General features: G+C 35.1%; 3 protein-coding genes across 8 annotated transcripts in view; all 3 read left to right on the forward strand.

The window, feature by feature from the left end:
- The window catches only part of LOC138696808 (paired box protein Pax-6-like), a 571,671-nt gene extending 555,519 nt beyond the window's left edge, over positions 1 to 16,152 (forward strand). For all 4 annotated transcript variants that reach the window (XM_069822225.1, XM_069822227.1, XM_069822226.1 and 1 more), the window contains 2 exons: positions 1,300 to 1,592; positions 4,718 to 16,152. In XM_069822225.1, the coding sequence (XP_069678326.1) occupies positions 1,300 to 1,592; positions 4,718 to 4,806 (382 nt within the window). In that variant the 3' untranslated portion in view covers positions 4,807 to 16,152. The remainder of the gene's footprint in view (positions 1 to 1,299; positions 1,593 to 4,717) is intronic.
- A 37,648-nt stretch (positions 16,153 to 53,800) lies between these two features.
- On the forward strand, positions 53,801 to 93,764 carry LOC138696809 (leucine-rich repeat-containing protein 15-like). 2 transcript variants are annotated; one of them, XM_069822229.1, is made up of 3 exons: positions 53,801 to 54,056; positions 65,375 to 65,467; positions 90,378 to 93,763. In XM_069822229.1, the coding sequence occupies exon 3, from the start codon at positions 90,391 to 90,393 to the stop codon at positions 92,113 to 92,115; it is 1,725 nt and encodes a 574-aa protein (XP_069678330.1). In that variant the 5' UTR covers positions 53,801 to 54,056; positions 65,375 to 65,467; positions 90,378 to 90,390; the 3' UTR covers positions 92,116 to 93,763. The 2 variants fall into 2 exon arrangements, with proteins under 2 accessions (XP_069678330.1, XP_069678331.1); XM_069822230.1 differs by having other exon boundaries at positions 53,880 to 54,056; positions 65,386 to 65,467; positions 90,378 to 93,764.
- An 8,312-nt stretch (positions 93,765 to 102,076) lies between these two features.
- Positions 102,077 to 121,420, forward strand: LOC138696810 (slit homolog 2 protein-like). 2 transcript variants are annotated; one of them, XM_069822232.1, is made up of 3 exons: positions 102,077 to 102,261; positions 110,025 to 110,143; positions 117,853 to 121,420. In XM_069822232.1, exon 3 carries the CDS (start codon positions 117,880 to 117,882, stop codon positions 120,823 to 120,825), a length of 2,946 nt encoding a protein of 981 aa, XP_069678333.1. In that variant the 5' UTR covers positions 102,077 to 102,261; positions 110,025 to 110,143; positions 117,853 to 117,879; the 3' UTR covers positions 120,826 to 121,420. The 2 variants fall into 2 exon arrangements, with proteins under 2 accessions (XP_069678333.1, XP_069678332.1); XM_069822231.1 differs by lacking the exon at positions 102,077 to 102,261 and having other exon boundaries at positions 109,885 to 110,143.
- The last annotated feature ends 6,089 nt before the right edge of the window (positions 121,421 to 127,509 follow it).

Here is a 127,509-nt window from a genome sequence, read left to right on the forward strand (position 1 = left end):
TATAGCATGCGTAAACAATGTACCTGCTGAATACTCCGTTCGCAAGTCACCAGAGACAGGCAAAACCTCATTCAGGCCTGTCCATAACTGTTTACCTTCGTGAGAGTGCTTACGCATGGTATCGCTCGCCTGCTGTCAACCTTTCTTCACAAGCAGACAGGCAGTGTGGTTGCACGTGACTCCCAAACAGTCCTAATAGTGACCCGAAAGGACTGTTTTGTTCCGCCGACCTGCGCCAGGCTATGTTCCTTTCAGGTGCATGATAAATATTAACCGAGTCTTATCCAAACCCGACAGGAAGCATAACTTAATTTACCGTCTTCTGAAACGTAATAAATACAAAGAAAACTATTTCTCGCCAGCATAATATCCATTAAATGCCAACAGTTATTATAAATAGCTTACACTTTCCTTTTCATCATAGCAATATAAATGCAATGCAAACTCTTCAAACTTTAAGCTTCATAAATAAAAAGGAATCTATCCCTCAGAAGTGATATAGCAAATCAATATTCCGTAGAACGAAAAACTTTTTTACATTTTACAGATCTTCATGAGACTTTTAATTGTTGATAAGGAAAAAGTTAAAATGAAATTTTTTCCTATAATAGTTGCTGATATAATAATTTTTACCAATGTATTTACAACATCTTTCCTTTTCTTTCTCCTTTCCTTTCCTTTCATTTCCTTTCATTTCACTTCCCTTCCTCTTTCCATTCCTTTCCCCTTTCCTTTCCCTTCCTCTTTCCCTTCCTCTTTCCTTTCCCCTTTCCTTTCCTCTTCCCTTTCCTTTCCATTTCTCTTCCCTTACCTTTTCTTTCACTTTTCTTTTCTTTTCCCTTTCCCTCCCTTTCCCCTTTCCCTCCCTTTTTCCTTTTACTTCCCTCCCCTTCCCGTCCCTTCCCCTCATCTATTCTCCTTTCCTTTCCATTTTTTTTTAACTAATCACAAGATAAGAAATGTTACCACGAGTATTTTGTTGAGTCAGATATACTTTGCAGGATAATGAAATGTATAATATTTATCTCTTCAGAATTCTCGTCGTCTCCTAATGTGACGAACTCTGTAACTAAGCCGTTTAGACAATTAGTTCATATGATATGTTTTGCTTGTTTGCAAGTGGATAACATGAAGCATATATTGAAGGTACACAATAACGGGACACTGTGTAATAAATCGTTTATAAAATTCTACAAAAAAAAAACGTTTCAACAAAAATTAGACAAACTGATTTTGTGAGAATAGTTTGTCCAGTTCTCCAGTGTGGAAGATGCCAAGATCAGCACTATTTTGTTTCAGCACCATGACAACAATGCCGAGCTTCAGCATGTCAGCAACCCACCACCCGGGGACGGGCGTCGCTGGAGGCGGAGTGGGTGTGGGGAGCGGCATGGGGCCTAGCCCCACGGCGTGCAGTCTCCAGCAGAGGGACGCCGTCACGGGAGGAAGCTACTCTTGCATGACGCGGCCCCCCACATACGACCCTCTGACTCTCGGGGCCTACGGAACCAGGCCGTCACCTTGCAGCCCCACGCAACCTTACCAGACCATGAACGGACATCAGTATTCCACGAACGGTACTTCTTCCACAGGTGAGTTGTGTACTGCAGGGAATTTCTTCATAATCTCCTCTGGGCTTCAGATATTTTGTTTCAAGGAAAAATGTCGTTCTTTGTTGATGTTCTAATTTTTATCCACAAAATCCATGGAGTCGCAAGCAATTCCGTTTTCATTCAAAGTTGAAGTCTGTAAACATGTGCCGACTACGACTTGGGAATTATAAGGGAAAATACTTTTCTGTTTTCAAGAGTCCCAAGTTGGAATCAATTTTTGGTGAACCCGAAGGTGGGATTTGTAAGAACATACCAACTCTGACCTCAGCCTTTAAAAAATGTGCACAGTGAAATTTAATCTATATTCGTGTCGTTTGAGTCTCTATGAGTCGAAGCAGAGTCGGAAGCAATTATTCTCGATGAAGGTGATTGTGGAGCTTACAAAAATATACTTCGGTCTTTTAAGAGAAAAACAGGTATTTTCGTACAGTGTGTGTAGCTAAGATCTGAAAATCGAAAACAATTGAGGCATTCAGAAGTCAACATAATTAACTCCTTTTCCAACGATTTTGAGATATTCAAGGTTGAAGTTAAATACCGGTTACACATAATTAATTCTGAGATGTATTCAAGAAGAATACTGCATTATGTGAGCTTTTTACTGAACTATGGAGTTAATCACATTGACCACTGAAAATATGGTCTATTTAATACATTGTCAACTTAGAAACTCTCAAATAACCAAAAGTGAAGTTAATTATGTTGACTTCTGAATGCCTCAATTCTTGATGGAGTTGAAGTTGAAGCCTGTAAAATGTAAAGACTATGATCTATGGTTTATGGTCTTGGTCTGTATTGGAATCCGCGTGAGCTGGTAGCAGAAGTCCAAAGAAATTCTTTCAAGATAAAATAAAACTTTCGTATCTTGTGAGTCTCCAGGAATTGGTCGAGGTTGGAAGTAGTTATCGATGAAGTCGAATTTGGAGGCTGTACAAATATACTGACTCCTATATCAGCTTTTTAAGAAAGAGTAAAATTTCGTAGCCTACATTTTGTATCATCAAGATCAGGAAGTTTGAATTGGAAGCAATTCTGGATTAAATCAAAATTGGAGTCTGTCGGTCTTTTAAGAGAAAGTAAAACTTTCGGACTTCGAAAATTGCCTGGAATTGGGAATCGGAAGTCAAATGAAGCTTAAATTTGATATTTAAAAATGTATCGATCACAATCTCGGTTTTTAACGATAAACTTTCGTACCTTCTGTATCGCCAGGATTCGGGAGTTGCAGACGGAAGCAATTCTGGATGAAGTCGAAATTGGAATCTGTAAAAATGTAACAACTTCGGTCTCAGGTTTCAAGAAAAATGAGAAACTGTCGTAGGTTGTGAGTGGCCAGAAGTCGGAAGTTGAAGACAGAGGAAATTCTGGATGAAGTAGAAATTTGAGTGTGTAAAAATATACCGACCTCGTCATCACACTATCACACTATCTTTTAAGTTGCCAGCAGTCGAGATTTGGAGCCTGAAGAAATTCTAAATTATGGCTGAACTAGTCGACATCATAATTTCAAGAGAAAGTAAGAACTTTAGTGTTTTTTGAGTCTGTGAGAGTCGGAGGTTGGAGTCTGAAACAATTTATTCTAGATGAAATCTAAACGAAAGTTGACATGAGAATTTGAAGAAAAAATAAAAACGTTCGTGTCTTGTGATTCTCCGGGAGTCGGAGGTTTGAGTCTGAAGCAATTCCGGATGAAGTCGAAATTGGAGTCTATAGAAATGTAGTCTACCGAACACAATCTCAGTTTTTTAAAGGACACTTTCGTGCATTGTGTCGCCAGGATTCGGGAGTTGGCGTCGGAAGCTGTTCTGGGTGAAGTCTAAAATGGAGTCTGTAAAAAATGTATCGGACCCGACCAGAGACTTTTAAGTTCTGTGCCTAGTGAGTTGCCAGAACTTGGGAATTGGAAGCAATTCTATATGACGTTGGAGGCTGTATAAATATGCCCACTCCGACCATGTTTTTTATTGATATTTTTGCTCGTTATGAGTCCCTAGGAGTCGGGAATCGAGATTCTGAGTTTTGATCGGAAGCAATTCTGGATGAAGATAAAGTTGAAGTCTATAAATATTCTGACACCAACTTCAGACTTCTAAGATAAAATAAAACTTTCGGATGTTGTGAGTCGCTGTGAGTGGGGAATTGGAAATGATTATGGTTGAAGCGAAGCTGTAGTCAGTATAAATAAACCACTTCTGATTTCGGTTTTAAAAAATAATCGTACCTTTTGGGAATCGGAATTGGAATCCAAAGCATTTCTATGTAAAACCGAAATTTGGTTTATAAAATATATACCTAGAACTGTATAGACCACGAGTGAACAGTAACACTTCCTCCACTGTGAGCCACCAAAGTTCATGAGGACATGGAGATTCAGTGACGCTTTTAGCCATTGGTGAGGGGCCAGTGCTTTAGCTTTGCTTCCGACACTTCAAGAATCGATTTTCGGGGTTGCTTACATTAATGCATATCTAAATATAGACTGCAAATATAAAAAATAATTTGATCATTCATGTGATCTCATTGCCGCTTTTCGAACAGCCACTTAACAGCGCTTCAGAGTGACAATGCTGTGTTGCTGAAATTCTCCAACGATTACAATTGCTCATTAACTTCATTTACCGCTTTGTATGTACAGATAATATAATTTATCAGCTTCAACTTGCTGGACGTCAAAAGTCGGCAGAATGGCTCAGTGTCACTTTTAATATGAGTGTTTCAATATGAACTGGTATTTTGCTAGTGGTTGCTGAGAAGTTGTACTGGGCAGCGATGTGTGAAAGGTTACATAATGTATCATGTGAAATTAAAATACCTTATCTTTATTAAAAAGTACTGAGAGAATTATGGAGCCTTGTTAAGCACACAAGAGTAGGGCAAATTCGATACTCAAATGTAGAGTTCAAGCTGTTGTTGGAAGCTACAGTTTCTGACTTACATTTCGTATTTTAATCTAATTTTTGTATTTAAATTTTTCCTTCACAGTACCTAATCTTAAACGACTAATGATTATGGAAGCGTCCTATATTACATAATATAATTTATTTTGCATTGTTGACGAGTCAATGTTACAGAGAAAACTAAAAGTTTATTCACCTCTTTTGCAGGTCTGATTTCTCCAGGCGTATCGGTACCCATTGCCGTACCTGGACAACCACCGGACATGACGTCACAGTACTGGCCACGCCTTCAGTGACAGTGGTGGAACTGAGCGGATATCTTCACTGACATTCCCTCTACTGAAAATGAAGACGGAGATGAAGAGCTTTCTGAAGCAGAATCGTTCCGTCTTGGACATGAATCCGAGGGAGATCTTGCCCAAAACGCCAGAGAGATTAGCCTACCGGTTTGTGTTGTAAGAAACGGTCAGCTGAGGCAATGGTTCAAAAGTTACGAGCTTATGCAAGAACACCCACAGCCTAACGTGATGAACATGGAACTGAACCACTGAACTTTAGGCGAAGTGTTTCAAATACTGCAATGATACAAGTAAATTCTTATTGAAATTCTCCGGTACAATAGTCCTTTTACGAGCACATTTGCTGACAAGTGGAAAGTTTTGTGTCATTCTTGATGGTTTTATTCTTGATCACAAATACCACGTCAGAAATAGCCGCAATTTAACTGCAATAGAGATTCACAAAACATTTTTAATTATATGCGAGTGGATCTTGATTCATTTGCTCAGACGATCACAAATAATTAAATATTCCTCAAAGACAACATCAAGTAATTGGACCATAACAATTTTTCCCCTCCTAGAATGAGCGCTTGCTATCAAACATTTCGCTCTCTCTCTATGGATTAAGGGTACATATGAACCGTGTTAACACAGCTACGAAGGTTTTAATTTTGTCAACTGTGATTTAAAATGATTAGACCTCGAGGCTTGGCAAGATGGAAAGATATGTCAGTAAAAACTTAGAAAAACAAAACTTTGAGATGTGCGTAACAAAATATTAATTTTATCACGCACAGATTTTGACGCTATTCTTCGGAAAGTGTCGGACGACTGTACACCAGTTAATTCATGTCAAAAATCAATGGCAAAAATAAATGATGTCTCGACGCAAATAAAAATAAAACGTGTCGAGGAAAATGAGATGATTAATGTGAATGCGTCTCTAAAGTAAGAAAAATAATAATAATAAAATGAAACAATTGATTTATAATAATAGTTAGATTATCGAGTATCGTATTTGTAAAAGAGGTCCAAAGGTACAAAATAAAGTGGAGAAAATCTATTCGTCGATTCCGGCTGGACTCAACAGGAATATGTCTCACGATAACAGCACCAATGACCCTGCTCCAGCACAGAGGGAACTCTTTATCCAGATGTTGCTCATGAATGTATTACACTACGTATAAATATAAGGGAGTACATTGTCTTATTCTTTTCTACGTACAGTGGATTGTTTAACCTACTTACCTAGTTCAATTTTAATCCAGAGCTGGTCCTAATATGTGAGTGAAGTCACTAAAGAAAGCAGTGGAATGTAAATGGTAGAATGAGAAAGTATTTTAACGATATGTAAGGTATTTCAGAATAACTTAACATTCAGGTGTGATAGAGGGAAAGTAATTAAACATTTTTTTAATAAATTAATGTCCGGAAATGCTTCCATATCGAGGTAATAAGTTACAAATCAAAACTCTTCATTTACTTTATTGTCGCTCATAGCTGTCTAATAATTTGCATTTCAGATATTCCTGTTACCATGGAAACAATTGAAATTAATTTGTTTTCGTTGTATGTTACAACGCTAAACGGGTTTATAAATTTCCAGTCATTAAAATGCATCTCTTTACAAAATGTTGAATTAGCAGATATGCACATGGCATATGGAGGAGCTTACGGCAATGGTAATGAGACATGGAAAATTTATGCCTTACAACACTTTCAAAACTAGATCAACATCTTCGAGATAGCGGCCAGTTAGTTTTCACATTGAGAATCTTTGAAATTTTCATTTCTTTCATAGCGTTATAGTGTGTTCATTTCAAAACTTCCCACCTTGAAAAATTTTAGATGTCCAGGGGACACAAGTTTGAGGGAAAACAACAGCGATTTTGTTTTCGAAAGGAAGTTCAAAACCACTGTTGACTGAATTTTCTTTTCAATCCCTTCACCTCCACCCATCACCACTTTTGAATTTAAAAGTACACCTCCTATCTTAGACACATCATTTTAAAGGAGATGATAAATCCTGTCTACAAAAAGAGAAATAATGATTTAATTAATTAAAGTTTAATTGGTATTGAATAGTATTACCAAGACACTGAGCTATTACTGTGTTCACTACAAAATATATATATATTTTTTTGCCGCCTGGTATAACTGGAGTTCCTGTTGTGGAATTGCCTGGGTTTTTAAGTTTATTTACAGCCTACATGCTTTAACATCTTAGGTCATATCGCGTGTGTAAGATCATGAACATTGGTGTGAACCTGTTTCTATTGTCATTTCTTGTAAATGGCTTGTATGCATTTTTAACCCCTATAATAGTGTTGTTATTCATTAAATGAAACTTTTCTGGCTCTTATCTCAGAAATGGATGGATAGATTTTTTTTAACGGATACAGTTTATCACCTCTTTTAAAATAGTGTGTGTGAAGATACGGAGTGCAATTTGAAGTTCGAAAGTTGGTGTGAAGGGGTGGAACAGAAAATTCATTCAGCAGTGACTTTGAACTTTCCCCTCCAAAACTAAATCGCGTGTTTTTCCTCAAAATCGTGTCATCTGCAAATCTAAAATTATTTAAAGTGGGAAGTTTTTAAATGAGCACATGATATATCGATACGGAAGTATTTCTGGATACTACTTTATTACAAAAAAAATCGATTGCCTGCCATATATCACATCTGAAAATTGGTAGTTATTCTAAAACACTCTGTATATTAAATGCATTATTTAGTTAAAATGTTCAGTTGATAATTAAAACATATTACCTCTAGAAAACAAACTTTTAAAAGAATAGCTTCAATAACTTTGATTTGAAACAATCCGAAAGAATAATTGCAGAAGCAACTGGAATTGGAATAAACATCTTGAACATAATTTTGATGACGTTAAGTCCATTATTTTGTTAATTAAATAAAAGTTTTTATTCTTGTGCTTACTTTATACTTGAAGTGTCAGCGATTACAAAATTGTTTTGACTATTGAATAACTCCATATTCCATATTTTAGAGCTTATCGGAAAGATGATACAGTAATTAAAAAAATGTTTAGGTTAAACTAAATCTATTTCAATCGGTAATTTTTATGATCCAATAACTGCTCCTTCAGCTAGCGTCAATTGAATAATTGAAATTAAATTCAACCTGAGCTTCGTTATGCACAGCCTGCTGTTAGTGTGTTGCAGTGACACTTCAAACGAGTGTCTATGAACTACCCACCCAAACTTTGTAGAATTGTAAAGGACTTGAAACTAAACAAGTTTTTCAAATACTGTACAAGTCGGAAATGCATTCTTACGAAGTTACAGCATAATTAAGAAAACACGTGTCAAAAAGAATATTTATTACTTGTGTTTCAATTTACACAGTAAGTTACATTAAATGTTCAAAATTACGAATCACCAATCTCGATGCAAAGACGAAGGCGTGGAAAGAGACTTTGTCGTGTGTGCTCGAAGACGCCAACATTGCGCCTAATATCCGCGGCTGCTGCAGTAATTCTGTCGATGAGAATCTTTTCAGTGCTTCATAAACGAGGGTTTTATGTAGCCCCATAAGAAATCTACTGCCTTGAGATCCGGCAACCTAGGAGGCCATGGCACAGGTCCATTTCGTCCAATCCAATGATAATCTAAGTGATGTCCAGATGATTTTGTAAATGCTGAGCAAAATGAGGAGGAACTGCATCGTGAAGAAACCACATATCATTCTTACAGCAAAGGTCACATCTTCCAGTAGTTCTGGCATCACGTCCCTTAGAAATGGTCAGTAGCCTACTTTTATGCGTTAAGTCATGTTTCATGATCCGGACACAGACGGTCAGGATGAAGTTCACGATAAATCCTTCGAGTTTCCCTAGTATTGCCCCAAACAACTCCGTAAGCGAAGTCAATGCACGTGTATTCGGCTGAGGTATGTCGCTCCATTCTATCGCACGAACAAAAATGACTCGCTAACCTTGGTATGCTACGCTGAACACTGTGACATATTAATCAGCAACGATTATAACTGGTTTCTTAATGCATAACAAGAAACCACATGACAGTCGAGTGCAGAGCTAATTTATTTTGAACTTAATTCTATAACTTCGTAAGAATGCACTTTCGACTTATACAGTATTTGCAAAACTTGTTTAATTTAAGGGATTAAGGGGTTGGAAATATTCAACATTTTTTTCTGCATTACTGTATCCTGTACAATAATGAAAATTAGTATGTGTAAAACACTGTCCTTCTGCTATATGAAAAAAAATATTTTTACTATTTAAAAAAACATTATTTACATTTTTTTTTTTTCAAATTTATTTCACTGTGCAGTGATGAAGCTTTTCCCATATAACTCAAAAACTATCCAACATTATGTGATGAAAATTTTTGTGTGTATTTATGCATGTCATATCTACAATATGATGCAAGATCACTTCTCTACCTTTGATAGATTGTCTGATAAAAATAAATTTATTTTTAAAAATGGTCAAATATCAGTATTTTCTTCTAACACAAAATAAAAAATATATATTATTTATTAAGGAATGTAGCTGAAAGAGCATGACACTGTAAACATGAGTTTTAGGAATAAAATAAAAGAGAGAGAACATGAAAAAAAAGTTAACAAGTTTGTGAGTTATGAGGGAAACGCTTCATCACTGCACAGTGAACTGCCACCATTTTTAATTAAAAAAAAATGAATTTTTTTTATCGTAAAAATATTTTTTCATATATCAGAAAGGACAGTGTTTTACACATAACAGTTTTCATTACTGTACAAGATATAGTAATGGAGGAAAAAAATTTTAAGTCCTCTACAACTCTACGAAGTTAGGGAAGGCAATTCATAGACACTCTGGATTTAAGGGGACATTCAACTTAAAAATTGGAGAAAAAGTATCATAGAAATGAAAAATTAAATTTCTACACTAATTTACGTGACTGAACTAAATCAATACTCAGAATTCTTCCCCTATTCATTGAGAAGTCACAGTCAAATGCACAAAGACAAAAAATAAAAAATGATAATTAAAAGTGATATTTCAATTAATGATTGATTAAAATTTGAAATATTTTTTATTTTGAAAAGTATTGGATCTAATGAGCTGAGATTTTGCATGTTACTTTCCATGTATATATTAAACTTTTTCTCCAAATTTGAAAAAGATTGGTCAAATAGGAAAAAAGTTCCAAAATATAGTTGAGTGTCCCCTTAAGTCAAATATTTTCTTGATGTATTGTCATTTTTCCTAAAACATGCTTATCTAAAAATGGATGGGCATGTAAATAAATATTACAATGCTCTAACTAGTCACGCGGTTGAAATATTTAAAAGTTACACAGTAATTCAGCTTTGATGGAAGTTTCAATTCTTCCATAGCTTAGTTTTCTTTCCAACGTTGCCTGCCTGTTATTATAACATAGAAAATGTTAAGAGTAATTCAAAATTATATAGGCTACACAGGTTTTTATGAGTGAAAGTGAGAGTGTACGGGGGTGTAGTTCTTATGATCTTAGTACGAGGCATCGTTAAAAGTGATATCCATAGCATCGAGGAGATTATGCTACTAAACATCTGTATGTAAGGCAACACCTCGAACCAAAGGCCCTATTATTACTTACAGTGATGTCTACTGGATGTTCAGTTCAAAGTGTGTCATGGCTCGCTGTATGCCGTCATGTGGCTAGCCGATGAGCCTAGAGAATTCAATCTTCCTACATATCCGCAGAGGTGTATTACCTATGTGCCGGAGAAGTTGCCTAGCAAGTACGGCGTTCATTCTGAAGAATACTTACCGATACGTACGGTAACGCCGATAGTGGCAGGAATATGAACTGTTTCGAAACATGTACTGAGGTGAGTTTTTTCTTACTGTCGAGATATGGGAGAGGGTTAAGACGATTACTTACGTATTTGTTGACATTAATTTCGACGGTCAACATGGACACGGAGCATTTGATTTGTGTTGTGGAATGTTGTGGTACGCAACCGATGATAATAAATACCCTGCGTACGACTTGGCCGCGCAAAATACAGTTCGAAAGAGGTTATGGTAGCACACAGACCGTACGGACCGTCATCTGTTGCTACGACGTTCAAGTTATACCGTACACGTTCTCAAGTTCAGATTGAACGCCTTGATTAATAGGCAACTTCTCTGACATAAAAGCTGAAACTCGCTTCAAATCGCTGACTCATCAAGTGACGTCATGACTCACTTTGAAATGAACACCCAGTAGAAGCCTATTGCATTGAAATGAAATCAGTCATTCGAGTCTGGAAAATGTTTCCATTACTCTTTCGCTGTAAATTTAAATGCAACATTACGCCGTTCCTGCACACTTTGCGAGAAGTTTACTTGTACACCGATTAACTTTTGCCGAATGTAAGATATCTCACACTTTATTCACTAGTGACTAAACCGTATAGCAGGTCAAATATGCGCACATTATGTGCCCTCCTCCTTTTCCTGCAGGTACAGATATAACTTAATATGCGAATGGTTTCCTTAGTTTAGTTCCAGTTTAAGTTAACTTTGGCTTTCATAGATTAACTTTATTTTTCTTAGATTAGTTCTGATATGCTTGTATTAGTCTTAGTTTCAACTAGTAAGTCTTCCCTTTTATTATGTCCGTTTCGTCTTCTTTACGCTAGTAACATATATGCAAGAAAAATTCAAACTGACGTAATAAATTAAAAATAACTCAAACAATCTACAGTTAAAGAAATGTGAACAAATCAAAATTAACCTAAAAAACTAAAGCCAACCCAAATAAACCATTCGTGTATGTTGGTATCCCTGAAGACAAATAATTTTCATAAAAGTAGAGCTTTATTTGAACGCACGAGCTCTAGTGATTACGGATTGAATTATCGTCCACTTTCACTCGGGACCTACACATTCGGTAAAGTAGACTGAGATAAAAATAAATGCCTTTGTGAGACCTTATGTAAATTTCTGAACGTCACCTTTCGCCATAATTTGATCGGAAAGGAAAGACATAAACCCCGGCCTTCGAGTACACCGGATCTCAATTCTATGGACCTTCTGTCAAAGTGGATGGGAATTCTTGCTTACACTACACCCGTCGAATCTAAAGAACGTCTTGTAGCATGCATCAACACTGTAGTTAAGTGGAAACAATAATATCCTCTCCGAATATCTTTCAGGAAGCAGGACAAGTCATTCCTATCTCGGTACTGAGCTTGAATTCAGGATGGAGACCAACATTTTTAGCATTTTAGGTAAAGTTGATGAAAATAATATGGTTGAACCGTTGTTGAATGATTAGTTTATCTTAGTTTAGTATTAGCCTGTCTGCGTTTGGCGATTTATACTAAACTATTGGATGGATTTTGTTCACAATCATTATCTATGAGTCTCAATTTATCAGAGAATCATGTACATAAAATACAATAATTTTAGTACTAGTCTGTAGACAGTGATTTGTAGTAACCCATAGGTTGAACTTCATATTTATTATCTACAAGTCAATTTATACAGGTTGCACATGAAATATAATAATTTTTATTTAAAAAATGAAAAACTTTTATAAGAAATAAAAAATATACAATGGTGATGGAGTTTAAATAATATCAGGCGATTTTCTTTGCGATATTTTGTGTAACAAATAAAACAACACAGATCATCTATTTTGCTCTCACTATACTCTGGACAAAATGCCTAGCGTCGTTGTGTTGTAGGTCTTCATAAATTAAACTTACCTACACCTCCTTTCACCCCCGAAGGTTTATAAACATAATTTTGAATCACTCTATATAACCACAGCTACAGTTTGATATGACAAGATGTTTTGTTCATACAGCAACTTCAAGATTTCTCTTAGGGAGGTTTCCCACTGGATCAACTCTCAACAGCAACTGAATCTTAATTGAGTTATAGTTGCAGCCTAACTGCGTTGAAGATTGACGTCTGTTAGCATGACAGCAACTTTGAGTTCAGTGACTGTAAATTCGTTATCATCTTTAGCTTGAGAGCATGCCATTCTACATATACAAACAGCAACTGTCAACTGCAGCCACCAAAATACAAAACAAACGCCAGCTGCTATCAACTCAGTTGACCAATTGAAACCGCAGTTGAGTTGAGATTGAAAGAATGGCGACGTATGCATCTTGTTGGCATTGTTGTATTAATAGCAACAGTTGAGTTGCGGTTGAAAGTTGCTCCAGTAGAAAACCTCCCTTAATATTGATTTTTAATAGTAACTAATATAAATTTGATGTATAACAAAGAAACCATGACAACGCAAACAAAATTACTGACGGCTTACATTTATGGAAAGTTTTTGTTGCAGTTGTTTGGTTTGGAAAGGACTTGAGTGCGCAATTTCAGTGTTCGATCTAAGGACCGGCTCTATTTAATGTTCCTCTCTGCTGTACAGGGTCACACAATCAGTGGCGTAATGACATCTTTTGATCGTATTGTTTGCAAGTCTCACCAGTTATGAGAAGTAACTTTATTTATAATCGTCTGCTTGCAGCAGATAAGTTGTTTGTATTCATTGTCATAGAAGGTACACGATGAGTGTTTGTCATATCTCTTTATATAATGTCATTACGCCACTCGCTACAGATATTCATAATAAGAAAGGGTGAAAAACATCTGAATTATTCATAATATCATAATTAATGGATTTCATAAATTCGTCGCAATCTGGCATTTACTTCCTTTAATACAATTTTTTCTAGCTTCCTTATAAAACAAGTACAATGTTTTAACAATTCTGTGTATACGAGATTGATACATGTTTTTATAGTAATTAATGCAACAATTTCATTTGAAACAAAATCCATATTCAAATTGCAAATTCAATAGCTTCCTTAAATTATGTCAGTTTTCTTTCTTGACGTCAATACATCCTTGTTTTGGATGCATTTGATGAGAATATCTAACATTTTTAGCATGATACAAAGTTAGAGAAATCTCCGCTACATGCTGCACATGCCAAAATGTACGCGTGCTGTCATCTATCGAGTATTGCGCGATCTACTTGCAAGTGAATGAGCGACGAGCATTATCTAAAAGAAGGGAGTTAATTAAAAAATTAAGGATATATTATTAAAGATATTAATTTAATTAATCAGTATTTTTGTCATATTTTTAATAAATAAATTAAACAAAAAATCATTTTGGCCTACTTGATGATAATAAAATTGAGAATAAAATATAAAACAATAAAAAAGAAGACGTAATCATTAATCATACAATAATTTGGATACTATGTAAATCCCATGTCAACTTTTGCGGAAGTGATTTTTCTTGTAATTATAAATAATACAATTATTAGAAGTTAATTATTAAAAAAGATAACCAAACATCCAATCTTACTAAATAGACAACTTAAATAATCATACTTATGGACTTATCGCAACGAATATGAAAAGGACAAACGCCTGAAAAAATTTTCTGAACTTATCAAATATTTCAAAAAAGAGCCAAATAGTGGATAATACTAATAAAAAGGTGTTACACATACGTTTTTGAACTTCTCTGAATATTTTCAAATACTGTAGCTATAAAAATTTTAAACATAGGTTTTGTATATCCTGGAGGAGACATTTTATTGCGGCCACCATTTCATGAGACTGTCTCTCTCAAAAAGAAACTTAACACTTTCGTTTACGACGAGCAGAAAGGGTCATAAGTAATGCTGATACTTTTATACGATAATATCTGGATTTTAACTCATTTTATAAAAACGAATTTTTGTCTTCCAATATGCAACTATTATTTATAGGAACACATTTGCCATAAATAACTGCCATAAACCACAAACAACTAGTTGCAGAAGCTTTGATTACATATTAATATTTAAAAATAAATGTTATCAAAAGTAACCGAAATCAAACAATTGAAAACTACGAGTAGTGAATGAAATTTAAAATATTAAATTTAAAGCTCCATAAGTTACAAGAAAATGTTAAGTATAATTTTATAATTTCTTCAGGGAAAAATTAATTAAGAGCAACATTCAGTGACAGTGTTTCTCATATACGTAACAACTGATGCATGTTCGCGGTGTTCAGAATAAGTTACATAATACGCCGGAAAGGATCTATGAGAACATTTGCATTTTTAAAACATTCCATTGTAGTTATAAATACCAATTTGCAACTTCAAAGTTAAAAACTATTACTTAAAGGGGAAAAAAATGTGAAAAAATTCCACAGAAAAATATTTTCCAATAGCTTTGATTTATTAGATTTCAAATAAAAGTTAACAAAAATACAAGTAAAAAAACAACTAAAATAAGCACCGTGATGTTAAACCCCATTATTTTTTTAGTGAAGTGAATAATAAATGTGTTGGTCATAAATTCACTTGTAAGGCATAAATTATTAAAGAATTTTACAAGTTTGTGATTCAGGTTATATTGAATTATTTAAGATTCGAGGTTTTGTTATTTATAGCGATGTTTTATGTTTAAACTCTGACAATACAAAGTTGTCAACGTTGGTATAAATTATATAAAAAAGAATAAAAATTTATGGCACTACAGTTTCTAAAATTATGAGGACCATATTCATTGTAGTTTGAATTGCGTATAATATCAGTTGATCCGGGTATTTCGATTCTAATAAAATCATGGATGTTTCAGGATTTGAAGTCATGTTTTCAACAGTTAATTAAATTGATTTTCTTCCACTGTAAGTTAAAGTGAAAAGTGCAAAAATGTTTGTCGTAAATGAAGCGTTTAGAATATTTTACACTAATAATAAGATCAAATTTTACTTACAGTAGGTCTAACGGATATGCGTTCATTTCACCAACTTTTGTTTCACGAAAAAAGTACACAGAGATTATTACAGTCCTTATGGAAAAATATCAAAAGTTCTTAATAATTTTCCCCACCTGCTATGTGAACTCAATCATTGTCAAACTAAATCCTTGAGTTTATTCTTCTCTAGTAATTGCCAGACTTAAAAAGTTGAAGTTGAGTTAATTGGCTTCAACTGCACAAAATAAAATGGAGTTCAGCTCACTTACAAATAACAAAATGTTCTTAACAGTATGGACTACATAACATAACTTATAAACAAAATTTCCTGAATGCATATATACACATGATTTACAAAATAAAACAGTTTTTCACCCTTTCAAATTTTGAAGTAAACTGACCGTTTTATTCAGATATTAGATAATTCAAACACTGTATTGTAAGAATCCCAAAGCACAGAATCATATGAACACAGTTTATGTAAATGGCATATTGAAATTTTTAACATATAATTATTTCATAGCACAAAACTGGTATTATTACTACATGAATATAATTTATAACAAGCATTTCACTCTTCTCAACCCATGAATGTCGGCGAATAAACTCTACTTTGATTTATAATTCGAAATCCTGTTTACTCATTTAACCCGGCTTAAATCCTAACCTCAGTCATAAAACACGAAGTCACTTCATTCTTCCCACTCTCCTAACCTGTCCTAACGGCGTGCTTGAATATCTGTATCAACATATTTGCGTCTGTTTGAGGTGCAAGAGAGAAACATTTGTAACGTTTAGACATGAATGGTTACTCTGACGTCTTTCATGGTACCATGGAAACAGAAGTCTGAGATGAACTTCGTGCATTGAGGTTTTCCACTCGACTTCTCTCGTTCTATTGTCTATTTAATGCAAATCTAAGTTTCCTCACACAATAGTCATGGGAATATTGGGTATATGGGTTATGTATATATGAATAATTAAAAAAAATGCACTACATTGAAGTGTTGAAGAAAGTATGTATAGTTTTTTTTTTTTTTTTTTTTTTTTTTTTTTTTTTTTTTTTTTTTTTAACTTCCCTTCAGCGATGGATCGAGGAAAGTCATTCTGCATTTTTCCAGAGCCTCAACCCTCTAAAGCAGGCCTGCACAAGGTTTGCGCTCTCAGAGCCGGCTCACAGCTCGTGAGCGGAATGCAGATACAGTATTAGCTGCGCTCTGTATAAGGGTGGACTGGAAGAAGGGGTGGATCTCGTACAAAATGTACACAAAAGGAAGTACTATTACGAGTGCTTATGAAATGAATTCCCGTTCAGTGTTTGCAAAACATCTTGGACTATTATTAATTAATAAAGAAACATTTATTTTACAGAAGTAATAGAAATTCTATAGCTACTTAAATGTACAATATCATTTTGTTTATTTATCAGTACATCAAAACGAGTTTTCATGCTGTTGGCAGCTGAAAGGAACAGTAGCCTACTGATCATAATGAAACATCAGTTACAGACGTTCGATGTCTGCCTTTATTAAAGTTTATTATAGAAAACAGTTGGTCACAAATATAAATGTTGAGCCAAACATAGCAATCATTTTCACAGCCAGCCTGTGTAGTCGTGGATATTATTGCTAATGTTTAGTCTTGTAAAACTCAACCAGGCTAGTAGTAATATTCAAACGATCTTTAGCTCTTAGGTCACATTGAAGATCAATAAGTTCGAGCTGTAAATCGTTAAATGTTAAATGTTATGTTCCGTCTTTTAGATTCCTCCATACTATACTGTAGCAGTAGGTAAGCAACGTGAAACAGTTACTGAGAATAGGCCTACACACTGCACTCCACTAGATAGCTGAGTGGTCGTTTCCCTCTCCTCCACCTACAGTATAGCAAGTCTATGTCATTCTGACGTATCTTCCTCTCCGTTTCGGCGAGCGGTAAACACCGCTCTCCCGCTCCGAAGGAGCGCGCGAGCTCGTTGAGCGCTGTTTGTGCAGGCCTGCTCTAAAACCTGTATAGTCGGACCATCGGATCTGTGCCCCTTCAGCGCTGTCGTCGTTCTTGGTAAAGTTAACGCCTCTACTCACTCCATTCCACCAGCTTTCCTCCCACCACGTCAAACTGCAGGTCACGAACCTTTCCGAATAGGGGTGTTGCCAAACTTCCGCCAAACAGTGTTATGTCTCTTGAATATTGCTTATTAATAATGTGAGGTTAATTATTACTTATTCATCATTTAATTTAAGTAGGTCTAATGACGCTGATTGACTTCTACGTTTAATTGGAGATAATTATATGATTACAGTGGCTATTTGTTGGTTAAATGGAATTTACGTGAAGGGAATCTCTTTCGTTTCTAAAAAGAAATGTTTTCGTCATAAATACTTTTTCTTCACCTTATTATTTTATTTTGTTAGGTTTGGAACGTGATCTTGAAAGCCTAATAAAATTGAATCGGTCATTGCAGAAAGGGGATAAGTCATAAAATCTTACTTTTGAGATAATCAATAAAAACTGTTTTATTCTTCTAATACTGGAGTAATCATTATAAATATTTTTTCTTATTTTGTTTATGAATAGTGAAGTATAATACATCTTGTTAGACATCTGACATCTCAAACACTTTTGTTTAAAGTTCTTTAATCGAACCATGACTTATCCCCTTTCTGCAAGGAATTGTTAAATATAAAAGAAAAAATATATAATTTACAATTTTGGGCTAATGTAATATTTGAAAACAATCTAAATGGTAATAATTACAATGATAACGATGTTTTTGTGTATAATTACTACATTACTGTCACCATTTACATAATTATTTTTGCATTTTAATCATTATTTCTACTACAGAAATGTACCAATATGTGATTTTATATCACAGTTTTAAATCAAAACTCTACTTTCAAACTAATACTTAAAACTGCATATAGGAGATCACAATAAAAATACACTAAAGTACTACACAAAATCATTTGTTTCAATTTGTTATAGAGTGTATTGTTAGATGTTGGAAGCCACGTCATTTGTAGATTCCTTGTCACAAGGTGGCCAGTTCAGGATCTCTCCGTAAAAGAAAGTGTGTTCCAATGGAATGTATTGCCTCACTTTCGATATGTCTCCAAGTTTTTTTTTTCGTATTAATGGGAATTTTCCCATTGTATGCTTTTGTGTAGGCATTACTATGCGTCCAGAACCTGGTTTTTTCATACAGAATCTGTGTTTCCTCATTTCACTACTAATGAACAAACTGGCAGTCACACATCCTGAATCATCTTTAGAGTAAGCAAATTCACTGAATTGTGCTGAAGAAAACATATTCTTATCTTTCCCTTTTTTCCTCAGTGTGTCTAATGAGCAGGTGGTTTTCTTGTAATGCTCTGGCCACCAGTATTTAAAATTCAAAATATCATCAGTAGTAACTGATTCTACAGGAAATCTGTTGTTTGTGTTTGCCTGGTGGATCAAGGTATTATATTGGTCTGGTACATATATCCCTGTCTGTCTTAGTTTGCGCTTCACTACACCTAAGTTGCGGTCACAGGGAAGAAATGAATGGCCTCGTTGTGGAAAATAATGAATGATTTTGTTAAATCTCCCCATATGGATCAGTGCAAGCAACAATCGAATTAAGGTATGATTTTTATTTTGCCCTCCACAATTATCAGAGAAAAGATACAATTCCTTGACTGAAGAAGGGACATTATTTTCAATGTATTTCAGAAGGAACACACTTAATTTGAAGATTTGTGGCCTATACCTTCATGATAGGAATAGAAGTGGGCCGTATGGTCTTTGAAATTGTGAATGTTGAAAATTGATGACCCAAAGTTGCGTCTAAACAAACAAAGAGTAGTTTCTTACCCACATTGTTCTCCTGTCGTACGGGCTACTACAGAGTTCCCAATGGAATTGACGTTCCAATGCCTTCAGTTTATTTTTCTTATTTACATTTCTGCGGTAGTTAATTTTATTGCGTTTACGTTACCACTAATAACACAGTTTTCTTCCCCTGGGTCACTTACTGCTTCTACCTTATCTGTCATTTTCCTTATCAGCTGATGGGCGCGTAACTTATTAGATCCGTGGCACTCAGTTGCGTCACGTCGTCAGTCAGTGCAGAAAGAAGGTAAGTCGCTGACTTGTCCCCTTTCTGCAATGACTGCGCTGCTTATGGTACTCTGCTTTGCGTTGAGAATGAGCAAATTTGCCCCATTTCTGTATGGAAATGTGCGTCTAGGTCCGGAGAAAGCAATGACACTCTTAACTCATTTTCGCGTTTTTCATGACTTATCCCCTTTCTGCAATGACCGATTCAATTATAAAATTGTAGGAATGAATGAACACATAGTTATGTACCCTCTTTCTTCCTCATCCGGGCTAATGACCGGCTATGGCGAAGTTAATACATACTACGATCTTATTTACATATTTACTATATACTATATAACATAACATGCTGATAATGTGCAGAAGTTCTAATTTATTCTTATGAAAATAATTTACATATTTACAAAAGACCAAGACTTGTATTATGCATGAAATTACAGAGGGCACATCTCAAACATATCTGAATCTGAGTCACTACTATTGCTGCTGCTGCTGCGGTCTTCACTCTAGTTGATAACAAATCTAGCTACTTCCTCTTCTATTAATCCGTAACGTTTCATTCCCACCTTGGAAATTTATTGTTTTCCTCGCAACCTTCAATAATTTCTTCAAAGTCGGAACTTCTTTCTGCATGGTATAAAATTCTTGTATCTTTCTTCTTAAAATACATCGGTCCATATCATCTACAAGGGTTAAAGGTTCCCTTGATCTGTTCCTCCTTGGTGATTCTAGCTATTCATCTCCTGCACAGACTCCCTCTCGCCTGTTTTTCTTTATTAGATGCTCTGACCCGCCTTTATAAATTACATAAAAATATTGTATTATATCAGTATTAGTTAAGTAAGTAATTTTAATACGTAATCAATTGAAATAAAATAAGCCTCATCTGTGATCGCAGCTGCTCTTTTCGTTGCCTGATTTAGAGGAAACAGACACTGACCTGTTTGTTTCTCTTCAACGAAAAATGCTATTACTTGCTTAATAATATTTTTTTCACCACTCCGTGCTACATTATTGATGTTGAATTGGCAACACTGGACACCAAGTGCAAATAAACTGAAGAAGGTTCAAAATTGTGAGCAGTGGGGGAGAGAAAGGGAGAGAGATAGAAAAGAGAGAGATAGGAATGCAAGGAGGGAAATGAATTACCGAGGCTGAGAAGGAATTAGGGTTCAGTTCGCATATCTTACGGGGGCACAGATCCGATGGTCCGACTATACCAGTATTGGACACTTTTACATCAAGACTACAAAATTTGAGGTCCGAATGAGCACCGCTCGTATTCGAACGCAGTTCAGATATGTTATTAATATAAGAGGAATATAGAAAACAAAATAAAATAGGAACTAATATTAAAATTACAATTACATTGAAATTATATAATAAAATATTAATATAGAGAAGAATAATATCGTACGTGAATAAAGAAGGACAATTTATGAAAAATATATATTCCGAAATTATAGAATACAAATATAATACAGGATGATTAATTCATACACTTAGGCTATAAATCTATTTAATCAATTGAAGACAATACGTTTCTAATTTTCTTGTTGTGTGTTAGTGGGTTACATGTTAGAAGTTCTGAGTGTAATTTAGCTAAAGAATTGTACTGTAGTGGCAAAAAAACCGGACCGACCCTTGTAGCTGATACAAAAGCTGTGTATTGTGTCAAACTATGGTAATTTCAATATGGATAGTGAAGCCAGAGGTATGTACTGCTATTTAATGTAAAAATACGCAGTTATCTTTGCCGAATAGAGGTAGAAATGTAATATTGATGCCAGATGAAAATAAAACTCAAAGTTTCTTCGTCTTTACGTTTGAGGCACTGAAGGAAACAAAACACGGTAAGAATCGAACAAATGCAATAAATTTCAATGTTATAATTCATTATACAAGATGGATGTGTTTTGTGATTAGCAAAATTTGAATTTGTGATTCTGAAATCAGCTACAAGGGTCGGGGTTTTTTTTCCACTACTGTACAACCAAGGGCCAAAATTAATGCTATGCTTTAGACCATCAGATTTGAAACATTTAGGTTTTCTACTAGTTGAATTATTATTTCGTCTTGTATCGTGATTATGTGCCTGTAATATAAATTTATTGCGATTTTTGTGACAAAATTTTAACAGAGTATATTTATAAATTTGTTCAATATTAAATGCATTAAATCAGAATAAATTAATGTAGTTGGATAATCAAAACGTTTCTTCAAACAAATTTTAATTATTCGTTCTTGAAGTAAATTTAACGGACTAAGATTAATTTTTGTACTTCCACCCCAAACAATAATGCCATATTGAATAATAGACTGAAAAATAGCAAAATAAACATCTCGTAGAATTCTAATGGGTAAGTAGTATTGAAGATTAACGAATTTATAAACTGTTTTACGAAGTGTCTTATGTGATTGCAAAGATCCTTCCAAAAAAAATAATAATAATTTGTTTTGATAACATTTGTCACTTAAAAATAGCATTGTTTTCCTCACTTGACAAGTAATTTCTGTGCCACACGGTATCACATAATGGAAGAAGCACTTTTTGGAGGTGGATTCCGAAGCCGAAGAGTGTAAATTGCAAAAACGTTTCGTCTTAAAATGTATTGAATTGCAACGTCAGGCAAAGCCACTGCATCATTGAAATCTCATGTGAATAATGCGGAAAATGTGTATTCTTGTATATTTCAAGAGAACTGGTATTACTTTGTATAAAATGTTTAACTAAGTATGCAATAATCATTAAATAATCTCAATATTAAAATTAGCAATGCTATCTGCTAGAGATATGTGCCGTCAACATGAGCTCGTAGCAGCAGGGAGTTGCAACACATGGGACGTGTTTCAATGTTCATATTCCGTCGAATTTCCCAGCCTAGTAACTATTTCTACACTCTTATCTAGACTCTAATTATCATAGCGACAGTCATGTTTATTACTATGTGCAGGGACTATCAAACAACAGTTTCTCTCGCACTTTGAAATGGTTTATAAAAACGGAGTTTTTTGTTTTCTACAGCAATACGTCCTCTGTAAAATGAGAGTACAACGACTCAATACATCAGTTATTCATAGATTTCAAAAAGGCATGTGACTCGGTTAAGAGAGAAGTTTCATATATTATTCTTTTAAATTTATTTTATTTATTATTTATTTATTTATTTATTCTGGTGTAGTTAAGGCCATCAGGCCTTCTCTTCCACAACACCAGGAATACAAATAAAATAATAGAAATAAACAGAGAAAAAATACACTATATACAAAGTAAAGCTACACAAGAAATAAAGAGAGAGAGAAAAAAACACTATAAACAAAGTAAAGCCACACAAAAATATATACAGGTTGCAGTCACACAAACTTTAAATGAGTGATTAAGTATCATAATTAATTATATCCTAACTAATTAATTAAAATAAACAAGAAACTTGGAATTTTAATCTAAATTAAAAAATAAAAAGAAAAAAAAACACAAATCAATACTTCTAGCAATACCTAAAAACTTTAACTAAGACAAAATTTTCCAATTTAATTTTGAATTGTGTTAAAGTCCGGCAGTCCCTGACTTCATTACGTAACGAATTCCAGAGACGAGATATTTCTACAGTATAGGAAGATGAGTATAAAGACGTTCTATGATGAGGGATAGAAAGAAGTGCTTGATGTCGGTTTCGAAGAGTTGTAAGAAATTTAACGCGCGATAACAGATAATTCAGAGTAGAAGTATGCATGATTCTAAACAGAAGAGACAGTGAATGTATTGTTCTTCGTTCCTTCAGACGCACCCATGAAAGTAACTGGAGCGAAGGTGTTATATGGTCAAATTTACGAGTATTGCAGATGAATCGTATGCACACATTATGAACAAGTTGTAGTCTCTCAGCTAAGAGTGAACTTACATTAGTTAGCAATGTTTAGGTGAGGGGTTTGGACTTTTTCCATTGCTGGTTGTCACAATCAAAAAATTAAGACACAACGTTTCGAAGGGTGGTTCTCCCTTCGTCTTCAGGTGGAAGGAAGGAGAGAAGAAAAAAACCTATTGTTGGGATCGTTACGTACAGCTATTCTGTATGACTGATCTGTACGTAACGATCCCAACAATAGGTTTTTTTCTTCTCTCCTTCCTTCCATCTGAAGACGAAGGGAGAACCACCCTTCGAAACGTTGTGTCTTAATTTTTTGATTGTGACAACCAGCAATGGAAAAAGTCCAAACCCCTCACCTAAACATTAACAATCCACCATTGCTTTCCAACCCCTCATTTAGATCAACATTAGTTAGCAAGGAATCGCAATAATCAAAATGGGGTATTACGCGTCTGAATAAGATTCTTTTTTAGACTAAGTGGTAGAAATTTGGTATTACCATGAAATTTTAATTCGATTAATTAAAATGTGTTCAATAAATATATTAATCGATTCTTACTGGAAGGTCAAATAATTGAATTAGCATGAACAATTACTCCTGCAGTAATTCTAGCTTTTATTGCAGTACCATCCTTACAGTGAAACGTACAGCAAAGTCCGTATAGACCAATTTCTGTCTGATGCTTTTCCAATTCACTGCGGGCTGAAGCAAGCAGATGTACTATCCACCTTTACTTTCTAACTTGCTCCAGAACAGGCATATCAAGGACACGGGCAAGGTTACGAAATGCTGTGCATCAGAATGCACTTTGCGAGCGCTCTGGTTTTAGTTAGCATAAGAGAAGCTCCGTGTGTTGTACAGGAAATAAGTTACTACAGTAATGTAAAGTTAATACTAGGCTATACATAGCCCTAATAGGATCATTCATTTAGGAAATATATTTCGACAATCATGTTAAATAATATTTCTTTGTAGATATACTTCAAAATAATTCTCAATACAAATTATTTCACATTATAACGCAAACAAATATTTCTATTACTATATTGTGAATGACACTACCCATCCATGAATAAATGCGATGTAGGCTATATCCTGACAACTTTTTAAAATTTTTAAATATTGACGGGTTTGTCAATTTTCGTGAAAGTTTCAATCTCCTAAATTTGTGTGATGTTCTCTAGAAATAATTATTCCAATGCCAGTTTTGCTAGAAAATATCCTCATAATGGACTCTATGTGAGATTCTGTCAAACGTAGTCTTCGCCTAGTTTTGTTGAGATTCATCTACGAAAAAACTCTACGCACCTGTAAGTGCTCCCAAATATTGACATTATTTCTGCTGCAAACTTAGAGCGGAATGGAATTTTAAAAAATAAATAATAACCACAGTAAAGGTTTTAAAATTCTTAAAAACACAGCGTTATAACTTCTAGTTAGATTTAGTAATATACGTAGACCTACACATATCAAAATGTAGTCTGTGGTAAATATCTTAAATGCCATTTTGGACTACCGGTACCATTTTTACCGCCTGATAACGTTGACAATTGCTCCTTCGAAGACTTCATTTTGATTTTCTAAATTGGTTTATTTCACGATATTTTGTTAACCCTTAAATTCGCAAAGTATCCTATAGGATACAATAGGTTAATAGGCTATATGCTATAATCTATCTATATATATAATTTGAACTGGTCATGGAAATTACGGGAAAACGGCTGAACGAATTTTAATAAATGACCCCTCATTTTGAAGCTTGGAACTCAAGGTTTTTCAGAAAAATAGTAGTTTTCAGTGAAATGTCAATTTTTCAACATAATTTTCCTATTTTCCAAAATCCATCTGTCGTCAGTTTTGAGAACTAGCTAATTGTATTTCAGAATAAAACAAAACACACACTACAGTAAACAATATTACACGAAGGCCATGATCTGCAAGAATGCTGACATATTTAGAGCTCAAATTAAATTGGTCATTAAAAACTTAACTTACTAAAAATTATTTACAGGTTCGATTCTGTGGTGTGTAAGTTTCTGGGTACAGCTGTGTATTGGATATTAAAAACTACAAAACTTGAAGTGGTTTGATAACATTATTACCATTAGAAATGAAATATTATTATAGTTAATGCCATGATGTGACTATTTTTCATTAATTATACATATTAATGCTATACTGATGATATGAAAGTGAAACGTTTTGGGGATATGTAAGTAGATGTAGAGAATATCTTAAATTAGATCTTCATTCCTATAATTTACTGGGTGGCGGCTATATAGTATATATAGTATATGTTGCTGAAAGCTATAAAACTTACGTAAGATAATAATGTTGTTATTAAAAATAAAAAAAAAATTATAGTTATTAATCAAATGGGGTTAGGTCTTTTTCATATACTTAATGGCGGTGTGGTGTAGATATTTATATGCGTCATTCTCTTCAGTATTGGCTCGAGAGAGCGCAAAAATTACAGTTCCTAAGGAAAGACCAAAAGGTATTACTTACTGATAAAATAAGAAGCCTACAAAATTATGTTGTCTAGTCTCCCGATCATTTCTCTCAGCAGGATAAAATTATTTTACCTTCTACACTTCAAGCTCTACATGCAGCAGCTATACCAAGATGCTATGTCTATTGTTCGAAAGCATAGAAAATCTTACTTTTTTTTAAACTTTCACCTACAATCCACAAAGACCTAAAATAGCTATTGCTTTACTCCCACATGAAAAACCCACTGATCGTCCTGACATTGTTACTGGCGTTTTCGCGTTGAAACTCAAAAACTGAAGGTGAATAGGTTCAAGAAAAGGTATTTAGCACAAAAAAAAAAAAACAAAATGTCTGGTATTCTTCATTGAGAATAATTCTGAAAAAAATTTATTTGAACGTGTAATGAACTTAGTTTGCAGCATTTGCTTCACAAGCCACTAATTTTTAATAGAATAGAAAAAAATTGGTAGGAAGATTAAAATTTCACAATAGCTACTATAATATTGTACAAAAATAAAATAAGGATATTGCGATAGTTGTTTTCTTTACAGTCCGACACGGTTTAATAAACTATTGTGAGAAATGAAGTTTTGCCAATTTAAGGGTTAACTGTGTTCGAGTCAAATGATCATGGTAACGAGATGAATCCAGTGTCCAGCGCCGAAAGTTACCCAGCATTTGCTGATAATGGGTCGAGGAAAAACCCCGGAAAAACCTCAACCAGGTAACTTGTCCTAACTAGGATTCGAACCCGGGCCCACTTGTTTCACGGTCAGATATGCTAACCGTTACTCCATAGCAGTGGACTGATTCATGTCGATCCAACCACATGGCGATGAAAAATTGAACAGTTCATAAATTATATCTTCGAAACATACATTCGTGTAGATATCAGATTGTATTGTATTGTATTGTATTGTATTGTATTGTATTTATTAACATTCCATGGTATTCATACATGCTTACAGCTAGAATATGGAACAAGTCAAAAAACTTAATACTATTATAAAATCTTAATTTATAGTCACAGTCTAGAAGAAATATATACAGACGAGATTTACAATATAGTCTACTAGTACAACACATAGTTTTAGTATCAATTTCATGAAGTGTTATTGAATGTCATGAATTCACCTACAGAATAGAAGGCGTGAGAAATTAGGTACTTCTTTAATTTGGCCCTAAATAATTTTATGTTTTGAGTTTCATTTTTTATATCGATAGGGAGGCTATTAAAAATTTTTACTGCCATATAACGCACTCCTTTTTGATAGCACGATAGACTTGCCGATGGATTCTCTCTTTCTCTTTGGACTGGATTTTCTGTCTCTACAAATAGAACTAGCAGCTGTGAATCTTTCGATTTCCGCTTCAATTATTGTATTTATAACACACACTCATCAATTTTTTCTTTAATTGACGTTTTAAAAGGTTTTTTTTTATCAGAAGTGTACATTTTAACTAGTAGTGGACTATGGGAAAACGGACTAAAAGTAGGCCTATACTTCTTACTTACTGGATTTTAAGGAACCCGGAGGTTCATTGCCGCCCTCACATAAGCTCGCCATTGGTCCCTATCCTGAGTAAGATTAATCCAGTCTCTACCATCATATCCCACCTCTCTCAAATCCATTTTAATATTACTTTCCCGTCTACGTCTCGGCCTCTCCAAAGGTCTTTTTCCCTCCGGCCTCCCAACTAACACTCTATATGCATTTCTGGATTCGCCCATACTTGCAATATGCCCTGCCTACCTCAAACGTCTGGATTTAATGCTCCTAATTATGTCAAGTGAAGAATACAATGCGTGCAGTTCTGTGTTGTGTAACTTTCTCCATTCTCCTTTAACTTCATCCCTCTTAGCACCAAATATTTTCCTAAGCACCTTATTCTCAAACACCCTAAACTATGATCCTCTCTCAAAGTGAGAGTTCAAATTTCACAACCGTACAGAACAACCGGTAATATAACTGTTTTTTAAATTCTAACTTTCAGATTTTTTGACAGCAGACTGGATGATAAAAGCTTCTCAACCGAATAATAAGAGGCATTTCCCATATTTGTTCTGTGTTTAATTTCCTCCCGAGTATCATTTATATTTGTTACTGTTGTTCCCAGGTATTTGAATTTGTCCACCTCTTCAAAGGATAAATGTCCAATTTTTATATTTCCATTTCGTACAATATTCTCGTCACGAGACATAATCATATACTTTGTCTTTTCGGGATTTACTTAGACCTATACGTAAATGAAAAGAATCAGTTTTTTTAGAGGAAAACGACGCTAATAACAAAATGAGATATTTATACGTTTGAATTCGTCAAAACAATCTGTTTTAAATTTCTATCTTCATAAATTTGAGGATTATTTTTAATAATAATTGACACAGATGACAAACTATTAAAATGTCTTGTTCCAACTGTTAAAACAGTATACTAGAATGACAATTTTTGGGGACGATCCAACCAACCTACACGCAGTGTTTCCTGGGTAACGCTAATAGGATGGCCAAAGAAGAAAATTAATTTTTTTTTTTTTTTGCTGCGGTTGTCAGCTGGGACTCAATTTACCTATACACTTTATGGAACCGGGACGAGATTTACCGCATTCCTTGTGCATAAGTCCCAGTTTATCTTTCCCGGAACAGTCTCTGACCATCCACATAACCCTGGGTAGAGCCTATTACCAGGTTATCATCACTTATTGAAATAAATAATTGTATAGATGATTCTCGAAAGTACCTACAAATTAAAGGTGTTATTTTTTATTTTACTTAGTATTTAATACAAATTGTGAACTCCACATAGTACATTATGCAACGAGCATATAATGGTAGTAATTAAGACGCGAGGATGTTTATGAAACTCGCTTGCCATACGAGCGTCTTAATTACCATTATAGGCAAGTTTCATACGACTTTTTATGCTCGACCATATTTCTAACTTGAAATTATTCATAAGTATTCATGTTATTGTTATGTGAGTGAGTGCAATAGCCTACCTCATGAATTGTGAGATGTGCGCAGACGCGAAAGTATTGATTTTTTTCCGGGAAACGAATGTCGACGACCTTGATATAATCTAGAGAGTAAGATAAACATTAGCCTTGATATAACCTTGAAATTAAATTCGACATTGAAAAAGAGATGCCAAATTGAATTTATTTGAATATTATTTACAATTAACGCTAATTATTATAGTAACAGAACATAACCTTCTGCGACAGTATTGGATTTCCAGCCTCCGTGACCTTTCGATAGTTGTCTTTCGATTGCATATCCGAGAATAATCGAAAACCTGAACTTTAATGAATAGGTGTACTTTAATGACATGCATTAAAGGACTGCTACCAGGTGTATAATTACTACATTTCGGCATTAGTCTAGCATAAACTAATAAATGTAATTCCTTCTGAAGCTTTGTGTGTTTCTAGTAGTGCAGCTATTCATTTTACACTCCAAATCATAACAAAAGGAACGAGATTTTCTTGGCGTATGCATTGTGTTGTAGAAGCAGAAATATTCAACATTTTAGATTTCTGTAGCGGCTACAAAATCAGAGAAGGCAAGGAATATATTGGATCCGTTACAAAGAGCTATTTTCCGGAACTCCAGAATAGACCCAACGGATGTTTCTTTTTTTGTCTTTTCTGACGATGAAACAAACAAGTCAATCGAAAAGTTTGGATGTTTCTCCATCTATAATACGGAAAAAAATTTCTAACCACCAAATTAATGTAGTCTTACACAGTACATTTGAACTCGTATACCACGTGACTGCCCGCATAAGGAATTTCACAATTCCATGACACACAATATCAACATAGCCAGTTCCAACGACCGAAGCATTTACTGAAGAAATTAAGATAAGAGAAAGCAAGTTTTATCTTCTGTTTGTGAGTTCGTTACATGTTATGAAAGGGTATGTTCACATAAGACTCAAAGAGTATTAGACCGAGAGTGGCTTATGTTGCAAATAAAATGTAACAGATTAAGATAATTTCAAGTAAAACCTGGACTAATCAAAACCGTATGAAATATAAACAGCATGACAAATATTTGACTTTTGATTAATGCTGTATTACTATGTGACCAAATTTCAAAACCGATTTTCTGTATGTGAAAATAACGCGACAAGAACAAAACTAATATAAAAATATAAGTAACCGGAAAAAAAAAGTAAAAATTCAGTTCAGGAAAATAAAATTTATCTGAATAAAAGAAAACGGACTCAAACTAAAACTAAACTAACGAACAAAAATAACACAAACATGCATATAAATGTAAGTGTGCATTGAATTCACCCCGACAGTTTAAATTATATTACTATCGTTCACGACCGTATGAAAAATATACAAACGGTAAAAGTGGACAGGGATAACAATAGACGCAGAATGGATAATCGATGTAGATGCACTAGATGCAAGGCAACAAACTTCTTCACACTGATTGGAATAGATGTAGTAACATAGCAACCAACTTTTGAATATGAATTTTATTGGAGTTGATGAAACTATTCAGCGGCCGACTTTTGAATAGGCCTAATTATTAAACACGATGTATCTACAAGGCGACCAACTGCTTAATACTGATTGGAGTAGATGTAGCTATATAGCAACAAACTTCTCAATGTTGAATGGAATAGAGGTAGCTACATGACGATAAAATTCTGAATACTGGTTGGAATCTATGTACCTACCCATTGAAACCAACTTCTAAATATTGATTGAAGTTGAGGTGTCTATGGCAATCAACTTCTCAATATTAATTGGAATTCACGTAGCTACATGAAAACTATTTCTCAGTACTAATTAGAATCGATGTAGCTACATGACAACTATTTCTCAGTACTAATTAGAATCGATATAGCTACATGAAAACTATTTCTCAGTACTAATTAGAATCGATGTAGCTACATGACAACTATTTCTCAGTACTAATTAGAATCGATGTAGCTACATGACAACTATTTCTCAGTACTAATTAGAATCGATGTAGCTACATGAAAACTATTTCTCAGTACTAATTAGAATCGATGTAGCTACATGACAACTATTTCCTGATACTGATTATAATTGATGTAGCTACACGACAACTATTTCTCAATACTGATTGGAATCGATGTACCTACACGACAACTATTTCTCAATACTGATTGGAATCTATGTAGCTACATGACAACTATTTCTCTATGCTGATTGGAATCGATTTAGCTACAAGACAACTATTTCCCAATACTGATTGGAATCTATGTAGCTACGTGACAACTATTTCTCAGTACTAATTAGAATCGATGTAGCTACACGACAACTATTTCTCAGTACTAATTAGAATCGATGTAGCTACACGACAACTATTTCTCAGTACTAATTAGAAACGATGTAGCTACATGACAACTATTTCTCAATACTGATTAGAATCGATGTAGCTACTTGACAACTATTTCTCAATACTGATTGGAATCGATGTAGCTACACGACAACTATTTCTCAATACTGATTGGAATCGATGTAGCTACATAACTATTTCTCAGTACTGATTGGAATCGATGTAGCTACACGACAACTATTTCTCAATACTGATTGGAATCGATGTAGCTACATAACTATTTCTCAGTACTGATTGGAATCGATGTAGCTACACGACAACTATTTCTCAGTACTGATTGGAATCGATGTAGCTACACGACAACTATTTCTCAGTACTGATTGGAATCGATGTAGTTACATAACTATTTCTTAATACTGATTAGAATCGATGTAGCTACATGACAACTGTTTGTCAGTACTAATTAGAATCGATGTAGCTACATGACAACTATTTCTCAGTACTGATTAGAATCGATGTAGCTACATGACAACTATTTCTCAGTACTGATTAGAATCGATGTAGCTACATGACAACTATTTCTCAGTACTGATTAGAATCGATGTAGCTACATGACAACTATTTCTCAATACTGATTGGAATCGATGTAGCTACATAACAACTATTTCTCAGTACTGATTGGAATCGATGTAGCTACATGACAACTATTTCTCAGTACTAATTAGAATTGATGTAGCTACATGACAACTATTTCTCAGTACTAATTAGAATCGATGTAGCTACATGACAACTATTTGCCAATACTGATTATAATCGATGTAGCTACATATCAACTATTTCTCAGTACTAATTAGAATTGATGTAGCTACATGACAACTATTTCTCAGTACTAATTAGAATCGATGTAGCTACATGACAAGTATTTGCCAATACTGATTATAATCGATGTAGCTACATGACAACTATTTGTCAGTACTAATTAGAATCGATGTAGCTACACGACAACTATGTCTCAGTACTAATTAGAATCGATGTAGCTACATGACAACTATTTGCCAATACTGATTATAATCGATGTAGCTACATGACAACTATTTGTCAGTACTAATTAGAATCGATGTAGCTACATGACAACTATTTCTCAATACTGATTAGAATCGATGTAGCTACATGACAACCAATTTCTAAGTGGTGATCAGATTCGATGTAGCTACATGACATCTATTTCTCAATACTGATTGGAAACGATGTAGCTACATGGCAACCAACTTCTGAATGTTGATTAGAATAGATGTAGCTATATGACAATCAACTTCTGAATGCTGATTAGAATTGATGTAGCTACATGACAACCAACTCCTGAATGTTGATTAGAATCGATGTAGCTACATGACAACTAACTCCTGAATGCTGATTACACTCTATTTAGCTACATGGTGATCGATTTCTGAATATTAATTTTAGTCGATGTAACTACATGGCGACTAACTTCTGAAAAATGATTGAAATCGATATAGTTACATGTTGATCAAGTTCTAAATACTAATTGCAATCGATGCAGATATATAGCGAACAACTTCTGAATACTGATTGGAGTCGATGTACCTAATGGTGACCAATATCTGAAATATAAATAGATTGAGGCGACCAACTTTTGAACATCGACTGGACCGATGCAGGTGCTATTTTGACGATAGGTGTTTGTAGGCAGGAGAGAGAGAGAGAGAGAGAGAGAGAGAGAGAGAGGGAGAGAGAGAGAGAGAGAGAGATAAGAGAAAATGTATCAACAGCAGTTTGTAAATTGGAGAACGAGAAATGCAAGAATGAGTACAACGGCAACACAAAATTGTATCCCTTCCGCATGTAATCATATCTTGGCCTCTCTATCTGTTGGTTGGAGCGAGTGGAAGGATAGTTCAACAATAATAGAATCATACAACTGCAGATTCTTGTTGTGGTAGATCATTTTCTGAATAAGTGTGTGCTTCGTGATCTATCTCCTTCCTAACCTGGCATTCAACAGCAGTTTGTTAACAAGCAGTGTTAAGTCACTCTTGCTGTATTTACTTGACATTCTACGACAAGAATAACGCACCTCCAGTGGTCGAATATGATAAGGATAAGAGAAGCTTCAGTCAGCCTCCATTCTGCCCACAACTCATAACGGTGTAATCTATGGGGTAAGTCCATCATTTATATTTCTACTTTATCTCTACTTAGTTACTACAAGAATTTTCATGCTGCAAAAATATGATTTAGAAATCATTACGGGCGTAAAATGTTTCGGCGTTTTCGTACCAAAAAAGTATTAGTTCTCATGCCTGTCTGTTAGTGTCGTCCTCTGTGGTCTAGGTTCGCGAGTTTAAACTTGGCCGTTGTCGATAAGATTTTTGAAAGGCGATAAAAATCCTAGCATCGCTTCCTAAGGGAGGAAAGTAAAGCTGAGGGTCCGATGTCATAGATTTATGTAACACAAGGCAACCTAGTCCCAAGCAAACATCTTTTGTCCATGTTGAATTTCGGAACTGAATATAATCTACATTTGAAAGTGTCGTTAAATTGAATATAGTATACGCCAAAACAAACAGTAACATACTGAAACTATCGCTCACTACCGTGCATATTTGCCTAGCAACCAAGTATTTATTCGTTTGCCTGAATATTTAGACCTTTTTTATGCTTTCTTAGGTCGCGTGTTTAGAATAAAAAATAGTGAAACTCAAAAATAGTGAAAATAGAAGAAAACTGTCCACAACACAGAACTGCACGCATTGTATTCTTCACCTGACATAATTAGGAACATTAAATCCAGACGTTTGAGATGGGCAGGGCATGTAGCACGTATGGGCGAATCCAGAAATGCATATAGAGTGTTAGTTGGGAGGGCGGAGGGAAAAAGACCTTTAGGGAGGCCGAGACGTAGATGGGAAGATAATATTAAAATGGATTTGAGGGAGGTGGGATATGATGATAGAGACTGGATTAATCTTGCTCAGGATAGGGACCAATGGCGGGCTTATGTGAGGGCGGCAATGAATCTCCGGGTTCCTTAAAAGCCAGTAAGTAAGTAAGAAGAAAACTGTCAGTAGTTATTTTCAACAACACTATTTTTTGTTACTTTCGCACCGTGCAAAAAATGAGGAAGTATTATGTTGCTGAAAAATATCGATTCAGATATTTTTACAAAAATATATGTGTTTTCTGTATCGCTCATACTGCAAGAGTGGATTGTGTGTTGCTATTTGTCCTCCTGAATACCTGCAGTGATTTTTCTTAAGCTTTTCACTATTTTTGAGTTTATGTTTCTATTGTGTGTTGTAGATGGCTTGTGTTCATTTAACTGATTTCATATTTTTTATTAATATTTTTATGTTGATGATTGAGGCAGTGATGACTCATGGCATGTAAATTTCTAACCCGGCGCATTTGCCTTTGTGACTGAGGGAAACCATGAAAAAACCCAGTCAAATTAGTCGACCACGGGGCTTGATCCCTGGACCTCCCGAATGCGAGTCTCAAACGCTACCATCTGAGGCAACCCGCTCTGTGTTTAGATTCAGTGCTTGGATTAGTGTTGCAGTTTTCATTGTCCTCACAACAGCGCTCTGGTCGTATTTCTAAATAAATATTTTTATTCTTCGTTTACGAATACCGTAGCCATGATAGCGAATGAAACAAGATGCGATGTGACTAAGTCAAGTGTCTTAACCAATAGTAGCAGCCTATACGCACAGTCTACTATATACAGTCACGAAGCTTGAGTTTTGAGGGTGCTAGAAACAATAGACTGTGACGGTACTATTTTGCATTGCCTGTAATGAGGCGATATTAGCGATTCTAGTGGTGAGCAACTATCTAATGTTTGCATATTTACTACGTATTGAGCTTCGCGACTGTATATACCAGACTGTGCTATACGATATTAGCTCCATTTTATCAATTTTATTATTCTTGCGTGAAATATTGTAAGAAGTTTTTATTTTCTTTAGATAAATTCATGAACGGGAACAATTAGGGAATTTAGTGACGAAATTACTAGTGCAATTAATTAAAATGTGTCTCAGTGAAACGTACAGCAGAGTCCGTATAGGTCAGTTTCTATCAGATGCGTTTCCAATTCACTGTGGGCTAAAGCAAGGAGATGCACTATCACCTTTACTTTTTAACTTTGCATTAGAGTATGCCATTAGGAAAGTCCAGGATAACAGAGAGGGTTTGGAATTGAACGGGTTACATCAGCTGCTTATATATGTGGATGACGTGAATATGTTAGGAGAAAATCCACAAACGATTAGGGAAAACACGGGAATTTTACTGGAAGCAAGTAAAGAGATAGGTTTGGAAGTAAATCCCGAAAAGACAAAGTATATGATTATGTCTCGTGACCAGAATATTGTACGAAATGGAAATATAAAAATTGATGATTTATCCTTCGAAGAGGTGGAAAAATTCATATATCTTGGAGCAACAGTAACAAATATAAATGACACTCGGGAGGAAATTAAACGCAGAATAAATATGGGAAATACCTGTTATTATTCGGTTCAGAAGCTTTTGTCATCTAGTTTGCTGTCAAAAAATCTGAAAGTTAGAATTTATAAAACAGTTACATTACCGGTTGCCCTGTATGGTTGCGAAACTTGGACTCTTACTTTGAGAGAGGAACATAGGTTAAGGGTGTTTGAGAATAAGGTTCTTAGGAAAGTATTTGGAGCTAAGAGGGATGAAGTTACAGGAGAATGGAGAAAGTTGCACAACGCAGAACTGCACGCATTGTATTCTTCACCTGACATAATTAGGAACATTAAATCCAGACGTTTGAGATGGGCAGGGCATGTAGCACGTATGGGCGAATTCAGAAATGCATATAGAGTGTTAGTTGGGAGGCCGGAGGGAAAAAGACCTTTGGGGAGGCCGAGACGTAGATGGGAGGATAATATTAAAATGGATTTGAGGGAGGTGGGATATGATGATAGAGACTGGATTAATCTTGCTCAGGATAGGGACCGATGGCGGGCTTATGTGAGGGCGGCAATGAACCTTCGGGTTCCTTAAAAGCCAGTAAATAAGTAAGTAAGTAAGTAATTACAGCCACTTGCGACATTACCTATGATCAAATTGTCTAGGAGTCATAATGTTCATACCACTTGTTACAGAGTATAGGCAATTTAAAAAAAAATTGTTAGAGACTGGAGTAAGTCGCCATTTTCTGTTATTATAATAATAATAATAATAATAATAATAATAATAATAAGAAGAAGAAGAAGAAGAAGAAGAATATAATCCGGTAAGCGATAGCTCACAGAAAATCAAGACCGACCAGCCGACTGCTGCCTCACGTCCACATACCTCAACAGAGGTGAATGCTCATTCAATTATTACGGGAATAATTTGTGTTTAACACGAAGATCGCCCAGCCTTACTGTTATAATTGGCTTGCAGAACTGGTTTTCGCTATCTAGCGCAGCTCCCCAAAAGCACCGGTTTCATACACTGGCCGAAAATCCTTCCCTCATCATGAATCTAACCAGCGTGCATTCCTCAATAACGCGATTCCATAGCCCACAACGCTACGGTGCCAGAACATTTTTTGTTTCTTTATTAAAAAAATACTCACGTCTTTATTAAAATAATCATTATAATTTATTTTAGGTTAAATTTACACGTACATCCAGAATGTGAGCAAAACCCACACAATAGCCTATGAAAAATCATTGCAGGTATTCAGGAAGACAAATAGTAACACACAACCCACTCTTGCAGTATAAGCGATACAGAAAACGTACTGTATGTTTTTGTAAAATTATCTTAATCGATATTTTTTAGCTACATAATACTCCATTTTTTTGCACATGTGCGAAAGTAACAAAAAATAGTGTTGTTGAAAATGATTACTGACAGTTTTCTTCTATTTTTTACATACCGGTATGTAAGGTTACATGAAATCTTACAACAGATATTGTGTATCTCAAAAAGAAAGTAAAAATGAGCAAAATAAATTGTATTAAACTTTTTTATCTGAAATATATCAAAGAATAACAGCTTGAAATTAATGATATTACTTACGGTTCATTCTGTATATAAGTTGTAAGGATATTGAGTGGAATTATTTTAAGGGACTGTAGGAGATAATATTTTGAACAAAAATTAACAGGAAGATTATTAAACATATAAAACGTTAACATAATATATTAGTGTTTCTATATTTTTCTTCACATGTTTCTTATACAGAAACTACGATACATGGTGGTTCCTTCATACTGGAATGCACAGATCAAATTGCAGTCAGCTGATCCGTAAGTTATTTTTCACTAGGACGTAACTTCACCGGGAGATAGAGTTTAGCCTGGTTTACATATGACAACATATACAGAGTGGAAGGTAACCTTTTACAATCCTTCTGGGAAATGATATCTCGAATTATGACAAACAAGAAAGTCTAATAATATTTTGTTTCCAGAAGGGCGTTTTTTCGAAAAAAAGAAAAATGATCTTTTGTAACTTGAAATTATGATTAAGTTTTTCATGAAACTACTCAAAATTGGATTTTATCTCATGTAGAATGATAGGGTAAGCTATGTATAGCCATGTTACAGTAGTATTTGCATGGAAAATAACATAGATTTCGAATAAATCGCGTTAATAGTCGTGTACACATTGCATGGGAACAGGGCTGTGACACGCTGGAAACACTGTTTCTTACGTACGCAAAACATGTGGCCGAGCTAGGTGTACGGAGCGGACGATACGCTTACATTCACTTCGTCATTAGTTGCAGGCTACGTGCAGTTCGAAACAGTTGAAACACAACGAGATGCCACAGTTTTCTCGTGAATATCTGGACATGTTATTAATTTATGGCGAAACTGGTCACAATGCCGCTGCAGCTGCTCGCTTATGGGTATAACGTGACAGATAACTGGATCAGGAGTGTGAAAGTTGTAGACACTTTGAATAATGCTTTTAAAAGACACTGTAGAGAATGGTGTATAACATTCAACAGTGTACCTCACATTAATGTACATGTATCATTTTCATTTAGTTTCAAAGTTGTTTATTTCTTCCAAACATTGTATTGTAATTGAGTTGGAGTGCATTAACTGTGTGATCCTCAATGTAATATCATAGGGCCTACTGTATTTAAAGAATTAATTTTGTTTTATCCATAATTTTTCATTCTACTGTATTACTGATGAAATTGCCTTAAAACGTAACGGAAATTACGTGTTTGTTCGTACTAAATTTAGTGATGAAACGATACAATAACGAATGTTTCATCATAGATAACGATAACATAGTTCATATAATTAACTTGTTACGATTACATAAATTTTGATTTGACGGCATTCTCAACAGATGTTTTTGTTTACAAAATAGTATGTGTACAGCCTCTCAAAACCCCTGGAGCGGCATTAACTATGCTGGAGTGCAATGATCTCGCGAAGTAAACACTGCTACTGTCTTTTACAGCATTGCAACATTCGTTTTCTCTAAATATTACAAAAACTATTGGTCGTACAAAAAAATATTATTTAACAAAAACGTTCTCAAATGACATAATCTGTTATGTGTGTGAAGGATTGTAAAAGGTTACCTTCCACCCTGTATAAGTACGACAAAAAAATAAGCAATTGTTTCCATAAAAAATATATACAAGTAGTATACTTACTTACTTACTTACTTACTTACTTACTTACTTACTGGCTTTTAAGGAACCCGGAGGTTCATTGCCACCCTCACATAAGCCCGCCATTGGACCCTATCCTGAGGAAGATTAATTCATTCTCTATCATCACATCCCACCTCCCTCAAATCCATTTTAATATTATCTTCCCATCTACTTCTCGGCCTCCCCAAAGGTCTTTTTCCCTCCGGCCTCCCAACTAATACTCTATATGCATTTCTGGATTCACCCAAACGTGCTACATACCCTGCCCATCTCAAACGTCTGGATTTAATGTTCCTAATTATGTCAGATGAAGAATGCAATGCGTGTAGTTCTGTGTTGTGCAACTTTCTCCATTCTCCTGTAACTTCATCCCTCTTAGCCCCAAATATTTTCCTAAGCACCTTATTCTCAAACACCCTTAACCTATGTTCCCCTCTCAAAGTGAGAGTCCAAGTTTCACAACCATAAAGAACAACCGGTAATATAACTGTTTTATAAATTCTAACTTTCAGATTTTTTGACAGCAGACTAGATGACAAAAGCTTCTCAACCGAATGATAACAGGCATTCCCCATGTTTATTCTGTGCTTCATTTCCTCCCGAGTATCATTTATATTTGTTACTGTTGCTTCCAGGTATTTGAATTTTTCCACCTCTTCAAAGGATAAATTTCCAATTTTTATATTTCCATTTCGTACAATACAAGTAGTATATTACCTATAAACACCAATTTTCAGAAAAACTACTGGTTAAATAAAATAGGTACTATATGCATGATTTTGTTCCAAATATCATACCTTATCACACTGTAGAGTCGAGGCTCTCAATGTTCTTACATCCTGTATCTTCACACAGAATTAGACATCCGCACAAGTATAAACGCCTAGCTACGTCTATAGATCCAGGCTATACGTACTATTTCACAAGACAAAACTTTCATATAATGCATTAATAATATTAATAACACAGAAATTTTGGCACAAAGTGAAGGACGAGATGCAGGATTTATGTGGTTCGACGTTGCGGTCGTTGTAGAATTTAATTACATTTTAGTGGCTGTGGGTTTCATTTTGTCCGCATGTTTCATTATATTATATTGATCTGTAAAGCCACACGTTTATCTCACACCGAGTCAAATACTTCACTGCTGATTCACAGGTCACGAGATTCCGTATCATATATATTTGTCGTAAAAATTCATCATTACTCTACACTTATTTTTCTCTTCATCCTCTTCCTCCTTCTCTATTATCATCCTAATCATCACCATCATCAACAGAATTTTCAGTTTTTATGATATAACATTGCAATTTGTTGCAGATGGTGATAGTTGTGGTGATGACGGTGTCTAATGTTGATGGTGGTGATAATGACGACAGTAATGATGATAATATTGGTTGTAGTGACAGTGATAATACTGACAGTCATATTGGTTGTAGTGGTGGTGTTCATGATTTTGATTATTATGCTTGTGGTTTTAATGTTGATGATCATTTTTAGAGAAACTAAGCAGACTTACTTGTACAATAGATAATCGAATAGTAAGATGGATCTATAAATTCTTAGAAAACAGGACCCAAAAGGTCCTAGGGAAAGAAATATCCGAATTAGGAAATGTAACATCAGGCGTTCCTCAAGGGGCGGTTCTTGCACCTCTATTGTTTCTTTTATATATATATATATATATATATATATATATATATATATATATATATATATATAAACGATATGTCCACACCTGTAGAGTAACGGTCAGCGCGTCTGGCAGCGAAACCAGGTGGCCCGGGTTCGATTCCCGGTCGGGGCAAGTTATCTGGTTGGGGTTTTTTCCGGGGTTTTCCCTCAACCCAATATGAGCAAATGCTGGGTAACTTCCGGTGTTGGACCCCGGACTCATTTCACCGGCATTATCACCTTCATCTCACTCAGACGCTAAATAACCTTAGATGTTGATAAAGCGTCGTAAAATAACCTACTAAAATAAAAAAAAAATAAAATAAAAAAAATAAACGATATAAATAGAAATACTACTTCTCAGGTAAGGTTATTCGCGGACGACTGTATAATATATAGACAAATTCGTGATGACTCCGATATCGTCGCCTTACAAAACGATCTTCACGTTATTGAAACCTGGACGACAGAAAATAGAATGAAAATCAATGTGAGTGAAAGTAAGTCAATATCCTTCTGTAGAAAGCATAAATAAATTTGTCTCGAGTATCAGCTGAATGGTACACTGGTGCCACAAGTGAACACTTGCAAATACCTAGGTATGTATTTAAGTAACAAACTGGGTTGGAAGGAACAAGTCACTAATACAAGGAAAGCCTGGAAAGCACTACTTTCTCTATGCATATTCTTAAGAAATCTAACCGAAGGTCAAAAGAATTAGTGTACAAACAACTTGTTCGCACAATTATGGAATATGGAACACTAGGTTGGGATCCGTACAAACTCAAATTGATTCAATAGAAAAGGTCAACGCAGGGCAGCAAAATATTGTGGCACCCGTCTGGATTGTTCTGGTCGCGTCAGGGATTTGCGCGCGCATCTAGCGAGAAGGAAGGAGTGGGGAAACGGAAACACGAACCCCTGACGCTAGCCTCGGTACGGAGCGAGGGAGGGAGAAAAGCTACTATGATTGGGCGGAAGTAAGGAAGTATCGGGAAGCGGATCTCTCTCTCTCTCTCTCTCTCTCTCTCTCTCTCTCTCTCTCTCTCTCTCTCGAAGATTCTGTAAGCCATGCGAATGGAAGATTCCGGAAGTTATGACGTAATAAATAAAAGTGCTAGTGGCAGACAGAGAGCGAGTCTTGAGTCTTCAGTCTACAAGTGAGTCTTCGAGCGAGCAAGGAAGCCAGCCTTCGAGAGCATCTGGAAGACCGGGGTTCGACGTATAGTGGAACCGCATCTGAAGACTTGAGTTCGACGGGCAGTGGAATCGCAAATGGAAGACTGGGGTTCGACGTGCAGTGAACTTGAGAGTGAGTGAGTCCGTAATTGTGGCAGTGTCCACCAGGCGAGTGCGACACAGTCCGGAAGACTGAGTTCGACGTGCAGTGAACTCGAACAGTACCTAAGCTAAAAGAATTACCCAAGGCAAGCGAACTGTGAACTGAGAATTGACAGTTTTGTTCTGCACACAGTGCATTGTGAACATTAATTTACATTAGGAGTAGCCTACATTGTTGTTCTTCTCAATAATACTCGTGCAGCATCATTGTCGTCGTGTGGAGTGCAATAACGACTTTTGTGTTGCTGTGTTGCGTGGAATACCAACTACTGTAGGGTGAATTATTAAGAACAAAAGTCACATTGTTTTCGGGTGTGTAGTAAGTCACAATATGTCAAAATGGGAAAGGAACATGGCGAAGAGATAGTAAAAGCCTTAGGGTGGGAGTTTCTCAAATCAAGGCGACGAAAAACTAGACTTAGTGCATTGTTTAAGGCACAAATGGGACCAATGCTGGTCAGCACATTTATTAATTTATTATCTTCATCATTATTATTATCATCATCATTATTTTCATTATCATTATTATCATTATCATCATTATAATAAAATTATCATCATTATGATCACCATTATTATTATTATTATTATTATTATTATTATTATTATTATTATTATTATCATCGTCAATATATTACTATTGTTATTGTTATTATTAATATTATTAGACTAGTATTATTATTATTATCATTATTATTATTTACAGCTGATCGTGGGAGCGCACCTACTTAGGCTACCTAAGTATCGGACGCCGCAGCAGTTCCCATCACCCGGCCGGCCGGCATCGCAGTGCAAACCTCCCACCGCCTGCTGGCGACGCGACGCACACACCCATACATCCTACTGACCTTCACATTAGTCACAGCGCAGATTCGCAAAGGAAGCCTAGAGGCGTACTATATCACAATCATAACTAAGGGTAACGGTTCGTGTTCAGTCTTCACATTGCATAGCCGTGACTACGTGATCTCTATGCACAAGCCTGTAGGCACGACCATGTCTGCAAATTCGAACGGTCCGGGTCCAAATTGCTTTACTTTAGATTACGGGATGTTACAAACAGCGGGACACTTCTTCCACCGACATCCCGCATCTCCTCATTCCCAGTTAATAATAATAATAATAATAATAATAATAATAATAATAATAATAATGTAGGTTGGTCTGTTGGTTTGTTGGTCGGTCTCTCTGTCCGTCCGGCCATTTATTTGTTTATTTATTTATATATTTATTTATTTATTTATTTACTCGTTTATTTATTTATTTAATTATTTACTTATTTACTCATTTGCTCATTTGTTCAAATGCTCATTTATTTATTGGCTTATTTATTTACTTGCTTATTCATTTGTTTATTCATTTATTCGTTTCCTTATTTATTTATTTATTTATTCATTCATTCATTCATTTACTCCTCATTTGTTCAAATGCTCATTTATTTATTGACTTGTTTATTTACTTGCTTATTCATTTGTTTATTCATTTACTCGTTTGCTTATTTATTTATTTATTTATTTATTTATTTATTTATTTATTGTGCTGTACAACAGTTCAATAACAGTTCAGCACAAGACAATTAATAATATTAATAATAATAATAATAATAATAATACATTAAAATAGCCTGTATTATTAAGAGGACAAGTGAAGAACGATTTGTGAGCCACAGACAATTAACAATTAACTGGTATACTATATACAAACATGCGAGAAAATTCTGTAAATATTGTTACTGTTTTCTTATTAATCTCTGTGTAAGTAATGCCAAACTAATATTAATTTTTTATAGTTAAGCATATATTGTGCATGCGTGTTCGTGTTCATGTCAATGCACAACTGAATAACATTATTTTTTAAGGGGATAAGGTACAGCTTACAGAAAATTTTCTGGAAATATTCAACATTTTTTTCCTCCATTATTGTGTCTTGTACAATAATGAAAATTGGTATGTGTCCTTCTGCTATATGAAAAAAATATTTCTACGATTTATTATGCTCTTTCAACTACATTCCTCAATAAATAATATTTTTTTTTAATTTTGTGTTAGAAGAAAATGCTGATATTTGACCATTTTGTAAAATGAATTTATTTTTTGTCAGACAATCTATCAAAGGTATAGATGTGATTTTGCATCATATTGTAGATATGACATGCATAAACACACACATAAAACTTCAATACAGAATGTTGGATATACCTTTTTTAGTTATGTGGGAAACGATTCATCACTGCACAGTGAACTGAATTTTGAAAAAAATATAAATAATTTTTTAAATAGGAAAATATATATATTTTTTTTTCATATAGCAGAAGGACAGAGTTTTACACATAGGCTACTAATTTTCATTATCGTACAAAATACAATAATGGAGGAAAAAATGTTGAATATTTCTAAAATTTTACTGCTATAAGCTGTACCTAACCCCTTAAATACATTGCAAACCCCCTTGGAGTCTAATAAACTCTTCCAAGTAGCTTATCTATACCGATGCGTACTCCCCTTGTGTAAAAGGACTCGCTCACATTGTTCAGTTTATCGCGTGGCTAACGAGAAAGACAGGCTACGGCGCGACGTCACATTCTTAGTTATAACATGGCCAACATTGAACAAGTTTATAATATATAAATGCACGTTTAACATGAGTTTAATATAGCAACTCCTTTTTTTTTTACAACTTTGAACATGTATTTATATTAGGCGATTGTCAAGATGGCCATGACTAGACCATGATAATCACGTGACTCCGATTCGTCCCGAAGCCTGTCTTTCTCGTTAGCCACGGTTTATCGTATATGACGTATTTCCATGGAGACCGGAGTCGAATGATGTCAATGTATGTTCCGTTCCTCAAAAACATTTCATTTTTTTTTTCTATCAATGCAAGTCGAATATAGTAGATATTACATGTCGAACACATCATTACTTCAACGTGTGCAATAGTTCGCCGTATATTCAACACAGGTGAGGAACAGAAATATGCCTATAGCAACTTGTTAATAAGTCGGCTCCTATCTTCCTATCTGATGATGATGATGATGATGATGATGATGATGATGATGATGATGATGCTATGAGAGAATTTAATGTTTATAATGTAATTCACGTTGAGGAATCGATTTCAATTCCAAACAGAACAAATACAATTAATACTCGATAGCGATCGTATTTGGAGTTTCTCCATTTATTTTCACCGTTTTCATTTATGTTGCTTCTATTTGAATTCATGGCACTTCACCACTAAAATGATGTTTCCAATTCTATGTTCACTCCAACTAAATTTATGGAAATAATGTTTTTGCACAATTAATTGCTATCTTCTCATTTTCATTATAATTTGAACATGATTCATGCCTTCCAATTAGCAACGCCTGAATCACAAAGTTCACTTAGCGAATATTTTGTTTGAAAAGTTGCCTCTCTGTGTAATGTGTAGGATTGGTTGTAATATCTGATACATTCGGACATTGACCATATTAGTAGGGGCTAATAACTAATACCGGAAAATTAAACAAGACGCTTAGAAGAAGCCGCTTTTACCAAAGGAACTGGTTGAAAGATAATCTCTTCATGATAAGCCACCGTGTAACTCTATTTCAAACATATACCACCGTCCTGTCCATGGAAAAAATATACATATTCTATTCTATGCTCTTTTCTTTCCTTCTTTACATTATCAATTCCTTTCACGTGCCTATATATATTTGACGCTTTTTTGTATACCGTACTAACACAATTCATTATTTCATTCTACGCGTATATTTCTACCACACAATATACACAATTTTCCCACTCGTATGAAATGTCGCTTCGTCGTTGAAAATTAAGCGGCTGAATAAGTCATCGTCATTTCCACAATGCAGTTCGTGCTTACCTGAATACGGAGATGTCTGATCGTTGGATAGGACATGCTGGATAAGGGCAGATGTTTCATGACATGGCCACCAAGGTCACCCGATATGACTGCATGTGATTTTTTTCTATGGGGTACATAAAGGACCGTGTGTTTATACCGCCTTTGCCACGTGATTTAGAGGAACTAAAAACCAGAATTCGAGAAGCTAGCCGCCACGGTCACAGAGGATATGTTGAAAAGGGTATGGGAAGAGTTTGATTATCGTTTGGACATCTGCCGAGTCACTCGTGGTTCACACATTGAATCTCTGTAAGGTGTAAAACGATCTTTGAGAGTTTGACTTTAAACTGACGTGTGTTTGAAAGTGCTATTATTAGTAGTTTTTGTATAATAAAATATTGAAAGTGTTACCGGACTTTTGATGTGCTCTGTATATTTCTACTTAATTGCTCTTCATCCTTCTTTCTACCTTCCCTCTTTCCTTTAAAACTTTCACTGATTATTTCTTCTATTCCACACTTTTCTTTTTCTTCTCCTTGTAGGCTTTTCTTTAGTTGGTTATTTAACGACGCTGTATCAACTACGAGGTTATTTAGCGTCGATGAGACTGGTGATAGCGAGATATTTGGCGAGATGAGGCCGAGGATTCGCCATAGATTACCTGGCATTCACCTTACGGTTGGGGAAAACCTCGGGAAAAAAACCCAACCAGATAATCAGCCCAAGCGGGGATCGAACCCGCGCCCAAGCGCAACTTGAGACCGACAGGCAAGCGCCTTAACCGACTGAGCCAAGCCGGTGGCTCCTCGTAGGCTACTTTTAATACTTTTAGTTCTTTTCGTACAGTACTTTTAATTCTTTTCACCTCCCTTCCTTTCCTTTCATTTCCCGTTATAACTTTTCATCTCTTTTATGCCCTTCCTATTTACTGTGTCCTTATAACTTTATATATTTTCACTTTCCTTCATTTCACCTTTGTATATTTCCACATCACATTTTATCTTTTCATTCCCTTGTATGCCTTTCTATCATCCTGTATATCTTTCCATCTCTCATATATATTTCCATCTTTGCGTATACATTTCTATTTTTCCACATATATTTCCATCTTCCGGTATATATTTCCATCTACCCGCATACCTTTTCAACTCCCCGTATATCTGTTCAATTTCTCTTATATTTTTCCATCTACCTTTATATCTTTCCCACATACTTTTATACCCTTCCACTTCCCTTTATATCTTTACCTTCCTTTATTTCTTTCCATCTCCCTTTAGATCTTTTTATCTTCATTTATACTGTATATTTCCTTTGTATCTTTCTATATTGCTTTATATATTTCCATTCCCCTTCATATATTTTTATCTTTCCGTATTCATTTCCATCTCATTTCATATATTTCCATTTCCTTTTAAGTATTTCCCTCTCTATTGATATATTTCCATCTCTCTTTATATTTTCCATTTCCCTTTAAATATTTCGACCTCCCTTTATACATTTTAATCTCCCTTTACAATTTTCAACACCCTCTACATCTTATCTATCTCTCTGTCTAATTCATCTCCTTTTACTTTAAATCTTCATTTATATTTTATCTCCATTTATACTTTTCTATCAACATTTATCTTTCTATCTCCATTTGTAGCTTTCCATCTTCATGTCTACCATATCATCTTCCTATGTATGCCTATCTTTCCACCTTCCTGTACAAATTTCCATCTTCCTGTATATCGTTCCATCTCCCTTTGTTTATTTCAATCTCCCTTTATATCTTTCAATCTTCATCCATATCTTTCAATTTCCCTGTATATCTTCAAATCTCCCTGTATGTCTTTCTATCTCCCTCTACATCGTTCCATCTCCCTGCATATCGTTTTATCTCCCTTTGTTTATTTCAATCTCCCTTTATATCTTTCAATCTCCATCCATATCTTTCAATTTCCCTATATATCTTCAAATCTCCCTGTGTGCCTTTCTATCTCCCTCTACATCATTCCATCTCCCTGTATATCGTTTTATCTCCCTTTGTTTATTACAATCTCCCTTTATATCTTTCAATCTCCATCCATATCTTTCAATTTCCCTGTATGTCTCCAAATCTCCCTATATATCTTTAAATCTCCCTGTGTGTCTTTCTATCTCTCTCTAAATCTTTCCATCTCCTATTACACCTTTCTATAACTATTTGATTTTTCCATATTAGTTTATTTCTATCCGCCTTACTTTATTTCTTTCCTTATTCAGTTATTTGTTTACAGCTCTACTTTTTCCCTCGTACCTTTATTGTTTTCCTTTACTTTTCTTTTTTTACTACTTCGTTCTTTTTCTTCAACAGATTTTTTTCTTCTTCCTTTTCTTCTCTTTTTTCTATGTTTTTATCCTTGCATTCTCCCTACAACAATCGTATTTCTTCTTTCTTCCTTTATCACCTCCTATTTTTATTTTCAGTTTTTCCTTTATTCGTTGATCTCTGTATCATTTTCTTCGTCTAGTCGTTATTTCCTCTTTTATTTTGTCCTTTCTCCTTTGTTTCTCCTATTTTATTCCTTCTCTCTTGTTTTTTATTTGCTTCTTATTTCTTTCTTACATCAACTTTGACATGGTTTGAGATATTTTTAATCCTGTTAATTAATTTCAACCCGACACATCAGACATAATCTACGATTAGATTTTCGTGATGTAGGACTACAACGTCTCCAAAACCGCGTCTTTGTCAATGGGCACATTTATGTGGAAGGCGAATAATGACTGCGGTTAAAAACAAAGTAAAATTTTAACCATAATAATTTTACAGATTCAATGAAATGATTTTTTAACTAAATATAAAAAATTATGCTATGTTCACCGCCAGAATTTTACGGATGGACCAGTTAGCCTGTTTCATTAGCATGAGGACCCTCAATTCGATTCACGGATTCTTCTCGATGACTATGAAAAGCAGCCAATGTTCAATACTATTTTTATCACTCATTCTCCCAAAATAACATTACCGCTTATGTTTTTTCATCTCAATACTGTTCGAGATACTCTTGAAATTGAGCTCTAAAGACACGTCTGCATTGTGTTATATATCGTTCAGAATAAGTTGGCTGCGTTTCCTTTCAGTCTACGTGGCTCCTAGTGCTTTCGTCGACACTAGAATTTGCCACAATAAAGAAATCCATTGAACCTTCAAATCTATTGTAGAGCTGAACTTTCATGAGGCATAAATCTTTACAAACAGCCGAGCCGTATTGCAGTGATCTCTATCAGCGTATTGTTGTCGACTTCTGGTACCAAACAATAGACCTACCTGTCTCTCTCGTCCAGGATTTTATTCCTTTGTCAATTATTACATTCCATATTTATCGCCATTTATTATTCTGGATATCCGAATAGTTCCGCAAGTTGTTGGATTGGTTATTATTAATTTGAAATCATCCAGAATTAAACAACACTGTACTTACAGTTGACACAACATTATGAAGTCTCATTTCTTGGCTACATTAATAAATAACACGATTCAAATTAGAATATGTGTAAAATTATCCTTAATTTGTTTTCAGTGTAGAGTTTACTTTAACATGAAGTATCATTAAACAATAAAGGAATATAGAACACATTTTAAAAAAACCTCTTCAACCAGAAAAAGAAAAATAGAAAATTTCTTTTGGCGCAAATACTACTCGAAACTATTTTTTGTGTTGTGGTCGTGGTGGTAGTAGTAGTAGTAGTAGTAGTAGTAGTAGTAGTAGTAGTAGTAGTAGTGGCAGTGATAGTGGTGATAGTAGTAGTAGTAGTAGTAGTAGTAGTAGTAGTAGTAGATCTACTAGTAAAGAAGTGCCAGTATAAGTAATAGGAATGGCAGTGATAGTGGTAGCAACAGAAATAGTAGTAGTAGTAGTAGTAGTAGTAGTAGTAGTAGTAGTAGTAGTAGTAGTAGTAGTAGTAGTAGTAGTAATTTAAGGGGTTAGGTACGTACAGCTTACAGCAGTAAAATTTTGGAAATATTCAACATTTTTTTCCTCCATTACTGTATCTTGTACAACAATGAAAATTGGTGTGTGTGAAACATTGTCCTTCTGCTATATGTAAAAATATTTTCACGATTTAAAAACATTTCGATATTTTTTTTCCCCCAAAAATTCATTTCACTGTCCAGTGATGAAGCATTTCCCACATAACTAAAAAAATATCCAACATTCTGTGATGAAATTTTTTGTGTGTATTTATGCATGTTATATCTAAAATATGATGGAAGATTATTTCTCTACCTTTGATAGATTGTCTGATAAAATATAATTTAAAAAAAATGGTCAAGTATCAGTACTTTCTTCTAACACAAAATAAAAAAAAATATTATTTATTAAGGAATGTAGTTGAAAGAGCATGATATTGTAAACATGAGTTTCAGCAATAAAATAAAAGAGAGAGAACATGAAAAAGTTAACAAGTTTATGAATTATGAGGGAAACGCTTCATCATTGTACAGTGAACTGCCACCATTTTGAATTTGTAAAAATAAATATATAAATAACTTTTTTTAAACTGTAAACATATTTTTCATATAGCAGAAGTACAGTGTTTTACACATACCAATTTTCATCATTGTACACGATACAGTAATGGAGGAAAAAAAATGTTGAATATTTCCAAAAATTTTACTGCTGTAAGCTGTGCCTAATCCCTTAATGACTCTTTCAACGGCAGGGGTTATTCAGCGTCTTTATTCAAAATGGATAACAAACAGCGAATAAATCAGGTCTAGAGCCCTTTATTAGGGACAGGTTTCTTTTACGTGCCTTGAAACTACGACACGAACCTCCAGTGGTGTATTTCTAAAAAAAAAAAAAATGCCCTGTCTCTGGGATTTCGGTAGCACCGGCAGTAGTTGCCTTCGCGTCTCCGTCGCAGCCATCATCATCATCATCATCATCATCATAATCATCAACATCATATCATCATCATAATTTCCGCAGGAATACTTACGGAATGTCAAACGAAAATACATTAGTTCGAATTTAGGTACAGGGGTTGTTAGCTCTGCGGAGTAGACCTCACTGTGCAATGATTTAAATATGCACAAAATATGACTTTTTATAAATGCAAAATTTGACTGCAGTAATGCAATATGAGTACCACTAATTGTTGTTTAGTCAACTATCCGAAGACAGATCTGAACCTCACAAGTGATACCAAGAAGACACCACTTATAAGGCAACTACGATAGACCAGGAGATAATAGGATAGGGTGGCCACTTCCTTTCCCCCTCCATTACATACACCGCCGATTAGCTACATATTACACTAATCAGACTTCAGAACTTCAGATGCATATAAACAATAATTGTTCTTCCTCTGACATACTGTATATCGTCAAGTGAGATATACTGCCTATAATAGATGTACGGATACGAAAATAAAATTTGGAGCTCCCTTACTGTATAAGTTTCGCTTACAACACACTGCGATTGTACAGTGAACAAGAGCCCTTGTATATATACCACTTGTGGACAGTCGTGTGGAACTGTTGCTTACATACAGGTGGACTCCAATCAAGACTCGTTCCAAATTTTAATTCCGTAACTGAACATACTGGGTGAAAAGTATAGAGCAGAACAGGTTTCACGGCTGGCCGGCTATGCGCGCGGAGGTGGGGGACTCAAGGCTGCACGAGGCCGTGAAAACTGTTCTGTACACTGTTCACCCAGTGTAATCCAGAGCCTCAATCAGAGGCAGAATACCAGTATTAGTCTTAGGCCCGGTTGCAGAAACGCAAATCAAATCAGTCCCTGATCGCCAATCAGTTGATGTCTGATTTATTTGATTGTTCATTGCGTTGCACAAACGTGAATCTCCAATCAACTTATCTTAATTTACTAATTGCTGATTTGAGAAAGAAATACATTTGACAACAGCGCTATTAGCAACCACAGCCAATTTGATTCTATTTAAAAGTCGCGAAACGAATGCATCAAGTGGGCGGTGACTAGGAAAACAAGTGAATGTTCAAGTAAATGTTTTGCTGTTTTGTTGCTTTTTGTAGAAAGGAAACAGGCGGATTCTATTTGTAATATAGACTACAATATAGTGAAACAAAAAAAAAAAAAAACGTGAAGGGCTTCTGTTGTGGGATTTGCTAGGGGAGTCGACAAGAAATTGGAATATAACCCAAAATAATTCCATTTCCCATCTCTCTGTTTACAAATGGAGCTCGTAGCCTACTCATTAAAAATATTGTGTTGTCATGTGTAGAACCCTGCCAACGGGCTACAACATTCCAGAATTTCAATGATGGTGTAGACTACATATTGCCTGTATGTTCACAGAAAAGAAACCTTTTCTATTTTGATAAAGTTCGGCATCATTTCAACCAGGCGATTGGATGGTGATGTGAGCAGTCTATACAACCAACATTAGGCTACTCTTGGAAATCCTGACATGGCTGAAAATTCTCTCTGGATTTCAAATCGTTCCCTGTTTGAAGTTTGGGAATTTATGAGACCCTGCCATAACAAAGCAATTTCATACGTAACATTCCTAACTACTCGGCAAATAGTTGATTTGTGACCCTAACAAGATAACCCAAGACCGCCTGAAAAATTCCAACAGCATAAAATCTCAGCATTATTGGAACTTGGTTCATAGGAGAAAGTGGAAGGTTTCGATTTGTCTGTCTGCACATATTTGTTTCAATTTTTAAAAGTAACAAAACACACGAATCCTTACTTAACCTAAATCTTTGCTCAAATTTTCTGTCATTATACATAAAAACAATTCATGTCTATCACGGAAATGTCTTCTTCTTAATAATATTTTTTTTTCATTCTAAAATTTCTTCATCGGAAGAATCCATTATGTCGAAAACAATATTGTTACGCTATAACTATTTACTATATACATTACTGCATTATAAACAGAACAACATAAATAGCCTACTTGATCGATGTCAGTGACTTAACCAGCAAAAATCTGTTGATCAAATCTGATGGAAGACTGACCTCCGACTGATTGTTCTTTCTGCAACAGAAATAGAACTGATGGCCAATCAAACCCTCCTTGATCGCCAATCATATTTTGATCGATGTTTCTGCAACCGGGCCTTTACCCTTAAATTGACAAATCTTCATTTCTCACATTAGTTTATTAAACCGTGTCGGACTGTAAAGAAAACAACTATCGCAATGTCCACATTTTATATGTCGCATAATATTATAGTATTGTGAAATTTTAATTTTCCTACCAATTTTTTTCTATCGTTCTATTAAAATTATAAGCATATAGCTTAATAACCTGTTGTATCCTATAGGATACTTTGCGAATTTAAGGGTTAATAATATATAATTTAAAGATGGTCCTATAGTATGTAATAATGTTAATAATAATGTCCAGTAGCCTAATTGATTTTATACAGAAATCATAAAAGTGCCCTGGCGCCATCAGGGCCCGCCAGGCCTGAAATACACCCCTGCGAACCTTCTACATTCACTCTATCGCAGGAAACCATGCTAAGAGCTTTATCGTCGCTTAAAATCCAACATTCTCCGCAGGATTTGAACCTGCGAACTTCTCATCTAACGGCCAGTATTACATCCTGTAAAGCAGGGGTCGTCAGTACAGAGCACGCTGGGGCTAGCCTCTCTTACCCGCGGAAAACGCAGTGCACTATAGTGCTCTCGTAGCTGCTAGCGGGTATGCTCTCTATCTCTCCCTGTTGCACGACAGTGCACACGGGACGGCACCGCGTACCCATTGCACATTTCAACGAGTGCTGACGACCACTACTACAAAGCTAAATCACGGAGGACGCAACAGAATCGTTAAACATTCCTGTAATACAAACATCTTTGCTAAAAAATGAGAGAGCCTTGAGTTTCGTCTCATGCAATGCCTTGTGTGGTTTGCTGTTCTTCTGTATTCGCCGCTTAGTCGAATTTATTTCATTTCTGTCGCGGATTCCTGGCTTTCGCTTACGAACTTCAGAAGCTGCGGCATAGAAATATGTAACCGATTCGCATTTTTGTCTCTAATTAAAGTGACGATAAGTTTATCTGCAAACGTATATTGGAATATTCAACACTGTCAGGAGTTTGGTATTTGATATCTTTGGCAGCATGCCCAAACAGTACAGTCTATGCATGCCAGTGCGACATATTGCATCGGTACGGAGGCCCGTTCGCTGACGAAGTAGCTTCCTGCCTGCAGTGTTACTCTACTAGTGCAGGTGAGACACGGAGCATATCTCGAGCAGCTTCGTAAGTTAATATTCTATATTACAACACAATACACATATATATAATTTGAACTGGTAATGGAAATTACGGGAAAACGGCTGAACGAATTTTAATAAATGACCCCTCATTTTGAAGCTTGGAACTCAACGTTTTTCAGAAAAATAGTAGTTTTCAGTGAAATGTCAATTTTTCAACATAATTTTTCTATTTTCCAAAATCCATCTGTCGTCAGTTTTGAGAACTAGCTAATTGCATTTCAGAATAAAACAACAAAATACACACTACAGTAAACAACATTACACGAAGGCCATGATCTGCAAGAATGCTGACATATTTAGAGCTGAAATTAAATTGGTAAATTATTTTTTAGTAAGTTAAGTTTTTACTTAACTTACTAAAAATAATTTACAGGTTCGATCCTGTGGTGTGTAATTTTCTGGGCACAGCTGTGTATTGGATATTAAAAACTACAAAACTTGAGGTAGTTTGATGACATTACCATTAGAAATGAAATATGATTGTAGTTAATGCCATGATGTGACTATTTTTCATTAATTATACATATTAATGCTATATTGATGATATGAAAGTGAAACGTTTTGGGGTTATGTAAGTAGATGTAGAGAATAACTTAAATTAGATTTTGATTTCTATATTTTACTGAGTGGCGGCTATATAATATATATATATAGTATATGTTACTCAAAGCTATAAAACTTACGTAAGATAATAATATTATTAAAATCAAATATTTTTATAGTTATTAATCAAGTGGGGTTGGGTCTTTTTCATATATTTAATGGCGGTGTGGTGTAGATATTTATATGCATGGTTCTCTTGAGTATTGGCTCGAGAGGGAGTATCTTTCATTATCATGGAAGCAAATAACTTTCAGAATGTCTAGTATTCTTCATTGAAAATAAATCTGAAAAATGTTTATTTGAGCGTCTAATGAACTTAGTTTGCATCATTTGCTGCACAAGCCACTAGTATATATAATAATACAGACAGACAGATTTGCAAGTTTTCAGTGATTATACTTCTATTTTGCCCTCTTACATACAAAATGATACACTTAAATATAAGATTTTCATAGTGTTCAACATATAGTAGTGTGGAGTTTCGAATTCTGCACCACGTCATAGTTGGAGATGTTTTGTTATTTAACGACGCTGTATCAACTACTAGGTTATTTAGCGTCGATGGAACTGATAGTGAGATGGTAGGCCTATTTGGCGAGGTGAGGCCGAAGATTCGCCATACATTACCTGACATTCGCCTTACGGTCGGGGAAAATCTCGGAAAAAACCCAACTAGGTAATCAGTCCAAACGGGAATCGAACCCACTCCGGATCGGCTGGCAAACGCCTTAGTCGACTGTGCTACCCTGGTGACTTCAGAAAAATCCAGTGATTCTGAGTTAACGATGAAATCTGACAAAGTCTTCAGATAGAATTGCCCCCTTGTCTAGTGTTAAAATCATGAATCTCAGACCTAAATTAGAGGCAAAATACTAATTAATATTATATTATAATGTTTCTTCACATAGCTACAATAAAAGTGAAGGCATAGCCAGTATATGTGAAACCCAGGAAACCTAGGGAAAACTTAACCAGGTAAATGGAATTCGAACCCACACCCGGGCGCGTAAGTCGTTGAATTGGAGTTTTTAAGTGCTAGCATAGTCTAGTATATACAGTCACGAAGCTTGTGTTGATGAGGGTACTAGGAACAATAGACTGTGCAGATTCTATTTCGCATTGTCTGTGATAAGGCGATAGTAGCGATCCTAGTGGTTAGCAAGTATCTATGGATGCATATTTCCTAAGTATTGAGCTTAATGACTATATATACTAGACTGTGGTGCTAGTGTAATGCAGAATTAGCGACATCATCTACTTAAATTTAAAAAAAGTATGTACAACTAGAGCCTATAGAAAAGATCATGTTTGGTTGCAGTGTAGAAAATAGCAACATATGAATTGTTCAATAATGATAATAACAATAACAATAATAATATAAATAATAATAATAATAATAATAATAATAATAATAATAATAATAATAATAATATAGGAAACATAAACCTTCAATTAAAAATATTCAGCACAAAGTATGATTGATACAATAACACAGAATGATTACAAATTGAGATGTAATAATAATGCCAACATTTTGTATCAAAAATCGCCCTTCCTATATTTAGCATTAAAAATATTCCATATTAACATAGGTAATGACACAAGGATTTGAGTTTACCGATAAAATTACTAACTTCAGTTGAGAGTAAATTTACCTACGGAAAACTCTCAGCGAATTTGAGAAAATCGCTATGGTTTCGTATAATGTCTATACAGGAATTAAGGTAAATTAATTAGGATAAATAAATACACTCTTCTATATGATTTAAATGCCTCTAATTAACGGAATGAAATGAGCTATGAATAACATTCAATCCCACAATAATAATAATAATAATAATAATAATAATAATAATAATAATAATAATAATAATAACAACAATAATAATAATAATAATGATTAATGAATTAAAAGTGAATTAACTATTAAGATCACAAGCAAATAATTTTTTTTGTGAAATCCAGTTAATACACCGTGTTCCGCTTAGAGGGATCGAGAAATAAGTGATGATTTTAAGTGTAAATAATGGTTTATTAAAATATATTTTTATATAACTTGATGTAAAAACTCTCAGAGTTTCGGTGGATGCTCAATGCAACTCGATGTGTGCGCCTTGACTTGCTCTGCAAACATCTAAACGGTATTCAACCTTCCGCCAAGTGTTCTGTAGTATTTGTGGAGTCACTAGCGCAGCTGCATTTGTGATGATGCGTTGCCTCAGTTCCTGCAAACTGTTAGCTCTGCCTCTTTGATACATGGCATCCTTCATAAAGCCCCAAGAAAAAAATCCAAGGTGGTCAGATCGGGTGACCTGGGTGGCCAGACAAGGGGTCCTCGTCTTCCGATCCACCTATCGGGAAATTTTCCATCCAAGAACTCAAGTACCCGTTGAAGATCAAGGGGTGGAGCAACATCCTGCTGAAAAACCAATCCTGGAAGAAGTTGGTCAACAACAAAATTTTGAATTTCCTGTGACTGTAGCCTCTACGAAGAAAAAGAAAAAGAAGACGAATGGTCAAATGAGGGGTTCTTCTGCTAGCTACAGCACGCACTAAATTTTCTGTTGTGGTGTCCACATGTTTACCATAGCGTGTTCACCTACAAAATGGCGCCAGACTTATTTTAGTGCCCTAGCAAAAACAAACGAAAGTTAAAAATGCAGCTGTTTTCAAACATTGTTGTATAAACTTGGACAGTTTTTCTATCTTGTCAAAAGTAAATCACAAAGATATTTTCATCTGGTTTTAAGTGGTGAGCATTTATTTCTCGATTCCTCTAAGCGGGACACGGTATATTACTATTTATCCATCTGTATGTGAGTAATGCCAAGCTTGTATTAACTTTCTATAGTTTCGCATGTATTGTGCACACGTCTGTTTCGCGTCCGTGTCAAAGCAGAATTAATATATATTTTTTTTTAAATACAGAGTGTCCAACATGGATCCCCAACATTTGAAACACATAGAGTTAAAGGAAAAATTGTTTAAAAATAATACTGTGCATGAAAATGATTGTAAAACTCACAAAGTTTTCAGTTCAGTGTTCTCAGTGGAGAAAATCAGTCCAATAATGTGATTGTCCAGAAGATTAATTTTTGGACTACCACGCACATGCTCTTGCGCTTTTCGGGGATTTTCGGAGCTCCAAATTCGCACATTGTGGCAATTGACTTGAAATATGGAAGACGGTCTAATATAAATGATACTCGGAGGAAATTAAACACAGAATAAATATGGGAAATGCCTGTTATTATTCGGTTGAAAAACTTTTATCATCCAGTCTGCTGTCGAAAAATCTGAAAGTTAGAATTTATAAAACAGTTATATTACCGGTTGTTCTGTATGGTTGTGAAACTTGGACTCTCACTTTGAGAGAGGGACAGAGACTACGGGTGTTTGAGAATAAGATTCTTAGGAAAATATTTGGGGCTAAGAGGGATGAAGTTACAGGAGAATGGAGAAAGTTACACAACACAGAACTGCACGCATTGTATTCTTCACCTGACATAATTAGGAACATTAAATCCAGACATTTGAGATGGGCAGGGCATGTAGCACGTATGGGCGAATCCAGAAATGCATATAGAGTGTTAGTTGGGAGGCCGGAGGGGAAAAAGACCTTTATGGAGGCCGAGACGTAGATGGGAAGATAATATTAAAATGGATTTCAGGGAGGTGAGATATGATGGTAGAGAATGGATTAATCTTCCTCAGGATAGGGACCAATGGCGGGCTTATGTGAGGGCGGCAATGAACCTCCTGGTTCCTTAAAAGCTAATAAGTAAGTAAGTATGGAAGATGGTCTGTTCTGAAAGCATTATGCGCGACAAAAAAAAAAAATTGTCATCAGCTATACGATCCAGCATATCGATTGCAAAGTCCACACCTGTGGAGTAACGGTCAGGGCGTCTGGCCGCGAAACCAGGTGGCCCGGGTTCGATTTCCGGTCGGGACAAGTTACCTGGTTGAGGTTTTTTCCGGGGTTTTCCCTCAACCCAATACGAGCAAATGCTGGGTAACTTTCGGTGCTGGACCCCGGACTCATTTCACCGGCATTATCACCTTCATTTCATTCAGACGCTAAATAACCTTAGATGTTGATACAGCGTCGTAAAATAACCCAATAAAATAAAAAAAATAAAATGAATAAATCGATTGCAAATTATTCTCGCTTTGGTCGGTGGTCGGGTTTGATTTGCTGTAAAATCTATACCTTGTAGGCGTGAAAATGAAATCGTTGGTGAAGAATTTTGTATACTGTTGATCGTTTCATTCAAGGTTTTCTCGCCGCTTGTCTGATTCACTTTTTTTAACTTCTTTCAAACGATCTCCGCACATTTTCAACAGCCTCTTCCGGGATAACGGGATACCCGCCTCCGTGCCCTTTCAACACACTACCGTTGGCCAAAAACTTACTACACCACTCCTTAACCCTTAAATTGGCAAAGTATCCTATAGGATACAACAGGTTAACAGGCTATATGCTATAATTTTAATAGAACAATAGAAAAAAAATGGTAGAAAAATTAAAATTTCACAATACTATAATATTGCACAACATATAAAATATGGACATTGCGATAGTTGTTTTCTTTACAGTCCGACACGGTTTAATAAACTAGTGTGAGAAATGAAGTTTGCCAAGTTAAGGGTTAATAGTCTTGTCATCGGATCCTTAATGCACTCATGACGGAAGTTTCTTTGCACGTGAATAACTGATTTTGTCTCTACATACCATTTATTTATGGAGATTAATTTTATCATCTCTGTTTTTTAATACCGATGTCGGCGGAAATTGTTGAAGATTGATTTGTACTCTTGGCGGAGATTAATGGAAATTTTGGAAAATACAATTATTTTGGAATTGGAGTATTAACTCAGTAGAATAAATATGGGAAATGCGTGTTATTTATTATTCGGTTAAGAAGCTTTCATCATCTAGTCTGCTGTCAAAAAATCTGAAAGTTAGAATTTATAAAACAGTTATATTACCGGTTGTTCTGTATGGTTGTGAAACTTGGACTCTCACTCTGAGAGAGGAATATAGGTTAAGAGTGTTTGAGAATAAGGTGCTTAGGAAAATATTTGGGGCTAAGCGGGATGAAGTTACAGGAGAATGGAGAAAGTTACACAACGCAGAACTGCACGCATTGTATTCTTCACCTGACATAATTAGGAACATTAAATCCAGACGTTTGAGATGGGCAGGGCATGTAGCACGTATGGGCGAATCAAGAAATGCATATAGAGTGTTAGTTGGGAGACCAGAGGGGAAAAAGACCTTTGGGGAGGCCGAGACGTAGATGGGAGGTTAATATTAAAATGGATTTGAGGGAGGTGGGATATGATGATAGAGATTGGATTAATCTTGCATAGGGACCGATGGCGGGCTTATGTGAGGGCGGCAATGAACCTTCGGGTTCCTTAAAAGCCATTTGTAAGTAAGTAAGTATTAACTCAGTGTGAATATTACTTTGCAAATAATTAACAATAAATGTTCGTTGGATTCTGGTAAAAGTGCGGTATGGCTAATAGACAATATTAATTGTTAGATTGAGACTGTATTTAACACACATTGTATATATTTATTTACACTGCAAGTGGACAAGCACCCGGTGGCAGTGGTACAAACAATATAAACAATACACATTACAATTATACAATACATAATACAATTTAGATACACAATACAATAAGAATACACAATACAATTATCACAAAAATTACAATTAATAATAATTAATAAAATAACCTAATTAATAAGTGAACCTAATTTTACATTTCAACCTACATATGTAAAGGCCCTACATAAGTTTCACATTGGTACGGATAATAATCTTTCACTTTACTCTCATTTCACTCACTGCACTGGCACTATGAGACATTTCACTGACACTATATAACACATTTCACTGACACTATAGAACACATTTCATTGACACTATAAATTATCACTGATCGAAACTATTCACTACACCATAAAACCATAACTTCACTGACTCATCACGCTTCACTGATACAACAGTTCAAATAAGACAAACAATTACACCCTTATTCATACTTATAAACAAAACTACATTTAAACTAAACTTACAATTCAAACCAAGGGAGTAACTAGTCAAGCTAAATAAAGAACTCGTCAAGCTAAATAAAAACTCATCATTAAAAACGAAAAAAACTTGCAGCCCTCAAATTAACACTTTCAAATTATTAGTGAAACGTTGAATTCTCCGTCTCTTGAGTTCACTGACGTAATCAGAACATCTGGAATACCTTGTAATATAGCCTACTTGGAGATATATAACAAATTCAAGTGAAAAAAAAAATCCGAAAAAAAAACTCAGAATATGAAATCGACCCTCCCAAGTACTAACATTGTAACTCATTTTTTACATTTTTCAGGAGATGAAAATGAAGTTTTAAAATGATCCTGTAAATTAGTGTATACAAAAATGTAGAGTAACAATAAGATTCTACATACAATTGGGAAGGTTTAGAGCTATACAATGATAGTACTGGGAGAAAAAGAAACAATTTAAGACCATATAAACTAGGACAACTCAAAACCATAAACAATTAAGTTACAATGTTAGTACTTGGGAGGGTCGAAATTCGCTATACAACGACGCAATAGTGATTTAGTAATTCGCGAATTTGTTCAGATTTCGCTATTAGAACTCTACGTATTTCGCGATTTGTCACGATTGTTTTATCCACATATTATTAATCAGAATCACTCAATTCGTAAAGATTAGTAAAAATTTACTGTATATCTACTATGTCGTGATTTTCGCGATCTCCATAAATAACCCGGCCCTGAAGATGGGCATGCTTGCTAGTAGTCGCCATTTTATAAATGATTCATTGTTGCAGTGTTACTATGGCCCTGGCACATACTACGGAATTGTTACATAAACTTTTTGAGTCTGCGACTATTTTCCGGCCAGAATTTCAACTATACATTCTCACATTAAATTAAAAATAAACTTTCAAATGTTGGAGGTAATGGTAGGCGTGCTGTATATTGAAATATTTCCCCTGGATTGTAACAAGCTCTTAGGACTATGTTATGTATACTATATATCAGACATCGAAAAACATCACAAATTCATGGCGCGATATAAATACTACCCGCTACACACAAAGTGAAACCAGGGGTGGGGAGCATCGATCGCAATAAGTTAGGCAGCAGAGGCAGTTTGTGATCGTCACTATCTTCCGTGTTCATAACAAAGAAATAATAAAAGAAGGAATGAATAGGCCTATCTTTTTAGGATTATAATATTATTTTCAATTGCATTATTTTATTTTTTGATTACAATATTTCCATTCGGTAAAATCTCAAAATTAGGGGCTGCCTCATAAGTACTCACTGTCAATTGTGCACGAAGATTGTTAAGTGTGCCCTTTTTGATTTCAATATGTTTAATTTGGAAAAAAAATTATTCACAAATATATGTAGAACCGAACATAGCTGCGATTGCGGAAGCAAATGATCTAAGACGTGGGTATTTCGAGGAGTCAATATTTTTAAATACATATAAACCAACAAAACCATATGATTGCTTTTCACAAAGGTGTCATATTGGAGATCAGCAACCTCAAACTGGACGGAGTTACACAACAATAGACCAACTGAAATTTTGAAAAAATTGAGGCATTTGCATAAATCTGTTTTTGGCTGGATTATTTAACTCGAGGAAAACAAAGAATGCGATATCTGCATTTTCCTGTTTTTACTCGTATAAGCAAAATTCGTTTATTGCATAAAATTAATTTTATTTATTTATTTACTTTATCTATCTATCTATCTATCTATCTATCTATCTATCTATCTATCTATCTATCTATCTATCTATCTATCTATCTATCTATCTATCTATCTATCTATCTATCTATCTATCTATCTATCTATCTATCTATCTATCTATCTATCTATCTATCTATCTATCTACCTACCTACCTACCTACCTACCTACCTACCTACCTACCTACCTACCTACCTACCTACCTACCTACCTACCTACCTACCTACCTACCTACCTACCTACCTACCTACCTATCTATCTATCTATCTATCTATCTATCCATCTATCCACCTACCTACCTACCTATTTATTTTGCTTTGCAATACTAAATCAACTGCTGGTTTGTTATTAAAAATCGGTTAGCCCATTTTTAGTATTATTTGTGCTATTTTTGTAATAGTATGGATGTTACAATACTTCTTGCATAAAATGTTCAATAAAAATCAGATTAATTTCAACGGTCAGTATCTCGAAAACAGATTTTTGGCGGTTGGTCTCTTATTGCATAACTCCGTCCAATTGTAAGTTTTGTCGTACCTTAAAAGGATTTGCAAGTAGAGGGAAATCATTTTCCATTTGTTTAAAATCACAAAACCTTCTATCTCCAAATTATGAAAGTAATGTTTCCAGGTCATAGCAGTATTTATCAATTTATTTAATCAGAAACATTTGAAAGTGACTTCAGACAAGAAAAAGGATTAAACACATTTTCTTTCAATTGCACTTTTCAAACATTTATCATCATGGAAACAGATTTGACCGCGTCACACATACATGTATTTATTCACACTGCAATGATCAACTATGTTCTGATTACGTCCTTGAAATCGGCTGTTCAATTTGTTCAACTGTTCAGAAATATCTGTTATGAACGTCAAATCACTATTCAGATAGTACTGGATAATAGAATTAGCCACTACTGACAGTACAGACAACGCTAGAGGAAGGGTTTCAGCGCGGAGAGGGGTGTTGTCACGAAACGCAATTTTGCGATGCTTGCTGTATATGCAGACTCCCCGTGTATGGGAATCGATTCGTTGACGTTCACATTCAGATGTAGTATAAGCATTTTCCCATGGCAACGTCAGTGTAATTCCTTTTCCACCAAATCCTTTCCTTTTTTATTAGTGTATGTCGAATACTGTTCTCCAACCAGGAGATCAACCGTGAAAGGAATGTGCTTACTATTGCGTCATCTATTGGAGAGAAGTAGATAGATAATATTATCGTTATAACGTCAGTTTAAAAACCATGCGCTCTCCTGCATATGTTATTTCCTATATGGAGGGATTAAAAGACTAGGAGATTAACAATGATCTAATTTTGTTACTAGGGTAGTATAAATATGTGTGTAACAATGTTATTGTTTGTGCTGTGAGAGCGAGCCAATAGAGATACGAGTACCCACGTGTGTGACCTTATGACATCAACATTCATTCACAGCATTACCGCGCTCCGTTTCATTCCGCAAAGACTTTCTCGTGGTTGGAGCACAGTATAGACGTTACTTGTCAAGGCAAAACCTCCAGTTGTATTTATTCGGTTTATTTCGCGAACAGGATAATAAATAATTAATATAACTCATATTAGTATTAAATGAGATATTTAATTTACTGATCTAGTATAATATCCATTGGTTAGCTTGGCCTAAATGTGGATATGGAGAAGAATGAAACGTGTGAAGTGGACAGATAAAATAAGAAATGAAACTGTACTGGAAAGAGTGGTTGAAGAGAGAATGATGCTGAAACTGACCAGAAAGAGGAAAAGGAATTGGTTACGTCACCGACAGTGAAGAAACTGCCTACTGAAGGATGCACTGCAAGGAATGGTGAACGGGAGAAGAATTCTGGGCAGAAAAATATATCAGTTGATAGACATCAAGAATCATATGAGGAGAAAAAGAGAAAGGCGGAAAATAGGAAATATTGGAGAATGCTGGATTTGCAATGAAAGACCCGCCCTTGGGCAGAACACTGAATTAATCAGCATGGCCTACTGTAGATTACTCTTAGAAAAAAGGTGAATATATTTATTTACACAAACTTGTGTCACTCGGTTGCTAAGTTCTTTTGTGTTAATTGGTCTTAAATTTGTAATTAAATTATGAATTTCTTAATGGGAAGCTTTACCGAATCTTCTTTAGTCTTCCGGCATTGTAAAACATTATTTTAGATATAACCAGCTACAGCCTTCTTTTTTTTTTTTTTTTTAGTAGGTTATTTTACGAAGCTTTATCAACATCTTAGGTTATTCAGCGTCTGAATGAGATGAAGGTAATAATGCCGGTGAAATGAGTCCGGGATCCAGCACCGAAAGTTACCCAGCATTTGCTTATATTGGGTCGAGGGAAAGCCCCGGAAAAAACCTCAACCAGGTAACTTGCCCCGGCCGGGAATCGAACCCGGGCCACCTGGTTTCGCGGCCAGACGCGCTAACCGTTACTTCACAGGTGTGGACCGCGATAGCCTTCTAAATTGTCTACGTAGGAGTAAACAATTTTCAAGCAGTAGCAACATAACAAAATTTAAATTAAATCTAATATTTAGTAATGCCTAAGAATACTTGTGCGGTGGCTGTGTGGTCAAATCTTTACCCTGCAGGCGATCCGGGTTCGAGTCCCGGTGAAGCCTGGGATTTTTCATTGAAAAATCTATACTGACACTTGTGGTAAACAAGGTCATAAGTTGGATTTTTCTCGAATTTCTCCCGTTTTCCCATAGCTTGAGGATTAGCGCAATAGATCTTGAAATGTCGCAGTGCTGGGTCATAGTGCCCCCTCCCGAAATTCCATTTCTTCCATTTCAATGTCTAAGAATGAACCATAACCAGTTCAACAATGTCGTAATGCTGCGATAGTTTTGTTTCAGTCGCAGTCCAGATTAATGAGCCCACTTCTGAATCCACAAAGACGTTGGTGCAGCAACATGGTACAAGAAAATCGAGATTGAGGTGAGTTCCTGAACAGTCATGTCATCCGACACACTAGATTTTACGATGGCTGATTTCTATAATTCTTTATACAGGGTGATTCACTTGTCCTCAGTTTTATGCAATCCTGGATTTTATAGCATTCCCTCGAAATAGTGACATCTATTTCAAGGAGATTTCAACGCAAGGTTAAGTGTAAAACGTCTGTATATCTAATGGTGGACAGTGAGTGAGTGCACAAATAGACGCTCCTGGCTTGGTGGTGATTTTCGGTGGTGTTGTAAAAAGCGGCATTAATAAAACAGTGTTTTATTGTGAATTATACAGGGACATCATTTTATTTTTACTTCAATTTTTATTGTACCTGAGTTTTTGAATGTACTTCACTCCCACCCCTTCTACTAATGAAGTTCAACCATCCTCCACACAGATCCAAGACCCCATATACAGACATAGTAGCCTTACGGTCATAGTAAACAGTACGTTCCAAAAATATGTTTGCGTTTTCCAGTGAGCTTTCAATATTGCATCATTTTCGCACAGGTACTGTCGTCCATTTGCCTACGTCGTATCCCGGTTTCCTCCACCAGCTTTTATTCGCCAGCTAGTGGCTGGGCTGTCTTAACTCTTTTCTGAGAACATTAATTTTTGTTAGGAATTGGACGTCTACGTAATATTATACAACTGTTTAAAATAATTTAAATATAAGGGCCTCGTTAAGTAATTAACTGTCACGTGATTTCCTCCCTTTCTACGACCCTACGACATAACCACTTGCACGGACAGTAGATAGTATGTCTGAGTAATTTTATCTTTTCGGATCGGGCAGAAGTGAAGATTGAATTTACAGTACGTAAGGTAATCTTTCATATAGTAGGTACAGAATTATTTCAACGTGAGTTACTAGTACGAAGGACGAAACTGATAATTGGGATTAGGTACAATAGTTTATCTTAGTGCGATAATATGCACATTAGAACTGAAGCCTATATCGAAATGAACGGCCACCATTTTCAAAATGTGTTTAAATATCCATATTATGGTTATTTTTCAATTTAACTTCATTCTCTATAGTGTACGCTAATGTGCTGTAGACGGTATAATATACAATGCATAATGAATATGTCCGAATGAATAGATCAGTTCGTGAGTAAAAACACTCATTGTTAATACTGTACTGTATTTTGATTAAACAAAAACCTAATGAAAATCATCAAACTCAAAATCGCGATATTTCCTAGTTTAAGTAAATGGATGAACTACTTTTCTTCCCTCCTATACCTAGTAAAGTGATTTGTTTGTATATTACGCCAGTATCATCGAACTCCAGTCGTGGAAGGAGGTAGCAAACAGTGTTGATCCAAAGGTAGAGCCAGGTTAATATTAAAAATGTTAGTAAAAATAAAATGATGTCCCTGTACGTTAATTTCTGTTTATTCGTGTTTGAAAGTGATAGGTATGCCTTCGAAAGGTAATAAAAGTGAAGACATTGAATCGAATGTTCAACGTGTGATGAAGAGTCGTTCCTCGCCATGTTGCAAGACACCGGCACGCTGCAGATTCTTGCCAACTTAATCCGAGACGCTGTGGTGTCGGAGCTGCAGGAGACGATCGACATGAATACAGAGGTGATTAATAACTTGAAAACCACTATTGAACAGAGGGGCAAAGAAATATCTGATCTCGCGAATAAGATCGACGATCTAGAACAATATCAGAGGCGTCAGTGCATCCGGATTTTCGGCATACCGGAAGAAAGTGGGGAAAACACAGATGAGATTGCTGTGGAGCTGGCCAGAAACATCGGTGTAGATGTGCAGGTGACGGACATCGATAGAGGGCACCGGATAGGCTGTATAAATGTTGACAAACCTTGGCCCATTATTGTGAAATTTTGTAGTTATACAAAAAGAGCGAAGTCTTCTTACTTACTTACTTAGGCCTACTTACTTACTTGCTTGCTTTTAAGGAACCCGGAGGTTCATTGCTGCCTTCACATAAGCCCGCCATTGGTCCCTATCCTGAGCAAGATTAATCCATTCTCTATCATCATAACCCACCTCCCTCAAATCCATTTTAATATTATCTTCCCATCTACGTCTCGGCCTCCCTAAAGAGCGAAGTCTTCTAATAAGAAAAAATTAAAAGGTTCAGGAATGGTTATTAGAGAGGATTTAACTAAAGTTAGGCACGGGTTGCTGCAGGAAGCAATTAGCAAGTATGGCATAGCTAATTTCTGGACTTTAGACGGGGTCATCTTTTTCAAAGTTGGTGCTACGAAGCATAGAGTGACATGTGCAGTAGAATGGAGTTAAGAATGTGAAGTTTATGAAATCAAAATGTAATACCAGGGAAAAGTTGTGGGGTGATATCATAAAGAATAATGCAAAATATATTTTCTCTAGATTAATATTTAGAGGTGCCTCAAGAGCAACATATTTTGAAATTTTTTAAAATTTTGAGGTTCAGATTTTTTAGCGAGAGAATGTTTTCCTGTGATTTAGTCTGAACAGGATACCAGTAACATGTTAAAAAAAATACATGTTGAAAGATTCGACATATTTTTGGTGCCCTGTTGTTTCATCTTGAAGTGGCACAAAAACCTCAATTTATAATAAAATTGAGAATAATCACAAAACTCTTAGGTATGATATAATTAAAATAATATAATTAATGGAAATTCATTCTTCTTATGTTGCAGGGTATTTAAATCAGAATATCTCTAATTAATACAAGAAATCTGACCTTATACCTTGTATTCGCAATGAACCCATCACAATTACCTACCTATCATGACGTAATGAAATATTATCTATTAGTCAAAAATGAATTAAAACCTGACTTTAGGCCTAAATCAAAAGAATTTACTGTTTGAGAGATTTCAGAAAGAGTTGCTATCAAAACTAAGGAAATCCAGGTAAAGGCATAAATTCCGAAAGTCAGTCATACAAGAATATTACAACTGATTCGTGCTTACCGTGATCAATACGCAAACTGGATAAATCGCAATATGGCGAACGCCAGTAGGGGAAGTTATCCCCACCCACATGAAATGTGCACTCGACACAACACTCGCCTATCACGTAGAGTGTCTGGTGAGCTAGTAGGGGAAAAGTGGAAGGGATCGTGGGCGGAGCTTCTACGTTCGCTATATTGCGATTTGCCCGCAAACTTAATGAAGCCTTGTAAGAAACGACATAATGACAACTAAAATGACAACATTGCAAAATTCAAAGAAGAAACAAACTATTTGATATGTGCAGTTGCAAATGCAAAAAAAAAAATTAATACTGTAGGCCTAATTGTGATAAAGACCGTCGTGTTCCAAAACAACAAAGAATGTTTTACTAGAGCAAAGAACAGAAAGAAAGATGATAATTGGACCTGTTGATTTAGTTACCACTCAGAAAGAAATGAAAAAGAAAACAAGAATAAATTCTAACCAAAAAGAAAATAAATGGGTTGAAATGGAATTTTTGTCATATTTTATGTAAAATACTATATACTTTGTCCCTTTGGATCCCCTAAAAATACTGTATACTGCAACCCCAATTTAGAGTCTTTCAAATAAAGTTTAAATACGTAATTTTACAACAATTCATTAGCTATGTAATGAAAAACAAAATAACAGAACAAATATGAAAAGAGGCAAAAAAACGATAATTTTAAGAACTTCAAAGCCCTTGGGGCACCTCAAAAATTAAATATAGAAACTCCATATTTTTTTCATTCCTAAATTAAGTGAAATACAAATTTTTGCAACTATTACATTTAAAAAACAGATAACAAAACAAATTCATGTATAGATTCACTCCACCCTAATGTGCAGCAGACTTAAATTTTTAAGTCAAGGGCAAAAAAACAATGCTACTTGCCTGTAATATGCAAATTACCATACTCATACTGTATATTTAGATTATTTTCATTATATTACTTATCCAGTATCAAAACTTACAACAAAAAGGTAGAAGTGGTGTATTTTGGACTAATAGTGTAATATCCTTAGAGTTGGTAGAAGTGGACCCTAGTCAAACGGAAGCTCTGACAGCCTCTGACAACGACACCGACCTTCACAATAATTCTCCTCCCCTAGCAGTAACAACTTGCCCCAGCAGACTGCAGATATCTTACGTGCAAAGCGGCAATGCCCTTCGAGTCGCACACGTAAACGCTCAAAACATTCTAACGCACGTAGACGACTTCTACGCCATATTTTTCCTACCAAACTTGCACGCCGTCTTAACCTCTGAGTTCTGGCTTCAGCCATCTTCACCCTCTTCCCTAATTCACTTCGACGGATACAACCTACTTTGCAACGATCGCGGGGAGGTGGTGTTGCAGCCTTCATTAGGTCTGATCTCGAGCCCAAAGTTATTCACCAATCCCCCGGCGAATATTCCTCTCGCCCTGAATTTCTTTTCGAAGAAATACCAGTTAGTTTTTAGAAATGTTTGCTATGTGTTACTTACCAGCCTCCGAAGGTTATTTTTTTAGCTGACCTGGTGGCATCCCTAAAGAACCTATTGCCATATTAGGGTAAACTGTATAGTGATTGACCACTTAAGCTAATGAATAATAAAACAATGAAATAGCGGAAAACAGTGGTAACTTATTGAGAGAATTTTAAAGGCATTGGGTCAAGTGAAGATTCAGAAACAAATCAAAATCAATAAACAAAAGAAAAAATAAAATTTTAATGCAAAGATAAATTAAATAAACACAACAAGTCCACTTTTACAGTTATTGACCGTCTACTGCACAGTTATTGACCACACGCTTATTAGTGATTGACCGTCTACTGCACAGTTATTGAATACTCATTTATTAGTGATTGAACAACACATTTTCACAATTTTCACTTTTTTCTTGTCTGTTTCGTTTCTCTTCTTCTGATCTTTTTCATTAAGAACTATTCGCCGCCGGCGTAGCTCTGTCGGCAAAGGTGTTTGCCTGCCGATCCGAAGTTTCGTTCGGGCGCGGGTTCAATTCCCGCTTAGGCTGATTACCTGGTTGGGTTTTTCCGAGGTTTTGCCCAACCGTAAGGCAAATTTCAGGTAATCTATGACGAATCCTCGGCCTCATCTCGCCAAATACCATCTCGCTATCATCAATCCCATCGACGCTAAATAACCTCGTAGTTGATACAGTGTCGTTAAATAACAAATTTAAAAAAAATAAGAAAAGAACTCTTCTCGCTGCCTTTTCTTTCATTTCTTATTCGCTTCCCTTCTTCTCTTGCCTCTTCTTCCATTTTTCTCTTTTGTGCCTTATCAGAAGCAAGTGTGTGTCATTTCTCTGATGTTATTACAAATGGCTTCACCCAGCACTGGACGAGGACCAAAGAACACTTTTCCTTCAACGGGATATTTGTTTCTGGACGCTAAGGTTGCTTTTAGGACACCAAACTTCTTGGCAGCTTCATTTAAATCAAATCCACTGCGGACAGGTTCTGTAGCGTTTCGTAAAGCTTCCCCTGTATAATGCACTTTACCTGGCTTAGGCATTATAATTTAGTATCAGTCCTGTAAAAATCCCCATCATTTAACCGATAACATATATAGAATTGAAGCACACTGGTCATTATTCTAACAAATAATTTATGAACGACCAATCACTGTAGTTTGCGGACATACACTTTATAGTGATTGACCACGGGGCATTTTTATGTCATATAAAAACTTTTACAAAATAATATTCTCACACTGTGAGTGTAAAAATGAGCACCAGAATTTATGTATCCTTTGCAGAATAAATAAATTATTGCGTGCATTATTCTTAGCAATTTCTCTAGTTACTTACACTTGTTTAAGTTCAGTTGCATTTCCAATCGATTTCAGTCCTCTCAGACAACAGACACTAACTCAGTGGGATGAACAGCGACAACTAACCACAAATAAGGGTTGTTACTAGAGGTATATGCAGCAAAAAGTGAAATCACGATCGTGGTTTATTCACAATATACTTGAAAAAAGGAACCGGTCAATCACCGTATACTGGTCAATAACTACCTAGTTTACCCTATAAACACGTAACCGTCATGGGTGACTTTAATACAAATCGAATTGCCACCGACTCAATACAGACGACACAACTAAAGACAATGTTCCATGCTTGTAATATGACTATCCTTCCACTTGAATCCACTTACTACACCGCCTACTCAGAAACGCTCCTTGAATTAATCCCTTACTGCATAGGACAGTTTGCACATATCGGTTTTATATTCAAATAACTTAAGTAGTTCTATATTTCTCAACTGATGTCACATATGGTCAAATCCAGTTACTGACAATGTGCCATATCTGTCCCAGTATGCAGTTTGAAATATTATATCCTTATATTATAAGTTATATAAATATAAAACCGGTATGTGCCATATCTGTCCCAGAATGCGGTAAGGGGTTAATCATCACTAGAGAGCGGAATTTTAGGCTCTAAAAAGTGGCATTTTAGGCGCCTAAAATAAGCTCTTAAATTCCTTTATTTAGGCTGTATAAAATGAAAAATGGGCTTTTTTGTTTAAAAATGTCACTAATATAAGATTCAACATTTATTTAATGCGAAATGTTGAATCTTATATTAGTGACATTGTTCCATTATCGGGCCCATACTTTTCAATATATTCATTAATGACCTCCCGTTTCGCTATATTCACGGCAGAAGTAGTCATCTATATATCTATGCAGACGACACTGCCCTCTTGGCGATGGGCAAAACCTATAGATTAGCGTCCCGTAGATTGCAGTCGATCTTAGATCACCTCCAGCCGTGGTTCCACGACTGGAGAATCAAGGTCAATGTAGAGAAATGTCAGGCCATACTCTTTTCACTAAGAGCGAGGCTCGAAGACATACCACCACCACCCACACTTTTCGGACAAGAAATGCCGTGGATGAACCAAATTAAATATTTAGGGATCATTATGGACTCTCATCTCACCTTCCGAGATCACATCCAATCCCTTCTTCGTAAGGCCAACGGGCTGATAGTTGGACACTATCTCATTCTGGCGGCCTTAACTCCTGACAACCTAGGGGTAGGACTTACCATGTATAAGGCCCTCATTCGCTCTGTCATTACCTATTCCGCACCCGCATGGGGGTTTGCGGCAGTGTCCCATCTCCGTAAATTCCAAGTTATCCAAAACCAGGTGATTCTCGAGAAGAAAGTTCCATGATGAACTAGAGTTGCCAACCATAGACGAGTTCATTGCTCGACTGGCTAGGAAACTGTATGCGGAAGCTCGTGCTAACCCCAACCCGCTCATATCTGGCCTCGGCCAGTATGATCCTAGGTTACGGCGTAGACACCAGACAGGACCATTAGCTATACTATTGAGACAGGAGGACAGGGAGGCTGGCGTTACTCCCAGGTTTTGGTAGCCACGACTCAACTCCATGAGACTCCTTGGATAGTGCAACCGCTTTAAAATGACCTTGTCTTAACTGGGCTTAACAAAATCCCTCCCTAACAATATCTACTTTTGTTGATCGATGGAACTATCACAGAGCCAATGGGCTAGTATATATCCATCGATTCATAGAGTCATTCTACCTAAGAGCCAACTGGCTAGTCTCTGATATTGAGGCAACTCATCCTGCCTAAGGTTTTTCCGTGGTTTTCCTAAGGCGCTAAGACAAATGTCGGGATGAGCCCTAAAATAAATGGGCCACGGACCTGCATTCATATCCCCATGAATCTCCCTAATTACTCTAAATTAATTAATAATTACATCTCTCCCCTCTCTTCGTAATTGAGTCACCATAAAGCCAAATGGCTGGTCTCTAAATTGAGACGATTCAACAAGGCTCATGACAACAATCACCTCCTACATAATAGCCAAATTGGTTAGTCTCTTATATATATGAGACAACTCATCCTGCCTAAGGTATTCCGTGGTTTTCCTAAGGCGTAAGACAAATGTCGGGATGAGCCCTATAAGAAATGGGCCACGGACCTATATGTCCTTCCCCATATATATTCCCCTTTTCTAAACGACGTATGCCCTAGTTCAGAACCTATAATTTGTCTATTAAATGTACGAGGTCAACCAATTAGTCGCAATTTGAAAGGACAGGGACCTATCAAATTGCAGATTTAGATTTCGCGGCGCTTCTTCCGACGGCCTTCACATGCCTTGTCATCGAGCAACAGATGACAGCGTCTCGCCATCCTAACGGCAAACACCAGCCATCTCCTCCTCGCCCCGTCCCGTGATCACTTGATCAAATCTCCGTCCCCCTCGTGTATGTTGTACCTAAGAGGTTACGTCCAATTTCGGCTTCCCCTTCAAAATTCTCTAGAGCTCCTTCAGTGGAGCAGCGTAACCCGGAGTGAGACTAGTGGCCAACAGGCTTGGAGCTCACATATTTAGTTTTGTACAGCACCCAACCCCTTGCAAGGACGCGTTTTGCGTACCTTTTAAATTTGTCCTCCCAATTCTCTTTCGATTTTTCGATTTTTTCGAATGCGAAATTCTAGGATTAAAAGAAACTTCCACACGTTTCACAAGGGTACACATGCACTCACAAAATGAAGACATTCTGTATTTAAGTTAGCGTTTTTCATTCACAAATCACATTTCCATAGTTTGCTTCACAGTAGATGATCAGCACCTATGATGGCTATTGTGTCGCTCACTGCTGTACTTACAAATGGTGAGAAAAAAGGAAGGGGTTGTTATCTGTCTTGGAATGTAAGAGAATGCTTATTCGGGTACAACCCAGCGAGTTTGTGTGAAATTGCTGACAAACAGAGGAAGATATAATAATAATAATAATAATAATAATAATAATAATAATAATAATAATAATAATAATAATAATAATTTGTCCCGCAGGCGTTCTTTTACATGCCACGCACAATTAAATGCCATTGACCTGGGCCGGGATCGAACCCGCAACCTCGAGCACAGAAGGCCAGCGCTATACCGACTACGCTACTCAGGCCGACTGAAAGTTGGAATTTTAGGATTGAAAGATTGTAAGAATGAGAAGGGGTGGCCCGGAGGTACTTCTCTATTGTGTTGTTCACTGCTAGGAAGGAGTTGTTATCCGTTTTGGAATGTAAACGGTACAGGATTTTTTAGGAAAATAGTAAATAGTTACGAAAAATGACGCGAAAAATTTAAAAAAGCTTAAAAAGAGGCACTAACGTCGAAATAGGCATTTTAGGCACTATAAAACCCCTTTATTTATACCTACATTTCCATGAAAAAAGTCGACCTGGTTGGCAAGTTGGTATAGCGCTGGCCTTCTATGCCCAAGATTGCGAGTTCGATCCCGGGCCAGGTCGATGGCATTTAAGTGTGCTTAAATGTGACAGGCTCATGTCAGTAGATTTACTGGCATGTAAAAGAATTCCTGCGGGACAAAATTCCGGCACATCCGGCGACGCTGATATAACCTCTGCAGTTGCGAGCGTCGTTAAATAAAACATAAGATTAACACGCATGAAAAATGTAAATATTAAATCTCAAGCCTGTATGTATCAAGGAAAAAAATAGGTTTTTGCCTAAATTCCGCTCTCTAATCATCACCAACAATCCTGCCAAAGTTCTCTCACATGGACAGCTACCTGCGTCTGGAATATCTTCCCACGACATAATATAGGGTAATATACGCTTTGCAGTGTCCCAAATTAACGTCCAAAATAATTACTTATAGAGACCTAGTTTCTCGTGTTGCATACGTTTAGGGATTTTATATAAATTTTTGCAACCTATTCGAGCCTAAAAAATCCGAGATCTATTCACTGATTGCGATGTAACTATTGAAAATTGATAAATTCTTAATAAGTTAATAAATAAAACTACAAGGAATGTAACAGAATGATAAATGGGTTATAATAGTGGCAGTGAAATTAATAGCCAATGGTTATAATCGCTGCAAAGATCAATGAAGAGTAAGCAAAGCAGTGAAATGGAAATGGTAGTGCTTAAGGGCGTAGATTTCAATCATCTTGGGTTAGGCAATTTCCATGGGTGTTACATGAACGATTTTATTTTCTGTACAATATGTAAGGACGTTTTTTAGAAACAACAATTAAAGTTTTCTCTGACTTTTGTGCAGTGTCCTGTCCTCCTCTCCCCCAAGTTTCAAAGAAGTCTGTGCTTATGACAATGCTTGCCTAAAGAGAAAGTAAAAGAGAATAGTGCTCCTGCGTAAATATGTGAGTGACTGCATATTACTGACGCGCTCTTATCGAGAGAATTTTTTTTATATCTAAATTAATGTTACGCCTCCTTGACCCCAAGTTTCATAGCGTTAAGGACTAGTTCAGTAATTACAAGCCTCAGCGATAAGTGTTTTATATCTTTTCGGGTCGCATACCAATAATTTTCTTTATGAATTATACCCATACATTCTCGAACACTATATAGAAAGTATGAAAAACATTCGGTGAAACTTCGATCTGTGTGACATGCCACACAAGGGAGAAAAAACGCAATTAAATAATTGAAAATAATGTCAAAACTGTAGCAGATGACTCTAGAAACACGATGTGATCACTGCGAAAACTATAAAACCATCCAACCCGCCTAACAAATATCTTCCACTCTTATATAGGGGAGGGTCGGGTAAGTTGACGAGAAGGTTAAGACGACGAATACTTAATTTTTCCCAAGTTTTCACAGATAGTACCACTTATTCCGTAGTGTTACTGTCTTACAGCGCCTCTGAAGGCATTGCTGTTGAACGGAACCTGTTTGACCATCTGGTTTTGATGAGAACAGATGCTTTCAAGCAGAAACGCATTTCGCTACTATTTTTCAGAGTTATAAAATAAGTTTCATGTAAGTATCATTGAACTTTTAACTTAACTCATTTTATTTCCTTCTAAGTACATACGTTTAATGATTTCCTAATGAAGATTAATTTAAAATATTTTATAAACTCTCGTATACATTTAATGTCAACTAAAAAATGGCGTCCTCGGTTAAGATGACGAATGATGCAGAGGGTAAAATGACGATTTCGTCATCTTACTCGCCACTCTATTTTTTTAATTTCTATACCTAGTTCCTTTCTTATTTTGTAATACCGTAATCGAATTCAAACTGCAGAGTATAGACATGGGAAAAGTGTATGTTCGGAAGACAGGGCGGAAAAGATGGAGTAAAAAGTCAATGAAGGAAACAATGCAGGAAGTAAGAAATTAAGCCCTTGTTAATGCTGCCGCCAAGAAATTCAATGTATCTGAAGCTACTTTACGTCGCTATGTGAAAAATTATGCAGAAGATATAATTATATTAATTATTTGTTACTTAAACATTCTGTGGTAACCTCTGATACTGTTTCAGGATATACTGCAAAAAGCAGGCAAATATAAAAATACATTTAAAGATGACCAATTACAAGAATTATAAGAATATGTTATAGAAGTGGATAAAAGAGTTTTCGGTCTAAGATGGTCTGATCTTGCTAGACTTGTATATGACTATGCTGAATCGAACAAGATACCGCACAGGTTCAACAAGGAGAAGAAACAGGCAGGGAAAGATTTTATTCAGGATTTCATGAAAAGATTCAAGTTTTCTTTTCGCAAACCAGAAGATATGTCGGCTGCTCGACTGGCTGCATTTAATAAAGTGAATCTAGATTAATTTTTCAATTTATATAGAGAAATACGATCGAAATGCAAATTTGAATCCCATCAGATACACAATGTTGATGACACGGGATGTTCAACTGTTCCCACAAAGACACTGTCAGTACTGAGCCCTACTGCCAATAGAAGAGTTATAAAAATGTCCTCTGCTGAGAGAGGAAATAGTGTCAGCGTTGCTTGTCGAGTTAAGTGTGACAGTTTATACCTTCCGTTTTCATTTACCCTATGGTAAGAATGCAGGCAGCATATCTTGATGGTGCACCGAGGGGCTAAACGTAAACTAGCATTTAGCTCAGAAGATCTGAAAAAAAAAACAAACAAAACAAAAAAAAAAAAAAAAAAAATGAACTGAACAATGTTCCGTTTCCTCTTCTAACTCTTCAATTGAAAGAGAATATGCAGGCAGTGATTCCGACTATGCAGAAGAAAGAGAGTGCATCATTTGTGAAGAGTTTGGCAAGACAGAACTATAGTGTCAATGCTCACTAGGCCAATAGTGGGCACATCCCAATGTACAGGCTTGGATAAGAGGGCAGCAAAGGAAAAGTCTTATATTTGTGATTTTGTGATAATTAAGTAGGCTTCAATAAAATTTCATTCCAATCTTAAATAAAAATATTATTTCGTCATCTTACCCGCATGGGTGGGTAAGTTGACGAAAGAGACAAGTATGGAGAAAAGGAGGTAAAACTGAAAATTTTTCAGTTTTAAGAAATTTTTAAGAATACATTTTAAAAAATAATAAATCAAGTAATCATACTATTATAAATACAAAGCTTAGGGATAAATTAAAAGCAAGCAAAAAAAAACAAGAAACCTTAAGGTCACCAACTTACCCGACCCTCCCCTATTATTATGTCGCCCTATGACTTCATCGGACATTTTCTCACACGACGTAATTGTAAACTAGTACCACTATTATTTTCGACTACGCGGGTCCAGGGTAAGTCTTTGGTAATCATTGCTTATGATAGCACTCCTTTCGTCGCTATGGTCTAGAGCAAATCTTCCTTTCTTCGCTCTGGGACAGGATAAAATATCTATTTACATATGGAGGGTTCAGAACCATAGTGGGCCAAGCGCCATTTACTAAAACCGTAGAAAACAAGGGTTAAAATGAAGTTATTACCATAATTCAATGGAACCATATAAGTAATATAAAGTATACACATTAAAACTAAACGATATGTCAATCTTCATCAGACTATTAAATTCACTTAACTTTAACCCTTGCTTTCTCCGTTTTTAATAAATGGCGCTTGGCCCACTATGGCTCCGAACCCTTCATATATACTGAAAGCATATATTCATTACATGCCAAAGACCTGAACAAACCGAAGCTAACACGTCACTGATATTCGACCTTAGGAAAAATCAAATTGTTACATTTTCATATATTGACAGCACTGCGATACATATTCCAAGAGTCATCTAGCTATTATAGTCCCAACTATTTACTTGCATACTTCAGTTTCTTCCTAGTCAATGACAACCCATTTTTTTCCCCCTGATTAGTTTCAGCATTATCCTTTCTTTACTCACTCCAGCACAGGTTCATTTCTTATTCTATCTGTCCATTTCACAAGCTCCATTCTAAACCATACGTTTCATACTCCAATATTGAAGAAATTTCAATCTTTGACACTGAAGACAAGCACATGAAATAATTGTATTTCATTATATGAATTCAAAAATTATTACGCTTCGAGTCCAAATTATTAGCGAAATCAAAATTTTTAGATAACGCAGAAGTCTACTAATCGAATCCATTGTTTTGCTACTCTATATGCTTTGAAGTGTTCCAAAATTACTACTATTTGAAATCTGTCTGACGAGATAATGAACAATTTTTATATCAATTTTCCTGTCGACTGTGCTATTTTATATTATGTAGCTGATCAATGTAATCTTACGATGTCAATATTTACTTAAAAACAGCTCTGGGTTCCAAGAACGTATTTATAGGTTAGTTAAACGCTATTGATCCTATAATTGAGATGCTATGTACTAATAACAGCTTAACTCTACTTAAGTTGTTATTCCGGCGATGGCATTTTCATAATATTCTATGTCTTCTCAATCGACTGTAAAAGTTGTATTTCATTTCATTGGTCCTAAATGGCAGGAGAGTTCATTATATGAAATGCTGTGCTAAGTCAAAATTCCCAATACAAACATATGTTACACTCATGTTTTATACATCAGGGTCTTTGGCAGTTTCATGTACTTACAATACCGTTTTCCAGCCATTCAGTTTCTCAGGAAATAAAATACCGTCAAAGGAAGAGCTTAATCTAAAAAATCCCCCTCGTCCTGCCTTAAAATTGTCAAAGAAAAATTATATTTCATTACTGAAATTCTCGGAAGCAGAAAATGCATGTCCTCTTCCAAATATTTTGGATTCTGAACCGGTTCTATATGGAAATCATTCTGAAAGTGAAATCGGTGAACATGAATAAGAATATTTGACACTATAGTAGAGGAGTTTTCATCTGTAACATAGTTTCAGAAATGATTTCCTTCATACATATTCTGTTTTTCTGATTAGAAATTTAAAACAAATTTTACTTTATTTCTACAGTATATTTCCATAAAAAATGTAAGGGCTTATCTGCTAAAAATTCTTATTTTGTATTATTTTGATAAGCTGAAACCTTAATGTAGTATTATTACTTATTATTCATTCAATAAAGTTCGTATATGTTTGTGAAATAACACTTTTCTACTGCTTTTAATGCCTAGGCACTCTAATTTAAGAAGTCTCAGACTTTCTATGAAATAACGACTTAAGTTTTCATACTTTATTCACAAATATTTAAATATGGGTTGTGTTTAAATTATAACTAATATTGAATTTGAATAACTTATAGGCTATAGTCTAAAATATTACACAAAACAAATTATACAAGTATATGTACTAATAAAATTTCTACATTGCTCTAAAACTTTGACATTGCTTTTCTCAAAACGTAGGTTTTCAATATAAGCTACTATTGCACCCAGCCCCTGAATTGTTCATTTAGCGTTAGTAAGCGCTGTAACAACGACCTTGAAGCCTATTGATTCGTTAAAACGTTTTGTAAATTATAGTTCGAAAATCGAAGTTACGAACTGTTAACGATTCGTTAGCCGACATATTGTATTTTGCGTGTTTTCTGTATCAGATTGTATTTTACGTAATTTCGTGGATATGTTATCATCAGAAATAGGAAAGTGAAATGTAATTTAGGCCTACATACCACAAATAATCCGAGACCCGTACGTGTATAGGAACAGTCGTGTGAATAAAACAACTTTATTATTAATTAAAGAATCGTGTGACGCAGAAGTTATATTGAATTCGGTACGTACATCATCTATCAGGCCTAAGAATATTGGGAAACAGATCTAATCCTCTACATTCTAGAAGAATATAAAGTTGATTTTAAGATTATATTTAGATTGAGACACATTCATGGCTATCTTGCATGAAATAAGGCTCGTATTGAAAAACAAAACCCCGCGCACCAAGGCAGTGTCAGCAAGCAACCAGCTGATGAATGCCTTGCGCTATTACGCAACAGGGTGTTCCATAATGTCACAGGGAGATCATATCACACGTTCATAAACCTACACTTGGTGGACAAATAATATCTGTGGCCATCAGCATTGCAAAAATGAGAGGACAGTTCATTACCACAGGTAGGAAGTTCGTATCAAAACAGTAGATTTCAATTGAGTACAGCGTGGAGTATAGATGTCACTCGCGCCTCGCCCTGCTCCCGCTCGCTGCAGACGATACGCAGTTCACATAAACAACGCATCACAGTATAGTAACACAGTCTAGTATGTACAGTCGCGAAGCTCAATACGTAGTAAATATGCAAACATTAGATAGTTGCTCACCACTAGGATCGCTAATATCGCCTCATTACAGGCAATGCAAAATAGTACCGTCACAGTCTATTGTTTCTAGTACCCTCAAAACTAACCTTCGTGACTGTATATAGTAGACTGTGATAGTACATACAGTCACGAAGCTCAATACATAGTAAATATGCATCCATAGCTAGTTGCTAACCACTAGGATAGCTAATATCGCTTCATTACAGACAATGCGAAATAGTACCGGCACAGTCTATTGTTCCTAGCACCCTCACAACTCAAGCTTCGTGACTGTATATATTAGACCAGGCATGTCAATTGATGCCCACAGGAGCAAGCGCGCGCTTTAGAGCCCAGGAGAGCCTGAGCGATTTACAGCGGAAAGGAAAGAGACAGACGAAAGAGGTGGTATATACCGCTTGGTCGAGCTATATTCAGGGATGGCAAGCACTGATTCAAGGGAAGAGAACTTATTAAAGCTGTATCCATGTTAATTTATAGATTTGCCTGAGGAGTATAAGTGCATTATAAGAATGTAAGTTTTAATTTTAATGCTCATTTTTCACAAGTTTCATTTTTTTATTCAAAAGAAATATTTTCTCAACTTTTCGTATAGAAATTTTCAGGTATAGGCCTGCTTATTTAGTAGCCTTACAGAATGTTTTCGTAAATCTAATATACCGTACATACGTATTACTGAAGATAGTGTATTGAAATTTTTGAAAATATTCGCATGGAAATTGTTTGTAAGGAAATGAATTAACAAAGCAACTACTGTTACATCATAAGCAAAAGATACGTGCCCATGTGTTGTAAAAATGTCAGCTCTATAGCTTCAGCAGATTTCGAGAAAATAATTTAATATTCTGATGATAAGAAGTTGCTCACAACCTTAAAAGCATAATGCGATAAGAGTTTTGTTATGTAATATTAGTTACACTTAAAACAGATACAGTACCTAGGTAACTTTGCTTTGTACTGTAATATTGTTTTGGTTAGTTTATTGATTACTTTTGTAAGGCTAAAGATACCATCAATATAAATTCCAACTTATCATGTCATATTCAATCTCTTTCTTTGGAATATCACTTTCTTTATAAATGATGTGTTTCATCCACTTAATACAGTATAATATTATACTACTATGGAATTTAAGTGAATATTCCTTCTTAACTCTCTATTATGTTATTAAGATTTAAAACACAAGTGCAATATTAAGAAATCAGTGTTAGTAGGTACTTTTGTTTTACAGACAATATAGATAATATTAAACAGAAAGAAGCCATATAAAAATAACGACATAAAATTTCACGTTCCGTTTGAAGTTTGTGTACCACTGTTTTCTTAATCCAACAGGTTGCTTATTCCTATACACAACCCTTCCTCTTTCCACACTTAGCGCTTGCTGCCCGCGCACGTCAAGGTCAGAAAAATGCGCTTGCTTTGCCATCACTGTATTAGACTGTGGTATCATTCTGTGGAGCTATGTACAGTCGTGAATAGTTTGAAAATATTAATTTATATTTATATTACTAGTTTAGGTTTTGAACAAAGTGAGCTATCCTGTTCGACGGGCATTATATTAAAGCCGTGTCTCAAAGCTCAAGTCCAAACTACATACTAGTGACTTGTAAACTACACACTAGGGAGCTTTGGAAATGTATGCTTGAAACATGGCCTTCTTCATAGACTATTTTTCTAAAAATCATGACATCTCTATTCTCTATTCACGAATCTAAATACTGATCTTGCCCATAGACTACAGCGTGTTCACAATATCTGCGTTCTTTCGTTTGTAACATTAAAATTCGATCATGTAACACCGTCACTAGAATTGTTGTCTTGGAGTCCACTTAAAGAAAGAAGATAATTCAACTCTCTCTTATTACTATTTAAACTCATCCACACCCTCTTACCTAGCATCTCGTTTTGTTTACCTTTCACTACCTCGAACCCGGAACATGTACCTTCTCTCTATTCCTCTGCATAGAACATCCTTCTACTCATCATCTTTCAGCATATCTATTCCACGCCTCTGGAACTCTCTCCCTGACCATGTCAGAGACTGTCGGACAGTATCAAAATTCAAATTTAAATTAAAAAATCACATTCTAGTTCATGGAATTGCTTGTTGAACACCTGTCAGGTTGCGCAACTTCGGCTTAACCCATGACATATAATAAATATTGTAACTATGCTGTTGTAAAATTGACAATTAATATGTAATGCATTTATTATTATTATTATTATTATTATTATTATTATTATTATTATTATTATTATCATTGCTATCTCTGTTTTTCTTTTCTTTTTTCTTGTATTAGCTCGATGAGAGCTCCATAGTGTTCTTTTGACCCTGTTGACTCTCTATAGGGCTTTAATTTAATTTGTATTATTTTCATCAGCGTCTGTATTTCTTTTTTTGTATTTATATGTGCTATCTGGTAGAATGGAAGAGAAGGCCTTATGGCCTTAATCATGTCAGATTAAATAAATAAATAAACATCACGGTGCAGCACTGAATTAAGAAGGCAATGTCCTAATGTAGTTTCATTACGAGTTATGTGGAAAAGATAATACAATAATGTTTAAAACATTGTACAGAAGGTACTAACAATGTCAGTGTTGAAAGTTAACGTGTTATTCTAAATTATATTTACATTATTTCACTTCCAAAGCATTTTCAGATTTCATAACCCCAATTGCTGATAAGGTATCCATGTTTGTTTAGTGAACAAGTCAACAATCGAGCAAGCAGTTTCGTTTACTAGCTACTACGGACTTGATTGCTATGCACTATGTAGCTTTGGATCATAACTTCTGACGTCACATCCGGCTATTTGGTCAACAATCTAGTTCATTTCAGCTGAAAATGTAGCTTTGAGATACGGCCTAAGTACTTATCGAGCCTTAGGAAGTGCATAACGCCATCAGCAACGAATGACAAGACGCACAAGATTAAATGTAGCCACCTGCAACATGATTGGCTGCCTGAAATAAGAGCGACGGAACTATAATAAGGGAATTATTGGCGCCGGCTACGATGGCTCTGTGTTTTGCATTGTTTTCAGTTTAATAGTTAACAGACCGTTAAATATTAGTTGCAAAGACCTATATTTTAAAGACTGGCATAGTTTAAACGTCCGTTACCTAACGACAGAATTGCAACTTATGGAACAGACTTTTTGCAACCCAGCCTCAAGTAGTCAAAGTCTTAAAACACTGATTTCTGGAAGCTTCTACGTAATAATTCTACTTCAATGCGTAGGCTTATATTTGAACATTTTGCATTACGCTCACTGGATTGATATTAGATTAATTTATGCTCGACCATGCCGAAATGTAGTAATTATACACCTGGTAGCAGTCCTTTAATGCATGTCATTAAAGTACACCTACTCATTAAAGTACAGGTCTTCAGCCAATCATAAGTCAGCTTTGTACCGTTATATCGATTATTCTCGGATATGCAATCGACAGACAATTAGCGAAAAGTCACGGAGGCTGGAAATCCAATACTGTCGCAGAAGGTTATGTTCTGTTACTATAATAATTAGCGTTAATTGTAAATAATATTCAAATAAATTCGTCATCTCCTTTTTCAATTCTAAATCAATTTCCAGGTTATATTAGACTAATGTTCATTCTTATTCTGTGCCAAGGTCAATGACATTCGGCCTCGGAAAAAATCAATACTTTCGCGTCTGCGCACATCTCACAATTCAGGTCAGTTCGCACATAACCATAAAAAGACCTAAGACTTTCAAGTTAGAAATATGGTCTAGCATAAAAAATCGTATGAAACTTGCCTATAATGGTAATTAAGACGCTCGTATGAAAATTATGAAACTCGCTTGCGCTCGTTTCATAAACAATCATACTTGCGTCTTAATTACTACCATTATAGGTTCGTTGCATAATGTACTATTCTATGACATCAAGGAGATATTATGTAGTAAGTTTTAATCAGATGTTTTGAAACTCAGTATCCCTCAGGGTTCAAATTTAGGTTCATTGCTGTTCTTTATATAGTCTACGTACGTAGATCAACAGCATACAACTGTAGATAATTCGTCTGAAAATTTTTCTCGTTACAAATGCCATTAGTTATAACAGAAATTTAAAATACCAATGACTTTTAAATTAAATACACTGCCTGACTACGTGCGTTTCCGATTTAGACCAAATAAACTGTCACACAATATAAACAAGTCAAATGAAACCAAGTTCCTAACATATAGGGCAGCAGATTATATGTTTTATGTGGGTAATGATAGTAAGCTTTTAAAATAAATTGTAATCATTATTTTCTTTTGTTATTAAAGCTGATAATCGCTTGAATTGGAAGGCACATATTGAACATATCCTCCGAACTCGGTCCAATATTCTATTATGTTGCTAAAATATCCTGTTGGCATTACAACATTTAAGTTATTATGTTTTGCTCAGTTTCACTCTATTATAAAATATGGTTTGATTTTTTGGGTTAATTCTTCTGACAGCGAAAACAGTTTATTAAAAAAAATAAGTGTTAGTTTGATAATCGGTGCATATAAAACAGAGTCTTGCAAATACTTCTTTCAAAAGTAGCAAAAACTAACTTCCTTTGGATTATAATTCTGCAGTGCCTGGGAAAAGCGACATAAGTCAGTTTCCACAAACCTTTTTTGATAATTTATTGACAACTTACACTGGTTTATATCGATATGATTTTTTTTTCTGTATGAATTATTGTAATGGGATAAATACTTATAAAGTTCTGTATAGTTGTTATTGAAGGGAAATTCTCAAGAAATGAAGAAGTTCATAATATCAATACAGAAAATAAAAATAATCTTCATAATCCTTCTCTGACGCGCTTTAAGGAAGTTACTTACCGGTACTATAAATGCATAAATGTGTTTAATTCTATGGCTTCAAAAATAAAATTAATAACATAAAATAAAACTCAATTCGGTCGTAAAGATGTTCTCAAAATGTATAGGCCCATATGCTTCCAGCTCTATAAAATATTTTGTTTGTTTGTATGAGAGAGAGAGACAGAGACAGAGGGAGGGGGTGGGGGGTTGTGTGTGTGTGCGTGCGTGTTTGTGTGTGTGTGTGGTGGGGAGAGATCTGTGTATGTATATAAGTATAAAGAAATTATGTAATATTTTAATTACAGGTTCAATATGTTTGCGCCACTATAAATTAATTTTTTACAATTTTATCACTGTCATAACACATTTAACTTCTTATTGCACTATTGTTCACTACATTACAGCGTTGATTATTGCTCAAAACGCACTTCAGGAGCAAAATGTAAAAATAATGAGTAGCCATTCTTGGCTTGCTTCTCGCTTCATTCACTAGGAGGCCTATCGGCATAGCAAGATAGGCAACATTATAAACAAAATAAATTACGTTTGAAGTATTATGTGAGAGGTGAGGTGAGGTTAGGTTAGGTTAGGTTAGTTTAGTTGTGTAGTATTATGTGAGAGGTTAGTTTAGACTAGGTGTGTAGTATTATGTGAGAGGTTAGGTTCATATCACATTCCTTGCACGCCATACTCCACACTGAAAATCCTAACATTCCCTTCCGCATATTACATCACATTAAGGAAATATGGCGGCCTTCATTCACGCACGACGAATTTCCTGCATAAGGTATATATTTGGGGCAGGCTGGGTGAGCTCTCCTAGTGATCAAATCTAATTTTCACTACTCTATACTACAAATCCTAGCGATTTTCAAGATATTTTAGGAATGTTCTCTAGTGGCGCGTAAGCTATATATTGAAACTTACATTCTGATTTCTTCACCATTTAGTTGTCTTTGGATTCATATTTGAATTCATATAATGTAATAAATAATCTAATATAATTCTACAAAATGCTCAGTCATTAAAATGTTGTTCACTGGAAACCGTCGAACAATTTTTTTTTTTTCAAATTAGAAAATTTAATGCGCTTCTTGTACTAGAATCCATGATTCAAATATTTACAACATTTTAAACCCTAATATCCGGAAACTGTCGTACGAAACAACTCTACGTCATTACACTAAAAAGTGTGCTTTTGCTTCCTACAGAAATATCGAAGAATATTCGTATAGACTAGAAAAATGTACATTTTGAGATTAGGTGTGCTACAATATTTCATTTTGATCTCATACTGGATTCTGAAAGCAATGTCATTTCTAGAAGTAAAGCATAGGGTTCCCATAATTATAAAAAATTACTGAAGTGCCGGTACTTCTCCCACGTCTTTCTGTAACTTTGTTTTGCCAGTAGTCATAATATAAATAATATCTCAAACATCGTACTCACATAAAATGCATTAAAAATCATTATAAATAAATGTCATATAGAGATGCATTACTTACTTACCGGAATCCATCTCGTATGTCAGCGATTTACTCCACATAACCTTCATTCTTCACTTGAACACACGATTTCAAATTCACATAATGAAACTCCGTAAGTCTTATAAACAGTTAAGTGTTCAAATCATTAACTTCCTCGAAGAATAACACGTCAAGCTTAAACCGTAAGTAGTAACTGTTTACAGCTTCATAATCGTAAGACATCAATAAATAACGAATGTATAATGTATAATAGCCTACCTGCAATAACCACAAAGATTTTTTAGGAATAAACGGAAATTATATTAGTAACACACACTAAAGTCGTTCTACTAAAGAATTCCTAAATACTCGTCACCAAACTATATCCTTCACCATTTTACATCCTTGATTTTAAAAACATTACACACACTTCGTAACTTCATTCAGACATGGGGAAGGCTCTGTCTTCTAGGCGGACAGGCAACTGATCAGATCGCTTCGCAGTTAGCTACTTTTTTGTTTCAATTCAGTATCCAATCACGCTGTGTGCATCTTTTCTTAAACACAAGGTAAAAAAAACATTCAATGGACACCAGTTACTGAAGAATATTATACTATTTATTGCCCAAGTGCTTAAAAATGTCACAAAGATGATACATACTTCTTACAATACGTTTTACTCATTTCGCATAACTCCGGTTTCTTATAACATATTAAATCATCCTCTTGTTTCTAGGCTACTTTCTTGAACTGCCATTCAAATACATGTATAAAGAAAATCATATAGACCTACTTTCCACAAAATAATATATAAATCTTCGTCTGAATTTCACATAGTATAGTATATATATATATATATATATATATATATATATATATATATATATATATATATATATATATATATATATATATGTATATATATATATGTATATATATATATATGTCATTTATAAATTTATAATTTAACTATGTAACTAACTTTATGGAATCCACCTAAAATACAGATGTTCATACATTGCTATTGCAGCTAATATTAGTCTAATTATGTATAAGAAATTAATATAAAAAAAACTTGGATTCTACCGTCCTGGTAATAAGATTCTAAGTAAGTCTTTTTTACTTGTCATGTAACATAATGCCCTAGTATCCACATCTGTGTCTCAAGTGCTAGCACGCTGGCCTCCTATCCAGGAGGCCCGGGTTCGATTCCTGGCTGTGTTATGATGGAATATGTGTGGACAAAGCATACGTTGCAGAGAATGAGAGTAATATAGTATCTAAAGTGCTAAACTAGAGAATTTACTACACAGTTAACAGCAGCAGTGATATAAAAAAGTCAACAGGTACATATATATCTTAGGCAAAACTATTACGTGTTCTCTTTGTATTTATCATGTTCTTCTTGTCTTTCCTTTCTTCTCCCTGTTTTCCTTGTATTCCCCTTAGTCTCTTTGTACTTCCCTTATTTTGCTTGTATTTCCTTTGTTCTTTTTTATTCCCCCCTGTTCTCTTAATCTTCCCCTTCTTTCACTTGTATTCCCCTTGTTTCCCAATTGTTCTCCTCGTGTTCCCCTTGTATTTCCCTTCGTGTCCTTTTATTCCCATTGTTGTTCTTGTATTTCCTTTTACTCCTCTTGTTAACCTTGTTCACCTTAACCGTGTATTTTCATTGTTCTCCTTTACTTTCTCCTGTTCTCTCGAATTCCCCTTCTTTTAATTACCGGTACCTTCTCCTTGTTCTTCTTGCCTTACCCTTCCTCTTCTTGTATTTCCGCTGATCTCCTTGTATTCCCCTTCTCCTTGTCTTCCCCTTGAATTTCACTTGTTTTCCTTGTATTCCCCCTTTTCCCTTGTATTCTCCTTGTTCTCCTTTTATACCCTCATTTGTGTTCCCGTTGTGCTCATTGTATTCCCCTTATTTTCCTTGTTGTTGTTTAGTCAAATGTCCGAAGACAGGTCTGAACCTCATATGTGACACCAATAAGACATTATTTATGAGGTAACTAAGCCAGGAGATAATGGAGTAAGATGATCAATTCCTTTCTCCCTCCATTGCATATATCGCTGACCAGTAACATATTACACTAATCAGGCTTAAGATGTATATAAACAATTATTCTTTCTCTGACACATATCGTCAAGTGCGATATGCTGTCTGATAATAGATTTTATTTATTTATTTTAGTGTCTGAATGATATGAAGGTGATAATGCCGGTGAAATGAGTCCGGGGTCCAACACCGAAAGTTACCCAGCATTTGCTCATATTGGGTTGAGGGAAAACCCCGGAAAAAACCTCAACCAGGTAACTTGCCCCGACCGGGAATCGAACCAGGGCCACCTGGTTTCGCAGCCAGACGCGCTGACCGTTACTCCACAGGTGTGGACTCTGATAATAGACATACATATCCAGAAACAAAATTTGTGGCCATCTAAATTTTCAAAGTTCCAGTTATAACATAATCAGCATGCTCAGTATGTTATAACTGGAACTTGGAAAATTCAGGTGTTTCCCTGTTCTCATTGTATTCCCCTTATCCTCCTTGTATCCCTCTTGGTCTCGTTGTCTTCCCCCTATCTTCACATTGTTCTCTTTGTCGTCCCTTTATTCTCTTTGTTTTTTCATTTGCGAGCAGTAGCGTAGAGAGGAGGATGCATTTTCAATTGACGATCATTTTCCATATTATTCTCCCATAAAGGAACTGACCACCCTACCCCATTATCTCCTGGTCTAGTTGCCTCATAAGTGATGCCCCCTAAATATCACATTACTTCCACATTCTGTATTTTCATATTGTATAGTGTGTATTTCTGATACTTAGTTTCTTAACAATACCGTTTTATACAGGACTACTCTTTCTCTCTCAAATGTGTCCAATTTTGTAGCAATGAAAGAAAAATATTATATAAACACTGATGGAATGCTGAGTGGCATTCTCCAGTTCGGCTGTGCTGTACCGAATAACATAACCCCTTCTTTGCATACCTGATTTGGACCATTTTACCTCCAGGATCCCAACAAACCTATTACAAACAAACACAAGCACCAGTGTCCTCGGATGTGCTCCCTCAACAGTCGACGTATACTAGAGAGATAATTTGATAAATTACAATTGTGTTCTGGTTGCAGGGTCCCCCGTGCGATGGCCTGGGCGCTGCTGCTGCTGACGTTGCTGACGGCGCCGTGGCGAGCGGCCTGCATCAGTTGTCCAGCGCCGTGCCGGTGCTATATCATCGCCGGTGCTGATTGCTCCAACGCCTCCTTGACGCAGCTGCCTCAAGCCCTAGACCGAGACTTGTCCATTCTCAAGGTCAACAATAACAGCCTCACGAGTCTTAGCCGCTTCACCTTCTCCAAGCTAGGGAACAGAGTCTTTCCACATCTGGTGTATTTGAGCTTCAGACTCAACCACATCAGAAACATAGAGCCTTCAACCTTCGAAGGAACCAGGAATCTGAAAGAGCTCAATCTGAACAGGAACAAACTGACGCAGATAAATCCCTCCGTATTCAGAAATCTGCACAAACTAGAAAAACTGCTTTTAGAGAAAAACGGCTTTTTCATTTTAGAGAAAGGAATGTTCAGAGAATTGACAAGTCTCTCAGTCCTTGATATAAGTGAAAACCTTATCGTTGATATCAAGTTTGGTGCGTTCAAAGGGCTCGGTTCTTTGAAAAAATTATATCTCAGATCAAATAAATTGATCGAACTGGACAGTGACACATTCCGCGATTTGGGCAGCTTGGTAGAATTGGATTTGTCTAATAACTTGCTCGTAGCAATTAAGAAGGATACATTCCGCGGTTTGTGGAGTCTTGAAATTATGGAACTCATGTTTAATAAAATAAGACACATCGAGAAGGAGTCATTTATAGATTTGTCAAATCTCAATAGATTAGATTTAGACGATAATCTTATCGGAAACTTGGGAGGAAATGTTTTCAAGGGACTAGTAAATCTCGATACGCTTTATCTGTCAGATAACTTATTTCAGCATTTAGGTTCTGATGCCTTTCTTGGCCTGCGCAACCTGACAACTCTGTACCTTACCTCAAACAAAATCAGAACCATTGAATCCAGCACTTTTCAACAAACACCACTACTCGAGTTCCTCTTTCTAACCACTAATACACATCTCATAATTCCTGAAGATGATCCCTTCATATTCTCTGGATCCTTGTACTATCTGGATTTGTCAGAGTGCAATTTGACTTACATTCCACCAAATGCTTTCAGCGGTCTCCCAGGCCTTTTGACTCTTGAGCTCTCAAACAATGATTTACAGAGCCTTGATCGCGAGGTTCTGAAGCCAATGACGGAGCGATTGAGTCAAGTAATCATCCAGGAAAATCCACTGAAGTGTGATTGTCACTTGAAGAGCACGTGGCTTTGGTGTAGAGACCATGAAGTCTCTTTCAGTGGCAAATGTAATTCTCAAAAGGGTCGAGTGGATGTGTCGTGGGACTCTTTTCATGACTTAGACTGCGGAGAAGCTCTGGAAACTACAAGAAACCTGAATCCCGATGAAGAAATTGAGACTTTTGTACCCGTGACAGTCCGTAACGTTGTAGTTATCGATGATGACGAAGATCCTCGTAGTATCCCAGAGCACACGTCTGAAGAACCCGACGACGAACCTGCTAAGAATAACTCCAAAGGAATTTCTCAAGGTGTGCTTTTATCTCAGCACCCTATAACAACTCCAACGTTTCGGATCACCCGAAGGGACTCTGATAAGGCATGGTCTGTGGTTCTGTTCTTGTCGATTACTGTGTGTTTGCTCTTACTGATAATAGCTGGTCTACTCATATCTCTTATTTTCTATCGTCGACATAATCGCACTATAATATACAGTGTGCCTCAGTAAAGTTACTTTGTAAAAACTGTGCATTCTCATTTATTTACAGATTTTCATGTAAATAGTTACTGTTACCTGTAATATATGACGATAAAATCGTTAACAAAAACAATATCTTCATTCGTCTTACAAGTTCTGAAGCATTCAATTCGTGGGTCATTTCACAAAGGTATGCAAAAAATAACTTACAAGTAGATTATCTTGTAAGAAATGCAATATTATACTACACATGTATGTTATTACCTCCCAAATATAAGTATAAGTATGATTTAAACTACAGCCACAATATACCAATGGAGATCAAAAGAAAAAATAATCTGTGCGAGTCATGTAGGGCTAAATTCCAGATATGATATAATAGTACAAATATTCTGTTCCATAAATACATTAAAAGGGTTAGGTAGAGCTTACAGCAGTAAAATTTTGGAAATATTCAACATTTTTTCCTCCATTACTATATCGTGTACAATAATGAAAATTAGTATGTGTAAAACACTGTCCTTCTGCTACACGAAAAAAATATTTTTACCGTTAAAAAAATTATTTGTATATATTTTTTTTTCAAAATTCAATTCACTGTGCAGTGATGAAGCGTTTCCCACATAACTCAAAAACTATCCAACATTATGTGATGAAACTTTTTGTGTGTATTTATGCATGTCATATCTACAATATGACGCAAGATCACTTCTCTAACTTTGATAGATTGTCTGGTAAAAAATAAATTCATTTAAAAATGGCCAAATATCAGTATTGTCTTCTAACACAAAATAAAAAAATATTATTTTTTAAGGAATGTAGTTGAAAGAGCATTATATTGTAAACATGAGTTTTAGCAATAAAATAAAAGAGAGAGAACATGAAAAAGTTAACAAGTTTATGAGTTATGAGGGATACGCTTCATCACTGTACAGTAAACTGTCACCATTTTGAATTTTGAAAAAGAAATATAAATAATTTTTCTTAAATCGTAAAAAAAATTTTTTCATATAGTAGAAGGACAGTGTTTTACACATACCAATTTTCATTACTGTACAAGATACAGTAATGGAGGAAAAACATGTTGAATATTTCCAAAAAATTTACTGTTGTAAGCTGTACCTAACCCCTTAATATTAGTTGGCAACTTGTAAAATACACAGATTTGCCTATAAGTAAAGGAACCTTCGTAAAACAAAGTATTAATATGATTTCACCTACGTTTATAGTTGGTAATATGTGATGAAGTGAGAGAAATAGTGAATACAATAAAAAAAACTGCAGTGGCTCACTAGTGAAGTGAGTCGCTCTAATTCTAGCAGATGATGATGGTGATGATCTTGATTACGATTACTATTTTGATTATGATGATGATGATTATGATGACAGACTTTTCCAAATTGGAAAAGCCTGATAGTGTGAATCATAACCAGTCTTACTTTATAATAATTTAAACATATCTCATGAACTCCTGCTTGGATTCTTATGAAATCTTTCACACATGATCCTAAAATGACAAAATCAAGCACAATAACTTTTAAGTTTCTATTTGCTGCATCTGATATTTAAAAATATTTTAATATGAAAAATACCGGATGTGTACAAAGTTATGCCCGACTTCTAGTCATACAAGCATACCCCGTGTACAAATATTAGTATTATTGTTATTATTTTATGAAGATGTTGATGAGTCTGTGTAGAATTACTGTGTTATGGTTATGGTTATGGTTCGTTTCAGGTAAGCATGGTGTTGAAACAAATAAATAAACAATACTTCTAACATACAAAATCGGGCGTAACTTTTTTCACACTCAGTATAATACAAAAATTGACCACGTTGGTAAGTGACCTATTTGTCAAAAACTATCAAAATTTTGTACATGCATTCTTCTATTTCTTCTACTTCTACTTAAGAGTTTTTTTTCACTTAGCTGAAGGAGACACTTATGTGATTTTTAAAACATCTACAATATTTTCATCCAAAATTTATGAATTTTAAACTACATAAACATGCCTACAATACTAATCATCTGTACAAAATTTGATGCCATTAGGGCTAATAGTTTTGAAATTATATATTTTTTTAAATATACTTTATATTGACATTACTAAAAAGGCTCCTTGCTATAAATTTTCAAAATTTTTAGTCATATTGGCTGAAAAGCTTGAGAATAGTCATGGAAATATAAGTTAATTAGCGTTTTGAGCTGAGCCTAAATAGAGAGTCACGATCAATTTTTAAGTAGATTTTCTTAATTTTTCACCACTATTTCACCTATTATTATTATAATGTCCCCTTAAGTAATTTGATATAAAAATGGTATCTAACATGTGGAGAATGAGGTTAAAACAGTCACATACTAATTTAGTCATACCTGAATAAATGTTAGTAGTATATTGATGGAATCTTATCTATATAATTATGTAATACTGTATTTAGGAGAGATGTGTAATTCTGAGAAAGCGGGACATATGTTTGTAAAAAGTAAAAATAATATAATTTAAAATTAGTTGCCTGGCGCGCTACCTATTCAAAATAAAATTTCGAGCCTGAAAATACATGTAACAATAGAAATCAATATTTGGTTTCAATCAACAGAAAGTTATACATTTCTAATTCCAAAAACCGAAAATGTAAGTTAAAAGTCTTTTTTCGTTTCAATTATGCTTACAACACAAAATTAAAATTATGGCAGGCAGATTTATAGGAATTAGTATGCATACAGAGTGAATTATGGAATATTGCTAATAACTTCTTAAATTTTAATTTTACAAAAAAACATTTTATACAAAAGCTGTTGAAGATAAACCATATACCAAAGTTATTCAGACATATAGGGTGTGACGGTAAACTTAATGTTTTTAATGCCACCCTATATTAAAATTTACATATTCCGAATATCTATTAAATTGTATGTATGAATGTGTAGCCATTTTACCCATTCACCCGTTTCATAACTTTTAACTATTTATTAAACTTGTTTCGTGAACTTCAGAGTTGAGACAAAAAAGTATGTAAAATCATGTTGACTAGACCATAAAACTCGTACAAAACACTATCACTAACCAAACTTTACAACAAATGCTCAAAATGAGAACCATTCACAGCCAAACTAGGTTAGCTTAGGTCAGGTCAGGTAACGGTGGCACGTCGGCCATACTAAGGCTTATTGTGCACCCCGAATTTATGGGATGAATGAGGATGAGGTGCACCAGTTCACCGGCAGCATGAGATCCCTCACCCGCTCACCCACTGGGGCCCCGTACCCCCCGCCCTAAGTTCATACCGCCAAGATGACGAAGCAGCATAGGACTCATTCTAACGGCCCTTCCAAGGTGTCGACGTGTCCTTGGAAGTGCTCTTAAGGAATGAATCCTGGCAGAGATATTGCGGAAGACTGGGAACCCAAGAACGGTTGCGGAGAGAACTCCCACCCCCCTCCAAGCGGACGAAGACATGCGTCTTGACCTGAATACGTATGTCAATGTAATGAGATGAAGAAGATGAATGATATGAAATCTAAATTCTTTTTCTATAGGGGAGGGGAAGAGAAATGGACTATGTCAATGAAAATTACAGCCTGACATTTGCCTAAGTAACTGTGGAAAATCAGGAAAAATCACAGTCAAATTGGTAGGTCGGAAATCGAACCCTTCCCTCTCTATTTTTCCTTAATATGTTTGTTTTTGTTTTATAATTTAATTTATTTATTTATCTAATGGCTAGTAATTAGTTAACATAACTTTTACAAAAACATTAAACAGAACTATTATAAAATCATCTTCGCTCGTGCTTCCTAGCACCGATTGGTTTCCGATGAGCAATGGAGGGCTGGACACCTTTGGAGATGTTTTCGGTCCACATCTTCGTACATTCCACAAAGCAAGCAGGTAGGAGAGGGCATAATTCCAAAGCGGTATAAAGTATGCTCTTTCTCTTCTGTACCGAATGTCCATCTCTTCCATTCTTCTCCTTTTCTGTTCATATTTTTTCGTTTTCCTCCTTCCTTTATCTGTTCTGTTTTCCACACTTTTTCCCCCATCTCATCTTTCTCCATTTTCCATAGTTTATTTTTTCTATAATTTAATATGCTCTAATCCATAAATATTACGTCAGCATTGTAGCTTTCACATGCGAAACAATTTAAAAGTTATACAAAGATACACACACAAAGCACGCAGATTAATCCAATTTACAAGTAAAAATAATTCATCAGTTGAATAGAAGATATGAGTATGCAGAAGTTTTGTTAATTCTGTTCTAAACCTTTTCTCTTGGCCCTTCAAAGCTTTAAGACAATTAGGCAGTACACTGAATACCGTAATATATGAACAATGAAAACCTTTTTATAAAGCTGACATTATCAGTGAGTAGATGGAGATCTAATTTGTATCTGGTAATTAAAATTATGAACATTTTGATTAGTACTAAATGCATCTTGTTTTTTTTTTTAATATAAAACATCATCAGAGAAAGAATATATTCACAAATTTTGGAAAATGTTCTAGCATGTTGTCTTTTTATGTAGTACATCTCTCATTATATTTAGGACTTTTGTAAAATAAAAATAGGCCTATTATGTTTAGCTTCAGATGAGTTGTTCCAGAATATTAATCCATATTTCATTATGGAATTAAAGTAAGTAAACTATTAAATTTTAAGCGTGTTTGTATCTGCAATAGAAGATAAGTATCTTAATGCACAACAAGAGAGGTCAATTTAGGAGTAATATATTCTATGTGTGTTTTCCAATTCAAATGATTATCCAATTCCTAACCAAGAAACTTTGTGCTTATAGATTATTTTACATCAATTCCATTTTATCTAACATTGTAGGGAAAATGAGCACTATTATGTGCACTAAATTTGACTACACTGGTATTACCAACATTAATTAAGTGCTATTTATTTGCATTAAACCATTCATTTATTAGATTTAACTGTATCAAAAGTGTTCATAAAGTGATCATAATGTGTACTTGAAATAATCACACATATCATCTGCAAATAATATTACCTGGGATAAATTATTTATGGTTGAAGCTAAATCATTAATACAAACAATAATGGATCTAAAATTGATGCCAGAGGAACTCCAGGTTTAATATTTATAAATAAGTGAATAATTCTGTTACCATTTGGTATATTTATTTTCTCTTCTTGTTTTGTATTTGATATGTAAGATGTAAACTAACCTAAGGTCTCACCTTTAATACCACAAAACTTTGTTTACCAATGTATTGTAATCTATACACTGGAATGCTTTAGCTAAATCAAAAAAATATCCCTCCAGCATATAATTTCAAATTTAAAGAATTTAGTACCGGTACTTCATTCACAAACTTAAAATTTGCTTCGGAATATGTATTATATGTCTTTCTCGTGTTAAATTTTACCGTACCTGGTTGACATGTTTCGGCCTGCTATTGGCCTTCTTCAGAACTCACGTGTAATCAAAATGTAAATTAAAATTTGCATTCTCGTCGATTTTTGTTTTCTACTTCAAAACTAATCTAAAACCAAAAACTAATACAGAGTGTTTCAAAAGTAATGGTCAATAATTTACGGAGGAAATTACAAACTAACCCAAGCAAAAATCTCCAATAGACTTTGGTCCGCAAATTAACAGTTGTCGAGATAATGCACATTTTCTACTGAGATTCCTCGCTGACTAAAGGCAGACGTGCAGACATACCTAACTGAATTCCACCTGGATCAGGTGTTCAAAATACTGTCCATATATCTGAACGCAACGTTATGCTCTTCTCTGTAGTGAGCTGCGAATCCTATTGGACAGTCCTGGATCATTCCTAATTTTGCTGAAAGGCAAGTTCAATCCGAAACTGCAATTCCTGAAGTGTGTTGACCTCATAAGTGTAAACCAGGCATTCTGCATGACTCCAAACACAGAAATCAAATCGGATTTAAATCCGGTGACCTAGGAGGCCACGGTACAGGTCGCCTTCTGCGTAAGAGAATATTGTATGTACGGTTAATTTGCGGACCAATATTTTTATTGGACCTTTTTTTATGTCTTTCAAATTGTAATTTTCATCTGTAAATTATTGACCATAACTTTTGAAACACTCTATATAATAATAATAATAATAATAATAATAATAATAATAATAATAATAATAATAACAACATTGTAATACCACATTTATATCCTCTTTTCGGGACGTATTCGGGAATAAAACGACGTGACGTATTCTACGTGCTGGTGTAGCCTTTATACAGCGCAGATTTTTTGTGAGGGGAGTGGGGAAGCCACGGCGACCCATCCCGAAATCCAAGGTGACACATGTTTGGGCCGCGACTCATGAGTTAAGGACCATAATCTAGACCTAGCAGCCACTGCAAAGTTTCAATAAAACCATTACTTCAGCCCCAGAGGATGATATGATATTTTGTGCGAGACCGTGCGTATTTGCTTGGTTTCCGCACAAAACCAACCCGCGTTAAGTCTAAAATTCCACATTCAGTATTCCCAACCGAACACACATAACAATTTCCCTCTTCTTACAGCTTAAGTGACATATTCACTTCACTGCTTTAGGCTTTTAACATATTATTTTTAGAGACGTTCAATATAGTAATAATTTGGAAACTTACCACTGCAATTTCACCTAAATTGCACTGTTAATTATTGTTTTTAAATATTTGCAAAAATTAAGTAAACTCTACAACTCCACTAAAGTTACTGCATTTCGTGATGCATGTAACATTAAGGAAGCGGTTTGTTTTAAGTTCGCATTTATAGACTGGGGGAAAAAAAAAGACAGACGTATATCACGGCCTGCTGGAGTATAGTAAACACAGAAAACATTTTAAAGCAACAATGTTGAAGATAGATATTTTTGTTTTCCAAAATTGCCGTCATTGAACAGAAACCAAGATGGAGATTTCATTGCAACTAATTAGAAATTCCTCTTTCAGGTATGTAATAAACGATCTTCGCACAAAATAATGTACGATACACGAGCGGTATGTTTTCTTTCAATTCTCGGAAATTAAAAAAGCTCAACTACGTTTCGCTTTTTCAAACTTTTCCTCGAACATGAAAACTTCAACATAGCGCTCTTGTAACGCATATTACTATTCCTTGACTTCTGTATATCTCTTAGCGACTGGAATTTCTTCGTTCACGTTTCTCCATGAAGTTCATTCACAGTGTCAAGTGTTATCTCTTTAAAGAGCAGCGCGATACACGAAGATGCAGTGCTGGACTTCTTGATTGGGAAAGAAGTCACATAGTGCTGAACAGCAGCCCGCGCTATCACTGCATTATCACAGGAAGTTAAATGAGTAATTGACCATTCCGTGTGCAGACGAACAAGTTCATAACTGCAACAGGAAAGGTCATTCCGACAGTGAAACAAAAGGTAACAGGGGATTTGAGGAAAATCCTATGATTGTGTATAACGTCTATACAGAAATTAGGATAAATAAATAAAATTTGTTGTACGATATGTGTCTTTCTAATGAACGGTCGGCCTGGGTGGCACAGTCGGTAGATTTTCATTTATTTTTTTATTGGGTTATTTTACGACGCTGTATCAACATCTAGGTTATTTAGCGTCTGAATGATATGAAGGTGATAATGCCGGTGAAATGAGTCCGGGGTCCAACACCGAAAGTTACCCAGCATTTGCTCGTATTGGGTTGAGGAAAAACCCCGGAAAAAACCTCAACCAGGTAACTTGCCCCGACCGGGATTCGAACCCGGGCCACCTGGTTTCGCGGCCAGACGCGCTGACCGTTACTCCACAGATGTGGACTCAGTCGGTAGAGTACTGGTCTTCTGTGCCCGAGGTTGTGGGTTCGATCCCGGCCCAGATGGATGGCATTTAAGTGTGCTTAAGGGTCAGAGCGTTGTGGTGACCACAACACCTCATTCTAGTGCCGAGGTCATGGAAAGCATGGGGCTCTACCTCCATGCCCCCCAAGTGCCTTCATGGCATGTTACGGGGATACCTTTACCTTTATCTGAAAATTAGAATTTATAAAACAGTTATATTACCGGTTGTTCTGTATGGTTGTGAAACTTGGACTCTCACTTTGAGAGAGGAACATAGGTTAAGGGTGTTTGAGAATAAGGTGCTTAGGAAAATATTTGGGGCTAAGAGGGATGAAGTTACAGGAGAATGGAGAAAGTTACACAACGCAGAACTGCACGCATTGTATTCTTCACCTGACATAATTAGGAACATTAAATCCAGACGTTTGCGATGGGCAAGGCATGTAGCACGCATGGGCGAATCCAGAAATGCATATAGAGTGTTAGTTGGGAGACCGGAGGGAAAAAGACCTTTGGGGAGGCCGAGACGTAGATGGGAGGATAATATTAAAATGGATTTGAGGGAGGTGGGATATGATGATAGAGACTGGATTAATCTTGCACAGGATGGGGACCGATGGCGGGCTTATGTGAGGGCGGCAATGAATCTTCGGGTTCCTTAAAGTAAGTAAGTAAGTAAGTATTGTAATGGTAAGAAAAATCGATTTTGAAATGTTCATACGTAATGTTACGAGAGGTTTGGCTTTATCCATTAATTTTCGAGCAGCTTTATCTAGTGAAAATCAAAACTTCGAGTGGTACTTATTGCAAGTATTTCGTGAATAAAATAATAATAATAATAATAATAATTATTATTATTATTATTATTATTATTATTATTATTATTATTATTATTATTATTATTATGTAGTATATTTCATTCTCTGACATGACCTACTATATTTTAAAGTAAGAGTGAAAATATGTATTTTTACACAAATTGGTTCCACATAGTTACTCGGCTTTTAATGTTAGTCTCAAACGTCTAATTATTCTATCCGCTTCTTGTTTGGAAGCTTCAAAAATCTTCTCGAATCTTTCTCCATCACAAAGATACGTATAAAATTTACATATAACCAACCGTGGACTTCTATAGTAGGAAATAATTGTCACGCAGCACAGTGTGCAATTTTCTCAGTCTAGGTGGACAAAAATCAAATTTCGACTTGTTAAAGTAGGCATAGGTGAATATGAATTCATGTTCTTTAATATTTGGAGAATGCTGTGAGAAATTAAATGGGGAGAACAAGGGAACAACTGCTTGGAAACACTAACAAAAAATTCATAGATATCTGCAACATAATAGAGATACTAAATTAGTAAGATATTTAAAGATCACATGATCGTTATGTATTATTATTCCCTCTTGCTTACGAATTGCATCGTCTATTTAAAATATGTTTCGTTAAAAAATATATTTTTTGGCAAAGGAGCGAAATTTTATTTCGTTGACTTTTTGTTAAAAAGGATTCGTTAAATTGAAATATTTTAACATTAAAATTATTACATGAGGGAAAGGCAGAAGACAAAAAATATTTAGTAATATTGAATATTTCTTTATACTGGCGTTCGTTTTAACGACATTTTATTGCATAATAAGTAAATAAAAACATTTATACAATTAAAATCATTTCCTACAGCATCGGAATCGATCCTCAGTCCTGTGGATTTTAAATCAGGCACGCTACCACTTGAGCTACAGTGGAGGACAAAAATAAATAGAAAGAAAACAATGCAAATGTAATTTCAAAACTCGCTTCATTAATCATTCTGTGAAAAAAGATAATTCCCAAATTTAATAACGTAACATGATATACATAATAAACAAAAGAGTGATTTAGTTTATAATTGCTAGAGCCTTCACTATGAAAATGAGCAGCTGTTGATAAAATGTCATTAACTTCAAGATACATATTCTTTTTAATCTACTATAGCTCATTAGGGGGTGAAGTAGTCTACAACACGAGTTACTATCAATTGTGTTTCAACGGAATCTAATGGGGTCAAATTTCAAAATTACCTCTCCTCTGCTATTGAACAAAATTAAATATCAAAGGGTTACTGACCTGTGTAATGAAATAATTGACGTGACTGTACCAAAAATAGCGTCCATTGATAATGACGTCACACTATAGGCCAGCAAATCACATGATAGTAACTTGCAGGTAGTAGAGAACATCATCTGATCCCACCGTCAGTCCTACCACTAATTCTGGCAGTGGAAGAAGGTTGGCGATCGTTGTGCACCACCGCTGCTACTCCAGCCTGTTTCGTCAGATACCTCTGTGACTCGAACTTCACTTACTTTTTTACGTAAGGCATCTGAAAGTTTCTTGTAAGTAATATGCGAATTAAATTGGCCTTTCTTTTTCAATTCAATAGTTGAATTAAATCCTTCGATCACAACTACAGTTTGGTCAAGCTGGCCTGCTATTCGATCTGCCTCCCATTAAACAATGAATAAGTCTTGAGTAATGTGTAACCTATTGTTGATACGTTTATTCCATATCAGCTGCCTGTTGTTTATCCAATTATTCATAGTTCAATTTTGCATCCCCCACTAATATAAGAATTTCGAATTTTAACTCAATGATTTTTAAATAATAGTCGCAATACCTCTCATTGCAGCGGATTAAATGAATTTACAGTTTTTCATTCAGATGCGTTAGCATAGGTCAAACAACCTAATTTTTTAATTCTATATTGTTCCATATTATGTTATAGCTATGCATCTCGACACTATACGGTATATAATTACATATTCTTTTTACTTCCTGGGGTTTTGTCTTTATCCTTACCTAATGACACTGGAATTCGATAAAATACCATGAAATTATAAAGGCAGTTGCGATATTTTACTGTTCATAAGTTGGCAATATTTTCCGTAATTTTTGCTAAATGACTTTCTTGTCTAGGCCAGTTACTAAAATAAATCTGAATTGTAACTTAAGAATACATTAATATTTTCATCAAATTTAAACTTTGTCTTAAAATTAATTTAATAATCTATGGTATATATTTCCTGAATTCGAAGACGAAGCGTTAATTCTGTAGCTAGAAGGCTGTGCTTTAAAGACAACAATGAAAGTTCTCTCGAGGATAACAGAAGTTACTCGTAGTCTAGGCCAATATCTTCACTCATTTCGCAACAATATTAATGAACTTTAAACACGCAACGAATTCAGTTACGATTACATAATCATCATAATATTGTATTAAGAGAGATACAGGTTACGGAATAACTCTGTTGTTCGGAATCGAAATACGTTAATGACAAACATGATATTATAACTTTTTTCCTCAGTACCACCATGTTGTCGGACATTTCCGGTCTTCTTCATATTATTATTATTATTATTATTATTATTATTATTATTATTATTATTATTATTATTATTATTATTATTATCCTTTTGTACTAACCTACAATATTATTAGAAACATGCTTTTGGTTAGTAAGTTAATAATAATAATAATAATAATAATAATAATAATAATAATAATAATAAAAAGGTATCCCCATAACATGCCATGAAGGCATTTGGGGGGGCATGGAGGTAGAGCCCCATGCTTTCCATGACCTCGGCACAATAATAATAATAATAATAATAAATACAATATTACTAGCATATTCTTCAAAGCTATGGACTATGATGTTCACAGCTAAAAATTACGCCAAATTACTCCCCAGATTATCACCAAAGTTCCTATAATCATGCCTGTCCGGAAACTTTACATTTTTAAAAAAGTAATAATGAAATATACGTACAATATGTTATTCGTATTCTCCGTGTCGGAGAGCAATAAATGAAATTAATAAGCACATATTGCAAGTATTAATTGCGTTAATGCTTCGTTGAAGTTACGGAACGAGTTATTAATTATAGGAGAATAATTGACAGAATAATGTTCATAAGATCCCCTAAGTTTCATTCTAAAATAACTCGAATCTATTGGCCTGTTTAAATTCTCTTTGATACCAATGTACACACACTTCTGCAGTCTATCTTGACCTTGAGTAACTACACAGATCACCCCAATGCCACACATAAGAAGCGAGGAACGAGTTTCAAGTACTGTATTAGACTTCATACAGAAACAGAGACATAAAATTACTTCAAGAATAATTACCATGAAGTGTTGCTTACTTTTTAATATCGTAGAGGTCCGCAAACATATTTTTTCGCAAGTCTACCTAATTCTATAAGCTCATAATCATAAAATATAATCTATACGAACTATCAATATTTATGTCCATTAAATACGTACTGCAATATCATCTTACGATGAATAAAAATGCAAATGTGTTCATTTATCATAAATGCTAATTTTCTCAGTAAGTTAGTTTCTTTAAAATTTTTAATTATCGATCTTAAATCCTCATCACGTGAACCCAAATTAGTAGGGAACTAACGGATGTACGAAATACAAAACGTGAATATCCTTGTTGATCACAAAATAAAACTCTAATACTACATGACAGGTTGAATCTGCTTCTTGCATTTGTTCCTTCAAGACTGTTTTGTATTGTGAAGAACTATTTTCAGATCAGACTATCTTACTGCGGTATGCCTAAATAAAGTATACAGTTTCACAGAGAGAGGTTAAGTCTTTGGTATCAAGCAGGATTTGCCTTCTAGAATGTCTTGAATCTCACTTCTATTGATATGTAGGGTTTTTTAAGCTATGTTAGGCCTATTTTGAAGAACATTCACGCTACCAACCGAACTTGCATTGTTCTAAGTTCTACGGTGCGAAAGTCTGTGAGGTTATGTTAAGTTAGTTTACTTTAGGCGTTTCGTATACTGTGCATATATGAATCTGTGACAGGTTAGGTTAGTTTAGGCTTTTATTATGCCTTCATATATGAAGTGCAGGCTTTTTGTATGCCTTGTATAAACTAAGTGAAGTGAAATGTGCATTTCGCTTTCATTTTGAAGTGTTCTTATCTCTTTATTTCATGTGTTAAATAGGCTACTGTAATAACTTTTAGGATACCTACACCGATTACTGCTTTCCAATTTTTATCTATTTTCTAATATGTTTACAAGTCAAATTGACGTCCTATATGTATTCTTCATATTCCAAACTACCTTCCATCAGAAAATTAGACCATTCTTTCACTTTTTCGTCAAAAAGAATTAGTGTCGCGTGCTATAAAAACACGACAATGACGACTCACCGACTCAACTTTACATGTGGTATTCGAGTTTTGGTTTCGTAATAAATACAATGATTTACACATTCCAACCCTCTACTAGATGAAATTATTTTTATTATTTAGAATTATTAAAAGGTAGACGTGAAATAGAAGTTTCTTCTTCTATTAACTTAATTGAAGAACAGGTTACATTTTTCGAAGAGAAATTTTATTTAATCCTGCTCTTATTCGCTAAGATATTCTCTAGAATATAGGCCACTGTTGATCTGTTCTACCTTATAATTCACATAATATCTCCTGTACATAATATATTAATAATTTTTAGTAAAATACGCTTTCAGTTACTATTATAGTTGATACAGTTTTCTGTAAGTACACAGGTGACTGAACAGTGCCGCATATTTAAATATTCGATGCATTAAGTCTATATTAGATTGGAATTCACAATGAGGTCACGATAATCCAGAAATGGACTTTGCACCTTTGTAGATCCAGTCTGCATTACTGGTATTATGCAAAGGATTAAGTACAACGATTAGTCTACTCATTTTCCGGGGATTCGAAATCCGCATACTAACGGTAAACAAGATTAATTATTCCAGAAATGGACTTTGCACCTCTGTAGATCCATTCTGCATTATTGGCATTATGCAGAGGACTAAGTTCAACGATTACTCATTTTCCGGGGATTCGAAATTCGCATGCTAACGGTAAATTAAGATTAATTGATAAAATGTATTCAAAATGTAAAGGTCTTATGACAACGATAATATATTTTAATTATCGATACATAAAAGGATGTAATAGTAAATGAGACAGGAGAAAAAAAAAATCTATACTAATAATAAACCTGTAGCCAAAATTTTTCTGGTAATTTTCGATTTTCCAAAAGTAATTGGTGTTAACATGTATAATTAACCATCCTGAAACGGAAAATCGCTTTTTTGAAATTTTTGTTTGTATGTGTCTGTCTGTCTGGATGTATGTTTGTTACCTTTTCAAGCGATAATGGCTGAACCGATTTATATGAAAATTGGAATATAAATTAAGTTCGTTGTAACTTAGATTTTAGGCTATATGACATTCAAAATACTTTATTTAAAAGGGGGGTTATAAGGGGGCCTGAATTAAATAAATCGAAATATCTCGCTTATTATTGATTTTCATGAAAAATATTACATAACAAAAGTTTCTTTAAATATAATTTCCGATAAGTTTTATTCTATACAAAATTTTGATAGGGCTGATATTTAATGAGATAAATGAGTTTTAAAATTACAATAACGCTATCTAAGGCGCTGTACTGAAATAAAAACAAATGACTTCGGCTATAAGGGGCCTTGGACAACAACAATCGAAAGCTATTAAACATAGCCTAAGAGAATGTTTCTGTGTTTGTATGAAGTAATATCGGAATCTCATTAATTGTTTAATTATTATTTCACCATTGGAAAGTGTAGTTCCTCTAGATCAGTAGTGTCAGAGTTGTAAGCTCCAAAGGCAGTTGTGGAGCTAGAGTCGGAGCTTGAACTTGCTTATGTTGTGGAAGTACCGGAGCTCGGAACAGGCATAGTGGAGCGCTCCGCTCCGTTTAGGCTGTCTGACAACGCTGCTCTAGATGTACATAATTCTACAATGTTATTACAGTAATTTCTGAAACATATAGCAAGTAATATAAAGTATACACATTAAAACTAAATGATATGTCAATCTTCATTAAACTATGGTTGCATAATAATAATTAAAAAACATGTTAAAGAAATTGTCATTGCATCAAATGATTGCTCTCTGGACCAAAATGACCGCATTTTAATTATTTAAATACAATTTAAATTAAGTAACATATTAAACGATTTATCCTTCTATCAAACACGAATGTTGCCTGGATCAAACATCCTATTTTAATTATGTAATTACTTTATATTTGTTTCTAACAGGTGCAGCGGAGCGCACGGGTACGGCTAATAATAATAATAATAATAATAATAATAATATCTTCACCTGACATGATTAGACGTTTGAGATGGGCAGGGCATGTAGCACGTATGGGCGAATCCAGAAATGCATATAGAGTGTTAGTTGGGAGGCCGGAGGGAAAAAGACCTTTAGGGAGGCCGAGACGTAGATGGGAAGATAATATTAAAATGGATTTGAGGGAGGTGGGATATGATGATAGAGAATGGATTAATTTTGCTCAGGATAGGGACCAATGGCGGGCTTATGTGAGGGCGGCAATGAACCTCCGGGTTCCTTAAAAGCCAGTAAGTAAGTAATAATAATAATAATAATAATAATAATAATAATAATAATAATATTGCCGGAGATATAAAACTGCATCAATTGCAGGAGACTTAAACAAAGAAGTTGTATTCACATATGAAGAGATGGTATCCGAGTTGGACATGAACAACGGGATGATGAAATGTAGTACATAGTTTCAAATTCGAGGGGCGAGGAATTATGTAGTCGGCAATTAAGATCCGTAATGTCCACGAAGACCGTGACTGACGTTATGAAAGCGCGCGTATCGATAAACAGACATGAATGAGTGGAGAACCGCCTCCTCACATAACAGCGATAAGTGCATTGCAGAGCATATGTAGTCTGCTTTATTTCTTTTTCTAACCAGTAGACCTGATAATTTTCGTCTTTAAAAGTAGTTTATATAGTTAGTCTTGTGTAGTGCTAAAAACTTGCGCCAATTAGTAGCATTGGTGCTGAACACCACGAAAGGGAAGGAAGCGAGAAAGTCCAGGCGTTAAACGATTGGAACATAATTAGGTTCTTAGCGGCTCGTGTTGAGATTCTAGATTAATTTATGTATTATAAAAGTTTATTACTGATAAAACATTGGAAAAGCACTGTGTTTGCCCACAAGCATGGCTGGTCGTTGACCAGAGAGGCCTGAATTGCCTCAATAGTGACCTCTTTAAGCACATACCAAATCTTTATAAATCATTAATTATTACGTAAATGGGCATGGCGATGAAATACACTCCATACTTCGCATTCAAGACTGCTTAGAATAGGAAGCATTATCTCTGTGTCCTATGTGTATGCCTATCATAATAGATGCATTCTTCTTTCTGTATGTGCATCTGAGATTTAAAAATAAATGTCAGAAAGATAATACACACTTCTTCATACCTTCAACTCATTTGGCAATACCTAAATCCTTTTGTCATGTTCTAAGTGATATTCCCTCTTATAATCTATTTCCTTGTCTTCCCCGTTTTGTTCTCCTCGTTTCACCTTCATTTGCCTTGCCTTCCTCTTGCGACAGGTGATCGCACCCATACGCAGTTCTACGTAAAGATATACAGTATAGTAAAGTTATGCATCTATTGATGTTGTTTAGTCAACGTTCGAAGAAGGTTTGAACCTCATAAATGACACCAATAAGGCATCGTTCACGAGACAACTAAGCCAGGAGATAATGGGTTAGTGTAGCCACTTCCTTTTCCCCTCTATTGCATACATCGTTGACTAGTAACATATTACACTAATCAGACTTCAGATGTATACAAACAATAAGTTCTTCCCCTGACACACATCATCAAGTGAGATGTACTGCCTGATAATAGATGTACATATCAGCCAGAACCTCAATCAGAGGCGGCTATTGATGTTTTATTGCAAATTTACTAAAAATTATATTCAATGTAACTTATTTCAGGATAAATCGACTCGTAGGTACTGAATATTAGAGATGAACAAGGATCGAGAAATCGAGACTAACAGCGCCCGCAAAGCCGAAAACCCGCACGACAATGTTGTATTACGTCGCGTCCTATACGTAAAGACTGGTTGTGTGTGTTCCGAAACTCGAGTTTGATCACTCCCGAAGTCAAACAGCCTTGAATCCCCACAGTTTATACCTGGCTGAACTTTGATCTACTTTGACAACTTTATATAAGCTTATGTATAAACAATCAAGTAGCCTATTTGAAACATCATCTCTACCTTTCAGTGTATAATAATCTATTCCTCAGTCTTTATTTAATTACTAGGCCCTTATTAAAAGGCTAGGAATTTTCTTTTCATACATTTAAGAACCAAGTGTGCAATCTCAAGTAAAAAGACATTAACGTCATGTTTTATGTTTCTTAGAAATGCAAATTTGTTTGAGAATATTTTTTTTCTATTTATATAACCATAGGTAATATCATATAATAGAACCAGAACATTTTGATAATTAAGATACTGTTCTGTTTTGTCTTTTTATCTCATTTAAACATTCATAATGTTATTTATTTCAATTATATGTTATTCAAAGTTACGAAATCTTTCCACGCCGACCAAATGCTATTTCGAGAATGATGAGCGAGACTCGAAGCGCACGAGAATGACGAGACTCGAAAGACAAATGTAACGAACACAGCGAGCGAGAGCGACAGTTAGTTTTGTTCACCTCTACTGAATATGAACAGAATCTCTCCAACAGTTAGCAGAAACCGTTACCCAAAAACATAACATCGCAACCATTTTTTCGGCACCAGGAAGGTGAAAACATATTCTCGCGAAAATCTCGAAGTCTGCTTTTGCAGCGTCACAATAGACCTATTTTCTCTTTGAGGCTCGTATATAAGAATAAGAAAATTGTTTCATAAATGAAACGCGAATGCCTTCAGTGCTGGGAAGAAAAGCAGCTAGATATGACAGGAACGCAGCGAACTGTTTATCAAATTCTTTATGGAGTGATTCTTAATAACAGACGAGCACTTAAATATTGGTTACATTGCCATTGCGAAACATCTCTGGATGTTGTGCTCTTATGAACGATATCACCAAAGCCCTTCAGTCACATTGCGATCATAGAAATATTCACTTCCTGCGAGTAGAGATAAAGTACTGCGCGTGTGGCACAGAAAGAGAAGCTGTCTGCTGGCCAGGATCTACTGAATTAACTATATGCGTCAATTTTGCTCTTTCGGTAGTGGTGATTGTGGCTTTTCGTCGTCGGCCTGTTGCTGTTGTGGCTGCTTGAGGAACTGTTCGTCGGTTGGCAAGAAGTCCTGCTGCTGGTTCTGTGGGTCGGAGGCTGAAGGTCTAACAGGTGAGTACGTCAGGCTTTATTCTAAATCACCATGGAAACAAAGATTCTCAATATCTGTAAGGGAAAGTAGCGAACGAAAAAAGCAATATGAAATCCATAGCATGTTATAGTATGTACCGTGGGGTCTTCCCGGGGTTGAGAGACCATGGTGATATTTGCGTGGAAAGGTACTGGGATTCTGCAGGCTGTAGAGGGAGTTCGGGGGTGGCCGGGAGGGTAATCTGTAGAGCGGGGGGGGGGGCTTAGGTCATACACATCATTCCATCCCAGGTAGCACAATGGGCCCACTCAAGCGGCCTACGTGTGAGGGTAGTCCCAGACCGTGCCCCTTCCCGTGAAGGGAACTAGTCTAGTATGTTATAGGGTTTGTAGAAAGATCTAAATTATACTTTCGCACGAATATAACAAGAAAATTGCAATCACAATGTTTTTTGGAAAACCGTTCGCAAATGAAGAAAACATGGTTAGATTTCTCTGTTGATCATGGTTCTATGAATTTTAGGCATACCAAGGGAGGCATATAATGACGATTATTTGTATTATTTATTTAGCACTTATTTTGTAATGCGACTTGCGTCACTGACGACGGATCTGTTAAGATGGTATCAGTAAATAGTCCGAAAAACGTTACGTGTGCGCGAATCGCACTTATGCCACTACAATTACTTCACTACTTCCAATATAAGGATAAAGACGAGTTGTGCTTGTTGTAACCTATGCACAAACTTTTCTCACATCCAAAAAACTGTAGTTTATAAGATAAACTCCCGAACTTCTGTAATTCAACTAAAAGATTTTACAAAATCAAAAATTTAACAGCCATGAAAACCATAAAAGTCCATTACAAACGCTCCAGCCGTCAGTACCCTAGCAAACTTCCAGATAAAATAAAACTGATACTTTTGGCTCATGTATTCATTCACGTGTCAACATTCCCTTCCCATTTTTGTAGAAATGTAACGACCACAAATGACAGATATAAGCTTAATGAGAATAATGCACACAAGATTTAGGCCTAAATTCCCGAAAACCATTCATAGTTAAAGTCGAAAGAGCCTTTTGATCTACAAAATGCGTTTTTCTGTTCAATGGCGGTCCCTAATTGTCGTTATCACCCCGACTCTGAAAGTATGGCTCATATATATCGCTAGTGCCGAGATGCGTAGACCACTTACAACCAAACATTCTGATGGGGGGCAGATAAGAGTTAAATTTTTTCTTCCACCGTGTTAATGTCAAAAGAAGTGCTTATACAAATTTTGGCCACTCGATCGCAATTACGAGGTCGTCCAAAAAGTGATTATCCCTGGTACCGTTTACAGAAAAAAAAGCACAATAGCATGGAAAGATTTATTGAAACAGATACAGAAATTATTGCGCTATTTGCCAACATATCCCTCACTGAACTGAGACATTTGTCATACCATGGGATCAATTTTTGTATCCTTGTATCGTAGAAGTCAGCCGCCTGGGATCGGAACCAGCGTTTGACAGCCATCTGTACCTCTCTGTCGATCCCATGATACGACAAAGTCTTAATTCTGGTAGGGAATATGTTGAAAAATGGCTAAACAATTGCTGTGTTTGTTCAATAAATTTTTAGAAATGAAATTGTGTTTTCTTTCTGTTAACAGCTCCTGGCAAACTTATTTTCACGGCCCTCGTAATTGCGGTCGAGTTGCCAAAGTTCGTGTAAGAACTTCTTTTGATATTAACATGGTGAAAGAAAAGGAATTAATTTTTTTGTCTGCCCCTATCAGAATGTTTGCTTGTTAGTTCGTCAGTGACTATCCAGAGTGCATCACACGCGGTAGGCCTAAGTTACATTCGTAATTGATGATGATGATGATGATGATGATGATGATGATGATGATGATGATGATGATGATGATGATGATGATGATGATGATGAACTGTTGGGCTGTCACAGGGGAATTGGAGTACACGGAGAAAACCCTGTGTTGCCTGGACCTCGGGCTTGCTAACTCAAGTTATAAGTAGTGGAAATTAACATCTATTAACATGAGACTGTTGTTAAACCTATCACTTCATTGCTTAATGGCCTTATTGAAGCATAAAGATAATTCAGAATAGATTATTTAGTATGTTCATAATGGAGTAAAATTGAGATGAGAAGTCGAATAATCAGTTTGTCTTAAATATCTTATCGCCTTCAAGCGACCCGCAACAGTATAGGTATGTATGGAGTATATAATGAGGATCACGTAAGAGCAGTTCCTAAAAGGTTAATTTGGCCGTCTCTTCAGTGTTGCCAACTAATACCAGATATCACCAAAGAGGGTAAAGTCACAATATGTACAATAATAATAATAATAATAATACTAATAATAATAATAATAATAATAATAATGATGTCTTGCTTATTTACTACATCTCATCTTTATGTTGGGAGGTATTTTCTAAATGGTTCAATAATTTGTGAAAGAATAGGCCTATACTTTCCACCTGGACCTCTCGCACATTGTTGGAAATTAGTAGATTAATATGATCTAATATTAAAATGTATTTTGTCTGACAACATGAAATTCATTCTTTGACTAAACAGTTCATGATTCACGAAACATAACCTAAAAATGTATTTTGTTTCATCACGTGAAATGATTAGTACAAACTCCGAAACCGAATGCGACTTTAAAATGTATGTTAAAGAATACTCACTTACTCCTAATAATTTTGCTACTTTAGTTGTAATTGTTGTTTTTATGCGCATTTTCTATCGATCACCCAAGTGCATGTATGACACCACATATTATATTTATTTACATTTATCTGACTGTAATATTGAATTGTAACCACAACACATAAAATAACTATTATGTATTAACATAATTCTGATATTAATTATTAGTATGTTCGAATTTCACTAGCTTCCAGTAATCGGCTCAGAAATCTAGAACAATTTGAATTTTCATAATTTCCACTACCGACAACAGCTGTTCCTGCTACCAACATAACAGTTAGAAAATCACTACCAGTTGTAGTATTTCTCAGTATTGAAATTCGAAACAAAGTTGGTAAAAGAAAATTCAACCTTCAAACTAGAAAATCACCATAATCCACTAGCATATATGGTAATGGGGGGAAAATGGTTAGGTTTCACCCTTAGGATATGAAATAAGCTGATCCGGATTATAGATCGGCGGAACTCGATGCTATCACACGGTTCAGCGAACATGAGAAAACAAAGCAAAGCGGGAGCTTGGAGATCAATGTTCTAATAGAAGAATTTGATAGACAGCATTTCATTAGGAAAGAAAAACATGTATTTTATCAAAAAGGAGGAAACATTTTTCATTTCAAACACTTATGCCCGGTTTTTTGGTACACCTCAGTAAACTGTCAGTTACTTAACTGCACTGATAACTTTCATGAGTTTCCGAAAAGTTAAATGTAGATTTATCAGATCTTGTAACTAACAGTTGAAGTAACTTCAAGTTCAGAATCTCTTGTTGTCCATAGATGTCTCCACTAGTATTTTGTTAGTGAATTTTTTTAGTTATTTTTATTTGCAGAAGTGTTCAGTAGTAATATGACAGTGAGCTCTGTACTAGTAGGAGCAGACCTTTTAATTAAGGAGCCGTATGATAAACGATAATGTACATGTACATTTCCATCTCAATCGTAATATGATTTAAAAAAAGCAATAATTGTTGGTATTTGGCGTGATAATCAAGATAAATTAATACTAATTGAGAGAGGGCTAGATGTAATTTTCTGCTACAAAACTGCAACCGTAGTTATGGCAGCCATATTGGTAATGTAATAGTAATATGCGTTACAAGAGCGGTGTGTTGAAGTTTTCATATTCGAGGAAAAGTTTGAAAAATCGAAACGTAGTTGAGCTTTTTTAATTTCCGAGAATTGAAAGAAAACATACCGCTCGTGTATCGTACATTATTTTGTGCGAAGATCGTTTATTACATACCTGAAAGAGGAATTTCTAATTAGTTGCAATGAAATCTCCATCTTGGTTTCTGTTCAATGACGGCAAATTTGCAAAACAAAAATATCTATCTTCAACATTGTTGCTTTAAAATGTTTTCTGTGTTTATTATACTCCAGCAGGCCGTGATATAAGTCTGTCTTTTTTTTCCCCCAATCTATGATGAGTCTGGAATCTTGTTGATTTTTTCACGGCTTCCTTAATGTTACTTGCATCACGAATGCAGTAACTTTAGTGGAGTTGTAGAGTTTACTTAATTTTTGCAAATATTTAAAAACAATAATTAACAGTGCAATTTAGGTGAAATTGCAGTGGTAAGTTTCCAATTTATAATTATTACTATATTGAACGTCTCTAAAAATAATATGTTAAAGCCTAAAGCAGTAAAATCAATATGTCACTTATGCGGTAAGAAGAGGGAAATTGTTATGTGTGTTCGGTTGGGAATACTGAATGTGGAATTTTAGACTTACCGCGGGTTGGTTTTGTGCGGAAACCAAGCAAATACGCACGATCTCGCACAAAAATATGTTACGTTCCTCCATATGAATGCTTTCATGTGGTCTTTTCGGAGACCGAAATACCATTGGCATTGGTTAGACCACCCAAGAATAAAATATTCCTTGACTGACGACACAGAATCTGAACTTTATGACGAAAATTAAGCTTAACCCTTAAATTGACAATGTATCCTATAGGATACAACAGGTTAATAGGCTATACGCTAGAATTTTAATAGAACAATAGAAAAATGGTAGGAAAATTTCACAATACTACAATATTGTACAACATATAAAAATATGGACATTGCTATAGTTGTTTTCTTTACGGTCCGACAAGGTTTAATAAACTACTGTGAGAAATAAAGCTTTGCCAATTTAAGGATTAAGATATTTTAAATTGTCTTTACAAACACATTATTATCCTAATATATCATAGAAAGTAGAACATTTACCGTAAGTTACGTAAATAAAACTCCATTTTTTTTAACTTTACCGATAATATAGTAAATTAATTAATTCCGGTTTATATTATTATTTAATATCAGTTATTATAGCTTACGAAACAGTAATGCAGTAGCGCCTCATGTCGGTATTTGTTCGAATCAGTATTAACAGTATTTTACCTTTTAGGTGTTTTTCCAAATTATATGTAATACGCTTTGTCAAATCTGGCAACCTTTTCATAAGGGAAGCTAAATTTATTTATTATTATGTATTAAACACTACGCACACTAGAATACACTTATTTGCATATGGTAAAGAATGTAATCATACATTTATATTGAACAAACATTAGTATTCCACTACTATGTACAGTGGTGTATAGTGTAATGCAAAGTATTTTATTTCATAATACTATGGTGTATAAAGGGGCGGTTGGACAAAGACTACTTTCAAAATCAGACTGTCGAAACTACTGTTTTTCGTCTCTAGAATATATTCCTTCAAATATCTATATTACATATAATTTGAACTGGTAATGGAAATTACGGGGAAAACGGCTGAATGGATTTTAATGAATGACTCGTCATTTTGAAGCTTGGCATCCAAGGATATTCCCGACGTAAGATTTGGTTCATTACCAATGCCTAAATACTCGTATTTCAACTGTTCACATGTAGCAATGCAAACGAACATTCTATAAGCTGATTCTCTTTATAGTTGAGAGCACATTTGAACGAAATACCAAAAAATTACAATTCACGCATTCAGCGAAAAAGGAAGAGAGAGTAGAGGTCTAGATATTAATGTAATAACTATGTAGGCAATTGTATTTAATTAGAATTAGAGTCTAGCTGGGCGGAAGGGAAGACCTGCTGACTTTAGCTGTGCCAGATTAAATATATTATTATTATTATTATTATTATTATTATTATTATTATTATTATTATTATTATTATTATTATTATTATTATTATTAAAGCGAAAGAGTTGAGTCTGTAATAGAAGTTGGCTTTCGTGTAAATATGCGTTGAAGTTGCTTCTTCAAGTCAGTCTTCAATTACTGCTGAATCAGATCGCTACATATGGCAGGCTGGCGAATTATCTCAATGCGTTGCACTTCTCCAAGGCCAGAGCATCTTTCGTTATTGCAGACAAATAGTACACTTCAAGACTCGTTTATGCAGCTTCGCGATTTGCCTACTTGAATTATCCAATTTATAAATGACCGGAAATATTTGTCATCATATAAATCTGTATTTAACCTACAGAGATTTCAGAAACTACAATCCAATAAGCACAAGACGCGATGGAATCCAATTAACACATTTAAATTTACGATTGAAATTTTCATCCAACTCTCAGTATGTATATACATTTTATATATATATATATATATATATATATATATATATACACTAGCCATACCCGTGCGCTCCGCTGCACCCTTTAGAAATAAATATAAAGTAATTACATAATTAAAATAGGACATTTGATCCAGGGAACATTCGTGTTTGATATAAGGATTAATCGTTTATTATGTTGCTTAATTTAAATTGTATTTGCATAATGAAAATGCGATTATTTTGATCCAGAGACCACTCATTTGGTCATAAAAATTATTTTAGGAAATACAGGAAACAAATGTACAGAATAGCCTATCAAGTTTTCTGTGCATAAGAAGCTATTTTAATCTTACCTGTCCTCGATTCACTCAGAAGTTACTGTAATAACATTATAGCATTATGTCCATCTAGAAAAACTACACTTTCCAATGGTGAATTAATAATTAATTATACAAATCGGTTAATTTAGCTTCTGATATTACTTCATACAAACACAGAAACATTATCTGTAGGCTATCTTTCATAGCTTTCGATTGTTGCTGTCCAAGGCCCCTTATAGACGAAGTCATTTGTTTTTTAATTCATTACACGGCCTTAGATGGCAGTTATTTTAATTTTAAAACTCATTTATCTCATTAAATATCAGTCCTATAAAAATTTTTCAAGGAATAAAACTTATCGGAAATTATTTTTAAAGAAACTTTTGTTATGTAACATTTTTCACAAAAATCAATTATAAGCGAGATATTTCGATTTATTTAATTCAGGCCCCCTTATAAACCCCCCTTTTAAATAATGTATTTTGAATGCCATATAGTCTAGAATATAAGTTACAACGAACTTAATTTATATTCCAATTTTCATATAAATCGGTTCAGCCATTATCGCGTGAAAAGGTAACAAACAGACAGACAGACATTTCAAAAAAGCGATTTTCGGTTTCAGGGTGGTTAATTGTATATGTGAAGACCAATTATTTTTGGGAAATCGAAAATTACCAGAAAAAAATTTCGGCTACAGATTTATTATTAGTATATATATATATATATATATATATATATATATATATATATATATATATATATATATATCTGTCTGAATCGTACAATTCGATAGGATGTCTTACTTTTTCCTTCTTTTTTTTATCATGTGGAATGTAAAACTATTTTGTGTACAATGCATGAAACAAAGTGTTCCTTATTTAATTTGTATGTATTTTAGTAGTAATTCAAGAAAACAACTATAAACAGTACACTACTGGTAAAGTGATAAAGAACTCAGTGTATTGCGAAATGAGTACCTAAACGTATGAGAAAGTATGTGTCATCTTCATTACACTGATTATTTGATTACCTGAAGACAGCATTTACTGCAGATGTAGATGAAAAGTGCAAGCAATGTTGTGTTGTGTCCCGCATCGATAATTTCTTAAGAGATAAATCGATTGTTTTCCAGAGGATCGCGCGGTCCATTGGAGCCGCGATGGGTACCGTCCCAACTATTGGCCTCCTCATAGCGGTCGTCGTTGCCCAGCTGTTGGACGCCTCGGCGTACTCTTCCTGCCCAGCTGGATGTCAGTGCAGCAGACAGACTCGGAACGTAACGGTCAACTGCACAAAAACGTCCCTTGGCAAGATACCGCAGATGGTGTTTGGTGACACCAGTGTTCTTTTGATAAATGATGATAATATCCCAACGCTGAAGAAAGGATCGTTCAGCCACAAATATGCCTCTAATATCAAAATTCTTTCGCTCCAAAGAGACAAGATAAAAACTCTAGAACAAAATGCGTTCGCAGAACTCTCACAGCTGGTCGCTCTATATCTCTCAGAAAATGAAATAGTTACTTTGCCTCCAGATGCATTTAATGGGCTTGAAAAACTTGCAAAACTTGGACTCTCGGGTAATAAGATTAAAGAAATGCATGTAAACGCCTTCAGAAGCTTAAAAGATTTAAAATATATATCTCTCTCTGTAAACAGAATCATGAGAATCAACTCTGAGATATTTCGCCATAATTCAAAACTTGAACATGTTATTCTTAATTACAATGACCTGACTATAATGCAAGATAAACCATTTCTACACAGCAATTCCTTAAAACATATAAACATGTCAGATTGCGGCATCATTGAAGTGCCAAAATCTACATTCTACGGAATTCAAAATGTAAAAACTATAAATCTTGCAAATAACAATTTAATGTCGATAGGACATAGAGTATTTTCACCACTTTCGATGCTGAAACACCTAGATCTTGAAGGAAACAATTTAGAGTGTGATTGTTCTTTGGAGAAAACTTGGAGACTGCTTTCAAATAGAGGTGCAAGCATGGCGGGAACATGCGAGAATGTAGACATGCTGGAACGATCTTTTGATTATCTGGAGGACGTTGAATGTGAGGATATGTGCCGCGAGTGTAAATGCAGTAAAACTGTTGTAAACTGCTCAAACTCGAAACTTGATGATATATTTCTGGAAAAGGTCCCAGTTAGAGCAATCCATACTTTCGACGCATCTCATAATCTTATTGAGAGACTTTTTGTGGGCATCTTCAATAATTCTGGTCTGCCACAGGTGAAAACTGTATTGTTAAACCACAACAAGATATCAAAAATAGAAGAAGGAGCCTTCTCAGGGATACTAACAGTCCTCAAGCTGGATTTGGCCAATAATATTGTCACCGAAATAAACGAGGGAACTTTCCGAGGGCTGAATAACTTAGAAACGCTGATACTGTCGAGGAACAGAATAGCATATTTGAAGGAAGGCTCGTTTGAGAAGTTGGAAACGCTCCTTGAACTCGACCTGAAAGATAATAAGCTAAAATCTAATCTGTCAAATGTGTTCAGAGATTTGGTACAACTACGTAATCTATCAATGGCGTATAATGAGCTAGACGTGGTCGAATCAATAACATTTAACGGCTTAAAAAATCTGGTAGAACTTGATATGAGTTATAATAAAATAGGAGCGATAAATGAAAATGCTTTCAGAAATTTGAGCAACTTGTCAAGATTGAACATAAGCAATAATATTATTTCAAATCTGCCAGACAGGGTCTTCAACGATCTTAAAAATCTTAAAACTTTAGACTTGCACAACAATAGCATATTTGCTTTGTCTTCAAGACATTTCGAAAGCCTGGGAAATCTACAATACCTGAGCTTTAAATATAATTCGATTAATCGTATCGAATCCAGCGCATTTGAAGCAATGTACAACCTAACTGTATTAAACATTGCTTACAATCATTTAGAATATTTGCCATCAGATGCATTTCGAAACTTGACGAAACTTATGACACTTAACTTGGAACATAACGAGATAAAGAAATTAGATAAGGATTTGTTCGTACATTTGCGGAATTTGAGAGAGTTTCTTTTTACTAGCAACAATATCGAAAGATTACACCCACATATTTTCAAGAAAAATCCTGCCATTACTACATTAGAACTAAGCGAGAACAATTTGTCCACAATAGATGTCGCCGTACTAGAAGAGTTAACTAATCTTAAAAAATTGGATATAATTGCTAATCCTTTAGATTGTGATTGTAGGCTACATGCTGCATATATTTGGTGTTTGAAAAGTGGTGTTGTCACACGTGCTATCTGTTATAGCCCAAAAGAACTGGCGAATCATATGTGGGACACGTTGAAAAATCTAGACTGCAGTAATTTCAGCAGGGATCAGTTAACTACAACTGCTACCACAGTCACAGATACGAACACAAGCACGTCGACTGTGAATCTTCATAGTACAACACCGCCACTCGTAACAAAACCTTCAACGTTTCTGACGACCACAACATTAAAATATGACGTTACAGATAAACCAACAGAAAGTACAATATCAACTAGCAGTCATGACACTACTCCAGTTGAAGACAAAGATATAGCACCGACAGAAGGTACTTCTACGGATATTTTCTACACCGAACCCCCAAAAGTCGCAATTCAACCAAAACCTAAGGCAACCGTAGCCTTCCCGGCAGAACCTACAGAAGAGTACGTAACGTACAATGCTTCCTGGTCTCATACTCAAGACAGTGACACCAAAGTCAGCTCAATAATACTGTACCTCTTGGTGACGCTCTGTGTCCTGTTCTTCATATTAGCAGGTTTGTTAGCCAAGTTCGTATTCAAGAACAGGCGAAATAAGACACCTTCCAGCAACGATGAGTCTTCTGTCTATGAACCAGAAGTAACGACAATGAAGCCAGCTGTTGAGGTAACAGGAATAGAAAATCTCAACTTTGATGAAAATAAACCAGCAACAACGGGTCCGATTTGTATACCACTCATTAAAATAGATACCTCGTCGCTTCAAGAGAATCACTCTCCAAAGAAAAATAATATTGATGGCATCAATCATCATCAACGTCAAGAAATAGCGATAGTGCATCAGGAACAAGAAGTGCTCTAGATAGTTTGAGTGTTTAAACAAAAATTGTCAAACACAAATTCATAAGAACTTTGTTTTCTTCTTAAAATGTTCATAGCCTTGAAATAAGGCCATAAAGTATTATGTTTTTGAAAGATACCTACAATTTAATTTCTGATTTAAATGTAACAAAGGTCAATGTTTCTAGTGCTAAAATAACTCAGTGTGAATCAAGAACTAAATACGAATTCAAAGTAAGATGTTTTATTATTTTGACTTTTCATTAGTAAATTAATAATTTTTGTAGAGTGTGAAAGTGCAGAAATGACTTTCTAAATGGATTACAATATGTGAATTTTGTGGCGTGTTGTTGATCATGTGTAAGTTACATAGCAGTAAAAATTAATTTATATTATTTAGTTCTAATTAAATTGTTAGGTACAGTACGTAAGATCTGTATAACAGATGAATGTGTGTAACTGTTAAATACAAGTTGAAGTCAGAATGTGTTGTACATTATGTTCATGTAGTCTGTAAGTGATAGTTTCTTTTAAAACAAAGACAGGCGAATTTTACATAACGGATATCAGTTTTAAATATTGTATTGAAGTGATATTAAAACTTTCCACATCCTTAATTTCTTGCTGCGTTGCATATATTATTAAACGTTAGTTCCTGTTCTTAAAACAAGAAATTATTCTGAGTTTAATTGCTAGAAAAATATAAATTAATTTGAGTCTAAAAAAAAACAGGTTACAAGCATTAAAAACCCAATTGGCTATTTCTGAGTTTCTGGTCACTGTTTCTTAAGATTATAGGCCACTTTTTATTCCTTTCATTAATTAATTTTTAATTATTTATATTACATTCTTTCGACCCAATTAGTGTTACAGGCCTTGTCAAGTTTTTACAATCAATAAAAGCAGTTGTTAAAAAATTCTTGTACAGGGTCCAGCAAAAAATATCTGACTTTTTTTTTTTAATGAGACAACACAGTTGTACAGGGACATCATTTTATTTTTACTAACATTTTTAATATTAACCTGGCTATATCTTCGGATTAAAGATCTAGAACCGGAAACACCGCTTGCTCCCCTTTCCAAGACTGGAGTTCGATGATACTGGCGTAAAATACAAATCACTTTACTACGTATAGGAGGGAAGAAAAGTAATTCATCCATTTATGTAAACTAGGAAATATCGCAATTTTGAGTTTTATAATTTTCATTAGGTTTTTGTGTAATCAAAATACAGTACTGTACTAACACTTAGTGTTTTTACTCACGAATTGAGCTATTCATGCGGACGTATTCATTATGCAGTGTATATTGTACTGTTACAGCACATTAGCGTACAATATAGAGAATGAAGTTAAATAATCATAATATGGATATTTAAACACATTTTTGAAAATGGTGGCCGTTCATTTCCATACAGGCTTCAGTTCTTTTGTGCATATTATCGCACTATAGACTATTGTACCTAATTCCAATTACCAGTTTCGTCCTTCGTACGAGTAACTCATGTTGAAATAATTCTTTACCTACTCTATAAAAGAGTACCTTATGTACTGTAAATTTAATCTTCACTTCTGCCCGATCCGAAAAGATAAAATTACTCAGAAATGCTATCTACTGTCCGTTCAAGGGATTTTGTCGCAGGGTCGTAGAAAGGGGAGGGGAAATCACGTGACAGTTAATTAACGAGGCCCTTTTATTTAAGTTATTTTAAACAGTTTTATAATATTACGTAGACGTCCAATTCCTAACAGAAATGAATGTTTTCTGAAAGGAGCTAAGACAGCCCAGCTACTAGACTTTACAGAGGGGCGAACAGACGTAGGTGGAGGAGACCGGGATGCGACGTAGGTAAACGGACGACAGTACCTGTGCGAAAATATGATTCGATATTGAAAGCTCTTTCGTCAATGGAAAACGCGAACATATTTCTGGAACGTACTATACTCACTCAGTACTGCATACGCGGCCTTGGTTCTGTGTGGAAAACGGTTGGAAGTTTACTAGTAGAGGGGGTAGGAGTGAAGTACATTAAAAAACTCAGGTATAATAAAAATGTAAGTAAAAATAAAATGATGTCCCTGTATTTTAATGTAAGTTGTTCTTATTCTTTTATCGAAAAGATGCATATTATTGATTTTTACTGATGCAAAAGAACAAAATTAGGTTTTGAAAATTACACCCCCCCCAAATGACATCCATTTTTTCTTATGCACTCCTGGAGCCTGATTGAAGTTTAGCACTGTCGTGCCTAAAATGTCTTGTATCGAGTATCCTTGGCCTTCCTGTTGACTTAGGTTTTGAAGCTGAAGAAGTCGTTCTGAAATTGTTTACCGAGAACAAAATTGCGTTAAGACTGGGAACTCGCCTAAGCCGACACACATTAAAATGTTGCCGGAACCCACGCTGCGTAAGAACTACTGAATCATTTGTTTTGAAAAACATCTCCAAGGCAAACGTCCGATGCGGATCCATTGCAACTGAAATGGCATTAATAACGGCGTTCATTCCATATCCTCCCACCGCTACGCGACTGTCTTAGCCACAGTTACTGCCAACCTAAAAACGTAGGATCTTTTTGCCTGACCCTATATATCAGAAAAGGACTTACTAAGAGATAATTTTCTAAATTCACCCCTGCTAGGCATTTTATTAGGTACTTTCATTGCCATTATTTCAAAATGTTCATTAGCTTTCATTATTAGACATACCGATATCTATTTAATTGCCTAGTATAAAGATCATGTCGTTCTTTCCTAAAAATGTAATTATCAAAATTTTATTTATCATGCATTAATAATTCAAGAATATATAAACAAATAACAGAATATTCTCATTAATAAACAGAATGCGACAACGTTCAGCATAAAAATAAGAATTGATCATAATTTTAATGACCTTTTTAAATTTAAAATATTGATTATATGGGTGCTATTGCCAAATAAGATATTACCATATTTTGATCACCCTCAATTCTCTTATTTTCTGTTAAAAACGTCTTGTTTCACCTTGATTTCATCAATAAAACTGCTTCTATAATACAGAGACTAACAAAATATATCAATAAAATTTTACCGTAGTAACCATAACCATAGTTAATAAAAAAAAAAAGCTATTTCAGATGATATTTAAAAACTATAGAGTGTGACATAATGTTTTCGATAACGTCATAACTCTCACAACAATAGTCGCAAGAATATTTTGTTTCCATAAAAATATTCCTTCCTAAATAAAAGGTGTGACGTATCTGAGCTTTATGTCCAAAATCCTCCCATTCAATTTTAACTGCAATTATGCGTTACTTTTGAAACATCGTGTATACCGCAACCCATGGTCACATAAACGCTTAGTCAGCAGTTAGGTACAGTAGTGGCAAAAAAAAAACCGGACCGACCCTTGTAGCTGATTTCAGAGCCACGATAGACTCATAACTAAGACTTTCGTGGTTCGAATCCTGCCTGGGAAGGAAACTTTTTTTTTTGTTTCTTATTCAAATTTATTCCCAATACTTTTCGAGTGCAGCGATATTTTACTACTTAATTAACTTATTAATCCCAGAACATGAATTTCACCATCTTATTTTCTAATGGCTTTCGAAATGGCCAGTCGAAACTACAACAATTTCAATAGATTACTCGCTATCTTGTGAATGCGGGCGTGGCATGCGCAGTGGCTCATTTCGGGGACTTTGATTATTCCGTAGGTCCGGTTTTTTTGCCACTGCTGTACACCGGCGTTCAAAGATACCCGACTCCTATTAATCGATCATTTGTTCGTGTGTGGCTATTTTTAGTTATTACTTCTATGAATGTATGGTGAAAATAAGTCAGTGTCGTCCATTGTAGATAAATATACCCGTATTATAAAATTCAACATTTCATCCCCCTCTACTGATTGTAAATAACATTTAGCGAGACACTGCTCATATTGTCATTATAATAATAGCTTTAAAGACTTAGTAATATTTAATCTACATTATCATCCCCCCCCCCAAAAAAAAAGCTTTCCCTGTCCCATAATAGTGTCACCTATTGAAAACTAGCGTAACTATGTCAAAGTTTATTCATTTGTTACATATTTGGTTCTCGACTTATACCGTTGTTAGAAAGTTAGCTTACATGATCAGAAAATTCTAGGTCAGATATCTTTGAACGCCAGTGTAGACGAGTCATTGCCTACACTGGACTCCATAAAATATTAAACATATTAAAACCTGATTCAATTTCTTCCAACGTTGAAATTTTCTGGCTGGCATCACAATTGAGGCGGTCAGAAGCAAAGGGGTGTAAGTGCACTTGTTATTTTCGAGAAAATGTCATTAAAAGTTACTAAGCTTTCGTAAATTCCGTGACGTTTTAATTTTAAATGTTTGTGTGATGTGGTTTACCACTAAAATTTTAAATGCTTTAGTTTATCCTGGATGTACTTAAATCACTTTTTTTTATGTAACTTACACCCCTTTGCTTCTAACCGCCTTTTAAGATATTGTCGAGTTACACTTTTTAGGGATCCTTGAATGAAAAGATACTACTGGAAATTCACAAGTTTGTTTATATTTCGAGCTCCAAATATAGTTCCATGTATCCACCAGTGAATTTACAGTTTCGATATTCGTACTTTCGGGCTTAAACGGATTTACACTACGTTCATAATATGTATTTTGTATTGTATGTAGCAATAAATACTAAATACTTTTCTGATTTCATCTGTTTTATATTTACCGTTAATGTTTGTTTTGACAATGTGCAATATCTATTAGAGATATATCAAACGATATTTCAAATGAAGAGCAGTGATAGAAGGCTAAAGAGTATAATGACTTCCAAATAAAGAGAAGAAACTGGAGACGAACTGGGCATATTCTTGTAAAAATCAAGAATGCATTTGAAAGGCGAGAATTCTTTTGAAATCCCCCCAAGGTCAAAGAAAACGAGAAAGATCAATAAATTCCTGAAGTGAGCATTGAAGGAGACATGAAAGGGAAGGGAAAGATTTTGAGTATGCTAGGGTTCTTTGGCATTATTTCATCGAAGCATCATCAATGTTTCTGTTAATGGCAGATCTAATACATTTCAGTTCTTGAGGCCCACCTTAACTCTAACAGTTCTAATTTTTGTGTCTAAATTTAATCTAAGCTTCTACTATAATACAGAAATAAAAATCATCAATAGCATTACAAGTTATCGTTCATGGCGGTTCTGTTCAATCCAGTCGATCAGACGCAGACTCATATTCTTGTGTATTACATAACCTAGGAATTAATATTAATATTCTCTAGAAGTTCTAAAGTACAAAGTTCATACCTTATCACTTAACAAATAAAGCTTACATAAAATTCATATATTAATATAACATATTATTCACAAATCCCATTAAAACTTGGACTTTAGACTTCTCTTCTCATTTCGTCTACATTATAAATATAAATTTACCTAATTCCTTTAGATTACTTGCATTGGGGGAATTAGGCCTACATAGATTTTTTTATAAGCTACATAAATCTCAAACTTCAGGATTTTCTTGACGATTCATAATTATTTTCTTAAACTCCCTGTTTCTGGACATACTGTGTGGAGCGTATCTTCCTTCATTTCACGGAAAGGGTAGATATCTTTCCCTATGTTACCCATTGTGTTCCTTATTCTCCATCATATTCTTAGTCTCCATATCTGACCTTTCTTCTCTGATGTTCGTTCTTAAGTATTCTTCCTGTTCCCCAGAAGTGTTTAGATCTCTACGATTAAATAATGATCGTAATTCCTTTACGTTTTGGCATAGCTCTCGTCTAGTTATTTCATTTCTCCTTTCTTTCATAATTTTACAAATTACATTTAGGTTTACTACCCCGATTTATTTCCATAATAAATTTTATTAAGACAATCTACTTACATTATGCCCTTATTTTGTTAACCAATTGGATTTCATGTTAGTAGTTTGTAGAAATTGCAGACTTTTTATGTCAGTAGTACTAACATATTTTTTTGGACGATCATGCCTTTTTTCCCTACCCACCATTGCTGTTTACATGCTTCGTAAGTTGACAAAACCGCATTCTCTGGTTGCTATGCAAACAAAAGAAATCACAGTGTTGCAATAACTACTAGTGCGGTAAGTAGAAACAAAGTGAGCTTTTATTTAGAAAAATACACATTTCCATAATACAGTATCTTCGTTTAGACTTTTCCGGTATTAACTTACAATTAGCGCAACCGATCCTCTATGCTTCTTTAATCTCTTCATCCACTAAGAGTAAATCCTCAACCAATTCTTTTGCCATAATCATTATATGATTACAACACTTCAAATTGAACTCATAATATTATATCGTCGCGATATGACTTTTGTTATAAGTTAAAGCGACAATAAATAAATAAATAGAAAAAAAATATATTATATCGATCAGATTAATACAAATTTAATTACCAGAAACAACAGTGACTGTTTACACTGAAATAATATAATCTACATACTGCCTTGGCAACGACTTTCAAAACTTTCTTATAGGAGGAGAAATGTTTACTTATCAACAAATTTATGCAATATTCAAAATTAAAAACAAATTTATTTAAATGACCATCATCCAAAAAATAATATGCAATTCATATGCTTCGCTTCGTTTTTTTTTTTTCAAACTGTTTCCCGGGTTTTGTTATAATGCATTTATCAAACATGTATCGTAATATACTATAACATAATGTGATACAAAAAT

This window comes from Periplaneta americana, chromosome 3 (genome assembly GCF_040183065.1).
Source record: "Periplaneta americana isolate PAMFEO1 chromosome 3, P.americana_PAMFEO1_priV1, whole genome shotgun sequence".
Lineage (NCBI taxonomy): Eukaryota > Metazoa > Arthropoda > Insecta > Blattodea > Blattidae > Periplaneta > Periplaneta americana.

What these genes read in the sequence shown, in the direction of transcription:
- LOC138696809 (XM_069822229.1), top strand. Translation starts at nt 90,391, where the DNA reads ATGGCCTGGGCGCTGCTGCTGCTGACGTTGCTGACGGCGCCGTGGCGA.
- LOC138696810 (XM_069822232.1), top strand. Translation starts at nt 117,880, where the DNA reads ATGGGTACCGTCCCAACTATTGGCCTCCTCATAGCGGTCGTCGTTGCC.